The sequence below is a fragment of the Candoia aspera genome, chromosome 2 (assembly GCF_035149785.1).
Source record: "Candoia aspera isolate rCanAsp1 chromosome 2, rCanAsp1.hap2, whole genome shotgun sequence".
NCBI classification, from domain to species: Eukaryota; Metazoa; Chordata; class Lepidosauria; order Squamata; family Boidae; genus Candoia; species Candoia aspera.
In genome coordinates, this window is record NC_086154.1 from 164,920,291 (window position 1) to 165,032,934 (window position 112,644).

General features: G+C 40.0%; 1 protein-coding gene across 1 annotated transcript; it reads left to right on the forward strand.

Moving 5' to 3' along the window:
- Positions 1 to 42,536: 42,536 nt before the first annotated feature.
- Positions 42,537 to 112,058, forward strand: LOC134492502 (transient receptor potential cation channel subfamily V member 6-like). Its single transcript, XM_063296674.1, has 14 exons — positions 42,537 to 42,664; positions 90,471 to 90,568; positions 91,022 to 91,144; positions 93,465 to 93,605; positions 96,037 to 96,135; positions 97,066 to 97,241; positions 99,101 to 99,247; positions 102,224 to 102,436; positions 104,788 to 104,874; positions 105,361 to 105,437; positions 106,648 to 106,813; positions 108,457 to 108,523; positions 110,545 to 110,813; positions 111,948 to 112,058. The coding sequence occupies exons 1-14, from the start codon at positions 42,537 to 42,539 to the stop codon at positions 112,056 to 112,058; spliced, it is 1,902 nt and encodes a 633-aa protein (XP_063152744.1).
- The last annotated feature ends 586 nt before the right edge of the window (positions 112,059 to 112,644 follow it).

The window sequence follows — 112,644 nt, forward strand, 5'->3', positions numbered from 1 at the left end:
CAAGTGTCAACCATGTAAAAGCTGACCTAGCTACAGTAGCTAGCTAGCTAGCTAGCTATCTGCCTGTCTGTCACATAGAAATGGCTGGGCAAACCTAGACCTTCGAAAAAAAACCCTGAAAACGGTCTTGGACATTGGAAAGAACTAAGATATTGTTCCAAGTGGTATTCTTCGAACATTTCTGATTGAGTTTGGAGCTGCTTGACTAGAATCCAATAATATTCCAGTATGCCTTGGGCAAAGAAATCTGGCATGAAACTTCCCTTCCACCAGCTTTTGGGATGTGGGGCAGGGAGTGGGAGAGAGACAATCCAAGCACACATTTTCTGCCAAAACCTGATGTGAAATGCTCATAGAAAATATCTAGACACCACATACCATTTAAAAAAAATATTCTCCTTTTCTGTGAAAGATTTCTAAGTTCCACAATTTTCTGTGAAATAGATTGATGATGACCATGAGCTATCTCGACACTTCCTTTAATCACTTGGGATGAACTTGCCCCAGCTCAGGCTAAATCTCTACAAAGCCAGGAGACACACTATACATGAATGGGGCTGAAGTCCTCCTCAGTTTTTGGCAGCTGCTGCTGTTCTAGTTGGAGTTACTTCTGGTCATGAAGCCAAAGAGCAACATGTTTTCCAAAGTAGTAATTTGGGGAGGGGGGAAGAACTGTCAGGAAAAGGCTTAAACTTCTCCAAATCATGGCAATGACAATTGCAGTGACGATGACAATGGAGATTTAAAGCACAAAATTTGGGGTGTAGCATGGGGGATTCAGTATCAAATCAGCAACTATTGTTTTTTCATGAAGTTTAGTTCCTTAGTAAACAAACTATACTGAAGAGGAAGAAGCAACTGGTTTGTCTGTGACATTAATGAAAAGAGTTTGAGTGCCATAATGTCATCTTGTATTTGTTTGCTTTTCAACCACCCTCTGCAGGCTGTGCAGAGTTTATTGTAATCCCTGCAATGACAGCCAGTTTGTTCAGTGTACACCATGACTCAGCCCTCATAACTAGTACAGTATTTACAGTCAATTATTTCTGTCCAGTGTGGCATGAAAATTGACTGGAAAATCCATTCCTAAAGACAGGAGCTTTCTGAAAAAATCTTCCATAAATTCAGTCAGGTTTGATTGGCTTGGTGAGATTTCAATACCAATCACATGTAATTTTTTTCTGCACAGTTGCAATTCTAAATAATTTGTCAAAAATATTATGACTGGCTTGCATTATGGTCTCATGAGCATGTAATCGATCTTCACAGGTATCTAGCCATTTTCTCTTGCATCTGCTTTAGATCATTCTTAAGCTCAGCCAGATCTTGTTGAATCAGCTTCAGAACTTGTACCTCAGCCAGGATCTCTTTTAACAAGCCAGTAGAATCCCCCTCTGCCATCTTTCCCAGCTCAGCAGATCGTGACGCAGCATGAGTTAAATTAACTGCTGATCATTTAGATTTAGTTGCCATGCCAATAGTTTGTTAAAAACAAGATATGTAATAAAAAATTTTAATTACCCAGTGAACAAAGTCTTTATCCACAGAGTCTGATAATTCAGAAGTTTGAAAGCCCTTTAATCAAGAGAGAAACAAGAGACTTGTTACAGTGCCATCCCAAAACTGGAAGCTGAGTGAGAACTCTACATTGATTAGTTTGATGATCCATTTGTTTGTTTTCTTGGCTGTCCACGGTATTCTCAGGAGTCTTCTCCAACACCAAGTTCAAGAGCATCAATATTCTTCTTCTCCTGCTTCTTTAAAGTCCAACTTTTGCTTCTACAGGCAAAGATATAAGCCTCCCATATGGCAACTGTATGTGTGTCTGCTCAGATGCAGAGATTAAGTCAGTAATCCATGTATTGTTACACTGCACATTGTACCACCCATGGCATCTGGCACTCATAAACCCAATTATCAGAAATTTTTGTTGTCCCTCTGGTCAAGAAATTACAATCTTCCTTCTGCAAGACCTAACCTGGACAATTACTATAAAGATTGTCAAATTTCTAGCAATAGCTATGACTTACAGAAGCTGGTTAATATCTTTCTCATCATTAATTGATGGAGGGGTCTGTATTTTAAATTTTGTACTTGTGTTTTATTGTCTGGGACCATAAATAAACAATTAGATACGGTTGTCTCACTTTTGGAAGAAGCCAGTATTTATTCCAACATTTGTCTGAATGGGTTAAAGGTGACTAGTGGGCAGCGTAACTCCTAGCTGTCCTGCCCTGGATGCACCAGAGTACATCAACTCCTCTTCACATGTTTACGTCTTCAGGCTTTGAAACAAGCCCAATGCCCTTTGATCTCCTTTTCACACTTTTGCATCATATACAAAAAAGTCTGGAGAAAAGACTGAGTCTCTCTGGCAACATTGACCTATATACCATTTTAGCTCCAAGTGTAGAGAGGAGCAGAGGAGCAGAAATCTGGAGATCAGCAGCATCTGCTCCTCATTAGTCCCACTCCTCATGGTCCCATCTCTTGGCTGTATTAATATCCATGCATTGCTCACTTGGCACCCACATATATTTATTTTGTATTTATTTTATATTTTAACTGTTTTAATTGTAATTGTTTTAACTGTTTTATGGTTTTATTGTTGTAAGCCGCCCAGAGTCACTTGCTGAGATGGGCGGCTATAGAAATCAAATAAATAAATAAATTAGAGAACCTGCTAATGTACATGGTGCCTTTATAGGAATGCTTCTTTGCCTCCGCTTGACTTTGCTTGCATCTTTGTAAATAGCCAAATGTTACAAAGACACAAAAAAGGAGATGACGATGATGATGGGCAAAGTTGATGATCCAAAATATTATGATCACTAATGAAGATAGCATTGCATCTTGGATCCTGAGGTCAGGTGGGATAAGAATCTTGGGCTTGGGATTAAAAGCTGGAGGCAGGTTAAAGAGAGCAATATTCAATTGTACGTTTTACCCATAAAATCTCCTTAATGGTGTTATTCTCTAGAATGAACCTGGAAACTGTTGCTGGCCATTTAACAAGGTGATTCATTTTATCATTTGATTCCATGAACCTTAAAGATTAAAGAGAGAAGTTAAATCTTCAGAAGCGTTCTATTTGTGTTAGAGATCAAAACTACATTTCATCTAACAACATTGCCCTTTATTCTATGAGGAGAGAGGTCTTCTTCAAAAGTGAAGGAAGTGAACAAGAATTCAGTATAAAATATATAGAAGTGTAATTGTATGTGATTATCTTTAAAAAATAGAATGAAGCAAGTAACAAAAGTGGTGATACGTTTATAATTTAGCTTACAAAAAAATAGTACAGTATTGGTATTTTGTATATTATTTCAAAGCAAAAATAAATAAATGCAGATTAAAAGATAATTATTTGCTTTAAGGAGGAAAAAGAGTTTACTCTTGCCAGAGTTTTCTCTGCTCATTTTCAGGGCATTTGCTATCTTTTACTTCTGCAGCTCTGTGGGTGCTCCAACCTTGCATTGATTTCATGGTAGTTTCAGACAGCGTTTCTGAAAAACCTGAAGGCAGAAACAAAGGCCACTGTACAAGGAATATAAAAATATATGCTTGCTCTGTGCATCATTAATCTCTTTTGTAAGCTTCCTGGAAATGGGGAGAAAGAACATGCTAGAGATGGACTTGACTGTTTCAGAAACATTTTCTCATGATTTGAAGACAAATTCTTAGCCAGTTCTAAGCACACTTAATGGGCACTTCCAGGCAACCAGCTTTCTTGTTCTCAAACATTTCTGATTTTAATTTAAAAGAAACTCAGAACTGTTCCTTTCTGTTCTGCCTATTTCAGATTCTTTCACATATTGAGATGAGAGCCAGTTTGGTCTAGTGGTTAAGGTGCTGGGCTAGAAACCAGGAGACTGAGAGTTCTAGTCTCGCCTTAGGCATGAAAGCCGGCTGGGTGACCTTGGGCCAGTTACTTTCTCTCAGCCCAACTCGGTGCAATGTAGACTAGCCTCTTCGTGGTGCACCCCAGGCAATGTGACTTGCCACGGCTAAATAGTCTACACATCTGGCTGCTGGACCTCACAAGGATTTCCCAGCAAGAAAAAGCAGCATGAACACCGAACTGCTATGCCACACAATTGAAAAAAAAAAAGATATTGAGATGCCCTGAGGCTTGGGCATATGCTGCCATCTGTCAGCAAACCAGTGCTTGTCCTTTTTGGTGAATAGCCAAGCGCATACAACTCTGATTGTCTTGATCCACCTAATCAATTCCCCTGCCTGTAAACCATTAAAAGGGGAGCCCATCCCCTGCTTCTGGGCTCACCACGGTGGCAGACCCCCATTCCATACTTTGAAGCCATCATTTGGGATTCTTGCCAGCATGCAGCTAAAGTGCAATACCAGCAGGGAGGAAGAGTTAGCAAAATATTCACTCCAGTGGCAACAAAGATAGTTCCGGTCATGCAAGACATAGCCATATCATCACCTACAGAGCAACAGCCACTGCTGCAAAACCGGTTTGCTACCTCTGCAGAAAAACCCAGGATTGTGTTCTGCCTTGCAGCAAAGGCATTGCAGCATCGGACCATCTGCAGGGAGGTGTCATCTCTTTTCTCAGATGTTCACACACACACACACACACACAGTTTGGAAGGGCCCAGTGAGATTCAGGCGAAAGTATAAGAAAGAAATAGCTTCAGTTCATCGGAGAAGGAACAAGTGCTGACCTACTCTAACATTTATAATTGTACTACTGCAAACTTCATAGAATTCAGGGATAAAACAAAGTACCTCAATTCTTAATTCTGGGTAGTTCTTATGCAGTAATAAAACAACTATTTCAAGAGATGCTTGCCATCATTTTGTGCTGAATCACCTCCTGGTAGCTATTTTCCCCCAATCTGTATCACCCTGTTCATGTACATGTTACACCGGGAGTTTTGGAGAGGTTCTTTCCTTTTTCCGGACAGAGGATGTTTCCTCCAACAGGTACACTTGTCCCAGATCATCTCCATACCTGTGAGATCACAATCTTCTCCATTGGTAGTTAAGATGATTCAGTTTTAGCTTGGCACTAAAAATCACTACAGTCCACTTGAAATGCTGGAATTTCACAGATTTTGGGGCAGGCCATTTCCCCATTGGTAGGAAGTCCTATCACCTGGCTTTGGAGCTCACCACTTTCCCTACACTGATACTCTGCCGTCATTCATGCTAGCATTTCAGCAATCTTTGGAGCGCTGCTGTTTTGCACTGAGCATGAGGAAGGTACTATGACAGCTTGTCATCCACTTCCTTCTTAGTGGCTGTAGTGATTGATCACAGATGAACACAGCATGAGGTCAGGATGTTGTTTTGGTGGGGAATATTTGCTTTCCAATTGATCAGCTCAGGGGAACATATATTCATAGCATACTTTTAACTTCAAGGTTGACTATTGTGAGGACAAATATAGATCAGTGTCAAAGTGTTCTGAGAGTTTGCAGAATGAAAACAGTAGAGGTATAGAAGGAGGCTGAGTGCACCCTACTACACTTTCCCTCAGCATAATGGAATATGGAATATCCTCATTCTATTGGCATTATACATCTAAAAGGGTACACAAGGACTCCCATCCTGGCCACACCTTCTCAGTCCCCAACCATAATCAAAGATACTTTCAGAAGTCCTCCACAATCAGAGTTCTGATTTATATGGAAAGTTGTGAACACATTGAACTAGATCTGATAACAGGCTTCTTTCAACCACAAATTCCTAATCTTGGTTTCCTGTTATTTTATTTATTTATTTATCACATTTATATGGCTGCAAATCTCACGTGACTCTGTGCGGCATACAAACAAACCATAAAAAAACAATTTAAAAAATATTCAGGCAGTACAAAATTAATATTATTATAAAAAGGCTAAGAGAGAGCATCAGATCACCATTCCCTTGTGACCCCAAGGCCTGTTGACACAACCATGTTTTGAGGAACTTCCAGGCCAGTCTCACCTCATGGGCAATGATGTTCCACAGGGCGGGTACCACGGCAGAAAAGCCCTGTCTCCCAGGTCCTGCCAGATGTAATTTTTTGGCAGACAGGACCCACAGCATGCCTCTTCTGCTGGACCTGATGGGATGGACAGATGGAATCGGGGAGAGGTGGCCCCTTAAATAACCCAGACCCATGCCATGAAGGCTTTATAGGTCATAACCAGCACCTTGAATTGGACCAGGAAGCAAACTGGCAACCAATGCAGCTTGCAGAGCAGAGGTGTAACATGTGCCCTTCTAGGGGCACATATAACTGCCTGTGCCACCGCATTCTGTACCAGCTAAAGATTCCAGTTACTCTTCAAGGGCAGCCCCATGTGGAGCAAATTATAGTAGTCCCTGCGGGAGGTGAGCAGGGCATGAGTGACCCTGAGCAGACTCTTCTGATCCAGGAATGGACACAACTGGCGCAAAACACGACGCTGTGCAAAGGCCCTCCTAGCCCTGACTGCCACTTGCTCTTTGAGCAGGAGTCGTGAGTCTAGGAGGACCCCCATGTTGTGCACCGGGTCATTTTGGGGCAGTGCAACCCCATCCAATACCAAAGATGGCATAGTCCCAGAACTGGCAGGCCCAAAAATCTAGAGCCACTCAGTCTTGCCAGGCTTCAGTTGAAGCCTGTTGTTCCCCATCCAGACACCTCCCCCAATTATAATTATAGCTATAATTATTTCATACTTTTCATACAGATGAATATGACTTTTCACAGGAGCAACCTTTCAAAAATGTAGCCCTCCATCTGCAACATCCTGTTTTCCTTTTTGCATCACAAAGAAAATATAAGACATCAAACCATACCACACACCTCACTGGGTGAGAATCTTCCCATTTGGCTTGGAGATTCTCTTACTATATGTGGGGCTTTTCAGTTTAAAACAAGGATGAGCAAGGAAGGACATTCCAAAAGTGTATAAAACTGTATTCTATATTTTCTTACCAAGTTATGATGAGGGTTTAAACTTTCCTGGCTTCCAGTTGTATTATTGACCATACGTTTTTATTTCAATTTCTCTATGAAATGCAAGTGATCAAATAAAAGAAACCAGTATGGGCACGATTATAAAGTTTTTACATGACCCCTTTAATATCCTGGCAAGGGCTTTGCTCCATTGTTAGCCATATTTATTTCTGTACTATATTTCCTGCATTAAAAGCTGCAAAGCTTATTTGAAAGATGTTGAGATGAAAGTATAATTCTGACCCCCATTCACACAACAAAATTAAACTCTAGAATTGCAAAATGGCTGTATATTCAATTAAAGCTTCTCTTCATTTCAGTGTGATCCAGATGTATTAGCAGTCTCTAAAACATCCAAATTACTATCAGTATTGGAACATACCAGATAATTTAAAATCAACACTATTTTTATAAAGAGTATCACTGAAGTAAGATTACTGCAGATGCTGACTGCAGTCAGGAAATCAGAAGACGTTTAATCTTTGGGAGAAGAGCAATGACAAATCTCGATAAAATAGTTAGGAGCAGAGACATCACACCGACAACAAAGGTCTGCATAGTTAAAGCAATGGTGTTCCCCGTAGTAACATATGGCTGGACCATAAGGAAGGCTGAGAGAAGGAAGATCGATGCTTTTGAACTGTGGTGTTGGAGGAAAATTCTGAGAGTGCCTTGGACTGCAAGAAGATCAAACCAGTCCATCCTCCAGGAAATAAAGCCAGACTGCTCACTTGAGGGAATGATATTAAAGGCAAAACTGAAATACTTTGGCCACATAATGAGAAGACAGGACACCCTGCAGAAGATGCTGATGCTAGGGAGAGTGGAAGGCAAAAGGAAGAGGGGCCGACCAAGGGCAAGATGGATGGATGACATTCTAGAGGTGACAGACTCATCCCTGGGGGAGCTGGAGGTGTTGACGACCGACAGGAAGCTCTGGCGTGGGCTTGTCCATGAAGTCACAAAGAGTTGGAAGCGACTGAACAAATAAACAACAATCACTGAAGTGGATATGAGTTGGCAAGAACTCTGAAGTAAAGAACTGGAGTATGGATTCATATCCCATATGAATGGATCAGTGCTGGGGGTCTTAAATAATAGTTCTTATGATCTTAAGATCAGATTAATCCAACCAAAGATTGTTTTTCACATTCATTGGACACCCTTTAAAAGGGTTGGCTGTGAACTTCCTCCTGTTGAAAACCTAAAATATGATAAAATATCAATTTGGTTAAATGTACTTTTCAGTGTACTTTTGAGTTATATACCAAAACCTTGAAACTTATCAATATATGAAGAATTATGGATTTATTGTCATGTTCATCGTTCCACTGTTCTGAATACATCGTAACGTTTCGCATGTCACTTTCCTGATACGTGTTTGCAGAGTGGAGATTTCCAGCCGTGCCAGGCTGTAATCTCCTTACTGTAACTGTGGAATGTATGTTTGGGTTATGGAATGTCTTCAAGGTTACTTTCTCAGGCCGATGTGGGCAACCGTTGCTAACACCTGGGAGGGGGTGGTTGCTAAGCGGGAGCGAGGGTGGAACCGGGTTTGAAGAGAGGGTTTTTAGTTTGTATTTGGCGCGCTTTTGCTCATTCTCAGCTTTCTTTGTATTTGCACACTATTCTTTCAATAAATCAGTTTTCATTAAGAACCTGCTTGTGAGGCTGAGTATGTCAGAATAGGCAATCATTACATTTATTGATTGAGGGGTGGGCAGAAAAATTACTCTTCAAGGTTGGAAATAGTGAAACCCTAGTTTTACAATCTTGGATTATCAAGATGTACTTTCTTTATTTTTATGAACTGGCTTTCTATCAATGCAACAGGAAGACTTGTCGATATTATTTCAGGTGAATAATAAATTTATAAATTAGGCTAAATGATTTCTTATATCTAACATAGCATGTTCTTGTTGTTTCCTCTTCCCCTTTTTCTTGTTTTTTTTGGGGGGGTGTCTTCTTTTCCTTCTCTTTTTTACCCCCCTTTCTCCTCTTCTTTGTATATCAAAGCATTAGCTTTAGTAGTAACTTTATTGATTAGTCAAATGACCATATCAGAAAGTTGGGCATCAGCCACTATAAAATATAAAATATGATACCATAAAACAGCTAAAATACAGTAAAATTAGCTAAAATATACTATGGTAAGATAAAATACGATAAAATACAGTAGGGTAGAATAGAGATAAAATCGTAAGATAAAAATGCAAGATGTAATAAAACAAGTAATAAAATACAGAAACAATGTGAGTTTAAATGAATTCATCATCTTTACATGCCACCCCAATGCGTTCTATAAATTGTGTTCTCAGTTGGACAGCCCTAACTATAAACTTAACAGTTCTATTGACCACGTATGTATTTGTGCCCTGGAGGAAGTAACATAGTCTTTTGTTACGGTCCCAGTATGTGGTTCTGTCAATTAATGTCTGGAGGCACTGAGCCCTTGCTGGGGCATATAGTTGGCAGTTCAATAGGACATGTGCAATGTCTTCTACTTCGGGTGCTCCACAAACACATGTCCTCTCCAGGTAAGGCACTTGGTGGAATGGTCCCTATTTGACCATAGAATCTAGCTGCTCAAATCTTGCCCTAGTAAGAGCTATCCTATGGTATTGAGTCAGACCCATTGTCAGGTATTTTTCTATTTGAAAGGACAGTTTATTCTTGGCCAGCCATTTCGATGACCTATTGTGTGCAAGTGACTCAACAGGGCCGGGAAAAGTTTCTCTCTCTCCTTCAGTGAATATTAAAAAGCTAATATTTTTTCACATTTGAAGAAATTGTTTATTTGGAAAGTATGCATTGCATTATTAAATTAAGGAATTTGTTATCAGGGTGTAGTGGTTATAAAAGTGGATGAGGCAAATTCATGAAGGAGGTTATTAATAGCTACTGTAATGGTGAATGCATAACTTTTAATGAAGTTGCCGTATTTAGTCAGCCTTTGAATACCAAATGCTGGGAAATTTAAGCAACAATGTAGTACTGTCCTGGTTTCGTACTTCCTACTTCCCTACTCCATGGGAAAACTAGCTGCCTGATGCAACAGGACTTTTCTTATGTCACACTTCGGTCTTATCCAGCAGGATTTTTAATGGTATATTCAGCATATGATATAGCCTAATTGTGGTGGCACACACACACGCACACAGACACAATATAGTTGGGGTGGGGTGAGGGGTGGAGGAAGTGTCTTAGAACTGCGAAGAGATAGCCCATACAATATAAAACATCAAAACTCATTTTACTGTGCTCACTTTTTTTCCAGATATGGAATAAACTCAATTACCTGTACCATAAAACTAGTAAAGAGAAACAACGCGGACACACACACAAACACACACACACACATTTTTTATAATCTAATCCTAAACACAATAGCATTAAGAACCTATGGGCCAATTTACGTAATCAGTAAAATTGAGTGATAAACATTTTTTTTTTTTGGTAGAATTCATTTGAGGTTACGTGGGGTGTGGTGCAACTAACACGTTGATATAAATTCTCTCTAAGTTGAAGATTACCATATTGAGAAGAAAATTTCTTTCCCAGTGCTCTATGAACAGAAGGCCTTGCATGATGCAGCAATGCCCACTTGCATCTGGAAATCTAGTCTTTCCCACTTGATTTGACTGAGCATTTGAACTGGCTTGCAATGTATTGAAGCATTCTAAAGTTTCAAACATTTTATGATTGCCATAATATAGATTATTATTATTATTATACAGCAATATCTCTATAATGTAAGAGGTTAATAATGCCTTTCCTGAAAGGATTGAGTTCATCTGGATCGTTTATTATGCATTGGTTCCTGCATAATAAACTATCCAGTTTTCCTCGAAGTACATGCTATTTATATCTATCTATCTATCTATCTATCTATCTATCTATCTATCTATCTATCTATCTATCTATCTATCTTTCTATCTATCTAGTCAGCGTTGACTCCTGGCAATTGCCTGGACAAGTCCCTGCGGTTTTCTTGTCTACATTTTCAGAAACGGTTTACCATTTTCTTCTTCCTAGGGCTGAGAGAGAGGGCTGACTTCATGCCTAAGGTAGGACTAGAACTCACAGTCTCTCAGTTTCTAGCCTGGCGTCTTTAATCACTACACCAAACTTGCTGTCCCATGAGAACCATTATACTGATATAGATATAAACAAAAACAAAAAACAAAGATGGCAAGGACCTAACAGAAGAAGAAGAGATCAAGAAAAGGTGGCAAGAATATACAGAAGACCTGTATAGGAAGGATAACAATATTGGGGATAGCTTTGATGGTGTCGTCAGTGAGCTAGAGCCAGACATCCTGAAGAGTGAGGTTGAATAGGCCTTAAGAAGCATTGCTAATAACAAGGCAGCAGGAGACGACGGCATCCCAGCTGAACTGTTCAAAATCTTGCGAGATGATGCTGTCACGGTAATGCATGCTATATGCCAGCAAATTTGGAAAACACAAGAATGGCCATCAGACTGGAAAAAATCAACTTATATCCCCATACCAAAAAAGGGAAACACTAAAGGATGTTCAAACTATCGAACAGTGGCACTCATTTCACATGCCAGTAAGGTAATGCTCAAGTTCCTGCAAGGTAGACTTCAGCAATTCATGGAGCGAGAATTGCCAGATGTACAAGCTGGATTTAGAAAAGGCAGAGGAACTAGGGACCAAATTGCCAATATCCGCTGGATAATGGAAAAAGCCAGGGAGTTTCAGAAAAACATCTATTTCTGTTTTATTGACTATTCTAAAGCCTTTGACTGTGTGGACCATAACAAATTGTTGCAAGTTCTTAGAGGTATGGGGATACATCTTGTCTGCCTCCTGAAGAATCTCTATAACGACCAAGTAGCAACAGTAAGAACAGACCACGGAACAACGGACTGGTTTAAGATTGGGAAAGGAGTACGGCAGGGCTGTATACTCTCACCCTACCTATTCAACTTGTACGCAGAACACATCATGCAACATGCTGGGCTTGAGGAATCCAAGGCTGGAATTAAAATCGCTGGAAGAAACATTAAGAATCTCAGATATGCAGATGATACCACTTTGATGGCTGAAAGCGAAGAGGAACTGAGGAGCCTTATGATGAAGGTGAAAGAAGAAAGTGCAAAAGCTGGCTTGCAGCTAAACCTCAAAAAAACCAAGATTATGGCAACCAGCTTGATTGATAACTGGCAAATAGAGGGAGAAAATGTAGAGGCAGTGAAAGACTTTGTATTTCTAGGTGCGAAGATTACTGCAGATGCTGACTGCAGTCAGGAAATCAGAAGACGTTTAATCTTTGGGAGAAGAGCAATGACAAATCTCGATAAAATAGTTAGGAGCAGAGACATCACACTGACAACAAAGGTCCACATAGTTAAAGCAATTGTGTTCCCAGTAGTAACATATGGCTGTGAGAGCTGGACCATAAGGAAGGCTGAGAGAAGGAAGATCGATGCTTTTGAACTGTGGTGTTGGAGGAAAATTCTGAGAGTGCCTTGGACTGCAAGAAGATCAAACCAGTCCATCCTCCAGGAAATAAAGCCAGACTGCTCACTTGAGGGAATGATATTAAAGGCAAAACTGAAATACTTTGGCCACATAATGAGAAGACAGGACACCCTGCAGAAGATGCTGATGCTAGGGAGAGTGGAAGGCAAAAGGAAGAGGGGCCGACCAAGGGCAAGATGGATGGATGACATTCTAGAGGTGACAGACTCATCCCTGGGGGAGCTGGAGGTGTTGACGACCGACAGGAAGCTCTGGCGTGGGCTTGTCCATGAAGTCACAAAGAGTTGGAAGCGACTGAACAAATAAACAACAATCACTGAAGTGGATATGAGTTGGCAAGAACTCTGAAGTAAAGAACTGGAGTATGGATTCATATCCCATATGAATGGATCAGTGCTGGGGGTCTTAAATAATAGTTCTTATGATCTTAAGATCAGATTAATCCAACCAAAGATTGTTTTTCACATTCATTGGACACCCTTTAAAAGGGTTGGCTGTGAACTTCCTCCTGTTGAAAACCTAAAATATGATAAAATATCAATTTGGTTAAATGTACTTTTCAGTGTACTTTTGAGTTATATACCAAAACCTTGAAACTTATCAATATATGAAGAATTATGGATTTATTGTCATGTTCATCGTTCCACTGTTCTGAATACATCGTAACGTTTCGCATGTCACTTTCCTGATACGTGTTTGCAGAGTGGAGATTTCCAGCCGTGCCAGGCTGTAATCTCCTTACTGTAACTGTGGAATGTATGTTTGGGTTATGGAATGTCTTCAAGGTTACTTTCTCAGGCCGATGTGGGCAACCGTTGCTAACACCTGGGAGGGGGTGGTTGCTAAGCGGGAGCGAGGGTGGAACCGGGTTTGAAGAGAGGGTTTTTAGTTTGTATTTGGCGCGCTTTTGCTCATTCTCAGCTTTCTTTGTATTTGCACACTATTCTTTCAATAAATCAGTTTTCATTAAGAACCTGCTTGTGAGGCTGAGTATGTCAGAATAGGCAATCATTACATTTATTGATTGAGGGGTGGGCAGAAAAATTACTCTTCAAGGTTGGAAATAGTGAAACCCTAGTTTTACAATCTTGGATTATCAAGATGTACTTTCTTTATTTTTATGAACTGGCTTTCTATCAATGCAACAGGAAGACTTGTCGATATTATTTCAGGTGAATAATAAATTTATAAATTAGGCTAAATGATTTCTTATATCTAACATAGCATGTTCTTGTTGTTTCCTCTTCCCCTTTTTCTTGTTTTTTTTGGGGGGGTGTCTTCTTTTCCTTCTCTTTTTTACCCCCCTTTCTCCTCTTCTTTGTATATCAAAGCATTAGCTTTAGTCGTAACTTTATTGATTAGTCAAATGACCATATCAGAAAGTTGGGCATCAGCCACTATAAAATATAAAATATGATACCATAAAACAGCTAAAATACAGTAAAATTAGCTAAAATATACTATGGTAAGATAAAATACGATAAAATACAGTAGGGTAGAATAGAGATAAAATCGTAAGATAAAAATGCAAGATGTAATAAAACAAGTAATAAAATACAGAAACAATGTGAGTTTAAATGAATTCATCATCTTTACATGCCACCCCAATGCGTTCTATAAATTGTGTTCTCAGTTGGACAGCCCTAACTATAAACTTAACAGTTCTATTGACCACGTATGTATTTGTGCCCTGGAGGAAGTAACATAGTCTTTTGTTACGGTCCCAGTATGTGGTTCTGTCAATTAATGTCTGGAGGCACTGAGCCCTTGCTGGGGCATATAGTTGGCAGTTCAATAGGACATGTGCAATGTCTTCTACTTCGGGTGCTCCACAAACACATGTCCTCTCCAGGTAAGGCACTTGGTGGAATGGTCCCTATTTGACCATAGAATCTAGCTGCTCAAATCTTGCCCTAGTAAGAGCTATCCTATGGTATTGAGTCAGACCCATTGTCAGGTATTTTTCTATTTGAAAGGACAGTTTATTCTTGGCCAGCCATTTCGATGACCTATTGTGTGCAAGTGACTCAACAGGGCCGGGAAAAGTTTCTCTCTCTCCTTCAGTGAATATTAAAAAGCTAATATTTTTTCACATTTGAAGAAATTGTTTATTTGGAAAGTATGCATTGCATTATTAAATTAAGGAATTTGTTATCAGGGTGTAGTGGTTATAAAAGTGGATGAGGCAAATTCATGAAGGAGGTTATTAATAGCTACTGTAATGGTGAATGCATAACTTTTAATGAAGTTGCCGTATTTAGTCAGCCTTTGAATACCAAATGCTGGGAAATTTAAGCAACAATGTAGTACTGTCCTGGTTTCGTACTTCCTACTTCCCTACTCCATGGGAAAACTAGCTGCCTGATGCAACAGGACTTTTCTTATGTCACACTTCGGTCTTATCCAGCAGGATTTTTAATGGTATATTCAGCATATGATATAGCCTAATTGTGGTGGCACACACACACGCACACAGACACAATATAGTTGGGGTGGGGTGAGGGGTGGAGGAAGTGTCTTAGAACTGCGAAGAGATAGCCCATACAATATAAAACATCAAAACTCATTTTACTGTGCTCACTTTTTTTCCAGATATGGAATAAACTCAATTACCTGTACCATAAAACTAGTAAAGAGAAACAACGCGGACACACACACAAACACACACACACACATTTTTTATAATCTAATCCTAAACACAATAGCATTAAGAACCTATGGGCCAATTTACGTAATCAGTAAAATTGAGTGATAAACATTTTTTTTTTTTGGTAGAATTCATTTGAGGTCATGTGGGGTGTGCTGCAAGTAACACGTTGATATAAATTCTCTCTAAGTTGAAGATTACCATATTGAGAAGAAAATTTCTTTCCCAGTGCTCTATGAACAGGAGGCCTTGCATGATGCAGCAATGCCCACTTGCATTGCATTGAAGATGCTGATGCTAGGGAGAGTGGAGGGCAAAAGGAAGAGGGGCCGACCAAGGGCAAGGTGGATGGATGATATTCTAGAGGTGACGGACTCATCCCTGGGGGATCTGGGGGTGTTGATGACCGACAGGAAGCTCTGGCGTGGGCTGGTCCATGAAGTCACAAAGAGTCAGAAGCCACTAAACGAATAAACAACAAAATTTTAGTTCATTCTTCCCGAAATCTTTGGCCACACTGACAGGAATTCAGGGAATGTAGACCTAATTTAAAGAATAGCAGATTGGAGAAAGGTGTCCTGGATCATTTGAGTAGTAATTCATTAACCTTGTAGATATGACCAGATATGCCTGAATTCCTGGATATCACCTACATTATTTATCATATCCCTGATCCCTTGCTTTGGATTAACAGCTTAGCAATATCCCAATGGTTGTCATGGAAGTTAACTTCCTGTTTCAGGTTCTTCTGCTGGAGTAGATGTTGGTATGACCAGTCCTACGCCCTGACAATGCCCCCTCCCATCACACTGTCTTATGGTATGGTGAGGGGGTGAACAAAGCACACCAGGGAGGGGTAAGCAAACGCTACCCCCCCCCCCAGGAATATAAGTGTAAAGGCCATCCTGACTGCCCAGTTAAAACAAGTAGGCACATATATCAGGCAACAGCAATATAGGAAGGTGCCTGGAGTGGAACAGCAAATGGTACCTTTGCTGTTTGTGGAACAGTAGAGGTATCATTTCATACCATGTGGGAGAAGGCAATGGTAACCACTCTTGTATTTTTACCAGGAAAACTACATGGATAGGCAAGATAAAGTAATTGTTGCTATGGTGCTAGATGATAGGCCCCTCAAGTCAGGTGGAACTCAACATGCTGCTGAGGAAGAACTGAGGACCTTTCAGAATACTAATGGTGTTTATGACATGGCTAGATCCACAAAGGAGTGAGACAGGGCTGTATACTCTCCCCTTATTTATTCAACCTAGAGGCAGAATTGTATATTGAAGGAATTTGGACTGGAAGAAGAGGCTTTAAAACTGGAGGAAGAAATGTCAATATCTGCACTATGCTTATCACTCTGATAGCTGAAAATGCAATGATCTGCAAACTCTAGAAAGTGAAAGGATGCAGTAAAAAAAAACTGTGGATCATACTTTGGCCTGCTTGGGAAGCGAAGTGGTGATTCTGCAACATGTATTATTATTATTATTATTATTATTATTATTATTATTATTCCTGTTCTTTTCTGTCATGCTTGCAGATAACTATGCAGCGTGAGAGACTGAAGAGAATAACTTTCTCTGCCAAGTTCTTTCTCTTGCATGTGAGAGGGGGAACGATGCAACGATCCAATTCCCACTCTGTCTGGAGGACAGGTTGTTCTTTGAGGAAAGTCCAAATGGACCTTTGACTGAGTCCTTTTACTACCTTTTACTACCACCATGTAGTAAAAGGACAGTGATAAAAATAGTAGTAAAAATAAAATAACTCACATACAATTATTAGACCAGCAGAGGGAGTTCGAACATAGAGACTTGTGCAGGAAAAAACCCCATCTGCCTGACATGTCATTTCTTTTACTAGAGATCATCATGTGAAGTGCTAGAATAGTTGGTTATAAGACAGGATAAGCAAGCCATGGAGAAAATTAATCAAAGAGTCAGATGAGTCTCTCTCCCACATATTGAGAGCAATGGCATGTCATATTTTTGAGTATTAGAAGAGCTACCGTAAACAACTGCACAAGCTGGAGAGGCTCTCTGATCTTGCCCCTCTTACATTGAATTGTTGGTTTTCCTTTTTTTTTTTTTTTTTACAAAAATCAGTTTTTACTTTGTGATGAAGTATTATTTATAGAAACAGGTGCTAGTTTATAAGATTTCTGTGCATAGCGCTCTAAATATGGATTGATCTTTGCAGGATACATATGGATAGGAGCTAAGATGAAGGGATGAACAGAAGCATCTGTATTCAAATACAGAGCAGGCCTTGTAATGGCCCCGTGATTATCCTGCGGACAACTGTTTCAAGAAATGCAGATAAACCAAACACCGCTAACCAGCACTTGCTCCAGCTGGCCAATAAGTGTCTGCCAAAATCTTTCCCCAGTCACAGGGGCTATGGTGGCTTAGCAACTGTGGGGATAACAGGAGGCCATGGACTCTGGGAGTGGGATTGGCAGAAGTTTCTACAATGGGAAACAGGCCCACTACCAAGCCTAGCAAACTTCCAGAATCATGGTTTGAGCTGTACACAGGTGAGCCAGGAGAAAATTACATCAGCTGTCCAATAGTAAAGAAGTCATAGTCTCTGTTCACATGGATGCAGTGCAATCTGTGAACAGAGCCAAAGGCTCTCTGCAGAAGTGGTGTTGGGGACAGTTTGAAGTTAATCTTTGATTGTCTGTCTTCTGCAAACTTGAAATGCTGAGAACAAGTAGCAAAGCCCATGCCTACACCCAAATCCCCTCACCCTGTCTCAAGGCAAGGCAAGGCAAGGCAATTTAGCAATCTGAAGGGAGTAATTGACAAAATCCTTCAATTTTATGCCATTCTTTCCTCTGGGCTACTGAAGGGGAGTTACAAATCCATCAAGTTAATGGTTCTCTTACATTGCAGGAGGAGAGCCATGTTAGCCTATGGTAGGCAAAAAGCAAGAGTCTGGAGCACCTCTTCCAACTAACCATTTTATTAAAAGGTGCATGTTTTCTTTCAAAATTATGCATCTGATGAAGTGAGCTGCAGCTTTATGACTTTTAATAAAATTTTGTAATCAGAAAAGGCGTTTCTAGACTCCTTCTGGCATTTCTCTCATAGTACTTGCAGTTCAGGAACCAGAAGGAAGGATGAGACAAGAGTTCCCTCCAAGGAAAGCAGAATGAAGCATCCAAAACAAGAAGACCCCAAACCTGACTCTGTAAGGGCTGAGCTGGAAATAGATCAAGCAGCTCCACTGTCCAACAGTGATGAGACACAAGGGGGACACAGAGGTCCAGAGCTGCTTTCAAAGAGGCACAGAATCCTTATGTTGAAGTGCTTCATGTGTGAAAACAACAACGGAGTGGGAAGTTTGAGATAGTCTCAAAAAGTCTCTAAGTCAGCATCCCTCAGACTGAAGACCTCCAGATGTGTTAGACTTCAGTTCCCATAATTCCCATCCAGTCATCAATGGCCAAGTTAGTTGGCATTACATGGGCTGAAGTCCAATTCACCTGAAGGGCACCATGTTGAAGAAAGCAGGGCCTATCTGTCTTTTGGAAGTAATGGGTAGGGACAGCGGACTTGCAGTGGACTTACTAGTGGCTGGGTTTAAGCCTGGTACTTCTAGAGAGTTTTACTTCACTCTGGAGGAAAGAAGTTTAAAATTATCAACATTGCAGTTCCTAGGTCAATCTTTGATTAATTTGCCGTTGTTTTTGAGAGGGCTAAAGCCAAAGCAATCCAGCAGATTTTAGATACAGATCATCAGAAAGATTTGAATATAACCCTTTTATGGGATGGGACTAGCAGGAGAATATTTTCTATTAATTTACAGTGGCCCAGGTGCCACATCAAAGACCTTTCTTCTCAGCTTGGCAAATGTCTTTGAAGGAAGCACAGCATCTTAGCTAAAACAGAACTGATTTGTCCATGTAAAGTCCAGGAAAAGACATGTAATATGGGGAATGACCAGAGATCAATCCTCAATTACTATTGTGAATGTTGCTAAATTCTCTCTATGTGCTCTCAAATGGTAACTATGTTTTAGTAGATGTTTTAGTACCGGTAGCCCTTGGCTTGTGTCCATTCATTTGGCAACTGTTCAAAGTTATGATGGCACTGAAAAACTGGACTTACAACTGGTCCTTGGAATTCTGGCCATTGCAGTGTCCCCGTGGTCACATGAATTGTGACATCACAGTGAGCCACATCACAAGATCGCCATTTGTGACCTTCCCTGCCAGCTTCCCACTAACAAAGTCAATGGGGAAGCCAGCTGGGAAGGACACAAGTTGCCTCAGTAAATCACTCCTGCCACTTTTTCTCCAGAGGAGCCCACTGCAACCCCCACCTGCCCACACTTCACAGCACGCACCTGCCCACAGCACTCCACCGCCCTCCCGTGACCTCTGCCAGCCCTCCCATGGCCTCTGCTGACCCTCTCGCTCTCTTTAACATCTGCCCACAGTACTGAGCCTCAGGTTTATTTACACATGGACACACATTAGATATCACGTATAAGTCTATAGCCGTTTTCTTTCAAAAAACACTAGATAAAATTACCACATAAAGCATAAACTCATGTTTGCATCATCAGTCCAGTTGCTCAGCAGAAGGCAATTCTCTTCCACACCTTGCAGTACTCTGACCACAAGAGCTTTGAGATGAATGAAACTATGAGTAGCACTGAAACAAAATGACATTTATATAGACCTACTTGACTACTTCCATGAAGTTTCAGACATTTCTCATGAGCATGTGCCATGTGCCCCTAGAGTGTCTTTCTACTGACACTATAAAATGTCTGGCTCAACCCTCTGTTTTCTTTGCACACCTATCAAAGAGGCCAGGATTAGCCCTGTCTGTTCTGAGCTTGGGTGAATTATGTGATTCTGTTCCTTTTCCTTAGGCTCCTCTGGCATTTTGTAACAGAATGAATTCCTTTTTATGATGCCTCCATTATTATACCACTTCCTTTCCTCCCTTCAAATTTCTGCTCAAAACCCAGATTTCCAGTCCCTCTGCGCTCTTAAGTGGAAAAATGGCATACTTTGCCATCATTTTCCTCTCTTGGGTCCACTTTCTGATCTAAAAATCCCCTGAGACAGAGATCCATATTATTCTTTTATCAATCACCAAGAATTTAAACCCAGTGGGAAGGAAAGATTAGAATTAGTTTAATAGCAGTATGGTCAATTGTCAGTCAATACACAATACATGCAATATATCTAATATGTAAATAAAGAAAAATTAAAAGGCAACTGATCAAGAGAGAAAGAAAGACACACAGGGAGGGTAAGCGTTCAATTTAACCAGCTGTTGGTATGCAAAGATCGCAACTGTATTGATAAAATATTGAAAACTACATAAAACTCATCCAGCCTGCCTGACATTTTCATTAAAATAGGCATAATGTAAGTGAGATAGAATACAGTGAGAGTACAGGGATATGTGACCTACCATCCCTCCTTCACTTAGTTTGTGAAGACAGGTGTGCTCTTGGAGAACCAAAGGTAAGCATTACAGTGCTCCTCTGTAAAAGATCTTCATTTGTTCATAGATATGATGTTTAAAAGATAATGGGCAGGGATGAAACTTGCCTGGTCATCCTTAAAGCTAAGCTCTGTGCTCCAGTCTTGGTGCTGGAAAACCAATCTCTCTCTTTCAAAATCCAAGGTTACTAAGAAAAGGGTGGAGAGCAGACCCATAAATCTGCAAATTTCTTCCAGACATCCTCTCCAAAGGGACTGGAAACAGCCAGATACTAGTAAAGCTGCCATATTCTCAGGGAAGAATATTAACTTAAGCTTCAAATGAAGTCATTGGAGCTACACTCCTGCCTCAATTGAAAGAGAAGCTGTCTTGAAATGCAGGAACTGCATTCAGTATGGAGCAAGTTACTGCAAAGGGGACCATGAGAAAACTGACTGAACCATTTCTAATGTATCATTCGATGTATCATCACTACACAGGCCTGGGCTCCATACATGAACTGCACCACTGCCCCAGCTTCATACACTTTCATTATGATACCAAACGATGCCCTCCAGTAAAATTGGCAGCACTGCTTCTCTGGACATTTTCAGTAGCACGTTTTATGCAGACTGTCTGTGATTCAATGCATGTAAAAAAAATCCTCAAATATTTCAAGTATGGCCTGCTCTGCGTTGGACCCATTTTTGTGCCATCTATGTTTTATCTGCCCCTTTGCCAAAACAGTAACTTTTATCTTCTGTAATTAATGCTCTTGGCTTCCACTTCACAACAGATGGCAAGGGCTTGAAGCACCTCCTCCAACGAACCTGGATCCTAGGGAGTATTACTGTGATAACCTAATCAGTTAATATGTATGTATGGGTATTGGTAAAGCTGTTTACTGCAAAGTGGATATCCATACTTGCCTATGTCTCATCTGTGTTGGGTTAGAAGCATTGGCTACGATGATTACATCTAATTCTCACTGAAGTATTACAGAACAACTACTTGAGAACATGTATTTGTTTTACAGCATTTAAAGCTGTAGATAAAGAATGGAGATCCTGTAGCCTTCCCAAAGTTGCTGAACTACACCTTCCAGCAGTCCCAGCCAGTACAGACAATGTTGGGAGAAGATGGGAGCTGTAGATGAGTAACATCTAGAGGAACAACAGATCCCCACCTCTGCTGAAATATAATTATCCTTTTTGTAATGCCATAGCTAGACTTTTTTTTCAACAATAAGAATTTTATTTGGGAAAAGTGCTACTTAATTACAGAGCTCACCATCTGACCTGGCAAACATTACAATCTTTTGGAATGAAAGAAGAAGAGGGTGATTCCCCTTCTGATATAGGAAGAGTAAATCTGAAGCCAGTGTGAAAGGAGGAAGTAGGTGGAAATAAGTATATTTTCTGGGACACCCAGAACAAGGGAGGAATTTCTCAACCAGTGAGGTAATTTTCTTCCGGCATCATGAGAATGCAAATATGCCAAGATGGAAGCAAAGATGTGGAATTGAGGGCAGGAAGATAATGATCAAAGACAGTGTACAGTAAGGCCTGTTATACCATCTTGACTGTACAGATTTCATACCACAGTCCTATCATTCTGGGAAGCATTCTAACCTTATTACTCAAGTATGCAAACAAGGCAGGCTAATTTAACTTCACCATCCAGGGTATTAGAGGCAGGTGCCTAATCTCTGCTGCAGAAGCAAAGGAGGAAAAAAGAGGAGGAAGGAAAATATTTTGAAAGCCTGCCAGGTTACTTTGTTTGCTCCCATTTTTTTCCCCTCTATTTGACCCATTTGCATCCTGGCCTTCAATGAGGGACAAGCAAAACAATCCCCATGATGTGTGAGGAGCAAAACAGTTATCAGATCAAAAGAAGGGGAATGCTTGGTTGATTATGTGCCATCAAGACAGTGTCAACTCTTAGCCAACACAAAGACAGTTTTTCTCCAGGAGGATCTGTCCCTGACTCAATCCTTCAGATCTTCCAGTGGTGCATGCATTGCCACTGCAATTGAGTCCATCCACTTTGCTGCTGGTCATTCTCTTCTTCTCTTTCCTTCCACTATTCTCAACATTGTAGACTTCTCCAGAGAGCTAAGTCTTTGCATAATGTTTCCGAAGTAGAATAATTTGAGTTCTCTTGAGTGAGAACTTTGGCTTGATCCATTTGTTTCTTTTCTTGGCTTTCCATGGTATTCTCAGGAGTCTTCTCCAACACCAAAGTTCAGTGGTTTAAAAAAAACATTAACACAAACTAACTAGAACAGCATCAAATAAAGCAGCAGCAACCTCCATTCATCAAACACATCAAATCCTCAAAGGACATGACCTGGATTGCTCAAACCAGGTGACTTCTTTCAAAATGTTACAGCCTGATGTGCTTTTGCCCCATCCAGCCTCTGCTCTTCATCTTCATCCCATGGCATCACAGAGTATGCAACACACACATATTTACATCTCCTGAGCAAAAATCTGTGAATAGAATAGAATTTGTATTATGGTTCCAGACCAGAGTTACAGAGAGAAGCACATTGAAAAATAAAGTATAAGCAAAACAGGATACAAAATATTACAGTTGGTGGTGGGCTCATCAATAGGCAAACAAAGTCTGTCTAATTTTACAAGCAATATAACAAAATTTGGCTACAGTCAAGGAGATTGAATCATACTGATCTGATCACAACAGCTGTACATAAAAAAGATCAGAATTTCCTGGGTGTTTTACCAGGTAAAGAGTTATAAGGCTGATCCTAGGATCCTTATAGAGAGTACAGTATAACAGGACATGAATTGTAGTTTCAATAGTTCCTTGCCCACAGGGGCACAGTCTTAGCTCCTAGGAAACTTTTTTGGATCAGCCCTCCAAATCTCCGTGAGGAGAGTGCTGAAGCATGCCGAAATTAGTGCTCTTTGGAATTTGTGATGGTTATATGATGTAAGTATCTTGCTGGCTTATAAAAGGGGGCTTGACTGCTCAGAAAAATATTCTTGGGTAGAGCAGACTGGTCCTGTTGGGCTTTGATACGTTGTTTGGAAGCACTGGCTGCAAGCTCACAGCCCATCATTAAAAATGCCTCTGTGGAAAAGCTGAGATGTTAGAGTTCTTGTGAAATTGTCCAGGTCTACACTGATTTGTAATTGTCCTCAGTAAGGAAAGAACTCAAACCTGTGGAAAACAACCAGTAACTTCAGCCAGTGTGCTGTGATATAGGTCCATGCACCTGTTGCAACTTTAGCAAAACTCCGCGATTCTGTAAGTGCTTAGGAGCAGTGAGCTATGACGCCAACCAAGCAGGTGCAATTTAAGGACAGTGCATGCTAGGGCTAAGATTTATGCAAGTCTGCCAGATAATCGTCTATGGTTATTATGTATATTTGGTAACCTGGGCAGAGCAAAGCAACCTGGGTGGGGAGGGTGTTCCTACATCCTAATGTGCACTCTATGTTTATAAGTTTTGATTATTTTAAAAATGAAGTTGCAATAAGATATATTTGACAAACTTGGACCAGTCCCACTTTTGCCTTACTGAGGTAGAAAAAGTACAGTCAAGGGCATTGATGAGCATGTGAAATCAGAGGTAGCCCTCTCTGCGTTTAGCTGGATTCTCATCTAGGTGAACGATTACAGGATTGTAGTCTATGCCCCCCACCCTTATGGAAGAATTCTAAAGAGATGCTGCTATAAATTGGAGGGGGGGGGCTTACTGCTGTTCTTTGTGCCTAGGGCAGGGAGCGTGCAAATGAAGTCACTATCCCAAGCACTTTGAACTCTACCCAAAAGCACAATGAAAACTAGGGCAGCTGTTCGGACAACAGAATCGTGTGATCCCTGTACCTACCTACCCCTTAATGTAATCCGATGCACAGAGTAAAGTAGTTAATAGTAAAGTCAATGTAAAATAAGAATACTTTGAGCCAAGCTTGCCTCTTTGTGAATATCCATGCAGTTTTCCTGGCAGTGTTACAGAACTGGGTTGCCATTGCCTCCCTGTGTGTGTGTGTGTTGAATTCCCCAATTTAGCCCACAGCTCTGGAATTCCCTGATGTTTTCCTACCCAGTTCTGAGTTCAGACAGGTCAGCTAACTGCCACCACCTGTCAAGGCAGGAAGTTGTTAAATAAGACACAGTCTATAGTTGTGATCTTCCACTACACATAATCCCCCTCTCCCCTCAGTACAGGGAAGTTGGGGGATAGTTTCCTGGGGGATGGGGGATAGGGAGCAGTGCTATTCCTCATGGTGTATAAAGGATAGTGCTGGTCATCCAGGCAGTTGTCTTAATGGAGGCCCCAGTCCTCCCGATGGGTCACTGTGTTCCTCATTCCATGTTTGCACAGGTAACTCTTCATTTCTCTGCCTTCTATATGGAGAGAATGGTCAGATCATCTATGGATTCTGTTCCAGGTCTGTGCAAAAGGAATCCTCGATGTTTTGTTGGTGGCACACTGTGATTTGGTGCTGCAATCTCTATTCAGGCTGTAATTAGGGAGTGGTGGAACAAGGGCTGCTGTGGTGCTTCTCTCGGTGGTAGAAGAATGGCATGCAGTCTCCGTGACCGGTGGAACCACATTCATGTACCATACAGTCCCAGTTGTATTACAACATCCCTCCCAATAATACGTGCCGGTTATTAATTCTACAAGCTCACATGAGTACTTTCTGCTGCCTCTCAGGAACATCATGAATAAAGACTTGTTTATTCATTTGTTTATTTTTGCTATTTAAAACTGAATCTGAAACCTGAGAAGTAGCAGAAGCCATGATTCTTTGCCCTCTTGCTTCTTCAGCTTCAGACTGTGGGAAACCCTGTACTTTGGATTCAAACGCAGAGATATGGCAGTCTGTAATGGGCTGTGAGAATAATCTTGGAAGACAGGAGGAAGAGCTGCAGCCAGGGCAACGGTCAGACAAGAGATATGTCAACCCACAGAAGGAACGGGGGTGGAGAAAGCACATCAGAAGGGATCCTCTCTAGTACTCGGAAAGTAAAGGCAATGGAGGGGAGAAATGCTTTCAAACTTGTGAGGTTCTGTTACTGTAACCCTACAATAAAGATACTGTTGGTACTCATGGTTTGGGTTTTCTGTCTGGACTACCTCTAAGGGCTGGTGCAATTTTATCAATGGGTTTTGTAATGGACAGAAGAAATAATCTTGAGGAACAGGAGGAACAGCTGCTACCAAGACAATGGTCAGATAAAAGAAATCTGGGGCTGGGGCTGAAATGCAATTTGAGAAAGCATCTCAGACATGACTCTCCCTAGTTCTCAGGAAGATAAAGGGAGGGAAGAGGGAAGCGCATTCAGACTTGCAAGATTCTGTTATTATAACCTTATAATAAAAGTAGTATTAGCGTACCTGTCTTTGGTTTCCAAGTTTGGTCTACTTTGGAGGGGTAACAGGTCTTGAGAAGCTGCCCAACGATCCTGGCATCAAAATGTTAGTCACTACACATCCTATGGTTTCTGTTTAATAACCTTAAGACAGGATCACTGAAACTCAAGAGAGAGAATCAAACATCAATATTTGATCTTTTAGACTACTCACCCAGGTTACTCTGTGCTGTTCTCCCTTTTTCTTTCATTTTGTTATCTATGGCCTCTATTACTGTGTTTAATTAATAGCTTTAAATTTAATAGCTTTAAATATATGGGGCTTTACAAATATTCTATTGAATTTTGTTGATGTTGCCGTCATTGCTATCATTACTGTTTAAGTTGATTTGACTTACTGTGACTTGTTTTTTTAAGGGAAGCCCAGTCTGAGACTGTTTTTAACAGTGAAAACACAGGTTAGAAATTGTAGAGATAAGTAGAAAGGTAGCAAAACAGTCCTATGGCATAGGGGTTGTGTTCATTTTCAGCTAGAACCCTGAAAAAGTATGAATGTCTGAACAGTCTGATCATAACTGAGAATGGACAGCTGTATTCACTTATGCTTTGGACTTACATCTGCAGCGGGCTAATATCTGTTAGTCTTAGGTGAGTTCATTTACACGAAGTTTCTGGGCTTTCAGTACTCTGTCCTGAGCCATTCAGATTTCCACAGAAATGTCATGCAATTTTAAAATTCCCTCAGCTGAGGGCCAGTGAGGGTCCCGTTAATCAAGGAACAATTCCACAGTTTACAGAGCACTTTGGTTGATCTAGCTTCATTTTCCAAATGCAGCTGACATAATAAAAGAAAAGAAAGTGATCTCTGTAACAAATGGGTGTGGACAGTGAAACATCATTTGTTGTCTAATCATAGATGCAGCCCTGGGAGTTGGCTTGGGTAATTGCACAATTTGTCCCCAATTAAGCCAGTTATAGTTCATTTTGTTCAAATAAAGAGAAAATGTCCATCTCCAGTTTCTGCCAAGTGTTTGCTTTTCACCTCCATTTTTTCCGAACATTGGATGGTCAATATGCTTATGCTTATTTTGCTTCAGACAATGCAAGGCTATGAATTGTACAAACTGGAAGATGCTTTGAGGTTGAGGAGGAGAGGAGATCTCCCTCTTTCAAAGACCAGTCCCTTTACTGGGCAACTCCTTTCAAAGTCTACCACAATTCTAGCATAGTGGGTGAGGGATGGAGAGGCTGGTTAGGAGGGAAGCTTCTGGCAGGAGAATCCAGGAGGAAAGGGTGAGAAAGGGATTTGAGTGTGGGGAAGAGGTGGGAGGTTGTTGTGTTGAGTGCATGTTGGGGACAATTGTTTTAGAGTTGGCCAGTGAGGGTTGCCGAGGGATTTGATTGCCATTGCCTTAAATTACTCTCCTCTCAGTGGAAACATTAAATGGTTCTCATCTTCTTGCCTGGTTGAAAGTTTGTGAATGATAAACTCTGTAGAGAATGGCAACAACTGATCTCTCTAGTTTTCTCTGCAAATGTATTGGAAACTTTTGGAACTATTTGGAACACCCTTCCCCTGGAAGTGAGGCCAGCCTCCTCTCTTTTGGACTTCAGGAAAGGATTGAAGACCTGGCTTTGTCACCATGCCTGGAGCGGGGAGAGGAAGAGCCACTCTTGGGGGTGGTTGGCTCCCTAGTCCTGCTGAGGCCGGTCTTGCTCTCCTCTGGGTGGTATTAGATCTCCCATTACTTGGATCTCATTACATTTTATATTTATTTATTGATATTGATATTGATGGATTAATGATATTATTTATGATTTTATTGAATTTTAAACTGTTTTATTGTGAACTGCCCAGAGTCCCCCGTATGAGGGAGATGGGCGGTGATAAAAATATGATAGATAAATAAACAAACAAACAAACTACCGATACTCTATGAATGTACTTCTAGTCCAAAACACTATCCAGCAAGTTATCTAAAGAAAAGATGTCACCATAAAGAAACTTGCCTTGAATCTCAATAATGCCAAAACCTTAACTGCGGTTTTCAATATGGTACACATAAGCCATCATTTCAGAAAAAAATAATTTGGGGTGCTTTTAAGGAATCAGATATGCCACTAGGATTAGGAATTATCTGGTTTAAAAAAGGGAAATCATTTAGCTATTATAAAAAGCTAGTTTGGTACAATAATTAAGGATAGTCTAGGATCAGGGAGACCCAGGTTCACCCCATCTATCTCACAGGGTTGTTCTGTGGGAAAATGGAGGAGAGAATGCTATGCACAGTGCCCTGAGATCTTGGAGGAAACGTGCACATACATGCGTGTTTACATACATGGGCTAATCAATCCTTCACTGAAGAGAGACAGAGAGACAAAAAGGCAGAGAGAGAGACAGAGAAAGAACTGAGCATCTTCTCCAAGTGTGTTAAATTGGTTCCAAAAAAGGTCTGTTTATAATCTGTAGAAGCCACCATGTTTTATATGATACTATCAATCATCACCAAACAAAAATTCCTAGGTTTATCTGAATTAAGCTATGGCAATTAAAGTAGTATGAAACCAATAAAACATGCATCCAACCAAAATTCAAGCATTGTTTAAAAAGTTGTATTCTTCATTGAAAGCTAGTTTAATGTAGTGTTTATGGAGCTGGCCTAGAAGCTGGGAATGATGAGTGTCTAATTCATTACACTAAGTATTCTGTGCTGATAGACATACTAACTTTTATGCTCCCCTACATCCATCTAATGCTCCTACCCCCCCTTTTAGACTTTCTTTCTTTCTTTCTTTCTTTCTTTTTTTCTTTCTTTCTTTTTCTTTCTTTCTTTTTCTCTTTTTCTTTCTTTCTTTCTTTCTTTCTTTCTTTCATATATATATATATATATATATATATATATATATATATATATGCTTTATATATTATTCTTTAGATTTTAATATATTTTCTATGCTTTTAACAGGCTGTAACCAACCCTCCCTATGCTGGTCTTTGACCGTAAAGATTTGATTTGATTAGAAGCTGTGAATTCTAGTCTTCCTTAGGCATAAAAGGGGGCTGAGTGACTTTGGGCCAGTTGTCTCTCAGCCCAACTTGCCTCCTGGGTCTGTTGTGGGAGACAGAAGAGGCAGAAGCATTATGTATATCTTCTTGAGATGTACAAATAAAGCAGGATATCAATCTAAAAATAAATATTACATCCTGCTCTGCGTCCAGCAAGGTTAATGGCTGTTGTTGGACTTTGATGATCTCGTTCCAGCATATTTCTCAGTTTGAACTCTCTTTATTTGAATATGTATTCCATCGATTTTTTAAAAAGGAACTTGTTTTGAAGGAAGTATGTTGAATTAAACCTAGGGACTTTTTTCCCCCATGTTAAACAATAGGTCTCCAGCATTCCTCAAGTTTAAAGATTAATAAGAATCAATTCGGTAGATCACACAAATTTGCCCTTTAGGCCACTAGAGTTATAATAGAAATCTGTACTTTTCTGGCCATTGCTAATCAGGGGCACCTTTCTTGTCGTGCTTTGTACACAGCCATGTTTTTCACATCAATTCTTCTTGTAGTTGTATTAGCTTAAAAAGGGCCCTTGGCATCCTGGACAGAGAGGTATGAAGTGGTAATACTGTGTTATCATGATTCCAGGAAGTACTGAAACAGCCTCCATTCTGCACATGTGGTATTTTTGTTATGAAAAGAAAAAGCCCAAAACCCCAATGGCTTTCATCTGCAAAATCTGACTAAACGATCAGATGAACGATAGCTGGGAAAGTTTTGGAAAGAGAAACATGGAGGGATGTGCAACACTGGGACCCTTCCTTTGCCCACAATCCTCTGCCTCACTTTACTGCTTATATAGATGGAGGTAGAAGAGAGACTAAGGAAAGCTGCTCAAAATTTTGTAAATCTCTGTTGTGAGGTCACACCTTAAGTAAGTATTTTATATTCAGAAAGTCAGCATTGGGAATGGAATAAGGCAGTGTAAGGCAGTACATTTATCTGGAATAGTAAAACTTTGGATATTTGTGGCTTCTTTAATGCTAGCCACTGACGTCAAATAAGATCCCATGTGAATTGCAATGATGTGGGGGGTTTCTTGGCCTGGTTAGTACTTGAATGAAAGACCAACAGGAAATTCTGAGATGAATCTGGATGTCAAGTAAAACCAAACCAAACCATATTGAAAGAAAGTAATGGCAAACTGTTTTCATTTTTTTTGCCAAAGTTTCCCAACGTGAGCATGTCTTTATTGCCATCAGGAACTGAGCTCGAATCTAAGCAGTCTTTATCTTTTTTTTTTAATTGCTGACTTGAAAAATGGAACCTGCAGACATTTAATACATAGCAACACATGTGTGCCTTCACCTATTTGTCATGCACTATAAGTTCAGGCAGTTGGCCATAAATAATTTGAGTAAACGGAGGTTGCGTTGGTTTATTTGACATGCAATTTTTTAAAAAAAGGACTGGGTGTACTGCATGTCAATTGAAGATGTTCTGCTTATTTCTTACCAGTAAAATGGATCTGATGTACAGCAGGATCCTTTCTTACCTAAGGTTAGGTTAGGAGGCTGAGGAGAGGTCCCAAATGTGTTCTCTGCTCACTGGATGACTGTCAGCAAGAAACAGACGGGGAAACAAATCGCCTCTCAGACGTGACCTTCAAAATGTCATACCACTTTCAGAAATGTGGAGACTTTGGCTCACCCTGGGGATCCGTCACAACTTAATGGTAGACCTCCTTCTCTGAGTACAGAAAGTTCCACAACCAACCCCAGGCATGTCCAGGACTACTGAGAAACCTGCTTAGAAAGTCTGAGTCCCTGAATAAAAAATACTGGAATGGATGAATTAATGAATGGCCTGCTTAGTGTAAGGCAGCTTCTGTGTTGCTGTGTTTAAATCGAAGGTGGGCAAACTTGTGACTGCCACACTTCCGGGGGAGGGGGGAGACTTTTGCAGGTAGTTTGGTAGCAACAGGTGAGTAGTTAGAATGCTGTATGTCAGACAATTGGACAAGGCTACCTTTTCTGAGGATGATGATGATGATGTTAATGATGATTGAAGCTAGTAGTTACTGTAGGCAAATCTTTCCAATTGCCTTTTTAAAAAAATTTTTCTTGTCTCTAATTGTTTGGCAGTCTGGTGCTAAAACAATGGTGGCCTAATTTAGCATGATGTTTTGGGGAAAAAAGTTTATATGACTCTGATTGCAATGAATATAAGTTCTTTGAACCTCAAAATTTTACCTCCAGAGCTGGAAAGATATGACCTGGAACACTGGGGGAACATCTGGAATCCATAGTTCCATCCCTACCTTCATCTTCATAAGGGAATATAGGAAAATATCTGACATTAATTTTACAGTTGACATATATACAGTTTGTTAAAGCTTGACTTCTTTTAGCCCTATCCTAGGATTTAAAGCTGCTTCTAAATCCCTTTAGAAACTGCTTTTTTGTATTTGTTAAAGAGCAGCATCAAAACTTTCCATATATAATATATCTGTGCTTAGTGTGTAATTAATCTCTGAAATTGTAATATAAAGTTCTTTCCATGCTGGTTAAACACAATTAAATGTTATCGATTAGGAATTACACTGGAAACACAGCTGTTCTATCTAACATACTGCATTTGACTGAAATGGGAAGTGAATTGATTATTTGGACATGATGGTGTTATGCAGAAGCTATTGAAATATTGCTAGCCAATTTGGGATGACTCTCAGCTGAATACATTCATTCTAACCCTCAAAAGTTGATAGGTTTGGAACTGCAAGGTTGTGAGTGGACCTTTCAGATCGCAGGCAGAGAGATGGTGATGGTGGGGATTTCATATGTAAATTCTGAAGGGAGGGGATCCAGTCTAAGCCTACTGACAACCAATTTCAACTATAGCACATTGTGGTTTACCCTCACAAAATGTTCCTCCTGAAAGGGTTTGAGCTTTGTATCCCAATCCTATTTATGTTTGTTCAGAAGACATTTTCTTCTGATTGCAACCTTCAACATATTGTGAAAAAACCTGAGCTGGGATTATGAGATTTACTGGGATTTTTAATTTTAAAAAATCCGTTTATTTGAATTGTGTAAAGGCAAAAATGTTGAGAGAGGGACAGGGAGAGAGGATTGTAATTTGCTTGAAAGACCACTGTCTATCAAGGTATGGTATGATATTTCAATCAAGCTACATTTCAAGGCCAAGGAAGATTTGCTTTATATTCCAAAATATAAAATATGATACAATTTTGCTCCAAAGTGCTTCTTCACTACTTTTTAACCTTGATGCAACTGTGCCAGATGTATTTTTGAGATGCCCCATGCTGACATGCAGTCAGATAGACTGAGCAAAGAGAAACCTCTGATTTAAATTGAACTGACATTCTCTGACTGCAGACAGATCATAATGGTCTGATCGTTTTTCTGCCAAGACTGAAGACTGTTTGGAAGAGCCTGTCTCCAGCTTTGGCATCTTTGTTCCTTGAGCTCAAAGATATCAAAATAATATTTGATAGGCAGGCTTAGGATATAATGCTGGGTTTTGTAGTTGAACAATAGCTTAATCTGCAAACCCACTGCTAAGAGGGCAGAGATCACAAATCTCATAAATGTTGAAGAGATACTGAAAGGCAAGTTGTGTTTATTCAGGTCAAATTTCTATGTTTCATTTAGTATATCAGTTCCTCTCTCTCTCTCTCTCTCATCATCTATCCCTATCTATTGGATTTTGAGGGAACCTGACTCCAAAAAGGCTCTGGGTGGCTTACAATATTTAAAAGAATACAGAGTTTAAAAAAACATGACTGCCCACATAAATAACATTTTAAAAAAAATGACAGGGAAAATAGACATCCTAATTCCAGGCCTGGGAAGAATAGGGGCAATATGTATCTCTGTATTAAAGCTATAAAAACACACAATAGCTGCCTAAAATGTTACCCAAATCATGTTGTGTTTACCAGTGAGTTGTAACATGGTTATCTTGATCCATTAATGTCATTTGGTTTCATATTCAATTAAGATTTCACCCTGAGTTATCAAAATGAAAATTAGCATGCACATTTATGATGTAATTCTTCCTTTGAAGTATCAGCTCAAGCCCTGAGCATTTTTTAGAAAGTGGAGATGAGGGACATATTTTTTTTAAAAGACCTGAATTAGCAGCATTTAGCTGAACCTGAGTTACAGCTGAGTTCTCCCACTGGTTTTAATGGGACCTAAATTCAGCCACCTAGAGTTACTTTGTGATTAAGGTGGCATACAAACTGACAAATAAACCAATTTATTCTGGATACAATTTCTTGGAAATATTTCTGGGGATGTGATCTCTAAGGGAGGAATATCGCCATCCGACTGACTACAGGTAGTCCTCGTTTAGCGACCACAATTGGGACCGGCAACTCGGTTGTTAAGTACAGTGGTCACTAAGTGAAATCTTGACTGTGCTTACGATCTTACTTCAGCTTTCCTTTACTTTTCAGACCTGCAAAAGTCATAAATGTTAGGATTGGTCACAAAGTTACTTTTTCATCACCATCATAACTGTGAAAGGTCACTAAATGAGACAGTCACTAAACATGGATTACCTGTACTTACTTTTGTGATCTGTTTAATGATAAAGGGGTTCATGAATGGAAACACTGCTTTATACATCTGTTGAGAAAAGGTTTCCATCAAGAAAATTCTTGGCAACCACAGCTTTATCTTTCCTTTCACAAGCTATCTCCTCTCTCTGAGGAAAAAAGATTAGACCTTGGGCTACATCTCATTTGTAAGTGTGGGTGCCTCCCTTTTTAATCTGCACCCATTCACCCTATCATATCCAGAGATATGGGTGGCACTAATATCCTCCATACATGCACAGGGAGGTTGTGTTCCAATCATAACCCCACTTACATGTTTGCGTAAGTCAATTCTTACGGCTTTATTGTTTTGCAAGGAGAGAGTGTAAAAAAAAACCACACCTACAATTGTCGCCTTTAGATCTCGTGCCTACTTTGGTTAACAACCGGGTCCCAAACTGCTTCTGTGTACAGAAGGGAAGAGGTGCTTCTCTCAGCTGAATTATATCATTTATTGTGTTTGTAAATTGTCCCCAACAGTTCACAGGGTTTATTGTGAGGGCAGAAGAGCTGGGGAGCGGTCAGGGTGGCGATAAGAACGTCTCTGCCTTTGGTTTTCTATGGCACTTCAGCTGAAGCCTGGCACTGAGCAAGGATGACCCAGTGCAGGGAGAAGTAAACATTCGCCATACGTTGCTTCCTCACTACAGGGACTCGGTGACCTTTATATTTCAGGCTTTATTGGGTTAGATGTTCTTCTGGTTGTTTCTAAATTCCTTTCACACAAAAGGCATGAAGAACATAAGGGTGGACGCCCTCTCCCTACCCAGCGAAACAACCTGTTGGGGAGGCAGAGTGAGCAATGGAAACAGAGGAATTAATTTCCCAAATTAATTTGTTCCATTTGCATCAGCTGAACAAAAGGCAAAGGGGTAGGATGGAGGTGTATTTTGTTGCCCCTTTTTATTCATTTATTTCTTCCCCCAAAGATTCCTAGAGAGCCAGTTTGGGGGAGTGGTTAAGGCACCAGGCTAGAAATGAGGAGACCGTGAATTCTAGTCCTGCCTTAGGCACGAAGCCAGCTGGGTAACCTTGGGCCAGTCCTTCTCTCTCAGCCCTAGGAAGCAGGCAAGGGCAAGACACTTCTGAAAAACCTTGCCAAGAAAACTGCAGGGACTAGTTCAGGCAGTTGCCAGGAGTCAACACTGACCTGGTGAGATGGAATGTGAGGGTGATCTTGGAAGAAGGGGAGGGTAAGAGATGTTGCCTAGGGAATGATCAGAAAAAAGGGGAAGGAGCCCACAACAGAATAACAGCCACACAAAGAAACTTAGGAAGGGCCCGCCCTAATTACTCTGCAGTAAATAGGGAGGGTGGGAGATTTGTACTTTCAGACTTGCAAGATTCTGTTAATGTAGCCTTACAATAAAGTAGAATTAGCTCATTTCATCATGTTTCCTGTCTGGTTCGCCTGCACGTGCTGACACCTGAAGGCACCAAAAGATATTTCCTAGGGTTGGTGTGCTTTCCTCAAATTCTTGGGGAATATGAGAGAGAGTGGAGACCTTGGAAAAACCATGGATTCAAGATTCCCCCAGCATATCAACAGGGCACCTCTTTTCTATGTTCTTCAGTATCAGTAAAGCACTGGTGACAATGAACCTTTCTGCAATCTTGTGGAAAAGACCTGAAGGTTCTGTTCCACTTTACAATCCTAGCTAGATGACAGCACCTAACCAATTGTGGTCCCATCTGGTTAGCACCTGGTTGGGAAACCACCAGGAAGTACCAAGGCTACAGGCTAGATTGGGAAATTGAAAACAACACCACTTGAAAAGTAGACTCTGGCAATCACTTTCATCCTGTTGTCAAGAACACTGCATGGACATATCCTTCAAGCCCCAGGAACTGAGCTCTACCATTTATCACATTTACAAAGGCAAGTCCTTCCCTCAGTCTGAAAATTCTATGGTCCCAATATGTAGAATTATAGTTATAGCTTTTTATGGGGAGGGGATTTTTGTCTCCAGCAATGTGAGCCTCTACCAGCAACCTGAAGAAGGGTAATCCTCAAAATATGGGTCCTAGGCTATTTGCAATATATATTATGTGGCACATTTGTTTGCCAGAAACAAAACTTCAGGTTGGAACCTTCTATGAGGTAAGCAGCTGCATGAATTTTATGAAAGCTTTGAACTGCAATTATTTTTATGGTGGTTCCTCAACATCTCTTTAATTACAAATCAATGGCTTGAGGAAGATTTAAACAGCCCAGAAGAAATAATACATTATGTCAGTTCTTTGGCATACTTCTAGGGTGATCTTGAAGAGCGCTAGGGTCTGAAAGTTTCCAAAAATGTTGACAGGAGTCTGGAAGGCTGTTTTATAAGATCCAACACTTTTATCAAATGGCTTGCCTAGCAAAATACCTGCATTTCAGAGCCATCAATTCCTGCTTCATCCTCCATTCACATTAGTATGACATGATAGCATGGGCCAGATAATTATGAATGCTGCCCTATTTCTGGACCTGTATCTAAAAAATGTAACACTGAGGCAAGAAGGAATGTCAACAATCTTTCAAACACTGACAGCCATGAAAATGGTGAAGATTACTATGGAAAGCTGGAAGAACATTTGGAAATCCTTAAAAAAAATTCCACAATCCTCTCAGCCTGGACTTCTGCTAAAATGTATGAGGTTCAAGAGGTGCTTTGCAAATCAAATGGGCATAAACAAAGCAGCCCCTCCAAAGAAGCACTGAGGCAGCTGCATTGTCTGGAAGAGTCGTGGAAGGTGCTTTCAATGCTCTCCCATGTTGTCTCCATGTGTCTATGAGTCTCAGCAGAGGTTTTGTTGATACAGGCACAAGCCCAGAATGACCTGGAAAAGCCCTGAGGAAGAGCACTTCATTTTGTCAATATGCTTGGTGTAGTGTCCCTTTAAATGCTTTGCACTGTCCTAAGGTGAGGCTCATCTAACAGCTAGGCAGCTCATATACTTTGGGTAATAGCAACATTTGTCATTCCTCAAATTTTAATCCATTTTAAGGACTTACTGATGCCGAGGGCTTTCTCTCAGCCCCTTGTAGTAATGAATTATGCACTACAAAAATGTGTGGTTCTTTTCTTCTGTCTGAACCAACTGTCCATCATTTTCATCAGATGACTAGCCCAAGTTCTATTGCTTGAAGAAAGCAAAAAAAATAGCCAATGCTGAATTGCCCCTTGAAGAAACCAGAGGCATGAACTTAATTGAAGTAACTTGACCTGATTGTTTTGGGTTTCCCTAGCAATAAAGAAATTACAATGTTGTCTTCAGATACAGAGAGTAAACAACTAAGATTTATAGATCCTTGCTATAAAATGATTCTGCACTGAAGTTTCTTATTCAGTGCAGATGGCAAGAGGATCCTTAAGCATCTAAGAACAAATCAGCGCACAGATACTCAGGATTAGGAATCTTCTTACCCTCTTGAATCAGGATGTAAAACTCTTTTTGCCATGGTGATTAATTGCAAGCTATGGTTTTGATGATCAGACTGGCTTTATTTCTAAATGGTGAAGTCTATCAGAGATGGCTGATATAATATTATTCATTATTATAATACTTCTAAATACTCAGTGGCTCCACTATCTTTAGATGTCTGCTCACCAATGTTTATCTGAACTAATTCAGAGATATTTACAATTCAAGAAATAGTACTAATGCAACTCACATAGTCTTCTTCTTTTTTTATCTAACCTACAGCTAACTTTTTAAAAAAAAACTTGAACCTTAAACAAACTTGAAATTCTGGCATGTTGGCCAACAGACTATAGAAAGTCAAAGATGTTATGTCTAAACATGACCCACCGATCTAACAAAAGATGTACTTTAGCTTCCAATGTTTTGCAATGTTTTTATTTTGGTTCAGAACCCAACTCATCTTCCCAAAGTTTTTAAGGATTTTCAAGAGATCATATTGTGCTAAATATAAAATGTTGTTGGAAGTCCTGACTGCCAACTACATAATATTGGTATGTGTCATAAAATTATATTTGATTTTATATTTGACAACAGACTATTTGAAATGCATCTGACAGCATTTGGTATGGTTCTGTGCATTTTGACAACTGTATCTGATGCCTGCTAAAATCGCAATCATGACGATGTGTCAAAATAAGCATCTGAGTTTGGGAACTAACATTTTGCAATACGAATTTGACTTCAATGGCATCAGTTCACCCCAAATTATTCACCCCAAATCTTAATGCCATTCAACCCATGGTATTAAGATCTGGGGTGAATAATCAGTATTTTCAAGGCTAGAATCTAAAGAGTTGCATTTTTTGTTGCTGCTGTTTTTGTCAACCTCAAAAAATATCTGCCACTTTGGTGTTGCTTTGCCTATTCAGGAAGTATTCTCTTCAATCTGAATTGCACTTATTTGGTAACAATATGTCAACTGTACACAAATCCATTTCCAGGAAGCATTGCTGTCATTATTACATGACTTTATGTATCCGTTTGTTTGCTTAGAATTTATATTCTGCCTTTCCACCAAAAATGGTGTCAATTAAACTCACTTCTTTTCTGTTGCTATTTGATACCTTGTTCATGTGATCTCTGACCGCCTGAGATCAACCATCTGGATTATCCACATGAAAGAAGGAAACAAGCACAGGAATTAGAAGAAAAACAAGCTCCGACACAGTTCCTATGGGGGACAACAGAAGTTAAGGGAATATATTAAAGGGATTTTTGAGAAATATGGATTATAATGCCCCATCCCAGCACTGTTTTGACCTTGAAAACTGAAACAAACAAATGAACTGGATATAGCCCTGATTTTGGCATAATTAATTCATTAATTACAGCTCAATTGATTTCTAATCAAAACTCCAGGTACGTATTTCCAGAGAAATGTACTCACACAGCACCACAATCTCCAGCTGCAATGCTCTGTATAGCATCTAGAGTTAGTTTCCATTGAGCAGAATGGAACTTCTCAGTTAAGCAACCATAAGAATATATTCTCAATAAATCTAAAAAGAAAGACAGCTTTCTTTTTAGAATAATGGAGCAATGATTTAAGCAGGTGGTTACCGGGTTGGGGTAAGTCTTTGCCACCTGCTGGGATTAGAACCATGCATTTTGCATACTTTTCAAGATGAAACATTTTTTCAAAGCATTTGGTCTCATAGGAAGGTGACTCATTTTGAGTGAGACAGTTGGTTCACCTAGCTTAGCAGAGTGATTCTCTCTCCAGAGTTTCTAGCAGGACTTTTCCTGAGCCCTTCTGAGAAAAGTAAGGATGGAGTGCTTTTTGCCTGCAAAATGTTCCCTCTACCATTGAGCGATGCTCTTCGCCAGCACTGTATATGAAGATTCAGGATTTTTTTAGGTTTTATAGCTTCTTTACAACACTGGAAAAAGTCCCCCCACCCCCAGAAATGGCCTTACCCAGTATCAAGTACATTTTATTAACCTTTTAATTCAGTTGTGAAGTCTGTATTAGATCAATGATTTAAAGCCTAGCATAGTCAAATGCATACATTTTAATTTGAAGATGCATTGCATTGTGGAGATCATAATCCTAACATCTTTAATGTTGTTTGTCTTCCATTCATTCTTGCATAACTACTTTTCTTCTCTTCCACCACCATTTTTCTCTTCTTTGTTTTTCTTCTTTTCTTTAAAGTATATTACCTGGTAAGACTATAGCAGAAACTGTTTTTTTTTTATGATGATGATGATGATGCAAATGTTTTTCATTTAGAAATGGTCTGTATGATTAAGGCTATTGCATATTTATAACACATACGGCATTTCTATGCTGCCCAGCTCCCAAGAATCATAAACTATCCCCCGCCCTAAAATTCCAACATGATTCAACCCAGTTCAGCAAGAATCAGGGTGTCCAACTGCTTCAGAATAATAAAAAAGAGAGAAAGAGACAGAAGGTAAAAATATGGTAGCCCAACTTCATCATAAAAACAAAGGGACAAATATAAAACCAAAATGGACAAAATAATCCAATCAAACCACTTTCAAAAGCTTATTCAAACAAAATCATACTGAGAACCTTTTCGAAATCCAACAGAGAAGATGTCATGTATACCTCTGGAGGGAGCATATGCCACAAAGTTGGAGCTATCACTACTAAGAATTACGTTTGTAATATGTTCAAGACATCATGTAAATGAACGAAACAGATAGTGCTCTCTGAATTATGAACTTTAAAGAATGGCTGGAAAGCAATGGTGTGTGTTCCCTTGGAGGGTAGGAAAAGCAGTTTGAAAGATTCTGTCTCCCTGTGGTAAAATAGTGCGATGAAAGAAATGTGTATGAATATATTCTATGAGCAGCAAAGCATTTTTCAAACAATTTCTCAAAAAAATACTGATTATCTTCATCCTCCCAAAACTCCTAGTTCAGGGTCATATACTGTATGTATTATCTGGAAATCAAGGGATTCATGCAGGTTGCATCTTACAAGTGAATCATAACCATGTTCCCCTTTTAAGTGAGAAATCTTGCTTCTGGTGGGATCATTTCAGGTATGGATTTTTTTTTTTTTAAGAAGCAGTGTGTTTGCACAAGAGAGAGCCAGTGTGGCATACTGGTTAAAATGCTGGACTAGAAACCAGGAGATCTTGAGTTCTAATCCTCCCTTAAGCATGAAAGGTGGCTGGATGACTTTGGGCCAGTCTCTCTCACTCTCTCAGCACAACCCACCTCACAGGGTTGTTGTTTTGGGAAAAATAGGAGGTAGAAGCATTATGTACACCACCTTGAGTTGTAGAAGATAAAGGCGGGGGTATAAATGTAATAATAAGTAAAATAAATGTGCACATTGAACTCTCAAGAATTATCGATCGATTGATTTGATCTAGGCACCACCCAACTCCAGACTGACTCTGGGCAGTTCACAATATAACAAACCGGCTTAAAAAAATACAAGATAGATAAAAAACAAGATGATGAATCCAGCCAACAACAGAAAGACATACACAAACACATCCAACAAGGAACTCCAGCCACCGGAGCCCAAGACTTGGAAGAACAGCCAGGTGTTTAAGGCCAACAAAAATACATATTTGTAAGGCTTAACATTGACATACAATGGAGGGGAAGGGTAACTATATCCCTCCTGAAGTACTTTTTCTATTTCAAAAAGGTTTTGAGGGCCAAGCGCTAGCCATTCTCATATTTAACGTATCATTTGGCCTTGAGCTGGAAGTACTGTAGATTGCCAAGTTCTGTTAGGGCCGAGGAAAGCAGAACGTGGTTCAAGAAATCTTACCTAATGAAGGATCATGACAAAAAAGCTTAGTGGGTTGTATTTCAACTTACCAAGGAACAACCAAATGCTGCAAGAGTCTGTAAGGAAAGAAATGGCCATGTTCATGGCGGGTAGTGACACTCACAGGTACAAGTATTTCAAGGAGAAGGCAGCATCTCTTGCTTTACGCTCTGTGTGAGTTGTATGAATTGCTGCCACTGAAAGTCACCTTACCTAAAAATATGCCCCACAGAAATCATGGCTCTCTCAGGAAAACAAGCTGCCTTGTTTTTTTTTCCTGCCAAGTAAACAAAATTGTGTGCCGGCTAGAAATCCAGCAGGTTGAGGGTTTCTCATAAATGCTTTGAGCTAAGCAGGTGACCTGTGAACCAGAATGTCCTTGCTATTCTCCGTTCTTAGCCTTTCCTCCACAGTACAAATATTGTTATGAGTTCTATAACCGTTTTCACATGTTTTGGTATGACTATAAATCAAAACTCAGGGTGGGCCTTTGCTGATCAAAGCAGTTCTGAAAGTCCCATCAGCTGAGGTTAGCTGGTGCAAAGGACAGATGAAGTCCCACCTCAGTTTATGTTGGCTTTTGCTATAAAAGTGTGTGCCATTCACTCCTGCAGTGTCACAAGTAGAAGGATTCAGTTTCTAAGGGCAGAATTTACCTGCCCAGCCTTGGTCTCTCAATCCAAAATGAGAAGGGAGGCATAACTTCTCTTTCTGCAGTGATAGGAACTAGTGGAATTTTTATGGGCTTGGAAGATAAGGAGGGTTGGACAGTTTGGATGGGACCACCACGGCTGTAAACCAGATGTGTCATACAGTCACCAAGAACAGAGCACTTTGACCACAACTCTTAACAAACCCCCCCCCCTTTTATTTTTTTGGTGCCTCCTAGGCATTGTTGACTCCTGGTGACTGCCTGGACCAGTCCCTGCAGTTTTCTTGGCAAGGCTTTCCAGAAGTGGTTTGCCCTTGCCTGCTTCCTAGGGCTGAGAGGGAGTGACTGGCCCAAGGGCACCCAGCTGACTTGTGCCTAAGGCAGGACTAGAACTCACAGACTCCCGGTTTCTAGCCTGATGCCTTAAGCACTACACCAAACTGGCTCTCCTAACAATCCTTACCATCTACAAAACATAGGTTCATGGAGATACAACCCTCTTTTGAATACAAATAATATAAAAAGTGGTATTCTGGCCTACCTGGGAGGGCTACTCAGTAAACAATGAAAAATAATTCTGCTGGTCACATGGTTTCTGAAGAAAGGAGACACCTTCTAGGGCACTGAGGGGTGGGCTTATTAACTTGAATGGGTCTACTTGCGATGTAAGAGTCCATTTAACAGAACACGATTTAAAGGAAAAATCCAGGAGGCCTGGAGAAGGGAAGCTACAATCCCACCAAAAACACTTTTGTCCCAAACCTCTTTCCGGGTCTCTTTAAACGCCGAGAAAAAACTTCTGTCGCACCGGGGCGGGTCTGCCTGCCTTTCTCCTCCTCCTTTCTCGGTTCCTCCCCGGCAGGTTGTGCCTCCAGTCCTGTTCCTGGGACGCCTCCAGGTATCGGCCTCCCTCAGCGGCCAGATGTTGCAACCTCCACCCCCCGCTTCGGACTCTGTCGGCGGTGGACTTATCCGTCTCCAGCCCAGACTGGAGCTGGCCTCTAGCAGCCGGGTGGGGGGGGAGGAGGAGAAGTGGGGGAGGACGAAGGAGAGAAAGAGGAGGACCGTCCCTTTGGGGATGCGCTGCTGAGACCGAGGCAGCCCAGCGATGGGGATGCTGCCGCCCGGATACCGCGGCTTTTTCCCGGGGCTGTGGGCTACGCTCCTACGCAGATTGCGCGGTGAGAAATCCTGGGCCAGAAAACTTGACGAAATCAGCCTCTTGCAGCAGAAGAGGTAGGTGCAAGTGAGGACATTTCGGATCCCGAAGGTAGCCCGGAGAGGGAGACGTGCCGCGAGTCCCTGAGTTTAACGCGAAAGAGAGCTCCTCTGAGCGCACGCAAAGAAAGGGTTGGCGAAACGCATCCGGGCTGGCTGCTGTTGGAGCCCAGGTCCGGCAAGAGTGTGTGCGCGCGCGCGCATAGTTTTTACTAGCTTCCTCCTCTTCAGTTTACGGAGAAAGGACTGGCCACGCATCCCTGTTACACCTGGAGAAGAAAACTTTAAAAACCCTTTTTGATTGGTAGCAGGGTAAATACCTGGGCACAGGAGAAACCGTAACCAGATCCCAGCAAGTACAGCTTGAGTGCGCCTGCTGCCTGAAAGGCAGGCAAGCCGGTATTCTGTGCCACCTGCAGCCAACCACACCCTTGGACCCCTTTTCTGTAGACCGTGGTGGGACCCAGAGAGAAGAGGGCAGTCAAAGGCTAAGACCCTGGGGCCTGGCGACTTTTCTTACTTCCCTGATCTTTAAATGCAGGCTAGAAATCCAAACCATGTGGAAAATAAAATGTTCTTCCTTCTAGGTTTTGTGTGTTGTTAGAAGTCTCAGCTTGTCATGAAAGAACATGTTGGTGACCCAGTTTAATCACAGCTTCTTAAGGGTTTAATCCTCAAGGTTGACACATGTGAATTACCTATGACAATGCTGCTAAGCCTGTGTGAAGTACATTTTTCATGCTTCTAAGCTCCAGGGCTTGCAGCCTTTATATGTCGGAGATTTGAGAGAGAACGTCAGAGGGCCTGGCTTAAGCAGGTTGAAGACAGGCCCTTTGGAGACACTGCTGATTCTCTAATAACAGGACCATCTTTTCCAGTTATTTCTGTGGCTCCTGTTGGAGGAGCAGGTAGCAGCCGTGGCTGGGAGGGCTTTTGCCAACTTCATCTTGCATGCCAGTTATGCCCTTTCCTGGAGTGGGCACTCATGCCTTAGTCACCTCCCAAATGGATTCCTGCAATACACTCTATGTGGGGCTACCCTTGAAGAACATCTGAAAGGTCCAGAACATGGAGGCAGGGGAGTTTTTGGGTGCACCCAGGGCCTCAACTAGGGGGGGCAAGCAGGGCATGTGCCCTGGGCACCGCGCTGGGGTGTGTGTGCCAAAATGACAAAATAGAACAAAATAGAATACTTTATTGGCCAAGTATAATTGGACATACAAGGAATTTGACTTCGGTGCAAAAGCTCTCAATATATTTACATAACATCAAAAATAAACAATAGTAAAGTAATGTTATTTACTAAAACTATACAATCAAGAAAGGAAAATAATGGAAGGAAAATAATACTACAGCTATTAACTAACACTCATATTTAACGGGAGAGTTAAGGGACAATATACTGCATCTGTATAGTATTTGTATACTGAATGTATACAAGGGGGGGTGCCGAATCCATGTTTGCTGTGGGTGACACAGACCCTAGTTGTGGGCCTGGGTGCACCTTAGTACACCCATGTTGTTCCTCTGCTGCACAAGCTGCACAGTGTGTTTCCAGGTGGAATTCAAGGTGCTTGGGTTCAGGGAGCTGGGTTACTTGTGGGACAGCCTCTCCCCAAGAGTTTCTACCCATCCCACCAGGTCTAGCAGGACAAGCAGGCTTCAGGTCCGGTTGAAAACCATCTAGCGGGACCCCCGAAGCGGACTTCTTCTGTCACAGCTTTTGCCCTTTGGAACCCCATACCCCCAGAGATCCTACTGACTGTGAACCCACCGGCTTTCTGAAAAGCTGTAAGACTTGCATGTGTTCCTGGGCATGGGGGCTGGTTAGTTGTAGCTTGTGAGATCCTCTCACTTTATCGTTTTGCCCCAGCAGCCATCACAGGCTTTTCATATTGTTGTTCACTGATTTTTTGTTTGTTTGTTTTGTATTGTGCTTTCATGTGGTATTAGATGCTCAGAGTCACTATAGTAAGATAGGCAGCCATATCAATCAAATTAATAAATAATCTTTTCATTCTGCCGTCTTTGTTCCTTCATCAGCGTTTATATTACGTCTGCAATGGTTCAGGTAAACTACTACCCCTGGGTTCTGGGCCCCAAGGCCTAACTGACCAAAGGATATCTCAGTCTTGGCATGACAGTGGTATGAACAGGCTATGCCTCCTCCTCCCCCACCCTCCCAAGACTCTATGGTTTGCAGGCTCAGAGGGAATTCGGCTTACAAGGCAGCATCATTCATTCTGGTCCTGTCACCTCCCTTCATTCCAGTTTTGTACTGCTGGAGACAAATGAGGACTGAACCTCTTTAGGTCTAAACATCTGGACATTCAAAGACCGGAGTGTCTGCAGGATTGCCCATTTGGGAATATACATCCACCTATAAACAAAGTTCACCAGGTAGCAGCCCCTGGCTGACCTTGTTAAGCAGGGTTGATCCTGGTGAACACTTGGATTAGAACCCACTATGGAATTCCACAGCTGTAGATAAGACTGGGAACTAAGGATATTCCGGAAGAGGGCAGTAGTAAGCCACCTCCATTGAGTTGTCATGAAAGCTGCATGGATGGGCTTGTCTCTACCTTTCCTTAAAAAGTACCAAGGAGATACCTGGTGGAGAAGTGGACTGAACATCTTTGTTGCTTGGCTTGACAGTGGCTGATGAAGGTGCAGAATGTGACTTTGGGATGGGATATTGCACTGCTGCACTTTGTTTGGGACATGGTAGCAAATGAGGAAGAAGAGTGGATTTAGGAGCAATTTTGTGCAGATTCTGTTGGTGAAAATCATAATACGTATTGTGGGCTTTTAAAAAGGATTGCTGCTTAGATATGTCTAGCTTTGAGGGACAGTACCAGAATCTGGAACTGGTCTAAAATGGAACCAGATTGTTTATCCTGTCTGTACTGCTGCTTAATTGGTCCAGACTAGGGACTGGCAAAGTGATGTAGGTTGATGAGATCAGCTACTTGGGTCAACATGCTGGGCTTTAGGCCTCTCAGAGTGAATTCAGACTCAAGTGAGTTGTTGGAAGTGTCATAGGCAATGATTGCTGAACATTTACTTTGATTGTCTTGTCAAAGAATGGGACAATTACATTTATAAATACATCATAATCTATTTTGGGGCAGCACTTAATCTTGTACAACGTTTGGAATATGTCCTCTAAAATATAACACAGGGAATCTTGAGAATTGACAGTAGGCTATTTTTGATCACTTGGCACTGGGAGCTTCATCCTCCCCCCCCCCCCCCATTTTTAGTGGCATCACATTATGGTGTAAGCTTGCCACTCTTTAATTTCCTTCCACTCCTCTCTTGCTCACAGTGGATGCCAGGATCCAAATTAATATTGCCATAGATTGTGTACAACAGGGAAAGATGGGGAAAGTTACCCTACCGCAATTCATGATTTTGCATTTTGTACCATGATCAATAATAAACAGCAAGAGCATTCTTGTTGCTTATTTTTTTGCATAAGCCACTAGAAGAAAGGTGGTGCATCAGTGCTTCAACTTGAAAACAAGTTAGATATTTCTAATCAACTATTTCCATTTCTTGTATTATAGTCTGTCAAGGAGCTGCATATTCCCTGCCATGCAGCCAAAATACTTAATGAAATCTTTCCTTTCCCACTAAGTTACGTGCTCTTGCCTCTGGAAACAAAACACCTTTCATTAAATAATCATGGGAACATCCCTCAATAATTTATCATTAATCTATGATAGGCTGTGGTGCACCCGTTCATTCTGAACATGGTTTCAGGTATGCTGAGAAGCAGTTGCACACTTGAAAGTAATTGCAGGGTGGAGAGTTGGGGCAGAAGAAGGAATGAAGCAGAATCTCTTTATGGAGAGTTGTGCTTCCGATATCTTGTGGGGCATTGAAAGAGATCTGAAGGAACGAATAATAGAGTACGCAGGGCAGTGACTTAGCATGATTGAAGCAACCGTTTTGACCTGTCAGATGATCCAGATCAAGTGCGGGTTGGGTATAGTGCTCACTCTTGGGGTACTTTTCCTCCACTTGAGAACATGAAGTACTCTAAGGCCTCTTTCAAGTTTTCTTATTCAGCCTGCACTTTCTACTCTTAACTTTTGTGTTTCTTCCTTCCTGAGATGAAGTTAGATTTGCTTCAGGATTCTTCCATTTATTGGCTTGTAGAACTGTTTAAGCTGCAAAACCACGGATGTTCCAAGGTCACTCTGAATTTTACTTTGGGAATTTGAACCCAGCTGATTCTTGTCCTGTTCCCACTGCCATGTAGGCTGGCATGTAGATACAGGAAACATATCATTGTCGTCATCATCATCATCATCAACAACAATTAATTTGATTTAGAGCCCTATTGTGCTCTGCTCTGATGGTATTTGATCCTTCAGCAAGCTTTAAGGTCAAGAGTTGGGTACAATTGCTCTGCTTCATTCCTAAATTCCTCTAGGACAACCTGATGCCCTCAAACAGTGTGGGATTTCAGCTCCAATAATTCCAATCCAGTTTGGCTGGATTATCATTCTAACTAGTCATGCTGGCTGGACACTATGGAAGTCATAGTCCAATACTTCTGAAAGGAACCAAGTGGAAGAAGACTGCTCTCAAAGAAACTTGTTGTTCCATCAGGATACATGGGGCTAAAGATGTGGGCAAAGATACAGGTATATATTTACAATGGAAAGTGCTACCTTTTATTTTTTGGTCATTAATTGCTTCATACTGTAAATGAGATGGTGGCTCGGAGAGAGAATATCTTTGATCTATTGTATTGTGACATTACAATAACAATACTCCTACTTAAGTTTATGGGAGAGTTTAGTTTCACTAACACCCAAGAAGATATTAAGTATCTGTTATTATCAACCCATGATAGTTTAAAGAACCTGAAATAAAATATGGCAAGGCAAGACCAAGTCTTGCTAAATAATTTTCAATTGTTGCCAATAAATAATATTCCTTACTGGTAATTTTTGCCTATACAAGGAATATAAATCATGAATTGGCCAAGTAAGCAATAGGTGACATGCGCCTTAGTCTGAATGCATAGTGTGTAAGGCTTCTACAGATAGTCCTCATTTAGCGACTGCCTCATACAGCAACTGTTTGCAGTTAAAATGGTGATGAAAAAGTAACTTTGCAACCAAATTGTGCATTTACAACCTTGCAGGTCTGTAAAGCAAAGGAAAGCTGAGGTAAGATTGTAAGCACAGCCATGGTTTCACTTAGTGACTGCTTCACTTAATGGCTGAGTTGCCATCCCAGTTGTGGTTGCTAAACATGGACTACCTGTAGTTTCAAGTCTCATGTGGTAATTGTTTATTATTGCTATTATTATAATTATTGTAATATTTATAGCCTGACCCCATCTTTGTGGCTCTAGGTAGGATATAAGAAAGTCAAAATCAAAATATAAATAACACAATTAAGCCATTAAATTAATAGCATCAATAGCATGTCACATATAGTCCCAGCATAAGCCAGTTTTCTTTCACCTGTTTTTGTAATAGTTGTGAGGGGAGGTAGGTGTTGATGACAATAAAGTGTAGCATCAATAAACAATGTATAAACAACATCAGAAGCACCCATAGATAGAGTAAAGTAAGAGCCAAATGCTTGCTGGCATGAAAGTGCTTTTGCCTGTTTGAAAAATGCTGGCAGGAGCCATGTATATCTCTGTGGGGAGGATATTCCATCAAGGGGGAACCACTATAGAGAAGGTCCACATCTTGTATATTTTACAGAGATAGGGGACCAGCAACAAGTCCTTTCTCACTGACCAGACTAGATGGGCAGATTCAACTCTGGCAAGGCACTGACGGATGTAACCCAGTCCTATAACATGAAAGGTTGGTGATTGCCAGCCCTTTGACTTGGGTCTGGAAGCCCTCTGCCACCAAAGCAATGACTTATGTCTGTATCACTCTTGCCTGTGGCCTGTCCCATCAGGCATCTTGTCATTGCATTTGGTACCAGCTGTAGCTTCTGGGTTGTTGCAAAAGGCAGCTCAACTCAGAGCACATTATGGCAGTCGAACTAAATCTGTTATGAGGCTTTCTGTTTCCAGTTTTAAATGTGAAATACAAGCTTGTCAGTCCAAGAATGGGTATGTGTCACATGCAACAATTGCTTTCTAATGACCTCTTTGCTTAATTTCACTGCCTACACTCCTTCATTTCACTTCCCTTGGTGTTTCATTTTACTATTCCCTCCACCCCATCGACAGTATCTACACAGATAAAACTCAAAATTTTCTCCGGGTGGTATTGAAGAGTAAAGTCAGTCTACTTCACTCTTCAATACCACCCTGAGAAATTTTTTGAGTTTTTGAGTTGAGTCCACGTGGCTTATCCAATCATTTTGTTTGAGGTGCCACCAGACTAGTTTATTGTTTCTGCTGATGGCTTCCCTGTCAGGAACTTTGTTTTTAGCACTCAATGTTCCTTGGAGGGTGGCCTTTAAGTATTTGTAAGTCTTTAGAGGTACTCTAGTAGTGGTTCCTTGTACGGAGGACTTAGCGTGAAATGCAGGATTCTGCTTGAGTGTGAGTAGAACTTTCTGTGCAACCAGGAACCCTTTTATGCGTAAGGTAGTGTGCATGTCCCATCACTCTTCCAGCACTCTTATACTCAGGAGAGTTTGGGAATAAGGTTTTTGAGTCACTTGCTTTGAAAGAGGGATGTCCCAGTTTCCTAACAGGTGATCCTTTCTTACATATACAAACAGTACAAATGGGACAAATTTTAAGTGGCTCCACTTCTGAAGCCCTGCAAAATTCTGAGAAAAAGGCAGGCTGATTACATAATCAAAACTCCCCAGACTCAAAACGATTAAAAGGAAATGTTATGTTTGCCTACTATTTTTCTTGTACTCAGCATAAGTGGATCTCTGGTTATTCCATAATGGTTTGTATCTATGTGCAAAGCTCTAGAGAACCAAAGCTTGCAATCAGTTATGAACTTTCACTGTCTCTCTTTTTTCCCCAAAAGGAGAGATTGTGTGAAACCTGCTGTCATGTGTTTTAATATGGGCTTTACCAGATTGTGGCTTTGGCCCTATTCAGGAAGTGAATCAAGCCTGTTTTCTGCATTATGCTGAGTTCTGGCTTCTGCCTGATGTGATGGATTTGTGCAAATTGAAATATTACTGTGTGACGAACCCACATTATTTGTTCAGACATCACAGCCAAACCTGTGTTTCATTCCTCCTCTTGCTTTCTTTCAGATGATAGATTGTTGTGATAGGTCATTTAATTATTCCAAACTGTTATTTGCTTTCCTGCCAAATTGGAAACCATTGGCCATCTGAATCAGGCCCTTAATAATGACTCATTCTCCAAATCGGCTTATCTATATACTACTAAAACTGGAAATTTCTTCCGTACATAGTTTGCACATTCCTGATGTAAACCAAACCAAACCAAACCAAACCACAGTCAAATACCACTGCCACAATTAATGTAGTTTGTCTTAGAACATTAAGGCAGGAATCTATCTCACAGGATCTTTAAAACCAGAATAATTTCTGGTAGCACAATGTCATGTGATTTACTCAGCAATCTCACTGTTATTTATAGCCTTGCTCCCAACTAAGCGATAGGTACAATAAGCCACTATATGATCACACAGCTAAAAAGACTGCTGAGACTACTGATGGTCCTATTTTCAGAACATCGGAGCTTCTCTGCCTCTGCAGGCCTTGCTGAAGCCTGAAGTCATTTTGCAGCAGCCCAGCCTGAGCCTTGGATCAGTCGGTATCTCAGCCTAGCTTCTCTCACAGGGTGAGACTCGCCTTGAACTGAACACCTTGCATCATTTTTTCTGATTTCTCTATCTCAATTTTTTTTTGCTTTTAGGATTGGATTGGATTGCTTCTTTGCCTATTATCTGTATCTCAACAGGTAGTCGCATCTGGCTGACATCTGGACTAGGAAGCAAAGCAGGGTTAGTTAGTACTTTAATGGGAGACTTCCAGGGACTGTGGGCTGGACTGAAAATATCACAGAAGAAGGCAGAAGCAAACCACTTCTGTAGTGGTGCCCGGAGAACTATATGGGTGCATCCATGAAGTCATCAGGAGGCAAGCTCAACTAGGAAACTTGGCTTCTTTTTATTATTGATCCAAGTAGAATTCTGTACAGTTTGTGACGATGATGGAAATCAATTGGCTACACTTATCCCTGTATAAGATCTCAGTTGAATTATTGCAGGGAATTGTAGAAGAAACTTCTTTGGAAGAATGTTTAGAAACTGCACATAATTCAGAATACATTGCCCAGATAACTAATTGGGACCACCTATAGATAGGAATGAATAAATATGGAAATTTTCCCCATGTACATTCTTTAATACAGTATCATATTTGCATCACTATGCATTCTTGTCAACCTCTTCAGTAGCCTGTATAAAAATAAATTGTGTTAAATAAATTGGAAATCAAGTTCAGAAAGATTATAAAAACATGGAGCTGGAGTTTCAGAAGGAAGAAAAAAGGGAAGATTAAAAAGATTGGAGCTGGAGAAAGAAGAAAAGGAAAATTTTCCAGTGAGAAAAGGAGAGGTTGAAGAATAAAATGTCCACTCCATTCCAATACCACTCCAACACTCCAGCAGTTCCTGAAGAAATGGTGGAGGTTTCCAAAATACAGTGAGAGTGAGGATCCTGGCAACGTCTCAGACATCAGTTGTGAAAGGACATCAGGTGTTAGAAGAACAAATCCCTACAGCAGAAAGGGTCTGATTGTCAGACCTTTACCCACCTAGTGAAAAGAGCATATGAACCTAGTGAAAAAATGAGGGGACCATCACAATCAAGGAAGTCAAAGAACTGTACTTATATTTGCTGCAGAAGAAATCAGAAGCTTCTTTCTACTTCTTTTTGTTCCTTCTTTTTGAATTTTTTCTTTCTTCTTTCTCTTTTCTTTCTTTCTTTGCTCCTTCTGCTCCTTATTAATTTGTGTTAGTTTTTATGTTCTTTGTAAAACTTTTAATAAAATTTATTTTTTAAAAAAGGAAGTAAAAAAACTGGTACAACTGGAAGAGCTTATGGCCCAACTAGCACAAGATGAAGAGTTCTTGGCCTAATGTGCATTCATATTATCCCAGTGGGATCCAAGATTGAGGGCTAGGGGCAGCAAGAGAAATTACCCAGAAATTGTGTGTCCAGACCTCTGGGGGCCATGGAAGGGTACCTAAGATATCTGCCCAATGCTGTCAAATGTTAGCATCACTGAACCTACCACCAGAGGACACGCCAGCCTCCAAATACTTAAAATGTGTAGAAGTGAAGCATCTCAAGGACTAGCCCAAACTGAAGGCTCAAGTTGACAGGTTAAGTCTAAAACTCATGGGCCAGAAAAACCTCCCTATAAACACTTCCCTAAATTCAGTGTGGATGCTATTCCACCCATGAGCCAAGCTGATGTGATAGTGGGCAGTCATCCAGTAGGGGCCTGGAGGTATTCTGGAGGAACAACCTTCACCATGCACATCTCACTTGTCAAGGACAAATGCTTGGTCCAGGCACCATCACTGAAAGTGTTTGCTGAAGGCCAAGCAGACCCTGCCTTTCTTTTCAGTCAATAGGCTGAAAAAGGGACTGTGAATCTGTATATACACTGCTATTCTGGGATGATTCATAGAAAAGGGGATGTTGGAGGTTGGGGGCATCTTGTAATACATTTTGTTTTGGAGGCATCTTGTAACAAATTTTGTTTTGGAGGAGGCACCAAATAGAAAAAAAATATTCCAGCATAAAGTTTTGGTGAGGGAATTAAATCAACCCTAATTTCTTAGTGTTGTACAGTTCCTTAATGAACACCACTTAAAACAAGTGGCATTTATTATTCCCATGATAGATAGGAAAGACTGCAGTTTATCTAAAACTCTCCAGTGTGTTCATGAGAGGAGGGAAATCTGAACGGTGGTCATGGCCATTATGCTGCAAGAGAAAGCTGCCTTACTGCAGGTCAAACTCTTGGCCAATCTAGTTAGCAATTGTCTGCATGAAATGACACTGGCAGGCAGGGCCTTTTCTCACTTTGCAGGAAGATGCTGAGAATCAAACCTAGAGCTTTCTTATGCAAAACCATGGCTTCTGGCGCTTTGCCGGAAAGGGCTGGTTGGGGAGGTGAGGTAAAGCAAGCAAATCAAGATGTCCCAATGCATTAGGGCAGAGAGTTATATGTTTGACCCTGAGTTATGTATAGCTTTTAATGGCTGTGGTAAACGTGATGGACCATTCAGGTTACTGAGGCTGAATATTTAATTGGGATTTTAAACCCAAATTGTACCACTGGGTAGGCTTGCCAAATCCATACCCCTCCTCTGATTGCTGTTGCTAGCTTTGGCTTGTGGACTTACACTTAAGGCCTACCTAAAAGTGAATTCTACAAACTTGAAAAGCAATGAAGCCAATCATGTTTTTAAAACTGAAGTTCATGCACAACTATATGCTTGCTTTTTTTTTTGCAAAAGAAAACAAGACAGAAGGGCTGGCTGAGGAATGTGTTCTCCATGTCATTTCTCAATAGCGTTTCAGAGTGTTGACACAACAGTCGTCCAACTATGAATTGTTCAGAAGGAGTTGATGTTTTTATCTACTGCTGTCATCTTTCAGCTTTGATAAAAATCTAAGGTTTAATTATAGAGCTCAAACAGCCCAAAGCCAAAGTATTTTACGGATCAAACTGCCCCTGGGAAAAGTGCTCAAACTTAATGACCTAACACAGTTTGAATATCAAATGCAGAATTGGAATAAAGGTGTGGAGGGAAAGAAGCCATGTTTATATATCCCACTATGTGTAACATTGTTGTTCATTGGTGGGGTCAGGGTGATAGTGCAGTCCAGTCCCTGGATCAAATCTTGGTCTCTTGCAAATGTTTTCTGTTTTCAAGATTACTCCCCCCCCCACCCCCAGACATGTGGATATTCATGCTTGCATAGAACAGACAAAACCTTTGCAGGGCTGCTCCTGGAAACGTAGCCAGTGCTTACTGAGATGTAAAGAAATGAGTAAGATTCAGCTCTTGCACCTTTGAGACTAACAGATGTATTATCACCTAAGCTTTTCAGAATCAATGTGTAGGTCATGAGGTGAACCATAAGGAAGCGTCAGCAGGCATCTTAATATCTGCAGGACCCCTAGGTGGTACCTCTTTATTTTCCAAAATATAAAAAGCCAAAAAAAAAAAAGCCCGTTTCTTACAAGACTGCTAAATAACCCTGAGCTCACTGGAGCATTCATGAAGTTTGTCCATTTTAAATATTTTACATATATGCAAGTGCATAGTAGTGCAACATTTTTGAAAACCTTTAAACCATAAAAGCAAAATGGTGCTTTAGTTTTTTGCTGGGGTACAAGGTTCTAGAAAGGATTAGAAAATGGAAAGATATGCAGGGCTTTTTATCGTATTAAGCTGAATAAAGCTTTACTAAATGTCATGTACAACTTAGCAGAGCTTTTTCAAAAATGGTGGCTACTAGAATACCAATAACCTATGACTCGCTCTGAGTCTGACAGAGCCCAGTACATAGAGGGCAGAGGGAATAGCCTTGAAGGACAGAAGGATGAGCGGCTATGAAGCCAATGGTCTGATAAGAGGGGCTTGAGGCTGGGCCAAGAAAAAAGCTTGAGAAATCTCAGACAAGCCCCTCCCTAGTCCACACAAAGATAAAGTGAGGGAAGGGGAAGCATATTCAGACTTACAAGGTTCTGTTATAGCTTTACAATAAAAGTAGTCCTGATTTATAGGGCATTATTGGTTTCTTAGCCTGGTCTACCTTATAGGGCTGACACAGTACTAGTAACTATCAATAGGATGGGCATGTCCAAGAGGAGCAAGGGAGGGACAAATGACATCACCATGATGCTGTTGTGCTAATAATGTGAACTATGTAATTTGCATCAATTGCATAGCAAGACTGGCACAAATGACATAATTCACATCATCTGGGATGTGATATCATTGTGGCTTGTAATGGATTCCTATAATCAGTAGATCACTGTCAGTAATGGGCTTTGACAAGCACTGTGGCCAACAGCTGCTCAGCTATACCAGATGCTAATACCTCACCCATCTGAATCATCATACACCATTGCAGGATCTTACTGTCTTTACATTGAACACCTATTGTATCTACTACTTAGAAGGTTTAGTAGAGTAATGTGGGGAACAAACTATATGTGACATGGAATCACCCTGTATCTTTTTCTTTTGCCACAAGCAGCCAGAACAGACTTGATCTAAATTAGTACCTCAACTTGAGGGAGATGCCATGCTTATTCTATTCACCAAGTTCAGATGTCTATTCCATTGGTGCACTAACTTCTAAATATCCAGGGACTGAATTTGGAAAAACATTCATTCCAATCCAAAAAGGTGCTGAGGTATGCAAAGAAAGTTGGTACCAAGCAGGTACCAAACACAGTTCCTGCTGAATTAAGCCTATTCAGTAGAAGAAACTCAGAATACAGGAATGTTTATAATACAGTATTTTTTGAGGGACAGAGCTATACTTTGATGAGTATTCTGTCGTTTTTAAACTGCTGTTCATATTTTTTTATGCACCCTTTATGACTGGAATGGATGAACGAGGATAAGAAAAGTTGCGTCTTTATGGGAACATTGCCTCATTCTCACAGTTGTGACAGTGAATTATTTTTACTCTTTTTCCCTTTATAACTTCCCTTGGAATTACTATCAGATCAGAAAAGTAACCAAAGAAGAAATGGCAGAACACTGCAGAGAAGGAAAGTATTTATTTGGAGGTACAACTGTTACAAATCAAACCAGAGAGGAGGAAGAACTGAGTAGGTCCAGATCAAAACTCATTGTTTGAGTTCCCCAAAAATGGTCAACTTCATCACCTTTAGTTGTGTAACCATCAGGATGGTTTGTAAGGCAGCTACTGTACATCCAACAGTTATACCTGGCAACAGATGAGGAGCTGGTCCCCATAAAGAAAATTTATTCCCCCTGTAGATGGTAGATAATGATGTAGATGGCTTTCTGCAGAAGTCCAATTTAAATTCCTTATAGATTATGGCCATGGCTTAGGGAGTGCTCAGAGAAAGAAATCAAAACAACACTCCCTTAAAACCAGCCACATGAAGTACCTGCCCCACTTTGCATTACAGGAAAGAAAACTTGAAGTTCAAAAGTTGTGAATTAACTCCTTTCAGTGGCATCCAACCCTTCCAGAACCCAATGGATGCCACTTATTTATGTGAAGGAACCACCCAGCAACTTGGATGTCCATTCTTTTCTGAACAGAATTATAATCATACTCCATTCTTCGTTGGGTATAAAGACAGAGGTCAGCACTGGATTAAATTCATCCTCCCTGTGAGAAACCACTTATTCCCTTCCCTTTACCTAAGGAAGAAGGGAGCAAGATAAGAAACAAATAAGGTAATTAGCAAGATAAGAAGGAAAAAATGGTGCCAAGCTGTGTTTTGTATGATTACTTACTAAACTGTTGTTGTTTCAGAGGTATAAAGAAGGTTGTTTTTTCCTCTTGTAAGATCTGGCATTTCTAAAGCAGTTCTGAATTATCAAATCATAGCACAATGCTTATTTCAGTATTACAGCTAGCTGGTAAAGTAGGCCATTTGGGTTGTTGCTGAAGTGGAAATAGAGTAAAGAAAGCTGAAACTGATGGCTACTGTCTGGTCTTAGGACTATCTAGCAAGTTCAAAGCTGAGGTGAGGGTCGTTGAGTCCAGAATCTTCTCTTAGCTCCTTTACTTGCTTTAAGTATACTGTATTCCTCTGATATGTTAATGAAATAATTTGGATATGTCTGGGAATTCTGGCCATTCTGGCCAAGAATTCTGTAATCCCAAGATATCTGGGGGCACCAGGTTGGGACATGTTGCAGTATTAAATCATTGCCATACTCATGAGGGATTTTGAACATTCAGGTCTTTTAGTTGGGCTCCAGCTCACTTGGATGCTCGAAGGTGTTATACTTTCATTCATTCCAGTTCTCCTGAGGAAAACGTAAATACCATGTGCATTATGATGCTGTTTGCCTCTTGATCAAAATGATTCCAAGGCATTCTTGTATTATCTTGATCGCAGGGCATAATCTAATAGGAAGAGAAGCGTACATTCAAAACACATTGTGAGAATGTAGGGACGGCAGGAAGGCAAATGGGGAATTAGGTGCAAGGTAATGTCATAATACATTGATCTTGCTTGGTGTTGAATGATTAAATACAAACATGGATGCTGACATTTTTAAAGATCCTGTTCTCTTCCTCCTCAGTAATCTTTTGAATGACTTGCCTCAAAACCTAGATTTTGAGAGGCTACTTCACAAGTCTTAAACACCAGCCCAACAAACAAACAAACATAATTTGATAAATAAATAAATAATAAACTCCAAGGTGTATTCTCCAGCTTCCTCCACCATGCAGTTAATCTTCAGTCTGTGCTTAGGAGCAGGTTGACTGACATTCAGTCCTTCATTTTTGTTAGAGAACAATATTGATAAGGGGCCAAATGATAAAACCGTTGTGATAATAGGGGTTAAGTTTAACCCCTGTAATCTAGGGTTTCAAATAAATCTTCAGAGCATATATCTTTGAGGCATTTCCTCAGCTGGCCTTATGTGGTTCTGATCTATTTATTATTTATTGGAATACTTAGTTATTTAGATATTTATAGGAAAAAGTACTGGTTTTGTTTAGAACTGAAGTACTGAAGTGTTGTCTCTGAGCAATATATACCAGTAGGTGGCAGCATATAACCAACCCTGATTGATCTCCTAAAAGCTAAGCAATACTTGTATGGGAGACCTCTAGGAGATATCAGGACTTGAGGCTAGATTGAAAAGTCAAAAAGCAGCCTGGAAGAACTCAGTGGGAAACTGCTTCTGTACTGCTGCCACCCCACTCCCCCAAGCGTGTGTCCATGAAGGCACCAGGAGTCAAGTTCAACATGAAACTGATGTTATCTTTGATGTACCTAAGAGCTTTACAAGAGAATGGTCTGAAGTGACTAAGTAACTAATGTATCGATGTAAAAAGGTCTGTGTGGAGGGGGTTGCATAGTTTGATAGTTTAATAAAGGGCTAGTTTCGTTGTTTAATTGTGGTGCTTTTGCAGAGGATGATACAGCTGCAACAAGTGAGCTCCCATATCCTCCCGCACCTCCTCTGTTTAAGCGGTGCTGTCCATGGAAGGCAATGTCTTTCCTGCCTGAGCTTAAAAGAGAAGGTGGGGAAAATGTTGAAAAACAAGTTCTTCAGCTTTAAAACCAATACCACTGGAGAAGAGATATAATATTGCTAAATTGGCACAAACTTAACTCAGTAGTACACAGAAACTAGTTATAGATATGTGCACATGCACGCACACACACACACACAAATCTCATCAGAAACATGTTAAGGGGGAAAATGGGGGGAGGATTAGAATCATGTAAATAAGCTGGGTGTCCTAATGGGGTAAAATGCTAGAACTCTCAACAGAATGTTGAGCACCTGAAACTGGTGTAATACAATGTCAGCAGCATCTTACATTATGTGTCACCATTTTATATACTAATAGAAGCTCATTAAGAAAAGCAAGAAGCTGCATACTTAGAAGGCTGGTGTGATTTGGGATTCTGCATATTTTAAGTTGATCATCTGTTCAGTCCTGGCTTGCCCTTTCCATCTTTTAGTTTGCCTCTTACTGTTTTCTAAAATCACCTTTAATTAAAGTTGCCAACAACAACAACAAAAAAGGCTATGACAATAAGAGAAATTTGTAGCTTCTTTGTCATAATGCCTTGTATTGATAGCTTTGAAGAGATTCATAGCCAGTTGAGTAACAGGAATAGAATCTACAGAAATAACTTGTTAATTAAAGTACAGGAGGTTCAGGAGACTGAGCCCTCCATGTGGCCAAATTCCTTGGCAAAGAATTTTGAGTAATTTCTAATGTCAGCACAACTTAGCCATATAGAAGTATGTGTACACAACTTGCTGTTGCTCATGCACAGGCATCCTGTTGCATCTAAAGTTTTTGGCTCTGTGCTACTGAATCAAAGTTTAGGGAGGGCCTTAATTCACTCGAGAAGACCAAGATCTTAGTATGCTTCCTACATAATCCTCTGCCGTTACAGCAGTGGCAAAGGTTAAAATCTGGTGTCCTTGATTAAAACCAAATATTTTCTTTCCTGCTTTTTTTTAAAAAATATGTTTAACTCAGCTGTTATAGTTGCATTTTTTGATGTTTTAACGTGTTGCTATTTTAAAGATGGCACTGTTGTTTTATATTTTGTGTAGAATAATCACACACACTCAGGAAAAACTTGTGAATAAATAAATAAATGTTCACTGAGGGCAGTAGATAACACTGAAGTCACTGAGGTCAAAAATACTGTGCATTGCATCACCTGGTTTGCAAGAGACATATTTCTGATTTAAAGACCATGAGGACACATGATGCCTTTATACCTCTTGACAGGCAAAAACAGCAACAAACACAATGCTGTCACTATCTTAGATGTTTGGCTTTACAGCCATTATTGATATCCACAACTCCAGCCAGCGTTGGACAATTCAGTTGGGTGTCTTGCAGTAGTTCATGCATCCACCCTTGAAACTTGCATCCTGTGACTTATATCCTTGCTTACTCATGATTCAGGTAAAAGCACTCCATACAAATGTACTGTAACGCGGATGTAAATAAGAGGGGTTTGGTAGTAGCAATGGTAGAAATGGCTGGCAGAGCTACCTTCACATCATAGATGTTTAGAGCAGGCAAAAAATCTTAGGCAAAAGGATGCAGGCAGAAGCACTGGATAAGCATAAAGGGGACTGGGGAAAAAGACTTGGAGCTACAGAGAAGGTAAGATTTTTAAGAGGAATTCAGAGAAGTGTTGACCAGAAAGAAAGAAAAATTGAAGAAGGATGCTATACAGTCCTGTACTGTAAATTGTGAAGTCCCTTTAAAAATGTTTTGCAACAAATACCTGGATGTAGAGGTAAATGGCAACAATAGTGAAGCGGAGGGCAGAGATCAGAAGATTTAAATATTTTATCCCTTGTTATTTTCTTTTAATTGCCTCCAAAGCTGCTATACCATGGTGTGGGTGGGGAGAATAAGAAAACATCTCTATGTGTTTTCCTCCATCAGGCAACCAGCAATGTTCCTGGGAACACCTCCCGTGCTTTAGGACTGCAGGGGACCAGAGACTGGCCTTCATTATCACAGATCATGACTTAGGAATTGCTTGCTCTCCAAGGTCAGCGTGGCCCCTTTTCAGTTAGGGTTTATGGAAGCCATCAAAACTGTGCTCCAGAAGATGACAAATCAGTTCTCTTTTGTTGAAATGAGAATTTGGAATATGTAGCATCTGAAGTCACTCAGAGTGGTTGGAAAGCTACAAATGGGGTTACCCACTGCTACAACGGGGAGAACAAGTCACTTCTGTAAAAACATTCTCTTTCTACAGTTTACACAAAATTCCCTACTTCCATTTTGTACTTCGGAATGGTGGGAAAAAGAATAAATCATTCAAGTACAAAGTGGGATCAGTCAGTGAGTGCCTATTGAGAGAGGATACAGCTATACAGCAATACTGAGAAGGCTGAGTTTGGCATTTGGTCTGCGGTCAAACATTTATTAACGTAACCAGTTGTCTAGGCTTGCGTGTTTTAGGTGAGACAAATGTTAGCCTGAACCGTGGAAGGTGGAAGAACACAAGTCAGCCAATCTTACAAAAAGCTCTCCCAAACACTCTAAATACTCCAGGGTCTCCAGAGTTTATGTAAAACCAAAGGGGTCCCTTCAACATTCTTTGAACTCTTTCTCAGTGAATTGACAGTAATGCCACTTATATCCCAAAACTCCCTGGAAACACCTCCTGTACATAATTTCTTTCTGATGGGAATATTTGTATCTTCTGGCAGATGCTGGCTTTGGCAAGGTTCATGCAGCACGACATGATTACCCTGGAGCGTGGCTCTCAAGGGTGTCCACAAAGAGAGGTCAGAAGAGTCAAGATGGTGGACACAACCATATGATCAAAGCCCTGACCCTTTTATATAAAAGAGGCAGAGCTTTAATCACACGGTTGCAACCACCATCTTGACTTTTTTGACTCACTGCTACAGACATTCCTGGTGGGTCTGTTGTTTGAGACACAATTGAAATGTTACTGAATTGCTTCCTGTATTTCAAAGAGTAGCAGTCAGAAGATCCCCAAAGGAAGAAACTAAATGTCTGTAACTTGATGTTTTCAAGAAGTATTAGATAGCTGATGGTTAGATTAATACTGTTGAGATTTGCTTTTCTTTGTAAGAGAAGGATTGTCATAAAGTTAGATGCTCATAGATGCTCTTGCCTTCTTCATTATGCTGCAAGCTACTACTGTTTTTGGAAACAAGCTAACATGAATTTGCTTCTCAGACATTTTGCTTTGCAGATATTGATGCCAAATATTTAATGGGATAGAATGTAAACCTCTTTTAAATGTTTGTCCAGTGAGCTATCCACACTTGATGTTCATTGATGATACTTGTTCCATGCCTTTGTAACTTGATTGCAGCATTTGATAGTTGGTATGCAATGATACTGGGTATTTGAAAGAAGGCATGGGATGACATTTAGTGTTCGACAACTGGCAGTTTAAGGGTTTTTATATTTAGTGCCTGCCAAAACAAAACATGGCTACAGATCTAAAGTGTTCAATATTTATAGTTTTCAGAAAAAACTTGGCAAATGTTGGAAGTGTGAATATTCAGAAATGTATGTATAATTCAGCCCACCTGCTTCCTTCAATATAAACTTCCTCGTTTGGGCGTTCTGAAATGATTATATTTCCCTGATCTGTTTTGAAAAGAAAGGAGGTGAAATACGGTAAGGTAAAATAAAATAAAATGAAGGAAACTGATTTAGGTGCCACAGCTAGAAAAATCACCAATCCTTCTTTTTGCAACTCCTTCCCCAAACAGGCTTTCATATTTCTTTCAATATTTTAGAAATTAATTGTGGGGTTCTTTCCCATTATGATAATTTAAAGACGTTTAACAGCACAGAGACATATATTAAGGACTATATCAAACCACTGGAGGCTCAGACAGTAGATGTGAAACTGGAGGAGCACAGTTCATGGATTTTTTTCCCCAAAAAAGAAGTAGACACCCGATGTCTTTGCTGTGGTAATTTGTTTGGTGAGCCAAACCTCTACAGTCAGAATTAAGCAATAAGCAAGATAGATGGAACTTACTCTTGAATAACTGTGACTAAGTTTGCAGTCTTCATTTGTAAACTGAGTTTATTAGTGGTTGGTTTGGTTTGGATGTCATGTTTTATAAGGGAATTTTTAACCAAAGTGTTAGTTCCATTAAGTATAAGAAATAGGACCGTATACAACTACAGGCATAACTCTTGAGGGGTTAATTATGAATTATTGGGGGGGGTTGACTATGGGGCTGTTGTGATGCACCCCTGAACTTCAATATTGATCATTACAGCACTGAAAGCAGCAAACAGAGCTGATCACTGGTTCAGTTTTTAGTTTTTTTTTTAAGTCACCAGAACCACCGCAAGAAGACGTCTCACAAGGGCATTTCCAACCTTAGTTGATTTTCAATGGCTATCTTTAATATTTTTATTGAGAATAGAGTGTGGTGGTGAGATCCCAAAATGAATGTTCAGGCTATGTCTGTTGGAGCTACATTTGTATGTTGCAATATATTTATTGGTTTTATGATTATTGCTATCTATTAACTTTACATGCTGTTTGGAAGGCTCCACTTATGTCAAAAAATGCAGCAAAGAACCAATAAATAGTGTGTAATTGCCTAGAATCAGGACACAGAGGCATTTATGCAGATAAACAGGGCCTGAACTAGTAGGAGAAAAAAAAAGCTGTTGCAAGAACTGAGTCATACTTGCAGGGCAATTATTTGATTATACAACACTTAATGACATTTGGGCAGAATGCATGAATACACAGAAGAACAGTTGGACTCTGAGCTGTCAAGAAACTTCTCTGTAGTGTTTGAGAAATGACCCAGAGACTTGTTTATTATTTAGAGCACTTACGACCCACTTTCAAATATTTATGCTCTGCTTCTCAGCCCAAAAGGATCTTACAGACTTGTGAACTTCAAGCTAACAGTCTAAACAAGAGAACAGAAAAGGAAAAGAAAATGGAGAAAGATAAAGAAGGCAAGGAAATGTAGACATCTGGACTCCCCATTGTCAACCTACATCATGGTGGAAAGTGGCTTTTCTAGGGGTGGGACAGAGAATCCCACTATCCCAGCCCCATTGGTGACATTGCATTGGATGGAGTGTTCTTCTAAAGCAGTCTATTCAAATTCTTTCCCAGTCCTACCCCAAAAACACTATTTAATCATCTTTTGTACAAAAGCACTGTGTTTTAAATCTCTGTCCCCTCTCCAAAGTTATTTTGATTTCTCTTTCTCTCTCTCTCACAAACACACACACACACACACCCATCAACAATTAATAAAAGTCTACATTGCTATGATGCAAGCCCACAGTATTACTTTCAGTGCCAGGTTAAAATGTTATTTTCTTTAGATTTTTAACTTGGCTGATGGTATTTTTTGTTTTTAATTGAAGCCTCATTTTATTGCAAAAGTAGCATTTTTTTTCAGTGCTGTATGAATCCTGTCTGTTGCCACTGGGTGAATAGTATATGATGTTTTAAATAGCTAAGTAATCTTCACAAACTTTATTTGGCATGTACACATACTTTTAAAGGCCTGGGTAATAAAATGCCAAATTGTCCAATCTGAATAATTAGGGGGGAATCATTTATTTATTTGTTTGCTTGCTTGCTTGCTTGATGTAATGGGGTAATCCTAGCCAAAGTAGGGAAAAGAAAGGAGCTTTGTACTACTAGACAAAGAAGGAAGTCTAGAAAGGGCCTGGAAAATTTCTTCTTTTATGAATTAATACCAACTTATTGTCAGTTGAATTGTATGTTAGAAGGAAGGTGATTAATTATCTCAATATGCTTTACTGCTCTGATTTAATTTAAATTTGCATGTTCCCAACATATGTAGATAGGGCGACCTGTAATTCAGAGGTGAAACCACACTAGGCTTGGCATTATTTGTAAGTGAAGCCACCTTGGTGTTTCTTGTTCTAGCAAAGAGTAAGAAAATTGGAGCTCCACTCTTATGCTCATTGAGTTTTGGGAAGTATCACTTAACTCATTGGAATGTACTTCTGGATAAAGCTGGATGGTGGTTAAAATTAGTTGTAGTTCTTTCCTAGCTCTTAAGAAAGCTTTTCAAGCGATGTTTATGAGGTCACTGATTTTATTCTCTCTCTTTCATTTGCTTCCTACTGTATACCTTTCAAAGGATGAGTGGCGTTTCTAGAGATATCTGGAATGTCCTTGACAAAGATAAAAAGCTCCACGTTTGGTGTAGGCTCTTTGTACAAGAGTTTTATCAGAAGGGACACAGTATTCACATCAAGTGCTGCATACATCTTGAAGCACTTGACAAGTTCTTATAAGTGGCCTTATTCCTGCCTGCCTGTGAGAAATCAAGCGGAAGAACTTTCTCCATTATTTCATCTTCAAGCATAAATTATTACCTTGAAGTACATGTTGAATGTACAGGAGCCCTCTCAGAAAAAAAATGGGTGGTGCTAGTTGCAGCTGATCCACAGCAACATGAAATACCCTGGGACTTGTATTACACAGCAAAGGAGTGACCTGGTGGGCACTGCAGTCCAGAGATGTCTTTCTTTGTTATTTTTGGCCAACGTAGGTGATGCTGATGTGATACTAAGCTGATCTTGTGATGGAATGTGAGGGTGACCTTGGAAGATGGGGTGGGGAGAGGTGCTGCCTAGGAACAATCAGATAAAAGAGAAAGTAATGGCCAGAGAAAGAAACTTAGGAAGGGCCTGCTCTAATTACTCAGGTAGTAAATAGGGAGGGTGGGAGATTTGTACTTTCAGACTTGCAAGATTCTATTAATGTAGCCTTACAATAAAGTAGAATCAGCTCAGCTCATCATGTTTCCTGTCTGGTTTACCTGGGAGGGCTGACAGATGTGATGCTGATGTGACGCTAAGCTGATGTGATGCTGTGGAGGGAAATAATAAAAACCAGGTAATACATTGCTATTGTCTTTGATGATGGTTGATTATGCTGGATTTCTGATCATCAAGGAGGAACTACTGCCAGGTCTGGTGATTTAAAATACTAGGACACATTTTCAGAGTGTGCAGCTCCATTGGTGTACCCCAATGCTTCTTAATCTGATTACTTCTGAATGTTGCTTAGAAAGTCTGGGAGCTGCAGATCTAATATGTCTGGAGGAGGCCTGGTTGAGAAAAACTGATAGTTTCCCTGTTCTGAGACCAAATCAAAGAAATGCTTGGAGTTTTTAAAAGGCTAAACCAGTCTTCCCCCACCTCTTCTTGGTTTGTGACTTATTATGATGTGCAAAACTTTCTCCACTTCACCCTCTGCCCTCTCTTATGGCTAGCCCTGTGAGTACTGTGAACTACCTAAAATACAAATAGAAAGAAAATAAAAACAAAAAAGAATTAGAAAAAAACAAAGATATATAGAAAGGATTTAAAAGAACGGATTAAAAACTTTGAAAAAAATAACAAGTGAACAACAGAACTAAAAATAAAAAAAGCATTACACACACACACACACACAAGAAAGATAAAGCAAATGTTAGGCTATTGAAATGCCAAAATTATATCTTTGAATTTTATTATTTTGATTCAATTTTTAGACAATGAATTAAACCTAGACCATATGGAATTATATTTTCTTTTTGCATAGTATATTGTGCAAACTTTGCCATTGAGACTTAATCAAGCAATCATAGTTAACACTCATGCTTAGCAAGTTGTATAAACCCAATCATAGTATAGTAAATGTGAGGTGTTAAAATTCTCATCCAGTTGGAAGTAATGAATCTTGCTATATTTCATCAGCTTATAAAGTACATTTGTAAACTTCAAATCTGTGCATTTCACACTATGTTGGCATCTTCTGTAGAATTGAGCAGATGATACAATATCATGGCTTACTTAGCATTGAACATAAATAGCATTTCACTGCCATCTGGTTCATTGTGAAGTTTCAGGTTAAGTGAATTCCCCGAGACCAATTTGCTGACTTAAGTATTTGAATGTTTGTTGAAAGATAGTCTATGAAATGCAAAAATTTCTTTAGGGACCCTGTAGTAGTGAGTGGCAAGGGACATGGGAAAGCTATTCTCCCTGGGCCTGCTTACCTGTATATAGGTAAGGCATGAGAAGATCCTGGACTCCCAGCTGGATCCACCTATCTGCTTTTGCGCTGGCACTTGTCCTGGAACAAGCAGCTGGCACATGTCAATGGCAGAGTGCCACCTGAGCTTAAAAGCCAGTCAACAACAACAAAGACTGGTGGCATCCCATCAACAACTGAGGATGGAAAAGGACTTAAGGACTTCTCTTAAAATCTGAAGTCTTATATACAGTACATATGCATGATCAACAGCTAAGCATGATGAGAGTAGTTATGGTCCCTATGGATTTTATTTCTTTGCTATGTAATTTCTGGTATCTGGATGACTTTGGAGGCTCCACTCACTTTTTTGGAAAAACAAAAGTCCTCTGAACATAAGCTTTCCTGCTTTGGGACTGGCCCAAATAGCACAGTAGATCTGCTGAGTTCTCCAAAGGATAGCTTATAACATGAGGAAGTCACCTTCTGCAAATATTAATAATTTCATCTTGATGAACTTGATGCTGCTTGTGCTTCCTTACACTGAATCCTATGTTTCAGGAAGCAGATAAAATGGTCTTCTGCATTTGCTAGCCTTGTATTCATCCAGTACATGCTGACTAATGTAGTGCCTGACCACCACTAAACTACCATAATTGTCTTTTAAGCTCTTGCCATGAGTGTTTTGTCAATTGCGTTTGGCCTGGCAGATGGACAAAAGTTGTTAAAGGTCCAACCAGTGCCTTGAAGTATGTGATTTTCTTTCTCTGAAGGGTTGAACTTTTGGAATGTGAACACTGAGGAAATGTCAGAATTTATGTCAGTATAATGATGTATGAGCATATTGCAAAAGCAGACAATGATGCTTAGTAATCTCTGTCAATATGTAAAGAGTAAATTTAACATGGGCCATTGGATGCTTAAGCTTGGAAACAGCAGGCTTGTGCAATGGATGTATCTGGAACAAAGTGGGAGATGCAGCTTCTGTTTCCTTCCGTTGATTTGCTAGAGAAAGCGAGTGGGTGGTATGAATTCCAGGAAAATTTTCTAGGGAACTGGCACAGAGAGGTAAAGCAGATCATTCCTACTTGCTAGTCTGGCTAGAGAAATACCTGATTATTCAGGTGCAATTCAGCCAGGCTACTCAGCTGTGGAAGGTGGAGAGTGTGTGGGAACTGTCCGAATTACCAGATACTGTTATTTTTGGAAGAGACATTGAAAAGAAAGCTCCATAACTTCATGTAGAGCAGGGGTCCTCAAACTTTTCAGCTCATTGACCCATTCAGATTGTTAATCAACCCCCAAACATTTATTCTATGAAAAATAATTTAGTAACAACTACTTTAAATAACAACAGCAACAGCAACAGCTTAAGGCCGCTGTCACTGGTGGCTGACTATCCAGTCCTGCATAACTCTGTCTCGCTGCTAACCACCTCACCTTCAGGACTAGGGACTGGCATGGAGCTCTACAGAGCTCCCAAAAGATTAATTGACCCCAATTGATCTTCTATAATTTATTGACCACCTCTTGCCCCTCAGCCATTTACTGACCCACCATTTATCAACTCCTCTGATAGTCCCATCAACCCTTAGGGGTCAATATTGACCACTTTGGGGAACCCTGATTTAGAGGCTACTGAGCCAGCAGTACTCAGCCTGATTTCCAATGCCATTTATTCCTTTAGTAAACATAACTGTGAGAATATGGATATAATGATCCATTGCTAAGTAGAACCTCTGCAAAGTGAACCAAAAGAAAACTGGAGGAGTCACCTTCCCTAGAAATTGTGCTCAGTAGGTCAGTGCATGATGTGAAAATTGTTCAGAAGTAGCCATGTCTTTAATGCAACTCATTGAAACAGCTGCATCCATTTTTAGGTTTACATGGAAGCCTGAAAGAAGTATGGCTGATTTAAAGAAATACTGTGGTTTTGCTTCCACACTTTTTGAGGCAGCTCTTCCATATCATTTCTAAAGCAAGTTCAATTTTTCAAATTGTGCTCTAAGAAGTATAGACATGGGCAAATTTCCCTGAGACACAGCTTGCACAGAGTATTTGAAATTTGTGTTGAAATACCGTGTTAAGACATTTCCTTGCTGTGTATACAGTAGAGGATTTTCTTGTCCAGCAAATGGCTGTTGAAGCAGAGTTCTGGTTTGATAGCTTGAGTGGCATTCTGGGGACTGAGAAATATAGGAAATGTTTGCTGTCTTCTATTGAGAGATGTATATACTATGATTGAAAGCAGTGTTCCAATCCTCAAGCGGCTTTTGCCAGCATACAGTGGTGTCACTGGAAGAAGAAAAACATTAGCCTGAAAATGAATATTTGAGTGTCCAATGTAGCCAGCATCTCAGTTTTGTTCTATGTAGCAAAAACATGGACATAGCTTACTCAGGACTTAACAGAAGTTGGAGATGTTTCAGGTGAAATGAGATCCTAAGTATCTCCTTGTGTGATTGATGGTGGAACATGCAGTCAACAGCCCACTGTTGAGAAGAAGATCCAGCAATCACTCCTCTGCTGGTTTGGGCATTTCTGAAGAATGGATGTAGCACACCTGCCTAAGCATCTGCTGGAAAGACAATGTCTATCTGACTGGAAATAACAAAAGTGCCCCCTTAAAGACCTAAATCAGCCAGATAGGGGCTGATACTTAGTGGTTATGCTCAGTACTAATCACAGATTGCAACATCTGTTGAGAACCAACAACACTGGAAGGTTACCTGCAGGGACTTATTAACCATGGCCACCACAACTCAGCAGTGATATCCTACAATTTGTGGAGCCATCCTGCTGGTGCTAGAGTGAGTCAGTGAGTGAGTGAGGGAGTGAATGAATGAATGAATGGCTTTAGGAGCCAGAAAAGAAAATTATGTATTTGAAATGTTTTGAATAAAACAATAGGATTCTGAATAGTTTTCACAGGTCTGCAAAAACATAAAAATGTTAATTTGTTGGACAATTGAGCTAATTACAGAGATACGGGAAGGTTGTTCTATACATTCATCAATCCTTCTAAGTAGAAGCTCTTTGTCAGTGGAGTAGCAGCTGAGCAGCATTTTGAATGAATCCTGTGTGGTGGGATGCAAACTAACCATTATAAAAATGAATGTGTGTAACAATATGTACATAATTGTCTCAGATGTGCAAACTCTTCTTTGGGTAAACTAAAATCTCTAGAAATATGAGGAAAGTTTGCCAAATCTCTGCCTGAAAGATCTGATAAAGACATTTTAATGTTGAACGCATCTAAGGAAACTCCAGATTTTGTTTTAAAGGACAGTCTGTGGGATTCTGAATCTTTACACATGTCAGAAAGAAATGCAAGGCCAGAAGTTGAAAGAGGCATTTTCTCTCACAAGAGTGCTGATGGGAGTGTGCCCTGCAATTATTGATGTGGAAGCATGGGCTGGTCTCTTCAGCTCGTGCACATTGAACAAAGACATCTTTTATTATCATATTTTGCACAATGGTAGGATTTAGAGTAAGTTGACAAGCAAGAGTGAGAAATGGATTTATGGCCATTTAAAAGTAAATAACCATTAATCCTGGTGGAACATTTTATACCGTGTGTCATGGTTCCAGTGGTGTACTACTGAATGTTTTAAACTGGCCCTGCTGGGTCCGTTGCCGCGTCATGCTGTGAGCTGCACAAGAGCAGTTTGGCACACTAGGCATTGAGGCTCATCTTTGCTGGCAGCAGGCTCGCACAGTTTTAGAAAATCTAACAGTCAGCTCTTACGAGCAGATGCAAGCAGGCTCCAGCACACTAGTGTACGGTTCTCATACTGGAGGTATGTTGGCAGGAAGAAAGCTATCTGAATTTGTGGGGCATAAGAGGTGACATGTCAGGTGTGTTGAGCTCATCACATCCATCCCTTTAATAGAGTCATTTCGAGATGGGTGGTGGGTGATAAATAATTAAGTAAATAATAGAAAAAAATTAACTCTTCACCCCTGCCGTACATCAGCCTGACAAATGCTTACATACTGTCCATGTACCTGTCTTATTTAGCCCTTAGATATTAGGAGTACCGTGTTCAGACACTGTTTTTAAACTAATCATCCCAATCTTCAGAGGCTGGAGACAGGTTGTATATGTTTAAGACCCAGCAAGAAACAGTTCTCAAACCGGATGGAGGGTCACTGTTGTCGTGAATAAAAACTGGATGTCCAGTTTCAATAATGGAGACTAAATATAGCTCAGGATTGAATTCTTGGGTTCTTGATGTTTTTCTAAGCTTGCTTTTCATCTTGAAGATGTTCCATGATATTCCTTGGTAACATCATCAGTATTAGTGCACTGATGATGTTACTGAGGAAGGTAATGAAGTACCTACAAGATGAAGACCAAGCTCAGAGACCACCAGAACCCCAGCTGCCCAGGTCCAGTTTAGCATTATGGTACCAGGCTTCGGTACTTCGGAATACAAAGATTTGTGTTCAGCATTTGCACTTCATAGGATTCCTGTGAGAAAATTGGACCACATCCCCACAATACTGATCGTTGCATTAAATGCATAACCAGAAGACTTCAAAGAAATCCTTTCACTCTGGAGAATAGTTTGATGATTTGTGTGGATCTCTGCTGCCACCCTTTGGCCTTAAAATGTGACTGAGTTAAAAAGGGAATTCATGTGGTTGCCATCAGGGTTACTCTGGTCAGCGTGCATATGTGCTCATTTCTGTTTTTGTAAGTGAAATTCAAACAGAACAGCTTTTAAAAAGAGTAAATTAGCTCAGCTCTGTTAGGTACATTAGCTAAATATCTATGTATGGTGAGAATTGCTCATCAGTGAAACAAAAACTTAAAATAAAGATCACATTTAAATCTGAAAGAAGATTTTAAAATGTGGAGCTCATTTTACTGTATTTGTGACCAGTCATACTGACCTTAGTAAGCCTTGATTCTAGATATTGAAACCTTAATCTAATACTAATAATATTAGAATGTACTCAGTGCATGTAACTGGTGGATGTGCCATTTGTAATTCACCAAGACAAAAGCCATCTATTTTAAATGCCTTTCCACTTATTATATTAAACAATTTTGAAAGAACTTTGCCTGTTTCATCTAACAGAAAAAAAATATTTAGTAAGTTGTAAGTTGGAGCCTGAAGCTTAAAACCCTTAGAACTTAACCTCCTTTTCTGAGAGTTTTTCAGGCATGTGCCCCAATCAAAAAAGGCAATTTTATTTGATTTGAGGATATGGTCCTAAAATTTGCAGATTCTGTGCTTGACATAGAATTTGGTACTTGCAAGGTCTAATTGAGTGTATTGACTTAGTAAGTCTGAAATGCTTTGAAATCAGATTTGCCCATACGTATATTCAGTCTTTCAGGATATGATAGCAAGATGATTTCTATTTTCCTCCTCTACAACAAAAATAGAAATAAAGGACAAGCTTTTTTAAAAAATATTTTTTCATGTTTAAAATATTGCATATGGGGCATCAAAGAGCATGTCAGACAATTCTGTTCTAGATTCCAGAATGTTCAGTTTGTTCTTTAAAGAACATATTTATTAGAGTAATTCACAAAACACAGATGTTAAAAGGCTAGGGAAGATTTCTGTTTCCACTTTCAGCTGCTCTGACAGGAGAAAAAGACAAAAGATTATGCTTGCCATGTTGGGGACAGCACCCTTTTTTGGTATCAGAGCAGCTGAAGAAGGCAATAGCCAAAATAGTAATAGTTTCAAATAGTTATTTTATGTCATTTTTACTTCATATAACAGTATGTGAACAGAATTTAAGCAAGGAGGATCCATCTTTTTGGTCAACTCAAGGGAGTGAACGTACCTAATACTCCTGCCTCCTCTTTTCCCTGCAACAACAACCCTGTGAGGTGGGTTGGGCTGAGAGATAGTGATTGGCCCAAAGTCATCCAGCCAGCTTTCATGCCTCAGGCGGGACTAGAACTCACTGTCTCCTGGATTCTAGGCCAGGACCTTCACCACTACACCAAACTGGCCCTCTATTGTTGTGTTGTGTTGTGTTATTTATATTATTATATTATATTATATTATATTATATTATATTATATTATATTATATTATATTATATTTGATCATCTGTTTAGGAAATGCATATTATCTCCACTGCTGCAATAGCTTTGCGCAGCCTACAATACACACTAAAACATCTGTTTTGTTTTGTTTTGTTTTAAAGGAAGAAAAAAAAGTTTTAAAAAGCCTGGGAAAATGCATTTGCTTTGAGCTGGTTCTAAATGGTATTAAGGAGGGGGATTGCTTCAACAAACAGCTTCCAAGAGAAAGCTGAATTGATAAGTGGTGCTATCAGCAGTGGGCACTATAAAAAGTGTCCTGTTCAACAATGGATTCCATGGGAATATTTTCTTGAGCAAAGATCTCACTACTGCCTTCTTTATGGTGGCAAGAAATACTATCTGCCAATGAAATATAGTAACGATCTGAGTGACTGTTGGCAGAACAGACCCTAATAGAGAAGTTTTAATGGGCCAGTACTGCCACATCAGATCCAAGAACCTTATTCACTTCTCCAGGGAAGAAACAACAAAACAGATTCTGATAGATGGTATGACAGACTCTAGGTAAAACTTTATTGACAACAAGCCTGCCACAAATTGGGCAATCTTATCCATAAAAAAATGACCCAAACTTCTGCCAGTGGAGCTCAGATGATATCAGGGCAATGGCTGGAATTACTGGAAAATTGTGTCATATACACAACAAAGCTGAAATCTTCAAACTCTCCCAGGAGTGACACCAATGGAAACTCCCTCTTTGGGCCATTCCTACAGGAATTGACAACACTGAGAGCCCACTCTGTTTCATTTCTGAATCTGGTGGAAGTAATTGTTTTACTGAATTGCTAAGAAACACCAAGCTGAGAGTGTGGGAAAGCTGCTGGGATTGCTTCAATCCATTCTCCAAGTGTGAATTGGTGGGACTAAGAAGACAGCTGAGGTGAGAGATAGCCACAGCTGTAGACAGTGAATCTGTCTGAGAATGTGTGGGTGACAGATAATCCTTTAGAATAACTTGGAAAGTTTGGTTTTAGTCTGCTTTGCATTAAGAGAGCCTAAATAGAGGCCTTTCTCTCACCCTTCTTTTGTTACTCATTTTGTTATAGTTTTGCATATTCTCTTCATCATTTTGGGGTTTTTTAGTATGTTTTATTAAACATTGTTATACTCTTTTTATGGGGTATAGGCACTTGCCATCTGAATATGTTTTTGACACCTTCCTTCAGTGTCACTGATGCCCCTATTCACTGACTCCAGTGTCACTGACTCCCCTATGTGGAGAAGAGAGAGATATGTTGAAAGGAGAAATGACAGATGACAGATTTATTACCTCCATCTCTTCTAACTCCCAAGGACGTTATAAAATTACCCCTGTTGAAGTCCACGTTGGTGACTCTCACATTTTGTGTTATAATGGGTCAAACAGTTACTTGGTTTGCATTATGTAAACCTAGAAGGATGTGGTGGGCATCCCATCTGAACCATCATCATCCAAAGACCTATCAGAGAGATGTCACCCTTTGGACAGTCTGCTACCAAGAGAGGCCCTTTGTAGGCTCCTTTTATGGTCACCAAACCCTGGAAACAACCACAGGTAAAATTGGGGCTACTTTGCCTTCCACAGGTAAAATTGGGGCTACCTTGCCTACCTTGATCCAAAGATACAGTGCTAAGAAAAAGACAAACACAGTATGTAGGATCCCATCTTTTGACAAATCCTGAACTAATTATTGCTGTATTCAGTTAAGATCCTAATCCTGAAGCAGCTGTGATGCCTGTTAGATTCCTTTTCTCATCTGCCTTTTTACTTACAAAATTAAACACATGAAGCTGGCATGCAGCAAAGCAAGGTGCTTGTCTCCCATATAATCGTCTATATTTGCAATAATTCTTCTAAGCCTCAAATGGTCCCTTAGGTTTTCTAAGAAAATAAATGATGGATGGGTGGTTAATGCCCAATGGCTTGCTTTTGGAGTGTGCTACATGACCAGAAAAAGGACCTAGATAAGTCAAGGTAGAAGAGAATATTTGGTAGACTGATGATTATTCTGTCCTGCATGGCAGCCGTTTTGTAAATCATTAATCACCACCTCCACCCCTTCAGCAATTTTGGCAAGCTCATCTCAAATTTCCAAATGTCCCCAACATTTCCCAAAGGTTGGGAAACAATGTTTTATTAATTTAAAGTACAAATTCAAGGATATGTAGCATTGTCCATCAGCAAATGGTAAATTTGGATCATGTGACCATCATAGCTTCTCTAGAGCCATTTGATGAAATGCAGTAAACAACAATAACAAAAAAAAATGAACATGAACGTGAACGTGAACATGAACCCTGACTGCTTTTGGTAAAACAAAAGGAATTTCTAAGTAAGATCCAAAGCAGTATGGCCTTGTCTGTTCTAAGCCCTCAAGGATATACGGTAATGGTTTGGCCAAATGGTTTTGCTACGAAGTCTGGAGATGTGCTCTCAGGACATACTTCTTCCAGTGACTGGGTGCTGTGATGCATTTCAGATTGTACTCGCCATCATCCATAAAGCTGGAAGAGGCTGTGGAATTGCCTCCCCCTTTTTTCCCCCTCCTGCGAAGCTCTGCTTATCTTATCTCTCCTTGAGCAGCAAATTGTTCTCCCTGTGAAGGGGAGTGAGAATAATCAGCCTCTGAAGGAGTGATACCTGGAGCGTTGAAAAGAGAAAGAGGAAGGGCAGCCAGCATAACTTGAGGAGGATCCTGTGGCCAATTACAGGGACTGGCTGAATGGAAGTTGGAGCTGAGTCACCAATTTTCATTTGTACTTTGGCTTATTTTCTTGGAAGATGGAGATATTGGGAAACAGATTTGGCATGTATGCTCTCAACAGGAATCTACATTTCAAGGTGGAAATTCATTCAACCTTAACATCCATCTTCAAGATGTTGAAAAAAATGTGGAGCACTGTGTAATGAGCTTTCATCCTTGAGCCACGAGAAGGTAGTGATGATAAATCTTACTTTGTATGTTTATGACAAAATTGTCTGCTTCACATACGAACATTAGCTTGACCTCTGCATCTGTTTATAAGCTGCCAAGAATATTGTGATATCTGAAGTGGCACAATTTCAAATTTGGTAAAATTATTAAATACAATTGGAAGTCTGATATGAAAATTAGTACATTTTGCTTCATGGTTTAATGTTCTACTATATCTTACCATCACAGAAGGTTGGCCATAGAAACTTTGCTATTCTAAGGAGCTGCTGTTAACAGTATGGCAGCATAAGAAGTCCTGAGACCTGTAAACCTATTTTATGATATCTGTTGGACCAGTCTAAGGTAAAGGTAAAGGTTTCCCTTGACGTAAAGTCCAGTCGTGTCTGACTCTAGGGGGCGGTGCTTATCTCCGTTTCTAAGCCTTGGAGCCGGCGTTGTCATAGACACTTCCGGGTCATGTGGCCAGCATGACGACTCGGAACGCCGTTACCTTCCCACCGAAGCGGTACCTATTGATCTACTCACATTTGCATGTTTTCAAACTGCTAGGTGAGCAGGAGCTGGGATTAACAATGGGAGCTCACCCCGCCGCGTGGTTTCGAACCGCCGACCTTCCGATCGACAGCTCAGCGGTTTAACCCGCAGCGCCACCGCGTCCCGCCACCAGTCTAGCCCTCCTCAATTGACTCAGCTCTGCTAACTAAACTTCTTACTCTTCTTTTGCTCACTCAACTGCCAATGGGAAGAACCCATCTTGGGGCTAAGTAGGAAGAATGGTGGTATTGGTGTGTCAGTGATGCACCCAAGTATCAGAGAGAAACAAGCATAGCCTACAGGCAGGGCTAAGGATATGCATCACTAGGTCTACCATCATTCTGGATATGCATGAAGGAGATGGAGGACGTCTGGGCTAAGAGGGCTGTGTTAAATCTTGTTCAAGAGGACAGACTGCAGAAAGAGTGTTTCCTTCCCATGATGCTTCGGTTGAGACAGACATTTATTGGCTTCCTTTTTGTCTAATATACTGAACACCTAATGCATATGGGTGACTTGACTACAAACAATGATTTGGCACACCTGTTTTTTTTAAAATAATTTTTGTTATTAAAAGTTTTACAAAGCACATAGAAACTAGCACAGATTTGGAATACTTTCTGGAAGACACTGTCCTGTAAGACCTCTACACACTTATCTTGAGATACTCCCCATGGAGAAAGTACTTTATTTTCTGGCAAGCAAAGTACTCCTCCTTCACTAAATTAGTTGTTCTGGCCTTATTGCTGCAAAGTTTATTCTGAAAGACTATTGAGAAAGGAAAGAGTTTGCAAACACAGGTTGTCATTCTGAAGTTAAATCAGTCTCTTGTTTATGCAACTGGCATTCACTGTCAACAGTTTGCCAGAATCCATCTTCAAACATGTACAAAGGCATAGGTTTTTTTAAAAAAAATATTACATATGCTAATTATTTCTTGAAAGCCAGTTTGGTCTAGTGGTCAAGGCACCAGGCTAGAAACCAGGAGACCGTGAGTTCTAGTCCTGCCTTAGGCACAAAACCAGCTGGGTGACCTTGGGCCAGTTGTGCGCTCTCTCTCTCTCTCTCTCTCTCTCTCTCTCTCTCTCTCTCTCTGCCCTAGGAAGGAGGGAAGGGCAAACCTCTTCTGAAAAACCTTGCCAAGAAAACTGCAGGGATTTGACCAGGCAGTTGCCAGGAATCAAAACTGATTCAAAGGGACTATTATGGTGTACTTATGGAGTAAAAACTAGTTTCTATTTTGCTTGTGAAATGCATACATTTTTACAGTATTTATCTTCTGCATAAATATATATTCAATTGTTATGAAAAGCTGCTTAGCTTTCACTTTCCTCATTTGTGAAGTTTGAGCCAATGTAAGATAGCCTAAACTAGTCTTAAATCAGCAGATATTTTGAACATTAGATATCACTTTGTGGCATGAAGCCATTACAGTCCTTTGTGGTTAATAAGATAAAAAAGTAGAATTCAACGAAAGGGAGATTCTATTCTCAGAAAAAGCACTTTGGTTGACTATTTCAAAATGGCTGCTGCAGAGTATTCATCACTGCCATCTTGGTGATCCCACCTTCTCTCCAGTGTATTTTAATTTAGTGCAAGATAGAATTTCCCTCCAAATCTGCACGTATGACAGCTTTTTAGCTTCAGAATGAGGCTAAACGTGTGTGAAAGCAGCTGCCTCATGGGGTTTTAATGGAGGAAGTTAACAACTTATGAAGCAAAGCCCCTAATGTCAGCAAACTAGTGGTTCTGCCAAAAGAACTGACAGAAATATATGATCCAGAAATTAGGGTAAGAAAAGTAAATGTGTCAGTTTTCAGTATATTTATACTTGCTGTACTGACACATTTTTATCACTTTGGTTTGAAATTTGGAAGAAATGATAGAATTCATCAAGTGGATAATGGAAAACAAGCTTCAAATTACTAGCTCAGGATCTGCTACATTTTCTTATGTACAATGAAATTTTAAGGACTATTAATGTTGAAGCCTTTGGCGGAGGCAATTCTGTCTCTAACGGCCCACTATAAATGATAGATAACCAGGTAAGGAAAGCAGTAAAGAAGCTGATCTCATTAATAAAGCAAGTAATAATAAAGGTCTGTGTTAGCAGGGGACCTGGGGAAAATAGCAAGTTAGGTAGTTCTGTGGCCTTGCAAAGGATTTCAGCTGCACAGCTCTTGTCTTTCCCTCCATGCAAGTGGGAAGACCTAGCCAAACTTGGCTAACTGCCAAAAGCTAAACATTTGGGGGCTTGGTTAGTATTTGGATGAGGCTGGGAAGCTGAAAAAGTGCTCCAGAAGAAAGGAATGGCGACCCGCTATTAATTTGCTGCCAAGAAAACTACACAGAAGGATCCACGTAGTCATCCCAGGTTGAACTTATTCAAGAAGTCTTTACCTTTTTTTAATCTTGGCTTTGGTTGGGCAGAATCAATTCCCAGAACACTGTTGGAGACATGAAATTCTGCCAAAAGCTTTGACAATCTTTTCTTTGGTGCTTTTTGCTACTCAGAACGGCAATAAAGGTTGGCATTTTCACATGTATTTTAATCTTTTCTAATCTGATTTTGCAAAAAGGCAATGGCAAGCCATTTCAGTATTGTTACCTACAAAGCTATATAGATATGTCCATGAAGTTACCCAGAGTCCAGCTCAATGAAGAAAACTTTTTTAAACCTTTTTTTTTTACTTTGATATGTGGTATTTCTGTATAACAGAATCCATTAATTAGACTACTTCTAGTTGTAGGTAATTAGGACGAAAAGAAAAATCAGACATTACCAGCTAAAACTAATTGAAAGGCAAAATATTAGCTCCAATCTAATACGAAAGACAAATTATTGATAGTATAGCAAGAGAGACTGTATCATTCTGTGCTTCTGATAAAGTGAGTTGAAGCTATGAAAGCTGATGCCTTTTAATAAAAAATTGTTGGTCCAAAAAGGTGCCACCAGGTTCCTTCTGATTTTAAGTTATGTAAGAGTAAACTTTCTGAACATAAAGAGACTTACTTTCCAGTAAATTTGCACGATTGAATATCCAGCTGCAAATCCAAACAGACTTCTTTTGGACTTATTAAATAAGGATAGATTTGAGCTACAGAGGAACACACTTGTTTCTGATTGACGTTCTACAAATATGTATATGTTTATAAGTAAAACATAATAAAAATACATCAGTATACGTTTCCAACCTGGCATTATATGTCCAAAAATTGAGAAGGGGGAGAGGGGAAGAATCTCTAGCAGAAGGTAGAAGCATGAGGAACAATTACTGTTATTACTCTAATAGTTTACCTCGTCATCAACTCTCCACATTGCTAAATTACTCCTTTTTATGATATCTGAAACAAAACATTGTCATGCCTATGTCAAGTTCTCCAATAAAACCCCATAACTGAAAGCAGGCAGGGAACATTTCCTCTTCTTTACATTAAATGTTAATTAAAATGGTATGATATATAGTTTTAATGAGCTTGCTTTGTGTTGTTGTTGCCTTTTTTAATCCTCAGGCATTCAGCAGATTCTCAAAGATCAGGTGGGTGATAATTTCTTTCAAAAACAAAACAGCTTGTGGGAGATGCCTCCAGAATTCCTCCGTGGAGTTGCTGAGAGTTAGAAGTAAAGTCTTGTAGGACCTGCATGTAACTAGAAGGAAGAGGATGAAATCTATAAGGAGTTTTGGACGGATCAGAGACTTAACTAGAGTGGACTGTGATGGAGCATGAACTTGATAGAATGGAGTTTATTCTTATACTGCTTATCTAGTTAAAAAACACTTTTGGATCCACAAGATCTGAAGCTGCTCTAAAAAGGATCCAATCCAAGCCAGAGCTTGAAGCTAATATACACTATTCCCTCCTGTTCCTTTAAATGGGAATGCATGGCCCTGAATTTTAAGTGCTTTGAATTGAATGGAACTGCTGGGCAGAAAAGAGGAAATCTGCATACACCTCCCATCCCTACACACATTCTGCCCTGTTCAGTATGAGCTGGAGTTGGTTATGGTGCTATATCAGTCATATTGCTCCCCTCTCCCACCCCAACCCCAACCGGACATAGATGCTGGTACTTTGCCATTTGCATATAGGAAAATGGTAGCTCTGAAAACACCCCAAAGAGGAAGGTCCCTGGTATGTATGCTAGCACAAATCAGAAGCTGGCTGGGGAATTCTGGGAATTGGAGTCCACACATCTTAAAGTTGCTGAGGTTGAGAAACTCTGTGTTAGAAGATGCTGTGCTGTGTGTTTATAGGAGTGTTTGGTCCTCTCCAGCTCAGGAAGCTTGAGAAACTGTGGAGCTTGGGCAGTGAGGTTTTTTTTTTCAAATAATGTTATTAAGTAGTACAGTTATGCAGATAAAAACTAATACAACCTACAAAAAATAAAGGAATAGAAAGAAAAGATAAGAAGTGAAGGAAAAAGAAAAGAAAAGAAGAATATAAAAGAAAGAATAGAGAAAAAAGAAAAAGAATATGACAAAAAAAGAAATAGAGTAACTTCCCTCTTTTAAAAACTTACCACTTTCTCTTAAAATACAACAGTCTCTTAATCCCATATCACATCTCTTATCTATAGAAAAATCCTTAAAACCTCTTCATTCAGTCCTCATCAGCAAAAGTCCATTAAGGGTTACCAGAATTAACAACATCTATTTTAACCTTGATCAAATAAATCAACTTTATATTCCTTCCTTTTACTTATAACAATCTTGATCTTTAATCCCTTCAAGTAATGTCCTAGAACTTGATTTCTTCTCATTTTTATTTTGTCACTTCTCATAAAATTCTTTAAAACTTTAACAATTTTCTTTTGAAAATCCAATATAGGAAAGTTACCCAGATCACTATTTTGGTTTGTTATTTGTATATCCCTTTTAATTATTAAGACATCAGCCAGTTTCTTTTGTATATCCAGTATTTCATCTTCTTGCAGATCATTCTTGTAGCCTATCATTTTTAAATCCATGCTCAGATATATTTTGTTCCTCTTCCATAACATCATTCACACAGAGTCTGTCTATGTTGGCATCTTAAAATTAACTTCTGAGTCCATTGTTCTCATATATCCTTCAATACATTCAGTGTTTATTATTATTATTATTATTATTATTATTATTATTATTAATCAAATTTATCACTGCCCATCTCCCAAAAGGGACTCCGGGCGGTTTACAATAAAAATTGTTAATGTATTTTGTTCCATTCTATGTTAAAAAGTCAAATATGTGTTCTTCTCCTTTAGTTGTAATCTTTACTTCCTTTTACCTCCCTCTAGTGTCCAACCTTCAAAGTCCCATTCTATCATGTTTTTTTTTTTTTTTTCAGAATTGAAAACATGAGCTATTTTTCCATGGGAAGGATTCATTCAAATAATTTCAAAACCCCATTTCAAGTCCATCTAGACCCTTAGTCCATTTAGTAGTCCAGTTTTCCAAAAACAACACTCTAATCACCCATTTGCCATTCATTCCCCAAAATTGCTCCTTAAAGTCGCACTTAAAATTTCTTTCAGTAAGGATTGAAGGAAACTCACCCAGTGAATGCCATCAAACTTGCCGTTCCAAAGGTTCATATTTAAAAAACAGTAAAAAAAGTAATTCCAAACCTGATTAAGGAACAAGGCTTGGCTGAACTTTATTTCCATATAGGCCACATTACGATTGTGGGTGTAGATGGAATCCCTCAACTCTCAGTCTCTTGCCTCACCAGCCGACCATAAAAACCCCAGTTCCTGCTGTTTACTTGCAAGTAGCAGCTGTCCAGAGTACCTGTGGGCGATCCCACAGTCTTTCTTTCCTCTGGAAAGATTTCACCGGCCGGGATCCATCCTCTGGCCACCAGTTTCAGCCGTAATGCCATCCCCACTCCTTCAGGGATGTCTAGGTCACCATGTCCTCATCGGAAGTGTGTTGGGCAGTGAGTTTTTAACGTTTGTTCATATAGACTAGTTGTGTTTGGGTCTCTGTAGCCTACTTCCATTCTTTCATTTACAATGCAGCAGTGCCACTGACAAATTTGCTACTACATTATTATAGCGTCTGAGGGACTAACTAGCTTCTATTGTTTCTGCCCATCTTGTCTGATCAGACAGAGTGGGTGTGCTCTGGGTCCTGTCGATCACCCCGTGTTACCTGATGGGACCCAGGAAGCATGCCTTCTTTGTGACTACTTGGCCCTCTGGAATACTGTCCCCACCCCAAATCGGTATGGCACCCATCCTGACTGTCTTTCAGAGGTCTCTGTAAACTTTGCTTTTTCCCCAGGCTTTAGGTTGGGCTGGTTGGCCCCCTTTTAGGATTTTATATGTTGCTGAATGTTTTCTTCTCAGCTGCTGACTGTTCTTTTATCTTTTTTGTTTTTTATTGCTTTTAATGTTGTATGCCAGCCAGAGTCGCCAGGAGCTGGGCAGTCTTCCAAATTTAATCATTACATTTTTATAATTCATTATAATATATTATGAGGATACATACAAATACATTATCTTTTTCATCTGCCCAATAATGGCATTCAATACGCAGTGGTGCCTGAGAAAAGGAGATGTGTGTGCAATACAAAGAACTATTCTTCAGAAAAAAATGATTAAGCTAAGTTGCTTTTGTCCATTTATCAGGCTTCCGTGAAAACTGGCATTGCCGTGCAAACTTAGTAATGAGCTTGAATGACTTTTAGGCATTAGTGACCATATGAAATACTGACCATAAGAAACATCAGATCACAGCCTGACCCTCTAATTTTGAGGGTACAATATATGAGGAAGTGCAGCTCCTGCTAAACTGCAGTGTAGTTGAGAGATAAATGCATGGAGAAGATACCCCTTTAAATTCATCCTCTGCTTTTATAACAAACTGGAATCTCTAGCTGTGGGGGGAACCAGCTAGAGAAGAAGATTACGGAGGAAATGGTTTGTTAGCCGAGAGTTAGGCGCAGCCTTTCCTTCTGCCTGTTTTTCAAAACAGCTACCGTTGTTTTGCACTGAGACATGGGGGTTTGAAATCCCATGGTTGGTACTTAGTTTCTGGATACACAGTACTTCCAGGCTATTTTCCCTGTTGCTGCTGGGAAATTCTTGGAGTGGTGGTTCATTTGCCCAGAAACACACACACACACAGACACACACACACACACACTTCCATATTTTCTCCCTTTTCTTTGCTGCATTCTACCAATCGAGGAAGGGTAGATAAAGGGAGATTTAAACTTTGGGGAGGGGGAGGAGGAAGAGCAGTGTGTGTGCATGTGTGCATGTTAAGTCCTACAGTACTTGCACATTTCTCCCTGAAACCATTTATAATGTGGCTCCTATTTATAGAGGCCAACCTGAAAAAATGGGGTTCTTTTACATGTAAAGTGGGGGTGGGGGGCTAGTATGCAGGAAGGTATCTTATGTCCCTCTTCTCAGCTGGATTTTACCCCTCTCCCTGCTTTAAAGGAATTTGATAGTTACCAAATCCTGCTGACAGCCACAGCCAGGTTTATGTTAAAAAGGAGGACATTTAAAAAAAAAAATAGTCAAAACCAGGATTCCCATTATGCCTGCTTCCCCACCTTGCCTTCCTTTCAGGGGATTTAGGGGGCTAGCCCTCATGAGGGTCTACCAGAAAGGAAACCTAGCACCTAACCAGTCTGGTCTAATGGTTAAGGCAGCAGGCTAGAAACCAGGAGTCTGTGAGTTCTAGTCTTGCCTAAGGCATGAAAGCCGGCTGGGTGACCTTGGGCCAGTCACTCTCTCTCGGCCCAACTCACCCCACATGGTTGTTGTTGTGGGGAAAATAGGAGGAGGAGGAAGTATTAGGTAAGTTTCTGCCTTGAGTTATTTATAAAAATAATAAAGGCAGGATAAAAAAAAAAACAGCAGCCTTTCTCACAGATGCAACAAGGGTTAAAGAAACCTCATCAGCCTGCACTGATAGTTCTAAAACAGGAGGGAGAAGGATGCCAGAAATTGGTGCCAGGCTGCCTTCAGTTCAGCCGGAGCTCCTGCCTGAGCCTGTGCCAACTGCATTTCCTCATTTCAGGGCATTTGCTGGCTCAGAGCCCAGGGGGGAGCTTAATGAATCAGGGCTGAGGTGTGGCACTTGGCTTGGCTCTTTTCTCTGGGCAGATCTGCTGCCTTTCTGACAGGTTCTGTTTTCCTTAACTGAAGCCATCCTTGGCCTGGCCTGCATGGACGAGCTGCTCCCTCCTGGTGTTGGTACTTGACAATCTTCAGCTATTCCCACACACCAAGAGATTGTAGGCTGGTATTCTGTCACAGACAATTCAAGTGGGAAACAGCCAAGAACAGGGTTGTTTTGTGCATTAGAGACAAGAATGAAATTAAGTAAGCTCCCCTATGTAATTCTTTCTGAAGGGAAGTGTTGGCATTTCAATGGTATTTGCTTGATGGCCCTTGGTGTGCATGCTGCTTCCTAGTGTGCCCTTACTTCAAAGCCTCACAGATCCATAAACCACAGAGAATCTTTCAGTTGTAGGGCTTTCGCAAAAAATATGTAAAACTAAATATGCTTCCTATGTATTTATTAATTTTCTGTATAGACCAATGTTCTTCAAACTTGGCAAGTTTAAAATGTGTGGACTTCAGCTCCCAGGATTCCTCAGCCAGCACTGATTTAGGCTGAGATGCAGGCCAAAGGCTGGAGAAAACTATTCTGTGTTCTTTCCTTTGAATAAAATACAATATTTACATTTTCCATATATTTTGAATGAACTAGAGTGAGAGATATGGTGGGTAACCAAGTTACAGAACTCAGCTTATTTCTGCTTCTTCCTTTTATTCATGGCAGTTTGGGGATACATTTTGGTCATTCAGTGCTTCAGAGCCTAACTTCTCAATTAGCATAAGCTCAATGTCTTGCTATGCACAGGTTGTTATCTGCAATTGAACACCGGAACATAATGCCCCCCCCTCCCCAATAAATAGGTCCTCCTACTGTTTTGTAAGGAAACTGGGCAAATCTCTGTGTACATCCACATGAAACAAAATTTCTAAAACTCTGTATCTTACTGCATCAGGAAGCCTGTGTATATTGTATTTTTCTTCCTGACTCTTGGAAAAATTGTACACAACAATCCTGGAATGGATTTAGGCTGGTTCTTTCTTTCTTACAGATATTCAGAGTCCAAAAGCATTGAGCAAACTCTTTCATAGTTATTTAACCTTAAGGGGCTAGTTGTATTGGTTCAAGAATACTGGAACCTGGTCCTCCTGGACTATCATAGAGATGGAAGGGAGTAGCTTATAAATAAATAGGTCTACACATTGTGATTCAGTTGGGTCTTTGGAGCGTGCCTTGGCAGAGGGGCCATTATTTTATTTATTTATTTGATTTCTATAGCCGCCCATCTCAGCGAGTGACTCTGGGCAGCTTACAATCTTATGCCAAGATAGTCTGAGATGAATTTACATGATGATCTCACCCCCTCCTTTTCCATGGAGTTGGAGATGATCCATGATAGGAAGAAGAAAACTGTAATGATGCCTATTGTCATTTCCAAGAGGTTGGCTATATAAATTGGCTAAATAAATAATATAAAAATAATAGTGTCTTAGCTTATATGGTACCTCCAGATACATTTTCTGAGTAGGGGTCTTCATTTTACTAATGGAGATGCTGATTCTACAGACTTTAATTTTAAGAAAATGAAAGTTGTTCTGGGGGATAGTAACAAAGTCCTATAAAAAGAGCTTGAAGGAACTGGACTTCTCATCTTGAGAAGATTGGGGGTGGGGGGGATGTGATAGCACTCTTCAAATACCTGAAAGGATGCCATATGGAAGCTCAAGACCTGTTCTTTCTAATTCCAGGGTGCAGGACACGGAATAATCATTTTAAGCTACAAGAAGCTAGATTCTAATTGAATATACTCTCTCTCTCTCTCTCTCTCTCTCTCTCTCTCTCTCTCTCTCTCTCTCTCTCTCTCTCTGTATCTTAATTATAAGAGGAATTTACAGCAGAACCAATTACCAGAGAGTTATGTTCAAGTTTAGGCTACACAACCGAGCAGGGGTTGGAATCAAAGGCCTAAGTGGCCCTTTATAGTCCACGGTTTATAATTTTCTCTTCATTTAAAATCAATTTTTCCCCCTCTCTGGGCTAACTCTGCTAGTGCTGGAATATGGTTTTAAAGATAGGTGGGAGAGAGCACTGTTACGAGTTTTCTTCAGAATTTATGGGCTCTTTACAACTAAAGAGCGTTATCAACACAATTAAAGAATGAATTTGGATCTTAAGCTGAATGCCACCCCAAAATATTCCCCCTTACTAGGTGTTAAGAGTAGTTTCCCACTAGCTGCTTATTTGTTCTATATCATCGTGTTGAAATAGTGAAAAGTTTAAGCTCTGACCAGATTTAATGTTATGCTATCAGCAATTTTAGTTGGTAGATGCTTGAAAATTGCATATAAGCAGCACCTTTGCTCTTATAAAAGGAGGAACGCTGACTCAGTGAAACAAGTATTGCTTCTTTTATAGAGAAATATGATCTATTTATGCCGCATCTGTTGTTATGAATATGCTAAATTGATCTCCTGGTGGTCAGCTGGCTGAAACTTTTATAGATTCCATAAGTCAACTCCTTCATCTCCTAAGAAATACGTTCAACTTTTAGCAGCGTAGGATCTGTTATAGTTGGTAGGGACAGAATTAAGACAAGCTTAGTAGGACAGAGAGAGTTCAGGTTTTAAATATTTACTGCTGGTTTATAATAGAATGGAGGACTCAAGCACACTTCTGCCTGCAATACGTTACATATTTATGATATGCTATTTCTGTAGTTCGTAGCGGAATGACTGTAATACAATGGATAATGGTAACCTCAAATTTCCTGAAGTAAAATGTGAATAACAACAGTAATATAAATATTTCTGTCGAATAAGACCAGCAAAATCTCTCCTGGAATTCATCACCTTAGATTGTACCTCAAAGTAAGTTTAAAAAATTGAGAGGTTTTTTTCCCTCACCGACAAAAATCAGCAGTTAGAGCATGCCTCAGCCATCTACATTTTTAAAAAAAATTAATACTGGCTTAAGTAGGCCCCATGTCATTTTTTAAAAAAAGTTTAAATTTAAAGTATGCATGTAAACATATATTCAGGGATGAATTCTATAGGGTTTGCACTAAGTCTGAACTTTAATACTCAATGCAAAACAAAAGAAAACAAAATATAATTGTGGTTGTGGTTGTGGCATAAAGTGAAGCGTCAGAGAAGATCCAGAGAATTCATCTAGTGGCGTGGGTTTGGGATATATATGTCATATTTATTTATTTCTACTGCCCCAACATTAATTAACTCTGCATTGACTTACACTGACATTTTGCGTTTGCTATTTTGTTGCTGATTTGTTGCTTTTGAAAAAATCCCTGTGGAGCTGTTTGTAATAATAATAATAATAATAATAATAAAAGACTAAATCACCATATTTAAAACAACCACTATTCCTGAAGGCATTGCATGATATTATTACTCAATTAGCAAATAAGCCTTCATACTTCAATTTCCTGTAAAAAGACAAAGGGAAAGAACAGTGCAAAAATGGAGAACTAATGAACTGTGGACGTGACAATTCTAAAATTAAGTTTAGAGAATCTAAATTAGAAAGCAGGCAGCATGGCACCCAAGGCTGAGCCAGCCTAGTGACTATCATACAGTGGAATGGAACTTCTCTGCTAACTGATTATCTCCTCTTTAATCTTCCAACTTGGTAGCCTATATTGACAAACCTCCACCATTTGTGGGCCTTGGTGTATACCCTTTACTTGGACATGTTGCAAAGAGGTTATATCTCTTACAAAGGCACCAGGATGGCATTATGATAATTCCTGTTAGTATGGGATAAGTGACCTCTGATAGGCTTCAGTACTCTCAAATTTTGTTTTGGCGTCAGTGACAAACAAGTGTACAATCTTCTTTTTGTTCTTTAGTGATTCCTGCATGTTTCACAGGGATATTGAATAAAGTGTTGAGGGCTGGGACAGAACAGCCTCCCCATGGAAATCCAGATGGCTCAACCCTGTTGGCTTTCCAGAAGGCTGTGAAAACCTGGCTTTTCCCATAGGTATGAGGGCTGAGTTGTTAGCGGAGCTTGATATTGGTGAATCTGTTATTGAGGATTAGGTGTGAGGTGCTTCGGCTTTTGTATTTTGCCTTTCACTTTATGAAATTAGCTGCTTTTGTGTTCATCCTGTTTTTATTGCATTGTGAGTGGAACAGAGTTATTTGCTTCAGATGGGTGGCCATATACATTTGCTAAACTTATATGGCCACCCATCTTAAGCAATCGGGAAAAGGCAGTGATGTAACCTTCCACCAACTTCATGTGGTTTGTGTTTATTTTTCATGGAGGCAGCTACTGAAAGTGAATTTTTTCTGGACAGTATCTGTAGTGGGCAGTAGCTATAATCTTGAGGAATAGGAGGAAGAACCGCAACCAAGGTCAGGTAAAAGAAATCTGAGTCCCAACCAGAATTGTAACCTGAGAAAAGTCTCAGACAAGCCCCTCCCTGGTTCTCATGAAGATAAAGGAAGGGAGGGAGGAAGCACATTCAGACTTCAAGATTCTGTTACAGTAGCTCTATAATAAAAGTAATATTAGCCTGTATGACTTTGGTTTCCTAACCTGATCTACCTCAAAAGATTGACAGTATCACTTCCAAGTGAGATCAAGTAGCCATTTCCTTCTAGATGTCAAAAAGAAAGTTACTACCCCAGCATTTCCTCTGATGTCTTGTTTTCTGTGTGCAGGGAAGGAACCTCATTCCCACAATTGTTCTTTGAATATGTGAAGAGAGCCTCTAGAGATGGTTGTAAAAAATTTAAATCAACTCTTTTTGATGACTGCAATATTTTAGATGGAGCCAGTAACTTTACAGAGAAATGTACATATACTGATTGTAAATGCAACACTTTTAAAAACTGTTATGTATTTTAGGTACACATCAGTTCAAATTCTCAGCAACAAAAGCAAGCTTGCATTCTTCACATGGTGAATGTGATGGGTAACCAGGGTCTGAAAGATCAGTTTTATCTATTTAATTTATTTTGCTTTGGTTTATTCATAGTCTGAAAAGGAAGATGGGCTGAATCAAGACTAAGAAGTCCCCCTCACATCTCCCAATCTGTGGTACACAAATGCCCCTGTAATTGCTTTTTTTCTGCCATGTCCTCATGGTGTTGCCTTTGTCTCATCCCTAGCCCACAGCTGAGCCAGCTTAAAGTCATCCTTAACTGTTCTAGCTTTAGAGCAGCTTGTCTTGACACATGGTCTGCCATGGAATTGATCTGCCAGGCCTTACCCATGAGGCATTGCGGACACACCTGCAGATTGGAATCTGCCCGTTTCTACTGGCCACTTGAGGCGGCTGTGAGCAGCCCCCCCACCCCCGGCCATTTGGGCTTGGTCTGAAGACAGTCTCGATACCCAGCTTTCACAGAGGCATCTGCCCACATAATGTCAGAAGAGAATTTTCCAAAGTGTTTGTCAGGCCTTATGTGAGCTACCTATAAACACATGTTTAGCACTCATTTGAAAGAATGCGAGACCTGTGTAGGGTCCCAACGTCTGAAGTACCTTTACTTCCAATATAGACACTTCAGACAACACGTATCTAACATCAACAACAGTTTATTTGATCAAAAAAACGGCTGGGTGTCCAATACAGGCTTCACGTGGGAAGCCGCATGACACACGGTGAAGGTGTTGGGAGCTTTTATACATGCCTGAGACATGACGTATATCCCCTGAGGGGTGGCATGGTCCAATCATAATGCTATCCTCAGGTTTTTGCCCTTACTCAATAGTAGTTTGCTTGTCTCCTTTGTCCCTAGTGCAAGCGTATTACAGAAGTGAGATAGCAACAGTTAGACCAGCTCTTCACCTGTATGTTTTTAAAAAGTCCAGGGCTCTTGAGAGAGAGTCCTGTGCTGCACAAAAAGTTGATTTGAAGCAGGAAAAAAAAAGCTGGGTTCTGCCAGTTGTGTTACTAGCTCTGGGTGCATTACAGGCTTCTTACTGCTTCTGCCATGAAGGGGTTTCATGTGGCTGTATCTTTTTTGTTTGGTGGCCATGGTTAGGACTGTTGGTGGCCATGATGAGGTTATTACAGGTGGGCCAATCACAAATGTATCTTTTTCAAGGCCATCCACTGGCTACTTCTGAGTGCTGTCAACCACACAATTGGGACTGGACTTGGTGGTCACTTAGTGCCAGCACCATAATTCCCTTGTAGAACTACTCAAGGATGGAAGGTAGTTTTTCCCCACATCCCTCCTTCATGCCTATTGCCTGTCATATAGTCTATTTTTAAAGATGGGACCCCTGTTCAGAAATAGCCCAACAGGTCATAAATGCAGAGCAACTGTTATGCTGAGCAGGAGCATTGGAAGTTCTTCATCCTGAGCACCCCACTGCACCTGTGAGCTGTTAGTTGGGCCATGTAATGTTCTAAGCCCCTGCTTACCCTTGCCCAATTCCATTCTACTCCACACTGGGAAGTGTGATTGGGGAGTCATTTCCTCACCAGCGGAAGGGATCACCCACCAACTCCTTTCCTTAACTTGATCTGCAACAGGTGTGTAAGGACTGTACTCTTCACTGTTTTGATTTTGAAGAGTGGCAGTGGGAAAACACAATTTATGCTGGCATATTTTCCCACCAGCTCAAGGATCAGTGAATAGCGCTTTAATGTGGCTATTTGGAAGAGTTCTAGGATAGTTGAACTTAATTCCTTCTGAAACCATGGGGAGTTTCAGAACCATTGTGCCATCACTGGTTCTATTTGTAGATATTGAAAAAAAGTGTCTAGCTGAGTTATCATATTAAATCCTCTGTATAATGTTTAGGCAAAATAACATTCCCCCCTTTAAAAAAAATTAACAATGGAGGCTTTTTACTGAAGAGGACCTGTTACGATGGTAGTCCCTTGCATATATCTGTATTGCTTGGCATTTTTTTAGTTACCTTATGATTAAAAATGATTTTCCTAGTTTAGAAAGACAACAGCTGATATGATGAGAAGATATTCATATGTGAATTGTAGCCTACACTATTCTGAATTTATTACCTTTTGTTGCTGCTTGTTTCAGGATCTGGGAATCTCCCCTCCTCCTGGCTGCAAAAGAAAATAATGCCGTGGCCATCCGGAAGCTGGTAGCCAGCCATACCTGTGACCTGCATGAAAAAGGTAGTGGTCCAACATACTCATTATGGCCCCATTGCCTATTAAGAAAAAGCACAATTTGAGGAGTGAAGAAGTGGTGGTGGTAAAAATGTGTGGTTGGTTGGTGTGTGCCAAGGGCAGCTTCAGATCCTGGAAGAAGGAGCAGGATGGCTAAATGCCATGCACTCCCTGGCCTTCCTTGTGGCAAACAGAATTTTTACCCCTTGTGAATCCAGAAGGCACATGCGTGGTCAACTCCTGCTTAAGGAGCATTCACATTGCCTGTCAGGAGAGAGGTCACACACTGTTTTTTGGATGACAGGAGATCTGAGGAATAGAAGTGGTTGATACTATATCGATTACAACCTGTAAACATAACTGCCATATGTAAACTAGTCGTGGCTATCTCTAGGAGGACCCTCACCAGATCATTGCAATGTCACATGACACCTTCTCTTTCTCTGACACTCTCTGTAGGTGCTGTTGGGGAGACAGCTCTTCATGTAGCTGCCTTATACAATAACTTAGAAGCTGCTCAGCTCCTGATCAATGCAGCTCCAGAACTTGTGAATGTACCTGTGACCTCTGAGCTGTATGCTGGTAATTGTTATGATTATTGGATTTATGTCTCATGCTCTGAATAAAATATCAATGAAGAAAACATCAGTGATCATAAACATAATTAGTCACCTTCCCGCTAACAATCAAAGGGAAAAAAATAATCCCAGAATATATTTATAGGAAACTCTGTTGAAATAGAACTAGGTCTTTTCATGGTGCCTACTTGTAGAAAAAAATCTAATGGTGAGATGTTCCATAACTTTTCTCCAATTACCATTTGGGCCCACTTCCAGGTCTTCAGATAACAGTAGGGCATGGTGGAACACCATCTCAGTGGGTTAGTGTACAGAGGCTGACTTTCCTATATGAAGGAAGCACTTCAATGCACATTTATTGAGCATACGAGCTAAATATCAGTTAAAAAGAGTGATTATAGATGCATCCAGACAACCATTTATTCTACAATAAATTGTGATAATTTAGGTCCAATTTTCCTCTACAATGCCCAGCAATACTGAAACATTGAGTATGTTATAGGCTTTGTGTTTGAGATATATAGGACATGTTTATAGCTGGCTTGGCTGATAACTTGCCATATAAACTGAGTGTGCATCTGAGAATATAATTTGCCTTACTTAAAATGAGAGTCTATCTAAGAACCTGACCTGTGTTGTAAACCAATATTTTACTTGTTCCAAAAACAATTTGAAATTTGAGATGAGGAGTGAAATAGTCAAATTTTCAAATGACACCAAATGATAAGAACAAAAAGAAATGGATGGAACAAATGCATGGACAACAACGTGGGTCATTCTAAGTGTAAAGCAATCCAAGCTTCATAGGTGGACTGACAGAGTTTGCAGTTCTGGTGGAAATGTTTATGGTTCTGTTGGAAAGACATTTTTGTGATTGTGGTAGAGTCCCCAGTGTAAGACAACAGCAAAAGAAGACTAATTCCATGTTAGAGATTATTATGAAAGGAATAAAAGATACAACTACCGGTATCATAATGTAAGTGGGCATAATAGTGCAACTTTAAAGTACTACATATTCAAAGTAGGTTGTATTATTAACTCCTTATTGTCAGTATAGGTGCTGATGCTAAGAACAGATGCCCTTGACCATTTAGGGAGCTTGTGGTGAGATCTGAATCCACAGTTCAGCCTTTTTGCCACTGCCTTATACCAGGCCCCTGAGAAGTATCTTCTAAGAAATTCAAGATGGAATATTAAGCAGTGCATTAAACATTAAAACTCTTGAATGAGAACCTGAGTATTCACTTTTAACGGCAATTAACTTTGCAATTGCATTAATAATTAAATCCAGCCTCCATACTAACACTGAATCAAATTCAATTCCCTTCTGCATTTAACCCAGATGAACTTCTTTGAAAATGCATGAGGCTGATATAAACTATAAGTGATTTAAAATATGTATTTATGTTGTTCATGAGTTACTAACCTATAAACTACATTGATCGTACAATGAGCTGTCAAGGAGGCTGATCATGGTTTCCAGAGGAATAACAAGTTTCTGTTGTAGAGGAAATAACAGAGAGTCTTACAGTACCTTAAAGTCTAACAACATTATCATAACTTTGTGTTTCGTGGAGTACAGTTGTCCACATTCTGGTCCCATCAGGGAGAAAAGGTGCTCCCTAAGAGGTAGACAGTTGGAGCAATCTGGATTGAAGCAGAATACTAAGTCTTAATAGATATGATGGACCAGACTAGATTCTCTGTGGTCCAGAACACATTCTTTTAGCTAGAGTGCAGGCAATTATTTTAGCCCAAGTCCTTTGAATAGCCAGCCAAAATTTGCCTTGTTATAAGCCTACTACTTCTGGTTGCAGGGTTATTTCTATAGATGCTAGCTGCTTTTATGTGTGTGAGGGCAATAGATTTAATAAAACAGACAGGAAAAGTCTCCTTGGGGGCTCCCTCTTTATAAGAAAAATCTGAGATCTATTAGTTAGGATCAGTGGCTAGTAGCTCTTCTTGGTCCAACATGGGATTCAGTTCAAAGGATCTCAGTTGAAAAAGGCTGATGATTAGTTTTGATTAGTTTCTGGAGTCAGTGTCACTAGAGGCCATGATAATCTGATGAAATAGATTATAGCCAGGCCCGCAACTAGGGTCTGTGTCACCCAAGGCAAACATGGATTCTGCACCCATTTTGGCGCCCACCCAGTGCTCATTTTGCCCCCCCCCCAGCATGGAGCCCAGGGCACATGCCCCACTTGCCCTCCCCCCAGTTGCAGCCCTGATTATAGCCCATGAAAATGCATGCCTAAACATATACATATACATATTTTTTTTCAAGATGCTACAAGGGTCTTTGTTAATGTTGTGTATTTCAGGGGAGACAGCTCTTCACATAGCTGTGATCAACAAAAACCTGGACCTGGTGAAAGCTTTGCTTGAGAAGGGAGCAGATATAAATGGACCACGTGCCACTGGATACGTTTTCAGGCGGAGAAGCGACAGTCTTTTCTATTTTGGTATGTCTGCAGTCAACCACTTTCTTTTTGAATAATATGCAATTTGCATTATATTATGCAATATGTAGAGGAACCACTATTGTAGGGAGGAGCGTTTTGCTACTTGAGCCCACACCCTGCAGTTTGCAGTTGTGTTCTGAGACACAAAGTGCTCTCCTCCAAAAGACTGTGGTCCTCTCAAGTATTATGCCTCTGTCACTGAAGGTCCACGTGCTTATCTTGCAACTGGTGGTTAAAGAGGATTGCTTTGAGAAGCAAGGCTAGTTGGAAAATCACTTTTCCTGCAGTGGTATGATAATAACAGGAATTCAGTCTATGGCACCTGATCTGGGATGGGCAGCTTTTACTTGCCCGTTGTCACAGCTCAGTCCTCAATTGAGGAGCATGAAGTCCTCAACCAACCCAGGTAAAGGAGGACAAGACAGTTGTGTAGCCTTTTCAAAATAGTTTTGTAGAAAAGGGAATCTAAGGGTATAGCTTTTCTCATTCCCACTTAACCAAATGCACCAGCAATTTGCATCTAACTGCCCAGACCAGCACTAAGCCTTAGGACTGTCTTAGCATTTAAAACAATAGTAATAGTGAGATTCAGTATGTATTTGTACGTCTAGGGATATATATGACTAAAGTTTACATATATAAGACTAAAAAGTTTACTCTTGTTTTATTCTTTGTTCTTGTCGTTTCTGTTTCTATGTGGGGGCTAACGTTTATCGTTACCATTCTTATGGCTGTTTTGATTGGTTTTAACCTCAGCATGGATATTTTAATTTTTATTTATATAGCCTATACACTGCCAAGAATTATTTGATTGTGGCAGAGTAGAAATAAATTTTAAAAATAAGTTAATAAATAGGGTAATGATAGTTTTGCCCCATAAGGCAAAATGAATTTAACTCGTGTTAAATATCTTTAGCAAACAGAACTTTCTCACTGAAGTGAAAACTAGCCTATATACAGTATAGGAGGGAAACACTGGTGCCAAATATAAGAGAAGTGTGTTTTCTTCTCATAATAGTCTATAATTTTACTATCACTGCCTATTTTTTCCTTAAAGTTGCAAATAAACTATTCTGAAACAGCTGGCAAGTTAAATTCTTTCAGTAGCTTTTGCAATGCTTGTATCAGGTAGGCTAATATTGTTCTGTTCCCACTGAAGAGGCTAATGGAAAGATGTTAAGGTCACCTCATAATGAATTCATGGTTGAGGTGCGAGTTGAGTCAGGGACTAGGGAATCTGCACCCCTTTCTGAAATGATGATCATTTGCTTGCGCCCAAGTAACTATTGTTGAGAGGAGTGAAGTGTGCTGAAGATGCCTTAATAGAGAATTCCAAGTCCTGGTACCAACTAGTAGCTTATTTAAAGGAGGCCACATTGGTTAAAATTGGGTACATACATGGGAGGAATTGGCAAATTCCCATCAAGAACTAGTTTGTTCTGATACGTGGACTAGAATAGCAGCTTTCATGCTTCCTGAATCTTCTCTTTTCAAAAAAAATATATCAACATGTTTTTAAAACTGCTTATTTTGAGAGAAAATTTGGTTTTAAAAGCCTATTGGAATAATACTTTTGTACATTTTTAAAAAGAAAGAAATTAGCAATTAGGTCCATGGAACAAGGACATGTAGCAGTGATACAGATAAATGTAGACTGATTTGTCCATCCCTAGCAGTAAGTTGTATGTCCATATGCCATTACCTTTTACTTTCCCTAGGGATGTTATGTTCTTCAGTTGAATTCTACTACAATTCAGATAAATGGATCTCCTTTAGCTATTAGCAAGCTGTTCCACCTCTGGTTTTCTCTGGTATTTTGATTCAGAGACTCATCTTTTTTCAACAACAGCTAAATACCCAGCCAACAGCAATCCAGATTTCCCAGTTGGCTGCAGTAGAGCTGAAGATTGGCCATGCTATGCATAGAGAGCTTCCCCATTACCTGTTTCAGCCTGTAATTAAGCCATGCTTAATAGATCAATTTTCAAGCATTTTGATAATGACTCTTCATTAATCTTCACTGTGAGTAAACTGTAACACTCCAGAGAGAGGGTGTGAATGAAAGGTGGGTATCTCCAGATTCTGCCATCCTCCTCCTCCTTTGGCTGCTTACATTCCAACTAATTTCCAATTCTGTTGGGAAATGTACATTCTCAGAGGTTATTTGGTTCAGTTTAATGACAGTAGAGACTGGAGTAAAGGGCATTTGCTTGATGCAGTAGTATAATATTAAAAGATCTGTATCAGTAACACTGGTATAGTGGTAGTGAAATATAAATAAGTAATCACAATAGATGCCATGTATGTGTAGGGTGTATGTGTGCATGTACATACTATTTTCATCTTGGATATGTTGCTGAAGAATATGTTTAAGCTTAAATGTTGAAAAAATTATCTTCCTTCTTTTTTTCTTTTTTCCTTCCTTTCTCAGGGGAGCACATTTTGTCTTTTGCAGTGTGTGCTGGGAATGAAGCAATCGTGCAGTTGCTCATTGAACATGGTGCTAACATTCAAGTGCAGGATTCCCTGGGTATGCCTTCCTCAAAGGGTCTACACATACTGTATATTAAGGGCACGCGTGTGGGAAGAGAAGGTGCTTCTATGCAACTCCTCCTTTGAGTAAGGGAAACTCCCTCCCTTCCTTCCTGCCATTAATATTACGCTGCAGATGTAGGTAGATACTTCTGGGTCAGTTGCATAGCTCAATATTATCTGGTACAGTGCTCCTTGTTGCAGAGGTCACGAAGACCATTTTCTGACCTATAGAGTGATCAAGTTTGTGGTGGGGTTGGGGAGGGGGTTTGGCTTCAGGCTGCATTCCTTTGTCCCAAAAACCCATTCAAGTAACCTTGCTGGGCATGGAAAATCATCATCTCAGTTGGAGTGGGTGGAGGCATGAGACTGTTACATGTGAAGCCTAAAGCAAATGCTGAAAAAAATGTGGATTATCTAACCTAGCTTTAAGAGCCAAGCTACATAATCAGAAGAATCACACTGTTCAGTTTTAAGCAATCATCACTTCAGAATGCATGCAAGGATTATGTACCTGTATTTGAATACACAACGTGTTAAAGGATCCTTTTCTGTATCGTATTTGTTTTTTATGAAGAGAGATGCTGTATGCATTTCGTACACTGAATCCTGTAAAGATGCATCTTCCACTGGTTGCCCAAAATGATACAAACTAGTTACAGCTGGTTTGGTTGACCCTGTTGTTTAAACAACTTGGCCTGGAATCTCTCAATTTAAAAATTAAAAAGTCTGTTCCAAATCATACAGCAGCCAAAACGTTCTTGGCACAAATATTCAATGCATGAAACTCCATTCTTCAGTTTTTAATGTTGGGCTCCTTTTCCTGCAAAGCCCAAAAGAAGGTTGAAGAGTCTGAACAAGGATCAACAATTTACCAATTTCTCCTTAGGATACAGGGATGAACTTTCTTTCTGTTTGCCCCTGACAGGTAATTCAGTCTTCCACATCTTAGCCTTCCAGCCTAATAGGGTATCTGCATGTCACATGTATGATCTCCTCCATTGCTATGACAAGAAAGAGAAGGGGCTGGGTGACCTGGATGCAGTCCTCAACTATGAGGGACTCACCCCATTTAAGCTGGCTGGGGTGGAGGGCAACACCGTGGTAAGTAAAGTCATTTCCTTACTACTTGTCTTTGTAATTTCCGATTCGAAGTATATGCCCCTTTTTCAGGATCCTTTCAAGGTGTTCAAACTAGGCCTACAATAAAATCGTAAGATCCTAAAACAAAATAAAGCTACAAGTGATATATATTCAGTAAACATCCTAATGGCTCAGATTGGTGTCTCTAAGTCCATTGAGGCAATAGGATTGTTCTTATCTTGTCCCTCTTCTGGGTCCACTTTATGAGGAGCCACAGACCTCAAAGCCTCCCTGAATGAAGGTGGAATGAAGATCCCTGAGCTGACCAAGTGGCCTCTTTGACAGCAATCCTGCTATATTTCCTCTGAAAGTCCTCAGCCCAGCTTGTACAATGGAGATGCCAAGTCTCCATTAGACAAGTTATTGGCAAGTCATTACTTGTCATTGCCAGCGCTTCTCCTTCTTGAATGTGTATCTTTAAAATCTTGTAGAGAGGACTATCAATCATCTCCCTCCTTGTAAAACTGGAGGAGGATGTGTTGTGAGCTTGGCAAGGGGCTACACAAAGGAGAAAAACAACATATTGCCATCTCTGGCAAAGCTTGATTAGCCCCTTCATGGCTTTCTTCTGGCAGGCAGTAAAAAGATACTTTCCCCTCATTCTTCAGGCGGGCTGGACTTTAAAGGCTGATTGCCAGGTTCCCCTCTCTTTTGGAGCTGCTTAATCTTGATTTTTAGTACGTCGCTGAGAGAATTGAAATGTAGCTTCTGTGTATTTTAACGAACATTTTTTCCTGAGCATTTTATTTTATGTATTCATTTATTTGGTTGATATAATCCCTTTTCACCAAGACCTCAAGCTGGCATATGTAGAGCTTTCTGCTCCATATTTCCCCCACAATAAAAGCCTAGTGAAAAGTCAAACTGAGAGACAGTGGTTGATCCATTGTCCTCTGATGACCTGAGGGTGGACTCAAACCCACGATCTCCTTGGTCCCAACCCAACATAGTACATCAGCCTTTCTCAGCTGCTGCGCCATAAAAGACTAAATGATTTGACTTACCAGGAGAAACCCCAAATACCTGGGCAAAAAAATAGCATCAGAGCAAACATTTATTAGCACAAAAGAACTAAAGGCTAGAGACCCTAACATTAAGTAATTGGCCTGTGACATTACATTAAAATAAAGCCATATGAAAATATACAGTTATGAATATTAGTATAGCATATTTGACATGCACTCTCTGGACAGGAATCTACATTTCAAGGTGGAAATTTATCAATTTTCCAGGCCATCCAACTATGGGCTGTTCACAAAATTAAAAAAAAAAAGCAATGTTATATAAAAAGACAATACTCATTTGAGAGAAAAACATAATTTTCTTCCACATCACTCTCAGTTTGAAGGGATCCATGCCAACACATAACCCAAGGCCTGGGGAACAAACCAAGTTTTTAACAATTACTTGAAGGCGAGAAGGTGGGAGCTGTATGAATCTCTAGGGAATGCTGTTCGAAAGGGCAGGTGCTGTGACATAGAAGGCCCGTTTCCTGGGTCCTGCTAGATAACACCATTTAATTGATGGGACCCAAAACAAGCCAATTCTGTTGGAATGTGCAGAGCAGCAAACTACAGGAGATAGACCGTCCCTCAAATAGCTAGGCTAGTTAAATGCAGGGAGACTTCTATGAATCCAGCTGTGTAAGGCATGTTATTGATGGTTTCATTATATTCTAACTATTTTATTGGTTTGCATTTTGGTAAATCTACCATTACAAAAGAGAAGCATTATGACAGATGTTGTGCAAACGCCCCTTCAACAGCAAGCAATGGCACAAGGGTCCAGGTTGACTGAAACTTTTGTTTTCCCCAAACCAGATGTTCCAACACCTAATGCAAAGAAGAAAACACGTGCTATGGACTTTTGGACCTTTGACATCCAACTTGTATGACCTTACGGAAATTGATTCATGGGGTGATGATCAGTCTCTCCTGGAGCTTATTGTCACCACAAAAAAGAGAGAGGTATTTTGTTGGGAGGCGACAATGCTGAATGTTTCTTCTCTTATTCTTAATAGTAATTTTATTAAGCATTACAATTAAAAAGATAAAAACTAATACAAACTAAAAAAATAAAAGAATAAAAAGAAAGAATAGAAAGTGCAGAAAAGAAAAAAATAAGTATATAGTAAAGGAAAAGATTTGTATAAAGAAATGACATCCGTCTTCATCACAACAAGTATAAACAATTTTAGTAACTTATCACCTTCTCCTAAAATACAACAAATGATCTCTTCTTCCCATATCTCATATCTATAAACAAATCCTTAAAGCCTCATTGTTCAGTCCTGGTCAGCAAAAGTCCATGAAGGGTTACCAGAGATAACATATCTATTTTAACCTTGATCAAATAAACCAACTTTATATTCCTTCCTTTTAACTATCTTGATCTTTAATCCCTTCAAATAATGACCTAGAACTTGATTTCGTTTCTTTTTTTTCTTTCTTTTTTTGTCCTTTCTCACAAAAACCTTCAAAACTTTAACAAGTCTCTTTTGTAAATCCAATATAAGAACATTATTCAGGTCACTCTCTTGGTTTGTTATTTTTATATCCTTTTAGTTATTAAGACATCAACCAGTTTCATTTGTATATCCAATGTGGCATCTTTTTCCATATCATTCTTGTAGCCTGTCATTTTTTAAATCCACGTTCAAATCGTCTCAGTTTTGTCTGGTAAAACTTGTTCCTTGTTCCTCCTCTCATATTTTAAAGACAGTCTATCTATAATAGCAGACACTCTTAAAATTAACTTCTGAGTCCATTGTTCACAAATATCCTTCAATACATCCAATGTTAAGGTATTTTTCTCCATTCTGTATTAGTAAGTCAAATTTAAGTGTTCTTCTCCTTTAATTTAATTTTATATTTTGTACTTGTATTTGTAATTTTATGTATTTATATTAATTTGTTACCATTTTTATTATTTGTAAGCTGCCCAGAGTCATTGTGCATGAGATGGGCAGCAGAGAAATTTAATAAATAAATAAATAAATTTTAATCATTAGTTCCTTCTGGTTCCCAATCTTCACAGATCCATCCTATCATGCTTTTTTTTAAGAATTCAAAACAGTAGCATTTTCCCATGGGAAGGATTCTTATAATTAATTTCAGAATCTAATTTCAAATACATCTGGATCCTTAATCTGTTTGTAACTTTCCAAAATCAACATTCTAATCACCCTTTTGCTCTTTATTCCAAAAAAAGATTTTTTTAAAGTCCTTAAACTTGTACTTAAAACGTCTTTAGGAAACTCACCTGGTGCTATAAAACATGTTGCTCCAATAGTTCCTAATAGCTGAAAAGCAGTTAAGAAGCAATTTCTAAAAGTGATTAAGAAATGAGGTTCAGTGAACCTTATGTCCATATAGGTTGAAATCCCTCAACTCCCAGCCACTCAACTCACAAGTCATCCACAAAAACCTCAGTTCCTGCAGTCCACTCATGAGGAGCAGCTGTCTGGAGTACAAGTAGGCAATCTCACGATCTCCCCTTTTTCTGGAGAGACTTTGCCCACCAAAATTAGCCATCTGGCCACCGATCTCCACCTTAATGCTGTCCCTGCCCCTACAGGGACATCTAGTTCACCATGAATCTTCACCTAAGTCCTGAATGTTTCTTCTCAAAGTGCTGTTCTAGTGGAGAGTCAGGTTTATTCAATAGAAACCGATCATCTTTTCTGAATGCAGATTCTTTTCTACAACTGATTTTTCAGAGTGTATCCATTAGACAGTGTTGGATGTCTCCAATGTCTGAAACATGTTGGAGATTCTGTGGTAAGCATCTGGAGATTTTCTGATTGATGAGCTCTCATACAAAAAGTTCTCCCAAAAGTGGAAGATTTAAAAAATCAAAGTGTTCTGATCAGATAAAGTAAGAAAGCCATTGTTGTACTGAGTGTTCAAAGAACTTCAGGTACATTCCCTCAATATTATTCAAAGCAACCCTTTAAAGTAGACACAGCAGTGGTCCCTGCACTACCAATGATGTGCATGCATCCCACAGTGGAAGTTGAAAGAGAGAACAGCTTTCCTAAGTCACCCTGTGATCAAAAACCTGCAAAGGGCAAAGATATCTTTATCTAATCTTTACTGAGAGCTAAGGACCCATTTGTGGTACCCTTTGCCACTCTCATGATCATGCTGGTTGCTTATTAGAACATGCAGTGTTTAAAACAATTGAAAGAAATAATGCTACCAACCAGCATGGGAACTGGGTCTTGAATGTGGCATTTTTAGTGTAATTCTGCCCTGCTCAAAGATCTCACACATCTTCAAGCTATGTTCTGCTTTTGCTATTATCTTCATCCTCACCATCCTCACAATCATCATTATCCATTTTCCATTTGTATATAGTGAAGGCTGCTAACCAAGACTGCAGAGCTCCCTCCCCAAGTAATGAGAAGTACTGAATCTTTCAATTCATTCTCCATTCAATTCATTCTCAATCCAACTACAGGTAGTCCTCGACTTATGACCACAGTCGGACTGGAACTTCTGTTGCTAAGCAATGTGGTCATTAAGTGAGCCTGATTTTATGACCTTTTTGTCACAGCTGTTAAGCAAATCATCATGATTGTTAAGTGAATCATGCAGTTGTTAAGTAAATCACACAGTTCCCCATTGATTTTGCTTGTCTGGAGCTGGCTGAGAAGTTTGCAAATGGTGGTCACGTGACCCTGGGACACCGCAACTGTCGTAAATGCATGCCGGTTGCCAAGCACCCGAATTTTGATCATGTGACCACAGGGACACTGCAGCAGTCATAAATACGAGGACCGATTGTAAGTCACTTTTTTCAGCGCCATCATAACTTCAAAAGGTTGTTAAACAAATGGTCGTAAATAGAGGACTACCTGTACCCCCTTCAATTTCAGGGCTGCTTTTCCTGTCTTTGAAAATTATTTGTTTCTAAGAAAAAGGCTACTTTACATCCCTCAGGCCCGAAGGATCCTCGACCTTACTCCGTTGAATGAGCTGGTAAGCCTGAAGTGGAATAAATATGGACGGCCATATTTTTGTATTCTGGCCTTATTCTACGTCCTGTACATGATTTGCTTCACAATGTGTTGTATCTACCGGCCACTGAAAGAGCGGAGCTACAACAGAACAAATGAAAGGGATAACACAATCTATGTTCAGAAACTTTTGCAGGTAGGTTCTTTAACATGAGTCTGTTAAAGATGTAAAAATCACCTATACTTTTCAATTCCAGGAGACCAAGTCCTCCATGCAAACAAAGATACTACAGAACCAGATATAACCAAGGGCCTGAAGAACAATTGGCCTGTGAGACAAAAAGTAGTGACATTGTCCATTTAATGTAGTTGTCTGGGGTAAAAAAATCCTACAATAACAAGATGATGCTCTACACAGCAATTCTGTCCATGTTCATTCAGAAGTCTCTCAATACCCTGTGAAGTTTATTCCCACTGCAGTGTAAGCAGAAGTCTTGAGCCTGGCACCAGCCATAGTAACAGGCAAATTGGTAGTTAGAGGGAAAAGTGTGGACACATTAGTTTAGATCAGTGTTTCTCAACCTTGGCAACTTTAAGACATGTGGAGTTCAACTTCCAGAATTCCCTGGCCAGCATGCTGGCTGGAGAATCCTGGGAGTTGAAGTCCACATATCTTAAAAGTTGCTCAGGTTGAGAAATCCTGGCTTAGATCATGGATTTTCCAGATGAATGACTTGACACGTGACAATTTTGAAGAATGTTGTGGGACTATTTTATCTTCTTACCTGGATTTTTTTGTGTAAGGGAAGTAGTGGTGAGATAATGCAGGATAGTAGAAAGTAGAAGATCTGTTGTCTAGATGTCTTGTAACAGTCTGTGACCAAGGCAGAACACTGGCGTCATAAAACTTCATCCCAAAGCACATCAGATGGATGCACAATAGGTAGTCAAGTCTTCTTGTCTGAATGCAGAATGCAACAACCCCAGTTAGGCTAGAAGACTGTTTAACAGCTTGAAGGGTTTGTAATTTGAAAGGGGAATTATGCTGAGTATACAGTAGATGGGCACACAAAGCTAAGTGGCTTTTGTACAAGAACCAGAATAATGTACAGTTAATGTACTTCAGTCAAGCTAATTGTAATACAAAGATAACAATTCAGAAAACTCCCTGAAAATTGTTCTTTAGCTATTGTGGCTGTTCATGACCCAACCATGAGAAAACACATTTTAGGCAAAATGGAAATATGTGTAGAAATATGGTAGAAGGTTTTCCATTACCGATGTGGCTGCTGTTGTGCTCCTGTGAGGAAGGAGAACAGCACAGCTACTCGAGAGCCTCTTGGCTGTAAACTGTGCTTGTACTAATATGTGTGCAGGATTTATTTTCTGTGCTTATCAAATAATAGGGGATTCTCTATATGAGCCACGTTGTGGATGTACAATAACTGTATGCAGGGCTCCATTTCGTTTAGCACTAAAGTGTGGCAGTAAATGTGGTGGGAGATGTGGGTGTTCATTCATGCTGTTTTCCCCAGATTTCTCCCATAGCAGTCTTCCTAGTCTTAAATAGGACTATAGGCACATTCAGTCAAATGAGTGAATAGTTTCCTTGCAGATCTTCACCTTAAATCCATGGTGATCTTTTCAAATAGCCAGATAAACATAGGATCCCTAAAGTTGAACAGTTTAATATTCTTAATAAACAACTGACTCTCCATAACATACTTGTGTCCTGAATTAATTTCTCATCGGCATATCAAAAGTTTCTTTCCCTTGAATTTGGCCTCTCTTTCTCAAAAATATCACTGTCACCTAATACAGTGATTCCTGTTGTCATCTGTCACAATTTTACTTCTGGAAGGTTTAGTTTCCATTGTCATAACAGGAAACACTAGCATTTAATCTCCTGGGTATGAGGAAGTTGAAGCCTTTTTCTCTTTGAAAAGAGGCAGATCGACACAGCAAGATGAAGTCAAACTTCCTTAAATTATCTGAATGTCAGGCAGTTGGCTCACTTTGCTTGGAACTGGCTCAGTTCTGAAAGATGACTAGCACTGGGATTCCATTTTCAAACCCAGCTGAAAAGCATATTAGCCCAAATTCTTATTAAGTAATCCCTATCTGTTGAATTCATGTTTCTAAGTTTCCTGCTGTTTTTCCTTTTCTTCAAGATTTTACAGACTGATATGGACAGTCCATTAAAGAAATTGCGTAGTTATCATGAACTGTATCTGGGACCATAGGTTGGATTCCACTCTGCCAACCTTGTGCTTATCCACTATTCTTTTGGGAGATGTACAGATTGTGACAGGTCTCCAAGGAAAAGGCAAATTGATGAGTAGTCACTAATATTGTGTCTCTGATTTGATGTGTAGATGTTTTATATTGGAGTACAGTGCTGGATATACAGTATCCTGAACTCACCACTTTTATTGGTCATCACTATCATCTTGATCTAAGTCTAGAAAACAAGAACCTTGGTTCATTGAAATATTACTTCTTGACAATATGATGCTCCTACCAATATGGGCTCACTTTCTTTTTCAGGAGTCTTATATTACTTCTGAAGACAAACGAAGACTTGTTGGTGAGTTGATCACTATTGTCGGAGCCATAGTGATATTGATGCTGGAGGTAAGAGGAATGATTTTCCTTCTCCAAATTTTCTGTGAAAAAAATGCATGGAAAGTAACTGAGCACCAGAATTAAAACTCCATAATAGGATTAGCGGTAATTGTTTTACATAAGTTCTGACTAAATCCTCTTACTTCTGTAGGAAGGCTGCTACAGTATATATGCTAGATCCTAACTCAGTGGTGCAGTGCTAATCTATAGTGTGATAGTGCTTAACTGAGAAATCTCAAGGCTCCGGCCTTTGCAGAAGTCATGGACATTTTGAACCAAGAGTTTTTGCACCAGAGAGTGATTTCTCCAAAATGAAAGAGAAGGTCTCAGCATGTGGTTTCAGTCCAGATAATTCATTTAGATTCTAGTGTTTAAAAAATGTCCTGGAAGATTCAGCTGCCTGCGCACCAGGCCCAATTTAAATCTAGTATGGGTGGAAAAATGAAGCAATTGTTTTTAAGCAGAGCACATCTTTGATCAATGGATTTATTCCAGATTCCAGATATCTTCAGATTTGGAATTACCAAGTACTTTGGGCAAACTATCCTGGGAGGACCTTTCCACGCCATCATGTAAGATTCCTTTCTTTTTTTCCCCCCATTAATTTTATTAAAGATTATATTATACCCCCCAAAAAAACCTAATACAATCTACAGAGTGTAGGAATATATTAAAAAAGAAAAAGAAAAAAATTTAAAAGTGCGGAAAAAAGAAAAAAAAGAGAAAAAGAAAAAAAGAAACTTCCCCCTTCATCCCCTGCAAGTATAATCAACATTAACAACTTGTCACTATCTCTTAAGGTAAAACCAAACCCTTCTTCATCCCGTACCTCACCCCATTCTCCATAAGCCCATCTCTTAAACCTCATCTCACCATATTAACCAGCAAAAGGGCTAGGAGGGCCTTTGTGCAACTTTGTGTTGTGCGCCAGTTAGGACCCCTCCTGGAGCGAGAGGCCCTTAGAACGGTCACTCATGCCCTGGTTGTCTCCCATATAGACTACTGCAATGCGCTCTACATGGGGCTATCCTTGAAGAGTATCCGGAAGCTACAGCTAGTGCAAAATGCAGCCACGCGGGCGATCTTGGGTTTTCCAAGATCAGCACATCACCCCTTTGCTCTGCAAGCTGCATTGGTTGCCAGTATGCTTCCGGGTCCAATTCAAGGTGTTGGTTATCACCTTTAAAGCCCTACATGGCATGGGTCCAGGTTACCTAAGGGACCATCTCCTCCCCATCATATCAACCCATCCCTCCCATTCAGGCAGAGAGGGCATGCTACGGACCCTGTCTGTAAGAGAATTCCATCTGGCGGGGTCCAGGAGGCAGGCCTTCTCTCCAACAGCCCCTGCCCTTTGGAATATCCTTCCCCCAGAAGTGAGATTGGCTCCCTCCCTCCTGGACTTTAGGAAACAACTAAAGACCTGGTTCTGTAATTATGCCTGGGGCAGGAGAGAGAGTACTCATTCCTGGGGATGGTTAGTTTCTTAGAAGGACCCTGCTCTGCCTGCAAATCACAGAGAACTTCCAGCCATCGGGGTTTTTATCACATATTTTATTATGTGTTATAGTATTTTACAGTTTTATATTTTTCTTATTTATATTTTATTGTAAACCACCCAGAGTCCCTTTTGGGAGATGGGCAGTGATAAATTTGATTAATAAATAAAATAAATAAAAGTCCATTAAGGATGTAAGGTCCCTTTCGAGTTGGTTTGCCACTGAATGCTATTGAAAAAAACAATACAAATTCTGTTCTTTGTTGCTGTTTCTACCTCTGCAGCATCCTGTATGCCTGTATGATCCTGCTGACCATGGTGATGCGTCTCACTAACACCAATGGAGAAGTTGTACCCATGTCTCTTGCTCTGGTGCTTGGCTGGTGCAATATCATGTACTTTGCACGAGGATTTCAGATGCTCGGGCCCTTTACCATCATGATACAAAAAGTAAGGGATTCCCCACAAAGGAGGTGATAGACAGACAGACAGATCTTTTTATCTATAACTTTCTGATCTTTGATGAAAAAAATGCTGCCAGGATCACTGCATCAGCATTAACTTCATCTAGCAAGTGAGAAAGACGTGGATATCATCTTGGACTTCTCTATAAGGCCCTCATCTGTAGATTGCTTTAAGGTTTATCCCAGCAATCCCCAGTATAATCAGCTGCCACCATCTATTGAACGATAAAGAAAAATAGGACTCTTCTCTCCATATCTTTGCAGCTGTCCTTCAAATCTAGCATGTGGGGTGAGATGCACTGATTTTTTCATATATTCAAATATTTCTGAATTCCTAACTAGAACAGTTATGTGAAATAGCAATAACAGCTAATTATTATCTAATGTCATCTACAGTCTCTCTTTAAAAAGACTTCCCACTCATAACTAACTTTCCCCTTTAGAGTAAGCTGTCCCTCACTCTGTATTCAGTGTAACATCTGCTGTCAGTCATTCAGTCATTTCTGTTCTGTTACAAAGGAGGACGCCCCCGTGGGCATTTCCATCTTCAAGGAAGTCCTTCTTTTCTTGGTACCTTGACTCTTTGGCAGAATGTTTTTCCTCCTTTTTTGTGGGATGGGGGTAGAAAGGAGATAGCAGAAGTAAAGGGGCTTCTTATACATTCCTTCTGAATATTCTAGGACCCTTTTGGAAGCTTGTGCATGTCTGTGTTGAATACTTAAAGGGCCTGGTTCATTTTCCTGCTGAGTTTAGATTGCCTGGCTGTTTTCCTTCTATCCTGATTGGCAATAAATTCAAGACAGACAAAAGCAAATACTGAGCAGCCAGAGTTCAGTAGAAAAGATCAGTAGAAAACTGTTACAGTAATGAGCACCAGCTTAAATGGCACTGAAAAAGAATTTGATACATACATTGACAAGGTAAGGGAGAGAAAGGCTGTTAAAATCTGCTAACCCTGATGGCTTTGTAAAATCCTAATACAAATAAAAGAGACAAGTGTGTGAGCTGTTTCCATCTTTATATGCTTTCCTGGAGCAACCTGAAACAGGAGCAATCAATAAAGATGAGAATATACCAGAACAGTTCTGCAAACAAGAGAGGCAGAATTGAGGTAGTCAAAACTCAGCAGAGATACTGATTGATTAGTCCTTCTCAGAACTCTTGTTGAAGAGCTAGGGTTTGATTGATGGCTAGCATCAAAATGGTCTAGAACAAAGATTCCATAATTTAAGTGCCACAGTCAAGAAAATCCTGTTTGGTCGCTCCTCCACTGAACCTTCATATTTCAGAGGGATATTCTACGGGGCTTCAGTTTCTGAATGGAATACCTAAACAAGTCCGTGTTGAAGTGGCTGTTTCCAAAATCCTGATTTCCGACTGGAGGCTTAGGGTTAGGGTGACCTTTTCCTGAGACCCTCCAGATGGGTTAGACTTCAGTAGCCACAGTTCCTAACCAGCATGGCCTTTGAATCTAGAAAGGAAAAAAATAAGGTGCCCTTGAAGTTGGAATGGGACAGGAATGATACAATCTAATCCAGAACATCTTTGGCTTGATCTAGAATGCTGTTTTTTTAGTTTAGATTTGTGTGAGAGAAGAGCCGCTTGATCACTGTATGTCTTTCTATGTAGATGATATTTGGAGACCTCCTCCGTTTCTGCTGGCTCATGGTGGTGGTCATCCTTGGCTTTGCATCTGGTAGGTGACATAGTCTAGACCTTTGTAAAATAAGTTATTATTAATAGTTGGTTTTGCCTGTATAAAGATCATGGAAGCAAATGATACCTGGAGCATGGAATCATCTGGGTCAAAGCTTTTTTTCCTGCTGCTTTGATTTTCTGTTACTTTGATATTCCCATTTTGTACTGCATTTGATAAAAAGTTTTAGTGTATGTTTTTACCAATTGTTTTAATCTATTATCTCTCTCGTAATTGTAATGTTCAGTTGTGAGCTGCTTCATGATTTATTTCAACTGGGAGCCGTATAAGTATATTTTAAATAAATAAGTAGAACCAATAGAATCCATAGAACTTAAGGCGGATGGGATTGGTTGTACTTCACTCTGCTACCTTTAAAATGTTTTTAAAAGCATAGCACACCTGTCAATCTACAATTAATTAATTTAATTAATTAATCTACAATAGATTAATTTGTTTTTGGAATGGGATTGTATTTTAGAGTATCACAAAAGCCTGAACACAGAATAAAGTATGATGGGGAAGATAGTAGAATATTAATCTAATTCTGGATGTACAGAATGATGCTGAGCTTGACTTACAAGGAGAAGCCCAGCAATTCTTGCAAGCAGCGAGAGGGGGAATATTGGCAAATTCCCCCTGCTAGGTTATGAGGTATCTTCTGTGGTAGCCATGTCTTGATATTCCTTTTTCCTTTTTTTTCTTTTTTTCTTTTACTAACTAATTAACAGAAGGAAAAGTATACCTATGAATACTTTTGTAACCTTATGTATAATGTAACCTCAAAATTAATAATCATGATAATAATGAAAAAAGAAGGGAGCCCCCCATCTTTTATTGGATTGCAATGGGTTCATCTGATTGGATTCTACAGAATTTTATATTCCTGTGGCTGGAACCAATTCCTTGACATGCTGTGTAAATATTTGCTTCTTGCATTCTCTATCTTCCTTTTCTCTATGTCGTCAGATAATATATGTATACATTACTTAGGTGATAACTTCATGAATCTGATACAGTAAGTTCTGATTAATGGAAGGGAATGCCACAGTAATTGATTAGACCTCAGGCTGCCACAAGATTCATAGTTTTTACTACAACAGACTACCATTGCCTATCTTAATCTGGCCATAATGCTTAGCCTTTCTTGTGTGTCTCATCCTAATGTATCAAATCACAAAACAGAATCTAAAGTGTTTCTGAGGTTCTGCCAAGATCCTCTACCACTGTTACTAATTCAATGCCATAAAGATACATGGCACTTCAGATACAGAACTGCATCTATAATGCTACACATCCCTAAATGTCAGATCATTGCTTCAAGGAGCTTAGAATCTAAATTTTGGCAGGGTAGGAGATATGGCAATAAAAGACCAATATAAGCAACTGCGAACACACATCCCTAGAAGTTTGGAGACAGAACTTCAGCATCAGTTCTTCATACTGTTCTTTTAGCAAGCCTCTAGCTACACCTCACGCTGACCACATGTTACAGCCTAACTATATAAGCCCTCTGCGTGTTAAAAACAAATCATGTCTCTCTTCTTAGCAGCCTTTCCTTCTGTTACTCCTTCCGCCTGTTATTCCCAAGAAATTAGTTACTGTGTAGAGAAATCATAGAATTGTAATAGGTTCAGTCTGGGAAAGATTGTCTGTCTATTTACTATCTATTTACAGTATATCTATCAAACTTATATCATGCAGTCTTGGCAATCCAATCCAATCCAATCCAATCCAAACAATACAATCAGCAACCATAAGCAAGATTAGGTCAAAAGCTTTACAAAAAATGTGTGTTTTATGGAGAAGTCTGGTTAGAAAGGATGTCATGCTGTAAATGGTCTGGGAAGAGTTTCTTTTGCAAAAGGGGTGCATGAGGAGAATAACAATGAAGGCTGATGGAGCAATGCAGCTACACAATGATACTGAGAGCAGACAAAAGTTCATATATGGCAAATGTTCACCAAGGGCACCTCCTCCAATTCGAAACTGAACTCATGTTCTTTTGTTTTCTTTGCCAGCATTTTACATCATCTTCCAAACAGAAGACCCAGATGAGCTGGGCCATTTTTATAGCTATCCCATGGCACTCTACAGCACATTTCAGCTGTTCCTCACCATCATTGATGGCCCCGCCAACTATGAGGTGGACTTGCCTTTCATGTACGGCATCACCTATTCTGCTTTTGCTGTCATTGCTGCCCTTCTTATGCTCAACCTCCTTATTGCCATGATGGGGGATACCCACTGGCGTGTGGCCCATGAGCAGGATGAACTTTGGAGAGCGCAGGTGAGGGGATGAAGCTTTTGCCTGTTAACTGATTGTACATGATGGGGGGGCCTGGGGAGGGGAGCTGAGCGGAGTATTCTCTTTAGGTTAATTCCTTTCTAATGAAAGGTAGCAGAAAAGAAATTCAGCAAAGTGCTTGTGGCCATTTAACAAAATTCTGCACCAGAGGTGAGTTCTTCGCATGATAAAACTGAAACCAAAATATGTGCAGTATCCTTCCTGAATTAGACTCGGAATTACATTGCAATTCTTTTTGACTGTATATTTACCACTGGAAACAAGATTTCAATAAGTATATATAATTGAATTGGGCGGCAGGCAAAAGTAAAACCTGGTTTTTAAAAGATAAATATGTAGTTCTCAAATTTATTCACTCATGCATATATATGCATACTATTATGCATGATGTATAACTGAGGATAAGAATCATATCTACATAAATCCAGAGACTGAGAAGGATCTAAGGGTGCTAGAGTGGTTTTAAAAATTAGTATAGTAGTAATTTGATTGGGGAAAAATTGAGGAGAAAAACCTAGTGCTGCCAACTTTTAAGGGAAGAATTTAAAAAATGCTAAAAAAAGTGAGGAAGTGATAAAGAAAAATGTTTTTGAACCTGCTTGCCCCCATCAGAGTAGGCCATACCTGGACCATTTCCTAATCCTGTAGTTGAGGGGGCAGAGTAAAGAATATGGGTATGCTGCAGTTCATCCAGGTATGTTACATATTGATTGGCACTAAGAGAAACTCCAAAACCTGCTTTAGGGATATTACCCAGGGTTCCATGGGCATGTCAGTGTTTATGTAGGAGTTAAGGACAAAAACATACCCCATAAACATCTGCTGGAGAACGTGAATTAAACAGTGAAAAAGAATGTGGAATCCTTTCCAGATGGAGTTCTTGAAGCATCAGGAGTGGATGAACAATGGTTCCAAATTTTGTTTAATATGGGCATCATATGTTCATATTCCTCCAGAGGATTTACAAAATAGAAATCACATGATTCTTCAGTCTGGGTTGCCTTCATCAACTATCACAAAAGGGGAAGTTAATAGGTTCCAGCCAGGAGAGAAGAGGAGTCATTTGATTTAATAAAACATTTTGACTACCCGGTTTTTCCGAATTGTGTGTTTCAGGTTGTTTCCACTACCATAATGCTAGAGCGCAAACTCCCACAGTGCCTCTGGCCTCGTTTAGGGATCTGTGGAAAGGAATATGGGCTAGGTGACCAGAGATATCTGAGGTAGGTTTTTTAAAAAAAATTTAAATTTATTTATTTTCTATCCCACCTTTATTATTTTTATAAATAACTCAAGGCGGTGAACATACCTATTACTCCTTCCTCCTCCTATTTTCCTCGCAACAACCACCCTGTGAGGGGAGTTTGGCTGAGAGAGAGTGACTGCCCCAAGGTCACCCAGCCGGCTTTCATGCCTCGGGCAGGACTAGAACTCTCCGTCTCCCAGTTTCTCATATATCAGTAGAGTAATTTCTGTATATCTTCTATGATAAAGAGAGGATTGTGTGTGGAATAGTTATTATCTGAACCAAAAAGCATCAGTACCAATTTACTTAATAAGCTCATAACATTAATAAACTTGGCATTTAGGATATTCTTGTGGGTATAGGGAAAGCATAAACAGAGGTCAAATGGATGAGAAGTAGCAGAATTAAGGAGCAAGGCAGATGGTGGAAATGAGCTACAGAAATACTAATCTAAGGCTGGGCCTAGGAAGGAACAGTCTGAATGCCAACATTCTCACCCAGCAGGAGATAAATGCTAACACTTCTCTTAATATGTGGATTTTCTTGTTTGTGTGTCTATGTGTGTAG

Excerpts from the sequence above, each read along its gene's own strand:
- LOC134492502 (XM_063296674.1), top strand. The coding sequence starts at position 42,537 with ATGGGGATGCTGCCGCCCGGATACCGCGGCTTTTTCCCGGGGCTGTGG. Across the intron at positions 97,242-99,100 it reads GGGTGGAGGGCAACACCGTG|ATGTTCCAACACCTAATGCA; the intron begins GTAAGTAAAGTC and ends TCCCCAAACCAG. Across the intron at positions 104,875-105,360 it reads TAGTGATATTGATGCTGGAG|ATTCCAGATATCTTCAGATT; the intron begins GTAAGAGGAATG and ends GATTTATTCCAG.